The sequence below is a fragment of the Hemitrygon akajei genome, chromosome 30 (genome assembly GCF_048418815.1).
Source record: "Hemitrygon akajei chromosome 30, sHemAka1.3, whole genome shotgun sequence".
Taxonomy (NCBI): Eukaryota; Metazoa; Chordata; class Chondrichthyes; order Myliobatiformes; family Dasyatidae; genus Hemitrygon; species Hemitrygon akajei.
Genome location: NC_133153.1, coordinates 38,684,269 through 38,828,447, shown reverse-complemented (window position 1 = coordinate 38,828,447; position 144,179 = coordinate 38,684,269). Strand labels below are relative to the sequence as shown.

General features: G+C 44.9%; 1 protein-coding gene across 2 annotated transcripts; it reads left to right on the top strand.

Annotated features, from left to right (window-relative positions):
• The first annotated feature begins 44,695 nt into the window (after positions 1 to 44,695).
• On the top strand, positions 44,696 to 116,986 carry smad6b (SMAD family member 6b). Of its 2 annotated transcripts, XM_073032640.1 has the most exons (5): positions 44,696 to 46,088; positions 48,579 to 48,635; positions 50,573 to 50,641; positions 82,483 to 82,638; positions 116,076 to 116,986. In XM_073032640.1, exons 1-5 carry the CDS (start codon positions 45,671 to 45,673, stop codon positions 116,612 to 116,614), a joined length of 1,239 nt encoding a protein of 412 aa, XP_072888741.1. In that variant the 5' UTR covers positions 44,696 to 45,670; the 3' UTR covers positions 116,615 to 116,986. The 2 variants fall into 2 exon arrangements, with proteins under 2 accessions (XP_072888741.1, XP_072888742.1); XM_073032641.1 differs by lacking the exon at positions 82,483 to 82,638 and having other exon boundaries at positions 44,873 to 46,088.
• The last annotated feature ends 27,193 nt before the right edge of the window (positions 116,987 to 144,179 follow it).

Here is a 144,179-nt window from a genome sequence, read left to right as displayed (position 1 = left end):
TCGCTCCCTGCCTTCAGGCTTCTTGGCACACTTCGCTTGAAGCCTCACGGAGCACCATCGAGACAGCAAAGTGCCAGATCGCTCGACGGGCGTGAAAACACATCGCCAAAAGGCAGATCGCAGGCTCCAACAGTAGCAGAACCACATTTGAATGAAAAAGAAGACGTAAAAGAAGTGAAAGAAGTAGTTTTGTGAACCGTCTGCAGGATGTCACCCTTGGTGGAGTTGTTTACTGGCGCCATCTTCTTCCTTTATCTAGGTATTTTATTTTCGCTTGTACTTCTGTGAATTCACTTGGGATATTTTTCTACAGAAGCACTCCTTCATAAATGACTTTCTTTCTGGCTGTGCTTTGACAAGTAATTTATGGCATCTGGTATAATATTAGATGGAGCCTGATGTTATCCTAGTTTTATTGAAGTCTTCTGGGCATTGGAAAGTTGCTTACTTTTTTTGGTTTTTGATTACCTTCTTTTATAGGCAATGTAAATCAAGTTTCAGTGAAGTAAAATATTGGTGCCAATAATGTAAATAGATTTTTGATGCCAGTGAAGTTTTAATGCCAGTTAAACTCTATGTTATGGTGTGATGTACTTCTCCAATGAAGCTCACTTCTGTTTCGTTGCTGTTATGCCTTGTCTGTGTCCTAGACAGAAAGGATTTGACTTACTGTAAACTTCCCAGGAAACCTCCCAAAGAGATCTGAATGCACAACAACTGGCACCAAGAGACTGCTGCATGGGTAAGTCTAGTTCATCTATCAGGCCAGCTGCCTCCTTATTCTCCCTGACCTACATTGGCTCCAGTTAAGCAATCCCTGAGTTTCAGAATTGTTACTCACAGTCTCAATTGCTCCATGACCTCACTCTTCCCCTTTTTGATACCTCCTACAGTCCTACACCCCGCCGTCCCCAAGATCTTTGGAACCCCTTGATCAGCCCAGTTTTCGTCGGTGCACCCAGAGTCCACCAGCAACTGAAGGTTGCCTGGTCCATAAGTTCTGAAATTTTCTCCCTCAACATCTCTGGCTCATAAGCTCTCTCTTACTACCAATGCAACTGGGATGGGACGAGGCAGGGACGACATGGGGTGAAGAGGCAGTTTCTGTGCTATGACTCTATGTGCAAGTTGGTAATTTGTTGATTGTCGCTAGTGTAGGTGGCAGGGAGAATTACAGAGTTGCAGACACAGATACTGAACAGATTACAGGGCAATAAATTGGGATATAGGATTGCTCTGGCATATGGTATTGGCTCAATGTGCTGTACAGCCTCCTCCTTTCTCATAAAGAATACGAGAAGATGTTCCTTACAACCTACCACTTTGAGCGAGTTACTAATCATCTGCCCAGATATCTCCTTCTGTAATTATAGAAACATACAACCACACAAAAGAGAGGCAGGGATGAGGAGGATTTTTTTAGCCAGAGGGCAGTGAATCTGTGGAATTCCTTACCACAGATGACTGTAGAAGCCAAGTCACTGGGTATATTCAAAGTGGACTTTTGTTGAGTAAGGGCATCTAAGGTTACAGGGTGAAGGCGGGAGAACAGGATTTAGAGAGATGACAAATCAGTCATGATAGTATAGTAGAGCAGACTTGATGGGCCAAATGGCCTCATTCTAGTTTTATGTCTTATGTTCCAAGTCTCCCTGCTGCTTGTTAACACTGGTTATAAAGAGGCAGCTGGCCTGATAGATGAACTAGACTTACCCAAGCAACAGTCGCAACTATCTGGAGTCAGTCACTGTGCGTTCAAAACTGTTCGGGAGGTTTCCTAAGAAGTTTACAGTAAGTCAAGTCCTTTCTGACTAGGACACAGACAAGACATTATAGCAATGAAACAGAAAAGCAAGGTCATGGAGAGATGGAGACAGATTCTTCCCCTCTGCAATCAGACTTCTGAACCCATGAACACTGCCTCATTTTTCCCTGAGTAGAGATAACTTCACTCAGCTTCACTCACCCCATCATCGAACTGTTCCCACAACCTATAGATGCATTTTCAAGGAGTCTTCACCTCATGTTCTCAATTTTTTTCTTATTTGTTTATTATTAGTATTATTTCTTTCCTTTTGTATTTGAACGGTTTGTTGGCTTTCTCACACTGGTTGAACACCCAAGTCAGTACAGGTTTCATTGATTCTGTTATGGTTATTATTCTATTATGGATTTATTGAGCATACCTGCAAGAAAATGTATCGCAGGGTTGTACATGGTGACGTAGAGTGTATGTATTTGATAATTAATTTACTTGGAACTTTGAACTTTGATCAATCTAACCCTTTCCTCCCACAAACAGTAGCCCTCCATTTTTCTCTCATCCACATGCCTCTCAAAGAATTTTGTAAATGCCCCTAATGTCCCCTACCACCATCTGCAGCAGCACATCCATGCACCCACCACTCTCTGTGTGAAAAACTTAACTCTGACATCCCTTCTGTACTTTCCTCCAGTCACCTTAAAATTCTGCCCCCTAGTATTAGCCATTTCTACTCTGGGAAAAGCCGTCTGACGGTCCACTTGATCTATACCTCCTAGCATTTTGTACACCTCTATCGAGTCACTTCACATCCTCCTTTGCTCCAAAGAAAAAAGCCCTAGCTCGCTCAACCTATCCTCATAAAACATGCTGGTAAACCTCCTCTGCACCCTCCACATCCTTCCTATAATAAGTTGACCAGAACTGAGCACAATACTCAAGTGTGGTCTAACCAGGGTTTCATAGAGATGCAACATTACCTCACGATTCTTGAACTCAATCCTGTGATTAATGAAGGCCAACAATTCAGATGCCTTCTTAACCCCCCTCTCAACTCATTTTACATCAACTTACTTATACAACGAGTGCTTACTTTATTAGCTACCTCATGTACCTAATAAACTGGCCATTGAGTGTATGTTTGTGGACTTCTGCTGCTGTAGCTCATCTGCTTCAAGGTTTGAAGTGTTGTGCATTCAGAAATGCTTTTCTGCACACCACTGTTGTAACGTGTGGTTATTTGAGTTACTTGAACCACTCTGGCCATTCTCCTCTGACCTCTCTCATTAACAAGGTATTTTCACCCAAACAGCTGCCTCTCAATGAATGTTTTGGTTTCACACCATTCTCAGTAAGCTCTAGAGACTGTTGTGCATGAAAATGCCAGGAGATCAGCAGTTTCTGAGATACTCAGACCACCCCATCTGGCACCGACAATCATTTCGCAGTCAAAGTCACTTAACTCACATTTCTTCCTTATTTTAATGTTTGGTCTGAACAATATCTGAATGCCTAGACCATGTCTGCAGGCTTTTATGCATTGAGTTGCTGCCACATTATTGGCTATTTAGGTAGTTCCATTACAGGCAATTATGCAGGTGTACCTAATAAAGTGGCCACAGTGTGTATATTTCAAGTCAAGTTAAAAGGCATTGACTTATACTTTTTCTGTACAATGACCTTTATTTGCTCCTCTCCCCTAAACTGTCCATTTAACAACTAGTCTGTTTATAACTTATGATTATCACATCACATTTTGGGCGTGTGACTTGATGTGTGATGCATATTTCTCTATATACAAGGTGTAGGAGAGCGATACCATCTCCATAATTCATAGGTGGGGAAAGGAATTTAAACATAGGTCTCATTTCCCTGAAGGAATATGGTGCTTGACATGTCAGTGTGTTCCTTTATGTGAGTATTGATAGAAGAAGATGTGGTTATTGCATCAAAGTCTGACATTTGGCTTTTGGGCAAATGATTTAAGGATTGCAAAATAAGGAAGAAATATCAAATCTCCCTCCAGCAGACTATTTCATGACTCCTACTTCCATGGAAACTGCAAGTGCTTTGATTAATCAATTTGCCTGGAGTTGGAGAAATTAGTGCAGATTGTATTGACACATACCAAAAGCTGGAGAAACTCAACTAGTCAGGCGGCATCTATGGAGGGATAGAAAGAGTCAACATTTCGGGACTGGAAAGGAAAGGGGAAGAAAGCAGAATAAGAAGGTGGGGAGGGGTGAGGTGTACAAGCTGGCAGCTGATCATTGATAATTGAAAGAGAAGGTAGATGGGTGGAGGAGGAGGGATGAAATAAAAATAGAGAGGTGATAAATGGAAGAGATAAAGGGCTGTAAAAGAAGGAATCTGATAGGATAGGGCAGGGGACCATGGGAGAAAGGGAAGGAGAAAGGGCACCAGAGGGAGGTGTGAATAGGTGAGAAGAGAAGGGGTGAGAGGGTAACCAGACTGAGGAGTGGTAAAGGAGAGAAAGATGGAGGGGTAAGAAATTACCGGAAGTTAGAGAAGCCGATGTTCATTGCTATCAAGCTGGAGGATAGCCAGATGTTGCTCCTCCAACCTGAGTTTGACGTCATAGTGACAGCAGAGGAGGCTTTGGATCTTGGAATGGGAATGGAAAGTTCAATTAACATAGAGGTACAAAGGGAAATGCTGCCTTTTTTGGTTAGGAAAGATTGAACTAATCAAAGATTCTAAATAATATTTCATCTTCCTGCATTGGACAGAGACTTGCTGGGCAAGGGCAATGCTCCATTACGTTGGCAGACCAACAGAGCAGCTGATTGTTAAGTAGTACAGTACCAAGTGAAATCTTCTCAGACAATATGGGGTTGGTAAAATACCACTCCTCCAGGGCTGACAAACTTACAGGAGATTTGGAGTCTCTGGAGTCTTATGAAGTGGAAGTAGATCTTCCAGTAGGAGTCAAAGACAAAAATCAAAGAGTAAAATCAAATGGGATGTTAAGAGAAAATTATGGAGAGACAATTTTTGTCCAAATTTATCTGTTAAAGGGAAGCCCAAAAAGAGGTTCTGAGTTTAAAATATCAACTTAGTAAGAGCTTAGTGTCATGGTAACAGCAGTTAGTGAAATGCTTTACTGCACCAGTGATTGGGGTTCAATTCCTGTGTCTGTGAGGAGTTTGTACATTCTCCTCATGACTTTGGGGATTTCCTTCATGTGCTCTTGTTTCCTCTCATGTTCCATAGACATACAGTGTAGGGTCAGTGAGTTGTGGGCATGCTGTGTTGGTGCCAGAGGAAGGTGACTGCCTCTCTCTCCCTCTCGTTCGCCATTCACAAGGAAAGGCTCCTGAGTTCGAGTGGTCTCTGTCTCCCTCGATGCTGTCAGAGGCTGGTACTGAAGTTCTGCGATTTATGGACTACACTCTGGTTCAAATTGGATTTTTGGTTTTATGTTTTTATATTCTGTGTTTTCCCCCATTCTTTCATGTTGCGTTTGCGCAATTTGTTTTTTTTTGCATGAGGTGGTTGATATTCTTGTTGCCGCTTGCACAATTTGTTTATTTTTTGTGCACTGGTGGGGGAAAATTGATGTTTGTCTTTGAATGGCTTCCATGGTTTACTTTGTTCCGTGTCTGTCTGGAGAGGACAAATCTCAGAGTTGTATACTGCATACGTACTTTGATAATAAATATACTTTGACTTTTGAAAGCGCGGCACTGCTCGCGGGCTTCCCTCAGCACTTTGGATATCTTCAGACCGTGTTGGTCATTGACACAAACAATGCATTTCACTGCACCTTTCAATGGTTCGATGTACACATGACAAATAAAGCTAATCCTCTCAATGTAAGACTTGAAAGAGCTCGAGGAATGGCTGCCAAAAGGCTAGTTAAACAAGTGATTGGTGTTCAAAACGTCTGCCAGCACTCATTCAAGAGGCTGGCTGCTATTTTAGTGGATGCCACTTGGCCCAATGCCATCTTCTAATAGCGGCCAGTTGCCTGGGAGTGATGTCAGTTTCAAGCACTATTTCAGGGGAATATTCACCACTTAAAGGAATACTCAACATTCCATGCCCTTTGCTCCTAGTTCTGTGAAGAAGAACATTAAAACACATGGGGAAGTTTTCCAGAACACTTTACACCATACGTTACTCCAGAACTTTTTGAAATACTTTATCTTATAAAGATTGAGGTGCTGCTTCTCACCTCATTGGAATGCTGGATGAAACATATTCCAATGGCCTGGTATGGAAACATCGATGCCCGGAAATGAAAAGGTTGGCATAAGTGGTGGGTATAACCCAGTCCATCACAGGAAAAGCCTCCCCACCATTAAGCACATCTTCAAGGAGCTGTCATAAGGGGACAGGAGGTTGGACCCAAGCGCAGGACACAGGCACTGAAGTACTAGGGGCAGGACAGGAACAACTAAACGATAGACGAGATGTGGTGACCGTGGTGTGCGTGAGGGACGTGACTTTCAAAGTGATTCTGGGGTTCCGGGAGAGTCTTGGAGTTCAGGCAGGCAGGAGGATCCCAGAGTTCAGGCAGGGTCTAGGAGTCCACTGGGCAGTCCGCATAATTCCTGGGCAGGGCCCAGACCTTCCAGGCAGGAACACGGGGGCCTGGGCAGGTCATGGGACACCAGGGTAGGTAGTGGGGCACAACCCATCGACAATGAGAGGTACGTAGGGGCAGACGTCTGGGCGAGCCGCATAACTAGGCAGGGCCCGGACCTCCCAAGCAGGAACACGGGGGCCTGAGCAGGTCACAGGGCACCTGGGTAGGTTGCGGGGCACAACCCATCAGCAGCAAGGGATAGAAAGGGGCAGAGTCCCCCACCAGGCAACAGCAGTCCAGCCAGGCTTGCCCAACAGAGGCAAGGGATAGGAAGGGAACTAGGTCCAGGGTGACTGCCAGACTTACTCAAAGAACTCATCTTTAATGAGGGGGAACTCCAAGTCCAGGCAACCAGAGGAACAGGACACACACACCAACTCCACTCAGTTCCAGAGCCCCCTATATACACCGCCAGCCAATGGGCATCAGGTGTGCCTCCTTGAGTCCAAACAAGCCACGATGATCCACAGGTGTGACTATTTGGGCTCAAGGGTGAAAGGAGGGACGGCTACAAGACCCGGAGTCTGGAGACTGCGGACCGGATCAAGAACCGGAATACGGGCTCCGGACCGGACCATAACAGGAGCACTGCCGCAAGAAAGCAGCATCAATCATCAAGCACCCCCACCATCTAGGCCATGCTCTCTTCTCACTCCTACCATCAGGAAGGAGATACAGCAGCCTTAGGTCCCATACCACTAGGTTCAGGAACAGCTATTACCCTTCACCCATCAGGCTCCTGAACCAATGTGGTTAACTTCACTCACACCAAACCAGAACTGATTCTACAACCTCCAGCCTCACTTTCAAGAACTCTACAACTTAAGTTCTCAGTGTAACTTACTTATTTATTTTATCTGCACAGTTTGTCTTCTTTTGCACCTTGTCAGTTTTTCTTTATAGTTTCTCATTAATTCCATTGTATTTCTTGGTTTTACTGTGAATGCCTGCAAGAAAATGAATCTCAGGATAGGATATGGTAACATATACAGTACATACTCGATGATAAGTTTACTTTAGACAAAAGTTTCTCCAGTAATTTTTGAAATACTTTTACCTTATGAAGAGGTTAAGTGGCGGCACGCTTGATTTCAGCAGCCTCTCTGGGTTAAACAAAAGGTGAAAATGTCTGCCTTAAGTGTTTTTTCTTGAGATTGCAAGACCCTGTCGGATATTGGTCACATGAAATGCTGCAAGACCAGTTCATTGGTTCATTGGCGAGAGTGATGTGGAGGAGTAGCATGGACTGGTTATGTTGTGTCGATCATACCACGGTGTCAACTGTTACAGCCATGCAGGAGAAGATACACCTGTGGTGGTGTAGGAGAGAACAGAGGCATGGCAGGGGTGCTGGGATCTGAGCTGGATTAGGAGCTGGCACCTGCAGGCCCTCTCTCCCAATGGTGCTGCCCTCCAGGGTTTGCTCCATGGAAAACAAGTTGGATTGCCTACAGATGACCCAGCTGATTTGCCTTCATCTTCTGAACCAAGGCCAGGTGAGGAACTGCTGCACACCTGTTCTTGTAGAAACGTGGCTCCAGGACAACATCCCATGTACCATCAATCTTCAGGCCATGCCACTCAGGGACTTGTGCTAATATTATTTTCTGATTGTATGTGCTGGATCATAACTATATATGCTGTGTGTGACTGCATAAACTGTGTCTTGCACCTTTGCCCCAGAGGAACATTATACAGTGTATACAGTAAAAGTGTATGGTTGAGTGACAATTAAACTTGAATTTGCACTTGTTGAGCCTTCATCTCATTAGGGGAGCTTGATGCTCTCCTTTAGTCTGGAGAGAAGGTGTGAGGCCAGGCGTGGCTGGCACTGTAGGACTGTGGGGCAGAGAGAAAGGCTGCATTTTTCCTCCATCCTCCACTGCAACTCTTTCATCATGGAGGCAGTGGTTTGGAGAGGGTGCAGAGGAGGTTCACCAGGTTGATTCCAGAGATGAGGGTGTTAGACTATGAGGAGAGATTGAGTTGCCTGGGACTGTACTCGCTGGAAATCGGAAGAATGAGAGGAGATCTTATAGAAACATATAAAATTATGAAAGGGATAGATAAGATAGAGGCAGGAAAGTCGTTTCCACTGGTAGGTGAGACTAGGTATTCGGGAGAGTAGATTTAGGAAAGAGATGAGGAAGAACTGCTTTTCCCAGAGAATGGTGAATATGTGGAATTCTCTGCCCAATAAAGCAGCAGAGGCTACCTCAGTAAATATATTTAAGACAAGGTTGGGTAAAATTTGCATAGTAGGGGAATTAAGTGTTTTTGGGGAAAAGGCAGGTAAGTGGAGATGAGTCCATGCCCAGATGAGTCATGATCTTATTAAATGGTGGAGCAGACTCGATAAGCCAGATGACCTATTCCTGCTCCTATTTCTTATGTTCTTATGTTCTCTACATACCATCGTTATGCATCTGGAGAAGAAGGATGCTTATGTGAGAATGCTGTTCTTGGGCTACAGTTCAGCATTCACCAGCATTATTCCATCCAGACTCAACAAGAAGCTCAGAGACCTCGGCCTTGTGTGGCTGGATCCTGGACTTCATGTCAGATCGCCAGCAGGTGGTAAGAGTGGACTCCCTCACCTCCACCCCTCTGACCCTCAGCACAGATGCCCCTCAGGGCTGTGTACTAAGCCTCCTCCTTTACTCCCTGTATACCCATGACTGTGTCACCACCCACATCTCCAAACTACTAATTAAATTTGTTGACGACGCTACATTGATTGGGCTAATCTCAAACAATAATAAGGTGGCCCACAGGGAAGAAGTCATCTCTCTGACACAGTGCTGTCTAGAAAACGACCTCTCCCTCAGTGTTGCTAAAACAAAGGAGCTGGTTGTGGATTACAGGAGGAATGGAGATGGGCTAACCCCTATTGACATAAATGGATCTGGGGTTGAGAGAGTAAACAGCTTTAAGTTCCTCAACATACAGTTCACCAAGGATCTCACGTGGTCTGTACACACCAGCTGTGTGGTGAAAAAGGCACAGCAGCGCATCTTTCACCTCAGATGGTTGAAGAAGTTTGGTATGGGCCCCCAAATCCGAAGAACTTTCTACAGGGGCACAATTGAGAGCATCCTGATCGGCTGCGTTACTGCCTGGTATGGGAACTGTACCTCTCTCAATCGCAGGATTCTGCAGAGAGTGGTGCGGACAGCCCAGTGCATCTGCAGTTGTACACTTCCCATGATTCAGGACACTTACAAAGACAGGTGTGAAAAAAAGGTCCAAAGGATCATTGGGGATCCAAGTCATCCCAAACACAATTTATTCCAGCTGCTACCATCCGGGAAACGGTACCACAGCATAAAAGCCAGGACCAACAGGATCTGGGACAGCTTCTTCCACCAGGCCATCAGACTGATTGACTCACGCTGATATGAGTGTATTTCCATGTTACATTGACCGTCCTATTTATTACAAATTATTATAAATTACTATAATTGCACATTGCACACTTAGATGGAGACGTAACGTAAAGATTTTTACTCCTCATGTATGTGAAGAATGTAAGAAATAAAGTCAATTCAATTCAATTCATTTCTTATGAAGCAGATAGTGCTGCATCCTCTCATCTCCATGGTGCCAGGTTCAATCCTGATCACAGGTTCTGTCTGCATGGAGGTTGCACATTCTCCCCATAACATACAACAGTACAGGCCCTTCAGCCCATGATGTTGTGCCAACCCTTTAACCTACTCACAGATCAATGCTACCAATGCTACTGTGGGTGACACGGTGCAGTGCAGTGGTCACGTAGAGCTATTACACGGCCAAGAACCACGGTTCAATTCTGCCTCTGTCTGTAATAGGTTTGCACACTCCCTGTGTGAGTTACCTCCAGTTGCGTCGGTCCCCTCCCACATTCCAAAGATGCACAGGTTAGTAGGTTAATTGGTTATAGAGGTTAATTGGGCCACGCAGGTATGTTGAGCCAGAAGGGCCTGTTACTGTACTGTATCTCTAAAAAAATAAATTTATCCTTTCCTTCCACATCGTCCTTTGTTCTTCTTAGATTCAGGAATAACTTCCTCCCCTCCACCATCAGAATCAAGTTGAATATCACTGGCGTATGTCATGAAATTTTTGTTGACTTTGCAACAGCAGTACGATGCAAAGCATAATAATAGAGGAAAAAAAGCTGTGAATTACAGTAAATATATATATTAAATAGTTAAAATAAATAAATAGTGCAAAAATAGAAATTAAAAAGTAGTGAGGTGGTGTTCATGGGTTCAATGTCCATTCAGAAATCGGATGGCAGAGGGGAAGAAGCTGTTCCTGAATCACTGAGTGTATGACTTCAGGCTTCTGTACCACCTTCCTGATGGTAGCAATGAGGAGAGGGCATGTCCTGGGTGATGGGGGTCCTTAATGATGGATGCCACCTTTTTGAGGCATCGCTCCTTGAAGATGTCCTGGAAGCTACAAAGGCTAGTGCCCAGGGACATTGAACCCAGGAACACTACCGCACTACTATATATATATATTTACTGTAATTCACAGTTTTTATTATTGTGTATTGCAATGTACTGCTGCCACAAAACAACAAATTCCACGACATATGCCAGTGGTGAATGTTGCCCAGGTTTTCTGCATTTTACATGTGGACTTGGACTATAGACTGTTTTCAGTCTTACAGCTTTTTTTGTATTCTGTGTTCTTCGCCCGATCTTTCTCATTTTTTTGTGTGGGAGGGCATTTGGGGGTCGATATGCCTGTTCCATTTTGTTTACTTTTTTGTGTGGGGAGGGGAGATTTGGGGGTTAAAGTGCCTGTTAGGTTTTTTTGTGCGAGGACGGGGGATTTGGGGGTCAATGTGCCTGTTCTGTTCTGTTTGATTTTTTTTTGCAGGGAGGGGGGATTTGGGGGTCAATGTGCCTGTTCTGTTCTGTTTGATTTTTTTTGTGCGAGGACGGGGGATTTAGGGGTCAATGTGCCTGTTCTGTTCTGTTTGATTTTTTTTGCAGGGAGGGGGGATTTGGGGGTCAATGTGCCTGTTCTGTTCTGTTTGATTTTTTTTGTGCGAGGACGGGGGATTTGGGGGTCAATATGCCTGTTCTGTTCTGTTTGATTTTTTTTGTGCGAGGACGGGGGATTTGGGGGTTGATGATCATGCTGTCTTTCTTTTCTTTCTTGGTTTCATGGCTACTCAGAGAAGAAGAATTTCAGAGTTGTATACTTCGATAATAAAAGAACTTTTGATATTAAACCAGATCCTGATTCTGATTCTATCTTCCATGTCCCGGTTAAAGTCGCTTAAATGTCCCTAATGTATCTGTCTCCACCACCACCCCTGATAGCATGTTCCATGTACCCATCACATGCAGCGTAAAAAACCTAATCTCTGACATCTCCCTTATACTTTCCTCCAATCATCTTAACATAATACCTCCCCTGGTAGTAACCATTTCTGCCCTGAAAAAAAGTCTCTGGCTGACCACTCGATCTATGCCTTTTATCATCTTGTACTTCTCCATCAAGTCATCTCTCCTCTCCCTCACTGCCAATGCGCAGTTTCCCTCCTTTGCCCTAACGACATGCGGTGAATTGGGTTCTGTAAATTATTGCTCTCTGCAGGTAGGTGCCAAAAGAATCAAAGAGTGAGTTTCTGAGGATGTGCGAGGGAAGTTACAAGCTTACAGGGGATAAAAGAGGAGGGGATAGCACCGATGCAAATGCATTTCTGAAATGGCACGTACCTTTATACCTAGATTTTCAGTACCACGTCTGGGGTGACATACACAATTCTTCAGCTCTAGACCAACACTAGCACGCTTTCACGGGGCTGTCAGTGTACCCCAATAGAGGTCAAGCACACAACCACCTCTCCATGAAAATTATGTCAAGATGGCACTTGTTTCTGATGCACCATCAATAACTCTCTCTGAGATGTAAAGGCGAGATATCGGCTTTTATTGACTGGAAGAAAGAACAAGCAGTGGTTGACCACCATACTACATCCTGGAGACAGAGAGGCCGGGCTCAGACCTCAATCGCCTTTATACCGGGGTCTGTGGAAGGAGCCACAGGAGCAGTCAGCAGGGGGTGTGTCCAGACAGGTATATGTAGTTCACCACAGTTTCAAACCTGCAAAAACCACACATTTGGTCCTGTGGCTTGTGCTAAGTGTGCAACTTAATATTGATTCTAAACTTCAGAAGTTGCATTGAGTACATTTGTTACTATATCATACATTTAACTCAGGCAACCAAGGAAGAATTTCCACCCCCAGGCATCTGTTTAACACCACCAGCCATGTTCAGATAACAGCAATTGGGACCGAAATTGTCCAGGCTTTCAAAGTGATTGGGCTTACTGGTACTGAACACATTTAACACCATTTTAACCTTAGATAAAATTATCCTTCCAAGATTAGACAAAATTATCCTTGCATTTATATGTATGTTTCCCTCATTTTAAAATATTATTTATAAAATATAATGTGCAGATAGAACAACAGGGAGCTCCTTACTCAGATAACGTACTTGGATAGAGAAATACTGTGACTAAAATCCAGTCAAGTCTGCAATGTTCATCTCTCTTTCCATTCCCTTCTCTCATTCCTCCTCCTCCTCTTCTCTTTTTTCCATACGTCATTCTGGCTTGTATCTTACCCCTCCTCTTCTCCTCACCTGCCTATCACCTCCCTCTGGTGCCTCTCCTCCTTCCCTTTATCCTATGGTCTACACTCTTCTCCTATCAGGTTCATTCTTCTACAGTCCTTTGCCTTCTCTACCTATCACTTCCCAGCATCTTACTTCATCCCCTCATTCTCCCCCACCTGGTCGCACCTATCACCTGCCAGCTTTCACTCCCTCCCCTTCCCTCACCTTCTTCCGCCCCCTTTCTTTCCAGTCCTGATGAAGAGTCCTGGCCTGAAACGTTGACTGCTTGTCCATTTCCATGGATGCTGCCTGACCTGTTGAGTTCCTCCTGCACTTTGTGGTTGTTGCTCTGGATTTGGTCTGTTTGCTGCTGCAGAATCTCGTGTTTGCTCCCTTCACGCTGAGGAGGATGGAAACTCGTGAACACCTCTCTGCTGACCCATGCTCAGAAAGGGAGGGTGGGATGGGACTCACATATGAAGCTCAAAGCTGTTAAAAAGCCACGTGTACAAAATACTTCAGTCTGGAGTCCGGAATCTCACCCCAGAAAGCACAATGAATAAGATTATGTGGAAATTTAAAAATTAATGAATGGAATTGGCTTGAAGACCAGAGGTTACTAGAGTCAGCAGATGCAGTAGCCACAGCAGCTAATGGCTTGTTGAGTACCGTGTCTGAGAATACACCAAATCACACTTTGAACTAGATTCACAGCACAGAATCAGAACCAGGCTTAATATCTTTGGCATATGTCACAAAATGTGTTGTTTTGCAGCAGCAGTACACTGCAATACATGATTAAAAAAACTACAAATGACAATAAGAAATATATACAGTGGATTCCAGTTAACTGGGACACATCAGGACCAGTACATTTTGGCCCAGTTAGCCAAAGTTTCATGGAAATAATTAAACAGATGTAAAATAGAGAGAGTACTGTTTAATTGAGTAACAAATTATGCATCTAAATGAAATACCAAACCAATTAGAACACTATCAATGCAACTACAGTCACTATAAAACTGTGTATTTGTTCCTAAGAGTTGTCGACAGAGGAATTCATCCAGTGTACCTATAAGTTGATTGACCATAAAAGAACACAATCAGTGCAGACACCTAGTGTAGATAATGGTCTCCTTTCATACAATGCTTAGACAATCGCATCCTCCAAATCTTCACTTTCATTGTAACATTCAGGACGATAGTTGATACCTTCAACTTATTCATAATTCCCAACTTGTTGAAGTAGTGAAATCATTTCATTTTCACTCCTATTTCTGGTATCTCCAAACCCGAATACTTGAAACCACAGTGAGCAAACTATTCTGAATTGTCTTCCTGCTTATTTCTTTCCAACCATCAGTGACAAAAATCATTGCTTTTTTAACACAAGCGCATGCAACTGCTACTGTTTAAAAATGGTTGGCTCTAAGTACAATGCAGTGTCTTACAGCTACGTGATATGCACACGAGTGACACTAGTTAGAAGCTGTTCCACAACAGTCCCCTTTCCCAATGAAGCGGCATGGTGTTCCAAGTAAACAAAGGAATCCCAGTATCTTCTCTATTAGCTTTTCTTCTTTAAGAGTTGTTCCAAATCAGCAGCTGCCCCAATTGACCGATAGTTCAAATAAATGGAATCCGCCGCATGTATTTAAAAAAATAAATTAAATAAGTAATGCAAAGAGAGAGTAAAAAAAATACTGAGGTAGTGTTCATGGGTTCATTGTCCATTCAGAAATCTGATGATGGTGGGAAAGAGACAGAGGAAACTGTTCTTAAAACGTTGAGTGGAAGAATGTGGAAGGTTGACAGAAGATTTACCAAGATGTTGCCTAGATTAGTAAGTAGGTCTTATGAGACAAGGTTGAGAGTATGAGGACTCATGGCGTTGGTGTGAAAGATGATGAAAGATGACTTGATAGAGGTGTATAAGATGATAAGAGGCATTCATTGAGTGGCTCATCTTTCACTCCTGACTATTTCTGGTATCTCCAAACCCGAATACTTGAAACCACAGTGAGCAAACTATTCTGAATTGTCTTCCTGCTTATTTCTTTCCAACCATCAGTGACAAAAATCATTGCTTTTTCCCCAGGGCAGAAATGGCTAATTCAAGGGGGCAGAATTTTAAGGTAATAGTAAAAATAGGGGAAAGCACGAGTTAAGTTTTTTACACAGAGGGTGGTGGGGTGGTGGTAGAAGCAGGTACATTAGGGACATTTATGAAACTCTTAAATAGACACATAGGTGATAGAAAATTGGAGAGTTATGTAGGAGGGAAGAATTAGATTGACCTTAGAGTAGGTTAAAAGGTTGGCACAACATTGTGGGGCATAATGACTGTACAGTGCTGTACTGTTCTATGTTCTCTGCCTGATGTAGGAATAAATTTCTCTTCGATTATTTGCATTTTGGTAGTTCCTTAAATTTTTAATTTAGCACTAACCATCATTCAATACTGCTTAAACCCAATGGCAGGATCAGGCAAAGATTAAACAAACACTGAAAACTTGTAGATCTTTATTCATTTTGGTTCAGAAGTCATAAAACAAATGAAGCACAATTGTGATTGAAGGTGGGTGAAGGGTGAAAGAACTCTGCTGTAGATGGTCCAAAGCTGGGCTGCAGAAGGAGGAAGGTTAGGCACCCCATCCCGTAAAAACCCGGTGTTAAAGAAACATCAACAGAGACTCCATAGACCTCACCCCTGAGAGAGGAAGGGTATGCCGAGAAAATTTATTTACTTATTTATTGAGATACATCATGGACTAGGTCCTTCAGGCCCTTCAAAACCACACTGCCCAGAAACCCCTGATTTAACCCTAGCCTAATCACGGGACAATTTACAATGACCAATTAGCCTAGCAACCGGTACACCTTTGGATTGTTACAGGAAACTGGAGCACCCGGTGAAATCCCACGCGGTCACGGGTAGAACAGACAGCGACCGGAATTGAACCCAGGTCGCTGGTACTGGAAACCACTGTGCTAACCACTACACTACTGTGCCATCCCACACACTCCACCTGGGGGACTACTTGAAAGAATGGCCCAGGACACAGGATTCTGGTGAGCTGGTATTGAGGGCCTAAACCCCAGAGGGGGTGATGGTCTTAAGTAAGTAAGGGTGAAAGGTGAAATATTTGAGGGGCAATTTATTCACTCAGAGGGTGATGTGAGTGTGGAACAACCTGCCAACAGAAGTGGGGGATGTGGTTTTGATTGAGTACATAAGTGGGAAGGGTAAGATAGGGCGATGGTCCAGGTCAGGGTTAATGGCCCTAGGCACAGTAACAATTTGGCACAGACTAGATGGGCTGAAGGGCCTGTTTCTGTGCTGTAGTGCTCTATGACTCTATAATTTGCTAAGCTGTGTCAATGAGCTATGGCCTCACTCTAAGTGATTGCTGCTTTATTTTTACGCTCAGCGGCCATTTTATTAGGTACACATGTACACCTGCTCATTAATACAAATATCTAACCAACCAATCATATGGCAGCAACTCAATGCCTAAAGGCATGCAGACATGGTCAAGAAGTTCAGTTGTTCAGACCAAACACCAGAATGGGGAAGAAGTGTGATCTGAGTGAGAGATTGTTGGTGCCAGATGGGGTGGGTTGAGTATCTCAGAAACTGCTGATCTCCTGGGATTTTCATGCACAACAGACTCTAGAGTTTACAGAGAATGGTGCAATAAACAAAAAACATTCAGTAAGCGGCACCTTATTAATGATAGAGGTCAGAAGTGAATGGGCAGACAGGGTTAAGCTGACGGGAAAGTGTCAGTAACTCAGATAACCGTGTGCTACAACAGTGATGTGCAAAAGAGCATCTCTGAACGTACAACATGTTGAAACTTGAAGTGGATGGACTATGGCAGCAGAAGACCACAAGTGGACACTCAGTGGCCACTTTATTAGGTACAGGTCAGTTTATGGAACTAAACAGATGCTGTTTTATATATAAAGATCGGTTCACATATTTCACAAGGTTACCTCATTGAAACTGACTCCTGACTGCAATACCAGAGGTGTGCTCTGTTGTCAGAAGCATGACCATTTCGTTGAGTTATTTCAGATTCAGGTTCGGATAATTAATTTACTATTATTTGTCTAAACTGTTATTTGATTAAAACTGTTGCCCAAATTCTGTTTGAAAAGATTAGAAAGATTTTATGGACGCTTGGAGATGTCCTTGGAGGCTTTTTGTGACTGGATCAACAATTCCTACCATAATTAACGCTATAAAAGGTTAATTGTTCATCTCTGGAATTTCCTATGTTGACCTCTCTACCTCGCTCTCTCTGCCTTTTAGCGCACTCCATAAAACTTACCGCTTGAACAGGTTTTGTCACTAGTCTTATTTTTAACCCAGCCAAACTGCACTTGCCTTCAATAACAGAGACGAGAGAAGAGAGTGCCAGTAAGTGAAGGAGGAAACACATACACTGATCCTTCTGATCTTTTATTCCGAATGCCTCCTTACTAAACAACAGTTTTATTTGTCACAAGGATATTGAAACATACAGGGAAATCCATTGTTTTGCGTCAAATGAAAGCGAAGGTGGCGCTGGGCAGCCTGCAAGTGTCACCTTGCTTCCTGCATCAAAGTAGCCTGCCCACAATTTACTAACCCTAACCCATACGTGGGAGGAAACCAGAGTACAGAGAGGAAACCCATGTGGTCACGGGGAGAACGTACAGATTCCTTACAGACAGTACGTTCGACGTTCCGGCCCGAAACGTCGACTGCACTTTTTTCCATAGACGCTGCCTGGCCTGCTGAGTTCCTCCAGCATTGTGTGTGTGTTGCTCAGATTTCCAGCATCTGCAGATTTTCTCTAGTTTATCATTTCCTTATGGACAGTGAGAGGAATCGAACCCCAAACTTTAGATGACATTGTAATACCATTATGCTAACCAATATACTACTGTGATGCCCTTATGCTACCATGTTGCCCTTGAGTGGGTGTCAAATTTCATTTACTGAAACACTGCTGTGTCCAACCTAAACTGAAGACCTTAATGTGGGACCTTGCTTAACATACAATGGCTTCCACTTCTGCTGATTTATCAAGAGGCACTGCTGTAAGGCACAGGACTGGTTTAAGACCCTCTTACTCTTCCAGTGTCTTGGCCACCTGTCCACTGCTGACTAATAGCAAAAATAAACACTAGCTGAGCTTAATTGCTATCCCCGCCACTTCCTCTGGGTGCTCCAGTTTACTCCCACAGTCCAAAAATTAACCAGTTGGTAGGTTAGTTGGCCATTGTAAATTGTCTGTGATTAGGCTAGGGTTAAATCGGAGGTTGACAGACTGCGCAACTCAAACGGCCGGAAGGGCCTATTCCACGCTGTATCTCAATAAATAAAAATAGCATATTTTTTAAAAAAAGACAAGAGCAGAGGAGGTAACTTAGAGAGACATGCTTGAGAAAAGAATTGAGAAAGAATCTGTCATTTCACAGAGCCTACCGGAGGAACTGAAAGCAGACAAAGGAAGCTCTTCGACACTCCTTATGGAGAAGCAGTTGGTTTTCCATGCCCTACCTAGACAGCCTGGTGCCAGTTAGTATGTTGATTTCCTCAGTGGACAAGGGACAGTGGCTAAGTTACTAATAGCATCCAGAGGTCTGGATCATTGAACTGGAATGCAAGTTCAAATTCTAACATAGAGTCATAGAATCCAAAGAGCACTACTGCTCAGAAACAGGCCTTTTGGCCCATCTAGTCCATGCTAAACTGTTATTCTGCCTAGTCATCAACCTGCACTTGAACCATACTCCTCCCATCCAGGTTCATGTTCAAACTTCTCTTAAACATTTCAATTTAACGGCATTGTACTGTTTGTTTGTTATGTGTCATACTGTATGAGGTGGGTAACCACGGTCTTTCCATGGTCATGATTGTCCTTGGAAATTACAGAAGTGGTTTGCCATTGCCTTCTTCTGGGCAGTGCCTTTACAAGATGGGTGAACCCAGCCATTATCAATACTCTTCAGAGATTGTCTGCCTGGTGTCAGTGGTCACATAACCAGGGCTTGTGATATGCAGATACGACCATCTACCACCTGCTCCCACAGCTTCACGTGATCCTGAATGGGGACCTAAGCAGGTGCTACCACTTGCCCAGTGGTGATCTGCTGGCTACTGGAGGGAAGGAGCACCATACACCTCCTTTGGTAGAGACATATCTCCACCCCTCCACCAAAGCATTGCACTGTGGGTGTATCAAAAGAGGGGAGTTTTGTTTTTAAATGCTTATACAGTATATTTTCCACATAAATTCCATTGGAATTAATTTTAAAGATAAAGATTAGCATGATTTGTCACATGTACATCAAAACACACAGCGAAATGCATCTTTGGTGTCAATGACCAGCACACTCCGAGGATGTGCTGGGGGCCTAGTGTTGAGTTGCTTCTCATGCCAACATAGCATGCCCACAAGTTACTAATGTTAACCCTAATGTGTACATCTTTGGAATGTGGGAGAAAACCAGAGCACCAGGAGGAAACCCATACATTCACAGAGAAAAAACAGACAGTGGTGGGAATTGAACACCAGTCGTTTGCACTGTAAAGCATTAAGCTAACCACTACACTACCATGCTGCCCAACTTTGTGCCATATCTCAAATTTTTCAGGTCATGCCTTGTAAAATCTGAAGGGTAAGTTTCCATTACGAACGGCTACAACCCAGTGGTCACCACTGTAGTGCAGCATTGGTTTGGCTAAAACTGGCCGTTTTACAACATGAGTTTATGCACACACGTCCTTTTCCTGCGAGTAGAGCAGGTAATCTTGAGAATCATGGAGCGACTAGGCTGCTGCAACACATACATCCTCTTTATTCGACTCTTAACTTTTCCCACCCTTAAGTAACAATTCTTATCCTTCAACCATCAGGCTCCTGAACCAGCATGGATAATTTCACTCACCCCAACACTGAAATGATTCCACAACCTACAGGTTCACCTTCAAGGTCTCTACAACTCGTGTTCTCAGTATTATTATTTGCTTCTTGTATTTATACCATTTGTCTATTTTTACACATTGGTTGTTTGTTAGTCTTTGTTTGTGTGTAGTTTTTCATTGATTCTATTGTATTTCTTTATTCTACTGTGAATACCTGCAAGAAAATGACTCAGGGTAGTGACGTATACATACTTTATAATAAATTTACTTTACCTTGAAACTACATGACACACATCACACATATATATCATACATGTTCATATATTCCAAGAATGAAGTTAATGTGTTGGTTGGATAATTACAGGAAAGCATAAAATTCACACCAAGTAGCTACATTTCTATAATGCCTTTCAGAATCTCATGACAGCCCAAAGCGCTGTACAGGCTACGAAAAGTGGTCAATGAATGCAAGCCTTTCTTCCTTTCTTTATACCTGACCTGGGAGTTCTTGATTCCTGAAAAGGGAAGATTCCTGTTCCCCTTGACAAATGCAAAAGAGGTTGAAGAAAGAATCAGTCTTCTGTTTCCAAACTGGCCAATCTCAGCTCAGTACACGTGCAAGGCTGAGGGTGGAATAGGAAGGCACGAAGCAGCCATTCCCCCTTCTTATCCAGTCGATACTCATCAAATAATATCAAAAGAAAATTGTAGGGGCTGGAAACCTTAAATAAAAATTGAAATACCATAAATATTTGTATCTGTACTTGGCACAATGACAATAAAGTTGAATCTAATCTAATCTAGTATTCAGCAGATCAGGCAGCATCTATGGAGAGGGAAATGGAATTAACTTTTCAGAATAATGATCTAGCATTACCAAATTTCAACAATTTCATCCTAGAAAAGACTGGCATGAAACCAATACTTTTGGAAACCGTTTTCCAAAGGAAACTTTGCTATTTTGGACACATCTCCGGAACTGATGACACACTGGAACACACTGTGCTTGAGGGCAGAGTAGAAGGAAGCCGCTCCCGAGGCAGACAGAGGACAACCTGGATCGACAACATCAGGAAGTGGACCAGCCTCACCGCCAGAGATGCAAGAGGTTTGACTGCCGACAGTTCACAGTGGAAGAAAGTGGTCGCCGAGACTCTGGCCGAGTATGGCACATGATGATGATTACCAAATGATATTATGAATGTGTACACATAGAACATAGGACACTACAGCACAGTACAAAAGCCCTTTAACCTACTCCAGGACCTTTTAACCTACTCTAAAATCAATCTGACCCTTCCCTCCTACATAGCCCTCCATTTTTCTATGTTCCACGAGCCTATCTAAGAGTGTCTTAAAGGTCTCTTAAATGCACATGTTCCCTCTGTAAAATTAAAGATAGACTGCTGCAAAATTTTAAAGATTGGATTTATATTTCACACGTACATCAAAACATTGAAACAAACAGTAAAATGCATCGTTTGTGTTAATGACCATCAATAACTCTAGGAGACTGGAAGTGAACGATAGGCTTTTATTAACAGCAAAAATGGAGCACGACCATGTTGGAGACTGAGGGAGGAGCAGTGCCTCCAATCGCCTTTATACAGGGGTCTGTGGGAGGAGTCACAGGAGCAGTCAGCAGAGGGGCATGTCCAGACAGGTATACATGGTTTACCACACCAACACAGCCCGACGGTGTGCTGGGGGAATTTGGCAAGCATCGCCATGCTTCCAGCCACAGCATAGCATGCTTACAACTTTCTAGTTCTAATCCACAGAGTGTGTGAGGAAACCGGAGCACCCAGAAGTCCCATGTGGTAATGGGGAGAACATACAAACTCCTTACAGACAGCAGCGGGAATTGAAACCTGATCGCTCGATTGTTGGCACTTCAAAGCCATATACTAACCACTACACTACGGTGCCACCCAAGATAACCAGACTTAGTACCCTGCAGATACCCTTGACCTCATATGTGCTAGAGATGAGGGTATCACTGTGGCTAGGCACTATGAAACAGAGAAGAGCAAGTTACTAACTTCACCTGTGAGCCAGAAGGCGTTCATTTCAATTGGAAAAGTGGTCTAGGGAGTAGCTGCAGAAAGACTTAAGATGGGATTGTGAGAAAGGAAGGATAACAAGCAGAGTGCCGAAGGACGAAGGCAAAATGGCGTCTAAGACAGAAGTATTCAGTGATGAAGAGGGAGAATAGAAAGACTTGGACGCCAAATCGGAGGCACTGTTCAGAGTTCTAAAGTTTAAAGTTCAGAGTAAATTTATTATCAAAGTACCTATACTGTATGTCACCATGTACAACCCCGGGGTTCATTTTCTTGTGGGCATTCACAGTAAATACAAGAAACGCAATAGAATCAATGAAAGACTGTGCCCAACCTTACTACCAACAGCTACTCTCACCTCTCATTTACTCTTCATATATCTGAAAAAACATTTAGTATCCTTGTTGATATTGCTAGCTGGTTTACCTTCATATTTCATCTCCCCCCTCCCCCCACGGCTTCTTTAGTTGCCTTCTGTTGGTTTTTAAAATATTCCCAATCCTGTAACTTCCCACTAATTTTTGCTCTATTATATGCCCCCTCTTTTGCTCTTATGTTGGTTTTGACTTCTCTTGTCAGCCACGGTTGTGTCATCCTGCCTTTAGAATATCTCTTCTTCTTTGTGATGTATCTATCCTGACCTTCCAAATTGTACCCAGAAACTCCCGCTTGCTCATGTCCCCTTCCAATCAACTTTCCCAGCTCCTCTCTCATGCATCTGTAATTTCCTCTACTCCACTGTAATACTGATACATCTGACTTTAGCTTCTCCCTTTCATATAGCAGGGTGATTTCTATCATATTATGATCACTGCCTCCTAAGGGTTCTTCTACCTTAAGCACCCTAATCAAATCTGGTTCCTTACACAAGTCCCAATCCAGAATAGCTGATCCCCTCGTGGGCTCTAAAAAGCCATCTTGTAGGCTTTCTATGAATTCTCTTTCTTAGGATCCAGCACCAACCTGACTTTCCTACTCAACCTGCATACTGAAATCCCCCATGACTATCGTAACATTGTCCTTTTGACATGCCTTTTCTATCTCCCGTTGTAATTCACAGCCCACATCCTGGCTACTGTTCGGAAGCCTGTATGTAACTCCCAACATGATCTTTTTACCCTTGCATTTTCTTAACTCTACCCACAAGATATGTCACCTTGTCACCTCTTTCTAACGACATGATTTCAATTTTTCCCAACAGAGCCACGCCACCCCCACATTACCTCCCTGTCCCTTTGATACAACATATATCCTTGGATAGGGTAGTTAAGAAAGCTTATGGACTGTTAGCTTTCATAAGTCGAGGGGTAGAGTTTAAGAGTCGCGGGGTAATGATGCAGCTCTATAAAACTCTGGTTAGGTCACACTTGGAGTACTGTGTCCAGTTCTGGTCGTCTCACTATAGGAAGGATGTGGAAGCATTGGAAAGGGTTCAGAGGAGATTTACCAGGATGCTGCCTGGTTTATAGAGTATGGATTATGATCAGAGATTAAGGGAGCTAGAGCTTTACTCTCTGGAGAGAAGAAGGATGAGAGGAGACATGATAGAGGTATACAAGATATTAAGAGGAATAGACAGAGTGGACAGCCAGCGCCTCTTCCCCAGGGCACCACTGCTCAGTACAAGAGGACATGGCTTTAAGGTAAGGGGAGGGAAGTTCAAGGGGGATATTAGAGGAAGGTTTTTCACTCAGAGAGTGGTCAGTGCAAGGAATGCACTGCCTGACTCAGTGGTGGAGGCAGACACACTAGTGAAATTTAAGAGACTACTAGACAGGTATATGGAGGAATTTAAGGTGGGGGGGGAGTTACATGGGAGGCAGGGTTTAAGGGTTGGCACAACATTGTGGGCCGAAGGGCCTGTACTGTGCTGTATTGTTCAATGTTCTATGTTAAGCACTCAACTTTAATCTTCTTTCAGCCACAGCTCAATGATGCCCATAACATCTTACGTGCCAATCACTAACTGCGCTACAGGATCATCTATTCTGTTATTCTGTCTACTGCATGCATTCAAATATAACACCTTCAGTCTGGTATTAGTCACCCTTTTCAATTTTCTGCCTATTACACTGCAGCTCATCGCACTGACTGAAATTTTTCCCTATCAAATGCCTATCCTTCCTGACAATCTCACTACACACCGCCTCTGCTTGTAAACCAACAGCCCCGTTCTCAGCCCTCTCACTCCATTCCCATCCCCCTGCCTTAAAACTAATGGCATGTCTTTAAGGTCATCACTAATAATCCACCTGGAAATTCAGGAGAAACTGTGGGCGGTATGGTAGCGTAGTGGTTAGCGCATCACTCTATAGTTCCAGCTGTAAGATTGGGATTCAATTCCTGCTGCTGTGCGTAATGAGTTTGTATATTCTCCTCATGACCACGTGGACTTCCTCCGGGTGCTCTGATTTCCTCCCACGTTTCATAGATAAACGGTTCGGATTAGTGTGTTGTGGGCTCGCTATTTCATGTGGTGACACTTATGATCTGTCCAGCGCAATCTTCGCTGATTTGATTTGAAGCAAATGACACATTTCACTCTATATTTTGATGTAGCTGTGACATATAAAGCTATCTTTGACACAAGAGATTCTGCAGGTGCTGGAAATCCAGAGCAATACACACAAAACGTTGGAGGAACTCAGCAGGTCAGGCAGCATCTATGGAGAGGATTAAACAGTTGCTGTTTTGGGCCAAGATCCTTCATTGGGACTGGAAAGGAAGGGGGAAGAATTCAGAATAAGAAAGTGGGGAGAGGGGAAGAAGTACAATTTGGCAGGTGATGGGTGAGACCAGGTGAGGGGGAAGGTAGGTGATAATTCCTTCCACTACACTACATCCATACCAAATAATCAGGAATAAACATATGGATTGGGAGTGCTTATTATATTCATTCCCCACCCTTTTGCCCCAACTATTCTGAGAGTGGGGTATGATGTATGTTGCAACTCCTAAGCCATTACCTCCATGTACCTGTTCAAATACTCTGAAATGTTGCAATTAGCCCCTCTTTGACCATTTCCTGGTACTGCACATTCTAGGCCCTCACTACCTTCTGTAAAGAAGTTACCTTCGTATTTCTTAACGTATCACCCCTACTGGGGCATGGGCTGCTGACCACAGGTTACCAGAATCCTCTGTCCTGAGCCAGTCTCTCAAGTTTTCCCAGCTGTAGCCCATCTTCGTTCTGTATCCTTGCTCTCCCAGGGGTGAGGTCTCTGGAGCTTCTGTTGGGACGTTTCTGTAGCACTGTGTTTTTAACAGGATGGGGTTGCCAGCCCCACACCCAACCCTTCTCCTTTCACAGCTGGGTTTGGGTGCATCCATAGCGGGGTTACAGGAAGTTACCTCTCAGGTCTCGTTTCAACCTCTTCCCTTTTATCTTGTATCTTTGTCCTCTAGTTTGGAACGCCCCAACCCTGGACCACCCACCTTATCACCCCCCTCATCACATTAAAAACCTCAAACAGGAACTTATAAACTTCTGTGTTGTCATCTCTCATTCATGTTCCAATCCAGCATGGCTAAGCTCGCACTACAACTCAGGCCCTCTAGTTCAGGCAGCATCTTTCCTATAAAAGGGTGACCAAAACTGTACACTGGTAAAATTCCTCAAACCCCACAGTAAGCTAGCTATTTATACATTCAGATCCCCTTCCTCATCTCCCCCCATTCCCCATAGCCTACTTCTGCTCCCATGTCTTATGGTCTCATTCACCCTTTCCAATGCCTCCCCTCTCTCTCCTAACCCAAACATTGAGCCATCGTCACAGAAAATAGGAACACTTCCAGTCGGCTCGGAATCTGTTGGACTTTCCTGTAAAATTTATAGCTCCTTGTCTACATGTACAATTTGAAGAAGTGCCAGGTATTATCATTTGAAATTCAAAGGGACTTCAGAGCTCAGATCTTATAAGGAGTCCTGGAGTGGAAACTACAAGCCCTAATATACTTCATTTTCACTAGCTGGGTCAGGCAACCCAAGTTTACTGTGGGACCTTTAGGTGTCTCAGTACAACTATTGATCACCACTTGTCCACCCTGTGGCTGGGAGGAGTCATATTGAGTCACATTAATATGGAGTATGAGAGGTTGAAGTCCCTGTATCTGAAGGGCTTCTCCTCAGGTTTTGGTTGCACTTCAGCCCTGCACTCCTAGCATATGAGCACCTAGTACGGAAGAGGCAGGTCACTCGGAGGATCTACTGCTGGGCTTGTTCTTGGGCCTGGCCAAGATGGCTATTTACAGGTCGAAGCCACCGGCAGTCAAAGGCTCTGCCTGGGCCTACTGTCTGCCTCTCTTCTGGAGATACGTTCATGCACGGGTGTCCTTGGAGAGGGAGCGCGGTCACCATGGGCACCGTGGTGGATTTCCAGCAATGGTGGCCCCTCAGGGAATTGACTGTTCATACACATAACAATCATATTTTAATTTGAATTTGTTCTCTGCCTTGTAAATGCTTGATGTTTGTATTTTGTCTATTCTTGTGTGAATAAATTCTTGTATTTTTGATGTGCTAGAGCTTTTGAAAAGCATTAAGTTAGATAAGTCACCGGGACCGGATGAGATATACCCCAGACTACTGTAGGAAGCGAGCGAGGAGATTGCTGAGCCTCATGCGATGATCTTTGCGTCATCTATAGGGACGGGAGAAGTACCAGAGCATTGAAGGGTTGCAAATGTTGTTCCCTTGTTCAAGAAAGGGAGTAGAATACACTTTTATTCTGTAACTATTTGAAAACAATAAAAAAAGTTTAAAAAAAAAAAAAAAAGAAAGGGAGTAGAGATAACCCAGGAAATTATAGACCAGTGAGTCTGACTTCAGTGGTGGGCAAGTTGTTGGAGAAGATCCTGAGAGGCAGGATTTATGAGCATTTGGAGAGGCATAATCTGATTAGGGATAGTCAGCATGGCTTTGTCAAGGGCAGGTCGTGCCTTATGAGCTTGATTGAATTCTTTGAAGTTGTAACAAAACACATTGATGAAGGTAGAGCAGTGGATGGAGTGAATATGGATTTCAGTAAGGCATTCGATAAGGTTCCCCATGCAAGGCTCCTTCAGAAAGTGAAGAGGCATGGGATCCAAGGATACCTTGCTTTGTGGATCCAGAATTGGCTTGCCAACAGAACGCAAAGGATAATTGTAGATGGTTCGTATTTTGCATGGAGGTCGGATCTGGGACCCCTCCTCTTTTTGATTTTTATAAATGACCTGGATGAAGTAAAAGTGTGAGTTAGTAAGTTTGCTGATGACACAAAGGTTGGGGGTGTTGTGGGAAGTCTGAAGGGCTGTCAGAGGTTACAGCGGGACGTCGATAGGATGCAGAACTGGGCTGAGAAGTGGCAGGTGGACTTCAACCCAGATAAGTATGAAGTGGTTCATTTTGGTAGGTCAAATTTGAAGACAGAATATAATATTAATGGTAAGACTCTTGGGAGTGTGGAGGATATGAGAGATCTTGGGGTGCGTGTCCACAGGACACTCAAAGCTGCTGCACAGGTTGACAGTGTTGTTAAGAAGGTGTATGGTGTGATGGCCTTCATCAACTATGGGACTGAGTTCAAGAGCCGTGAGGTAATGTTACAGCTATACAAGACTTAGTTAAACTCCACTTGGAATACTGTGTTCAATTCTGGTCACCTCACTACAGGAGGGATGTGCAGAGATTTACAAGGATGTTGCCTGGATTGGAGGGTGTACCTTATGAGAATATGTTGAGTGAACTTGGCCTTTTTTCCTTGGAGTGACAGAGCATGAGAGGTGACCTGATAGAGGTGTACAAGATGATGAGGAGCATTGACCATGTGGATAGCCAGGGCCAAAATGGCATAGTTTTGAGGTGCTTGGAAATAGGTACCGAGGGGATGTCAGGGGTAAGATTTTCACACAGAGAGTGGTGGGGCGTGGAACGCACTGCCAGCGGCAGTGGTGGAAGCGGATACAATAGGGTCTTTTAAGGGCCTCTTAGATAGGTATGTGGAGCTTAGGAAAATAGAGGACCATGTGCTAGGGAAATTCTAGGCAGTTTCTAGAGTAGGTTACATGGTTGGCACAACTTTGTGGGCTGAAGGGCCTGTTATGTGCTGTAGATTTTTATGTTCTATGTTCTAAACAGGACTATTGTCAGCAAGAAGTATATCTAGAAAGATAAACCACCATCTGTTGTGGAGCCCATATACTGCATATCAAGCTGACATTTGAATATGCAGGTACACTGAGGCAGATTAAAGGGGTCTTACAGATTCAGCCAATCAAGTGAACAAAGCTCACAGTAGTGTGTAAATGTGTTCGGCACATATATATACTGTATAAGAACCTGAGCTACGTGCATAAATATGTGCCAAAGACACTTGCACAATACTGTAGTCATTATTTAGGTTTTTTTAGGTTTGTAGAGATGGTTTTGGCAAAGAGAGGGGAGATAGGGGGTCAGGTAGGCACTTAGAGTTGGGGAAATAGGAAAATTAGAAAAAAGGCCAAAGCCTAAGCTTTCACTCCATGTTCGAAGGTCGGCAACAGGACCAGCAAAGATGAGAGTTGGAGTTATCTGTATGTTCTGGGAATAGTGTTCTGTGCAAGCACGAAGAACAAGGACCACTGACCCCCTAGGTACGTGAAACATAAAACCAAAGTTTGAGACCAAGTGTTCGGGGCCCCACCATCAGCTAGTCTGGATGTTGGTTCCTCAACCAGGGCCTTCATTCATTGCCATCCATGGATGCTGGTTGATACCAGAAATTGAAGCCCAAAGGTCAATCAGAAGTTGAGACGTTGCAGCCTGATGACTGAAGCCTTGGATCTACAAGTCTGAAGACCACTGGAGAAATTGGAGGCCTGTTGCCTGTCAGTCCGCAAGTTCACTGGAAGGTTGGAGGGCTGGAGGTATGGCAGTAGACATTTTTAATTCCAAATTATTAACTGACCTTAAATTTCACATCTAATATGGTTCTAGATTACTAGTCCTGGTTTTCGATTGCTAGTTCATTAAATTAACAGTCACAACACCAGCTCATTAAATGGATGACTATTATTTTTAGCGTTAAAAGTCTTTAAAAAAAAAACACAGAACATCCTGTCCCTTTAAGTCATCCCACCTTGGTTCACAGCAATACTCAATTTTAATTTATTATTTGTATGGACAGGACAGGTGACCAATGGATGTTCAGACAGGGAAGGCCTGGCCCAATCAGTACATTGGGGGGCAGGTTCTATTAACTCTGGACCAATTAGTGAAAAAGTAGGTGGGACAGGAATAGTTCACTCTGGCGGTCAATCTGCACAAGTAAGAGGATGAAACTTGGAACAACATGGTATCTTTAACTGTTTAATTACCAAATTGTATTAAATATTACAACAAGCAGGGTGTAAGATAGTGTCCTGCTGATAAAACCTTCAAGAGGATCACAAACCTGTCATGATCTAGAGGGTTGTGTATGTCAATGACCCGAAGAGCTATGCTGGCTAGAGTCAGGGCTTTATGGTTTTGGGTCTTTGTAGGGTCACCCATGCCAAACAGGTCAAAATGTAGAGGCAAGTCTAAGAACGGTCCACCAGTCCTCAGGTTTGGGGGTTCAGCTCAGGGCTAACAACCCTGACTGGTCAAATAAATCTGTTACAGAAACAGCAATGGAGAATCCTTCTACATCTGTGTGCAACGGCATTCCTGAGTCTCCACCTGAGACTTGCATGACTGACTAGTGAAAACCGAGAGGAAGATACTGACATGATGAAGGATATCCTGAATGCCACAAGAGATGGAGGACCTTCAATCCTGCCCTAGACGCCAGCAGTGTAACGGGCAGTAAGTAAGTTGCTATTAGAAGATATAGGTACAGGGAGTCAAAAAGTCGAGCAAAGAGATCAAAAACAATTCATCGTACCAGAAATGTTCAGGTACAAGTTTAATTGCCATGCATCTGTACACATGTACACTGCTAAACAAAACAGCAACTTCTGCGGCCAAGGGGCAAAACACAGTGCGAACAGTCACACACAGCACATAGCTCATATAGTTCTTTTCATGTCTTAAGCAGTTTTATGATTTTCATTTTATATAGAGAGATATTTAATTTGACTCCAATAAAATTATTGAATTTGCTTCTTTGCACAAATCTTCTTGTCAGCACCAGACTTCGAGGCAAATGGCCCTGGGTTCGAATCCTGCCAAAGGGTCTCGGCCCAAAACGTCGACTGTACTTTTTTCCACAGATGCTGCCTGGCCTGCTGAGTTCCTCCGGCATTTTGTGTGTGTTGCTCAGATTTCCAGCGTCTACAATTTTCTCTTGTTTTTGGCCGGGTTTGAATCTGGCCAGCTCCTTGCACGTTTCCCACCCATGCTGGGTTGAGCTTCGAGCTAGCAACTCGGCCTCGTAAAAAAAAAAGGCAAAAATGCAAAAGAAACGCAAGGTTGCCACTGGATGCACCGCAAGGAGTGGAAAGGAATAACAACCAAATCTCACAACATCTTTCAAGCAGAGAATTGATTGTTGCCCAGTGTACAGTTATCAACCATTGGAAAAATCATTAAATAAATTTGTTTTAGTTTTTATTACAGTGTTACAGTCAGGATATCCTCAATAAAAAATAAATAGTAATGTAGTGTTCGTGGTTTCATAGACTGCTCAAAAATCTGATGATGGAGGAAAAGAAGCTTTTCCTAAAACATTGAGTGTGCGTTTTCTGGATTCTGTACCTTCTTAACAGCGGTAGTAATTAGAAGAGGGCACAGAGCCCAAAGCCGTAACAAAGCTCCAAGTACAGTCTCACCAAGGCCCTATAATGCACCTTTACTTCAGTACACTGATGGTTTCTCAGAATCTGGTTTGTTATCACTGACACAGGTCGTGAAATTTGTCATTTTGAGACAGCAATAAAATGTAGTGCATACAATATACGAGGGATGATCGATAAGTTCATGGCCTAAGTTAGAAGGAGTCAATTTTAGAAAACCTAGTACATTTATTTTACAACATAGTCCCCTCTTACATTTACACACTTAGTCCAGCGGTTGTGGAGCATACGGATCTTGGACCTGCAGAAAGTGTCCACAGATGGGTGATTGATACTTTGTGGTCTAAGGTAGAAGGAGATGAGTTATACAGCTCTCATTACATGCACATGCAGCTCAACTCTTTGAGTGATTATGTAGAAAGCTTGAAGTTAATAACTCATCTCCTTCTACCCTAGGCCACAAACTTATCAATCATCCCTGATGAGCTATTAACTGATGAGTTATTAATTTCAAACTTTCTGCATAATCACTCAAAGAGTTGGACTGCATGCACACATAACGGGAGCTGAATAACTCATCTCCTTCTACCTTAGGCCACGAACTTTTCAATCACCCCTGCTCTGAATACCTTCCGGAGGTCCGAGATCCATATGCTCCATGACCTCTGGACTAAGTGTGTAAATGTAGGAGGGGACTACGTTGAAAAATAAATGTGCTAGGTTTTCTAAAATTGACTCCTTCTACCTTAGGCCACAAACTTATCAATCACCCCTCGTACTATAAGTTACAATAAGAAATGTCTTTATAAAAAACAAATAAGTCGTGCAAAAACAGTGAGGTAGTGTTCATGGGTTCAATGTCCATTCAGAAATCTGATGGCAGAGGGGAAGGAGCTCTTCCTAAAAGTTTGAGTTTGGGTCTTCAGGCTCCTGTACCTCCTCCTTGATGGAAGTGATGAGAAGAGGGCCTGTCCTGGATGGTGAGGATCCTTAATGATGGGCACCACCTTTTTCGGGGTTTTGCCTTCTGAAGATGTCCTCAATGGTGGGGAGGCGAGTGTCCATGATGGAGCTGGTTGAGTTTACAACCCTCCGCAGCTTTTTCCAGTCCTGTGCAGTAGCCTCTCCAAGCCTGATGGCGAAGCAACCAGTTGGAATGCTCTCCAGGTCTTCAGTGCCATTCCAATTCCCCTCAACCTCCCAATGAAATTTAGCCGCTGTTCTGCCTTCTTTGTAATTGCATCAATATATCGGGCCCAGGCTCAATGTTCAGAAATGTTGATATCCAGGAACTTGATGAAGACTGGTTTGTGTTCCCTCAACTTCACCTTCCTGAAGTCCACAATCAATTCCTTTGTCTTCCTGACATTGAGTGCAAGGTTGTTGCTGCGACATCACCCAACCAGCTGATCTATCTCACTCCTGTATACCTCTCATTACCATCTGAGATTCCGCCCACAACAGTGGTGTCATCAGCGTTTGAGCTGCGCCAGTCAGAGAGTAGCGCAATGGGAATAATTTTAAGGTGATTGGAAGAACGGACAGGGAGGATGTCAGAGGTAAGTTTTTCTTTATACAGAGAGTGGTGGGTGCAGGCAGGGTGGTAGTAGATGTAAACAGGCGGGGTGGCAGTAATGTAAACACATTAGTGCCATTATGACACTTTTAGATGGGCACACGGATGATAGAAAAATGGAGGGCTATGTGGGAGGGAAAGGTTAGAATGACCTTGGAGTTGGTTATAAGGTTGGCACAACATCTTACTGCACAGTTCTATATTCGTTCAAAAGCTGCTCCCTCTAGCTGAGGGCATGGGGACGAGTCAGTGCAGACTGAAGTCTTTGGGCAAGAGTTCAGGTGATTCCAGGGAAGAATTTTCAATGCCATGTGTGAAATGACGCACAACTCGCAGGAGTGCAATGGAAATTGAGATGATCGATCATTTTGAAAGGAGTTTGGATTTCCACATGAGGGAAATACATAAATGTGTGGATATGAGGACAGATTGCAGGACTGGGACTGAAAAACCACTCCAATGTCAGTCCATGGCCTCCTCTTCTGCCACAATAACACCTTATATTTTGTCTGGGTAGTCTCCAAACTGATGGCATGAACAGTAATTTATCGAGCTTCTGGTAACTATTCCCCCCTCCTGTCCCTCACTATTCCCCATTCCTGTTTACCTCTCTCACCTTCTTTTCTTACCTGCCCATCACCTCCCTTTGGTCTCGTCCCCCTTCCCTTTCTTCCAGAGTCTTCTGCCCTCTCCTATCAGATTCCCTCTTCTCCAGCCCTTCATCTCTTCCACCAATCAACATCCCAGCTCTTTACTCCACCCATCCCAGTTTCACCTATCACATGCCATCTTGTACTTCTTCCTCCCCTCCCCCCACCCCCCCCCCCCACCTTCTTATTCTGGCTTCTTCCCCCTTCGTTTCCAGTCCTGATGAAGGCTCTCGGCTCGAAGTGTCGACTGTTCATTCCCATCCATAAATGCTGTCTGACCTGCTGAGCTCCTCCAGCACATTGTGTGTACTGCTCCAGTGACAGCCATCATGGATTCTATGGCACATACAACCCCCTGATAATGGCTGATTAATTATCCCTCTCAACCCTATTCTCCCACCTTCTCCTCGAGATCCTTTGACACCCTTACTAATCAAGAACATATCAAGCTCCATTTAAACGTATCCAATGACTTGGCTTCCACAACCCAATGAATTCCACAGATTCACCACCTTCTGGCTAAAGAAACTCCTCCTCAAAGTTGAAAGTAAATTTATTATAAAAGTATGTAAACCATACAAAACCTGGAGACTTATTTTCTTGCAGGCTCCCACAATGAAATACTTACAATAGAATCCATGAAAAACCACACATAATGAAGTCAGAGTCCCCGAATCTGAGTCTACAATCTGTGTTGTCAGTTTGGCATTGAGGGAATTGAATTTATTTAAATCTTACATCCGCCCCACAACGTGAGGGTGTAAAAATCTTTGCGTACTCCGTCGCGATGTACATACGTGTGAATTTATAGATCTAATGACTTGTAGAGAGAAGCTGTCCCGTAGCCTGTTGCTCCTGGCTTTAACACTGCGGTGCTGCTTGCCAGACGGAAGCAGCTGAAACAGTTTATGTTTGGGGTGACTGGTGTCCCCGATGATCTTGCAGGCCTTCTTCTGCACCTACTGCTGTAAATGTCCTCAATGGAGGGAGGTTCGCATCCACTGATGCGCTGGGCTGTTCGTACCACTCAGAAATGGTGCCCGGTGATGAAGCGAAGACATCCATACTGGTTCTCATCGCTGTTCCAAAGAGATGTCTTTCTGGAAATATTTCTGAAGATGTGTAGCTCGGCTGGTTGATGGTGGTCCTCCGATTTTGGCTATTTACTTCATCACTTTTGTGGGCGTCTTGGGTTTTTTGTTCTGGTCTCACTGGTCTCCATAAGGCATTGAAGCCTTATTGCATGTCTTAGTCAATACAATTGTTTGTCTTATCTGCTGTTGCATTTCTTCTGATAATCTGTTTGATCTAAGCACGTGTTCCAAACTGGCCGGATAGTCTTTGCCTGCCACTCCTTTGTCCTATTTTGAGGCTGTGCTTCAGGACAGCTTAAGAAGGAGATGTATTTGCCTAGAAGAAAGTGTGAGTTGCATATTGAAGATATGTAGGTACTGTACTGAAGAAGATTTCTCCCTGGTGTCCTGCTCGATCAACATGGCCAAAACAAATAACTTTACTGTTAAGAGATTGCACTCAAACGGTAAATGGTGTTCATAAGTTGCCTGTCACATTTTTTTACAGAAAAAGTTATTGGAGTGTAATGTAGTATATGAAAAAGACTTTATTATTTTTGATTGATAGAAGAAGGTACCTCCTGTACCTAACAAAGTGGACACTCTGTGTATGTCCGCGGCCTTCAGCTGCTGTAGCCCACTTCAGTGTTCGACATGTTGCGCATTCAGAAATGCTCCTCTGCACACCACAGTAATAAGGTGTGGTTACTTGAATTACTGTTTCCTTCCTGTCAGCTTGAACCAGTCTGGCCATTCTCCTCTGACCTCTCTCATTAACAAGGTGTTTCCACCTACAGAACTGCCACTCACTGGATGTTTTATTTTGCTTTTCACGCTATTCTCTGTAAGCTCTACAGACTGTTGTGCATGAAAATCCCAGGAGATCAGCAGTTTCTGAGATACTCAAACCGCCCCATCTGGCACCAACAATCATTCCACACACTTAGATCACATCTCTTCCCCATTCTGATGTTTCTCCTTAACAACAACGGAACCTCTTGACCACGTCAGCACGCATTTATGCATTGAGTTGCTGCCACACGATTGGCTGATTAGATACCTACATTAACAAGCAGGTGTACAGGTGTACCTAATAAAGTGGGCACTGAGTGTACAGTATAATAATTAATGGAAATGGAAATGAAAAGGCACGCCAGCAGCTATATTTCATTAGGATTTTGAGGACATCTGGTATGCCACCAAAGATTCAAACAAATTTCTACAGGTGTAGCATGAAGAGAATTCTGGTTAGTTTCATCACCACCTGCTATGGAGGCTCCAATGCACAGGATTGAAAAAAGCTGCAAGAGATTTATAAACTTGGCCAGCTCCTTCATGGGCACCAGCTTTCTCAACATTCTCTTACATCTCCAAAAGGCAATGCCTGAAGAAAATGGCCCTCTCCAGCCAGGGCATGCCAGCTTCTCGTCAAAAAGGAGGTATAGGGGCCTGTACAGGCTCTTGTAGGTACAGCACATTCGCAATGTTTTAGGAACAGTTTCTTCTCCTCCTCCATCAGATATCTGAACAGCCCATGAACACATGAACACTTCACCTTAACTGTGTTTTACAGGAGCACCAACTGAGAGCATCCTGACAAGCTGCATCTCCATCTGCTATGGGAGCAGCAGAGCATCAGACTGGTAGACCCTACAAAGGACTGTGACAATGGCTGGGAGGATCATAGAGGTCTCCATACCATCCATCAGGGACATTTATCAGGAATGCTGTGTATGAGGGCCTTTAGTATTATGAAGAACTCATCCATTCATCCAGCATCCTCTTTGACTTTCTAGTATCAGGCAGGAGACTCCGATGCATAAAGACAAGAACGGTCAGGATTGGAGGTTTATTCCCCCAGGCCGTTAGGCTTCTGAACTCCCTATCGCATTTGAAGTTTCATCGATGAATCTGTTCTGTACCCTGTACTTTACTTTGTTTATTTATGTGTAATTCATTTGTAGATGGAATTCTACTTTCCCAGGTTATTGTGTTATTGTTATGTGGACTATTGTACTTTACACCCTGGTTCGGAGAAACGTCTCATTTGACAGTACACGTGTATATAGTTAAATGACAATAAACTTGACTTGACCACTTCACCTTTGTTGCTTTCTCCTTGCATTACTGATTTTATAATATACAGTCTAAATATATAAAAATACATTTCTATTTTATAAGTAGTACACATATATATAATATATGGATTTAAATAGATTATATATCATATGTATATTTATTATTGTAACTTACAGTATTTTTATATATTATATCGTCCCACTGCCACAACAAATTTCATGCCATAGGTTAGTGATAATAAACCTGATTCTGATTCTGGTTCGGAGAAATTATCAGTGTACAGAAATAAAGATGAAGTTATATAAGGCCTTGGCGAGTCTGTACTTGGACCTTTGGACTCTGTACTTAAAAAAGGAGAAATGACATAGGGAGCGCATCAAAGATTTACTAGTTAAAGGAATGGAAAGTTTCCGTGTGGGAAGCAATTGAGTCGTCTAGACCCATATTCTTTCGAGTATAAAAGAATGAGAAATAAATACTTACAATATTCTCATAGAGCTTGGCAGACTGGATGCAGGGAAGAGAATAAGAAATTCTATAGGTGTTTGCAGAGCAATTATGTCATTTACCAGGAGGTCATTTTGTGGATAAAGTTGATAAAGATTAGTTTTATTTGAACATAGAAGCATTGAAACGTACAGGTGAAATGCATCACCTGGTCAAATCAAAGCAGTGAGGTTTGTGCTGGACAGCGCTCCAGTATTGCCATGCCTCTGGTGCGGATAGAGCATGCCCAGAGTTTACTAAGCCTGGCCCGTACCTCTTTGGAATGGGGGGAGACTGGAGCACCTGGAAACCCATCCACGGAGAGAACGTACAAGCTCCTTACAGACAACCTCAATCGGTGATTGGTGATCGCTGGCGCCGTGAAATGATTGCACTAACCGCCACTGCGCCACCTTTTCTGAAAGGATTCATTTAGAAGGAAATTAGATAGATTCCCTTCATAAAGTAATATTTTGGGAAATAGTGCATCAAGAAGTGGGACATACAGTGAAATGGTGGTGGGGTTCATGTGAATGATTGGGATCGGTGTGGTGCCAAAACTCTACACAACCATCAATCTGTGATGACATAGAATTTAATATTTATGTAGAATTGATGACACAGAAGGAGTAGATTCAACCCATTGTAGAACATAGAAGACACAGGAACAGATCCTCTGCATTCATCATCAAGCCCACCATATCCAATAGACAAAAACAATATTCATTTCAGTTCGATCTGAACCCCAACTCTCAATCAGAGCCCTTGGGGATTATAAAGAAGCCAGAAAAGAACTCAAGATTGGAATTAGGAAAGGCAGGAGGGGCCATGAAATGTCCTTGCAAGTACAATTAAAGAGAATCCCGAGGCATTCTACACGTAGATCAAGAACAAGAGGATAACTAGTGAGAGGGTAGGACCTCTCGGGGGAACATTTGCTTTGATGTGGCAGACGTGGGTGAGGTCCTTAATGAGTACATTACATTAGTATTTACCAGGGTGAAAGACGTGGAGGATAGGGAGATCAGTGCCAAGTGTATTGGTATGCGAGGGCATTTTGAAGTAAAGGGGGAATTGTGTCTCTTAAAGAGCATTAAGGTATATAAGTCCGCAGGGATTGTTGGGATATACCCTAGATTATTAAGAGAGGCAAGAGCAGACATTACAGGGGCCTTGACCAATATCTTCGTATCTTCCCTAGCCTAAAGTGAAGTCCCAGAGCAAGTTGCTAATGTTGTTCCATTATTCAAGAAGGGAACCAGGATAATCCGGTGAGTCTTATGTCAGTGGTAGGGAAGTTACTGGAAAAAAATTCTTAAGAATAGGATCTATGAGCACCTGGAAAGCCAGCATGGCTTTGTGTGGGGCAAGTCATGTCTTAACTAACTTGGTTGAGTTTTTTGAGAAGGTGATGAGGGTGATTGATGAAAGTAGAGCTGTGGGTGTTGTCTACATGGACTTTAGTAAGGTGTTTGACAAGGTCACTCATGGGAGACTCGTCCAGAAGATAAGTTAGGGTCTTTTAAGAGACTTTTGGATAGGTACATGGAGCTTAGAAAAATAGAGGGCTATAGGTAAGCCTAGTAATTTCTAAGGTAGGGACATGTTCGGCACAACTTTGTGCCGCAGGTTTTCTATGTTTCTGTGTAAGATTAGGATGCATGAGATCCATAGTGAATTGGATTCAGAAATGACTTGCGCGTAGAAGACAGACAGTAGTGGTCAAAAGGACTTATTCAAGCTAGAGGTCTGTGATTAGTGCTGTCCTGCAGGGATCTGTACTGGGACCCCTGCTATTCGTGATGTGTATAAATGAGTTGAGTGAAAATTTAGATGGGTGGGTTATTAAGTTTGCATTTGAAATGAAGATTGGTGGTGTTGTGCGTCGTGTAGAAGACTGGTAAAGAATACAGCATAATCAGTTGTCGATGTGCGCAAAGAAACGGCAGGTGAAGTTTAACCCAGCCAGATATGAAGTGTTGCACCTTGGTAGGTCAAATGTGAAGAGATGGAAGAGTGTTGATGAGCAGAAGGATCTTGAGGTCCAAACTCATAGCTCCCTGAAAGTGGCGACATAAGTGGATAGCCTGGTTAGAGTCATATGGCATGCTTGCTTTTATTATTCAAGGCATTGAGTTCAGAAGTCAGAAAGTTATGTTGTAGCTTTACATAAAGTTATAAAAGGTCATATCTGTGGTATTGCATACATTTCTGGCCACCCCACTATAGGAACTGAGGCTTTGGAGAGGGTGCAGAAGACGTTCACCAGAATGTTGCCTGGATTACCAGGCATCTGCTATAACAAGAGGTCGGACAAATTTGAGCCGTTTTCTCTGGAATGATAAAGGCTTAGGGGAGATCAAACGGAGGTTTTAAGATTATGAGAAGCGTAGATAGAGTAGGCAAGTAATTTCAGAGTTGAAATGACTAATACCAGAAGAAATGTATTCAAAGTGAGGGGGGTAATTTCAAAGGAGATGTCAGAGGAAAGTTTTAGCGTAGAAAGTGCTGGGTGCCTGGAATGCACTGCCTAGGATGGTGGTGGAGATGGGAACACTAGAAACTTCTAAGTGACATTTAGATAGGCACATGAATGTGGGGAATGGAAGGACTGGGACATTGTGTATACCAAAGAGATTAGGTTAGCTTGCCATTTCATTACTAATTTATTTGGTTCATTTCAACATTGTGGGCTGAAGGATCTGTTCCTGTACTGTACTGTTCTATGTTCTATCATCTTGCAGTTTGTAACTTCATGTCAAATGTGAGGATGGTCCTACCTCTAGCAATTCCTTAAGGTTGTTATAGCCGGGGGTGGTAGTGGGGATAAGCTCCCATTATCTATTAAATGTTCCCAATGGCGTGCGTCTCAAGTAGCTTCTGACAACCAAGTCCAGCTCCTGGTCTTCACGTGTAGCTTAGCTACTAATCCCAATGGAATCGCTTCTACTGACAGGAGAAGAGGCAAAGGCACCTTAAAACCAGTCGCTTCAGGCAAGATGGGTCTCGTCAGCCATGGTCGGCAGCTCATCTAGAACAAGGAAAACCATGATCTCAAACCTCTGTTGTCTTGCAGCTACACCCACTCATGAGGAAGGCTTTAGGAATAAACCCCAGGGGAAAATCTGGAGCTGGAGTCCATAAGGCAGACCTACATTGAGTTCAATGCTGACTGGCAACCCCTATGTTTGGAGGCAAAGGATCTTTTCGGCCTTTTCTTCTACTAATTACCTTAAACCCATACTCCTAACCTATCTTTTCAGCGAATTAGGTTCCTCCTGTTCATCCTGTCTGAGCCACTAGTAATTTTAGACGCCACATGTAAACCGCCCTTTCTGCTCCCAGAAAAAAACAACTCAGTCTAGCTAGTCTCTCCTCATAACTATAATTCTCCTGATCTGGCAACATTTTTGTAAAGTTTTCTATGTCCTGTCTAGTTCTATCACATCCGTCCGGTAGTGTGTTGACCAGAGCTATAGCCTAACTAGTATTTTCTGCAAATTCCACCTGACCTCCAAGTTACTATATTGTACAACCTGGTTAACAACAGTAACTGTGTTTTACCTCTTAGCTATTTTATCAACCAACCCTGCTACCTTCAGGAACATGTGTAAGTATAGGGGTACCTTTTGAGCCCAATGAATTGACCAGTGAGTGTATGTTCATGGTCTTCTGCTGCTGTAGCCCATCCACTTCAAAGTTTGACGTATTGTGCATTCAGAGGTGCTCTTCTGCACTCAACTTGATGTAACGTGTGGTTATTTGAGTTGCTGCCAACATCCTGTCAGCTTGAACCAGTCTGGCCATTCTCCTCTGACCTCTCTCATTTACAAGGTGTTTTCATCCACAGAACTGCCACTCACTAGATTTTTTTTTCACACTAGTCTCTGTAAACTTTAGAAGAGGTAAAACTCTAACCTTTTACCTCTTCTTACCTGCCTATTACTTCACTCTGGGTCCTCTCCTCCTTCCCTTTCTCCTATGGTTCACTCTTCTTTCCTAACAGATTCCTTCTTCTCCAGCCCTTGACTTTTCCCAGCCTCCTGGTTTCACCTATCAACTTCTAGCTTGTCCTCCTTCCCCTCCCTCCAAACTTTTTATTGTGGCATTTCCCCCTCTTCCTTCTCAGTCCTGAAGAAGGGTCTAGGCCCAAAACAGTCCACAGATGCTGCCTGACCTGCTGAGTTCCTTCAGCATTTTGTGTGTGTAACTTTAGAGACTGTTGTGCATGAAAATCCCAGGAGATCAGCAGTTTCTGAGATACTCAACCCACCCCATCTGACACCAACAAACATTATATGGTCAAAGTTAACTTGATCACATTTCTTTCACATTCTAATGTTTGGTCTGAACAACCACTGAACCTTTTGCCCTTGTCTGCATTCCTTTTCGCATTGAGTTGCTGCCGTGGGATTGGCTGGTTAGATACTTGTATTAATGATTAGGTGTAGAGATGTACCTAGTCAAGTGGCCACTGGGTGTAAATGTGCATGTAATTAAATGTACAGTAGATGTTCAGGAACATGTGTAAACGTAGAGGCAGATACATTGGGGGGATTTAAGAAATCCCGAGGTAGGCACAAGGATCATAGAAAAATGGAAGGCTTTGTCAGAGGGAAGAGTTAGTTTGATCTTAGAGGAGGTTAAAAGGTCAGCAGAACATTGTAGGCTGAAGAGCTTGTACTGTGTTGTAATGTTCTGTTCAATGTTCAGTGTGGAAATGTACTCCAAGGCCTCTGTTTTTTACATTGAGTGTCCATGGGACAATTGTGACGTTACTGGTAAGACCCGGTTCCTGAAGGTTGTTATATCCGGGAGTGGTAGTGGGGATAAGTTCCCACTGCCAACTAAATGGCATGAATCTCAAATTACCTCTGACAACCAAGTCCAGCTCCTGGCCTTACCATGTGGCTTAGCTACTAATCCCAATGGAATTGTTTCTATTGACAGGAGGAGGGGCAAAGGCGGATTACTGGCGCCTTAAAATCAGTCGCTGTGGGCAGATCAGGCTGAACAGCCGTGGTTGGCAGCTCATCTAGGAGAAGGAAAACTCTGATCTCAAACCTCTGCTGCCTTGCGGCTACACCCACTCACGGGGAAGGCTTCGTGAGTAAGCCCCAAAGAAAATTCCGGACCTCAAGTCCCTATGTCAGTCTGCCTTTCCTTTGGATTCATCAGCCATGGAGAGGGGGAGCCTGCTACATGGGCAACAGCTTGCTCTCCATATCGTACTGCCTTGACTTACGTATCATGTAGGAGCTAAGACACAACATCCATGCTCGATCCTGACCAATGGAAGCTGGCCCTTTGGTAAGACCACTTCCCAATAGGGGTGGCAAAATGTATCCACTCTCATTTCTCCTTTTTGTAACTGAAGTATTTTGCCATTCCACAACTTGGTTTTATTTAATTGTTGCAATTTTAATCCTGTGCCAATTTCCTCCTACAAGACTCTGCCCATAACCTCTCCAGCCAGGCTTCTCGTCTCCTGTCCTGATGTCTCTCTCTCTCTCTCTCTCTCTCTGTCTTTGGCTCATTGTCAATTTTGTTCCCCTGGTAATGCTCCTGGGAAACGCCTGGAGTTATTTTGCTAAATAAATCTTGAGTGGCTGCTTTTGTTGGTGATGATTATCCCTCCACCACATTTCTGCAAAATGGTAATTAACTTCTTCACTGGAAAGGCTCTCAAATTGGTGATTTTGAGGTCGGAAATACAGCATATAGCATATTTCTCTTATAATATTAGGTCAAACTCAGACCTCTTCAGAATGAACAAAACTAACCACTTATTAAAAAGGGAGTCTGCATCGGAGAATAATATTTATCAATTTTGTTTAAGGCATCCTTAATGGTTGCCTTTATATTGGCAGTAGAACTGAGATAAAATGAGGAATGTTTGCTTCTCTGGGGATGTTGTAATATGCTCCACCGTTTCTGATCTAAAAAGGGAGGGAAGTGTTGGGTAGGGCTTCCAAATTTGCTTTGGTGTGTTCCTCAAGATTCTATAATTCCACCTCACTTCAGTGCACTCCAGCTGGACACACCATAGAGTCATAACTTAAAGCTGAAGTACAAAGATTAAGCAACAGTGACTTGAGGTCATAATTAATTGGCACACTTATCATATCATAGACAACACACACAGAATGTTGGAGGAACTCAGCAGGCCAGGCAGCACCAATGGAAAGGAATAATAAACAGTTGACATTCACGGCTGAGACCCTTTACCAGGGCTGGGAAAAAAAAAGACACTTCTCATCTTTTCTTTTCCCTAGTCCTGGTGAAGGGTCTCAGCTTGCAGCATCAACTGTTTATTCCTTTCCACAGATGCTGCCTGGCCTGCTGAGTTCCTCCCGCAGTTTGTGTGCGTTGCCCTGGATTTCCGGCGTCTGTAGATTTGTGTTATCATATCAGGGTCATCGAGCACTACAGCACAGAACATCGATTTCCCCTTCTGGTAACTTTTTTTTCCCCTACCACTTTTTTCTTGTTCTATTCTCCACTTTGACCTCTTACCTCTTCTCCTCACCTGCCTATCACCTCCCCATGGCACCCCTCCTTCTCCCTTTCCCCCCAGCTTTTTATTCTGGTGCCTTCCTCCTTCCTTTCCAGTCCTGAAGAAGGGCCCTGCTTCAAAACATTATTCATATTCAGAGATGCTACCTGACCTGTTGAGTTCCTCCAGCATTGTGTGTGTGTGTAAAACACAGAAACAGGCCCTTCAGTCCATCTAGTCTCTGCCAAATTGTTATTGTGCCTAGTCCCATTGACCTGTAGCTGGTCCATAGCCCTCTATACTCCTTCCACTCGTGTACCTATCCAAACTTCCCTGAAATGTTGCAATCAAACCCTCATCCACACTTCCACTGGTAGATGGTTCCACACCAGTTCCCTCCGGGCATGATGAGCCATTGATTTAAGAGATTTACCAACACATCAGTCAATAGCTGGATTTCCAACGCTACTCGTGAAATTTAAGCACAAGAATACAATGCAGTACCTAGGGCCAGCCCTATTGAATGGACCGAATGGCCTAATCTACAAGATTCAAGGTTGTTCAGTACACTAATGTAAGGGTCAAGGAAATTATTGTTACTCCATATCTGATGCTGCATAAAAAAAAACACACCATAAAGTCTAAGTGCCCACTCATCATAAACACAAGGTTGCTGGAAATCTTGAGCAACACACACAAAATGCTGGAAGATCTCAGCAGATCAGGCAGCATCTATCATCATCATGTGCCATGACGTGGGCGATCATGGTCTTATCTATGACCATGATTGTTCTTGGCAATTATCTTTACATAAGTGGTTGGCCATTGCCTTCTTCTGGGCAGTGTCCTTTCGAGACGGGTGACCCCAGTCATTATCAATACTCTTCAGAGATTGTCTACCTGGCGTCAGTGGTCGCATAACCAGGACTCCTGATATGCACCGGCTGCTCGTACGGCCATCCACCACCTCCCCTGGTTTCATGTGACCCTGATCGGGGTATAAGCAGGGTGTTATACCTTGTCCAAGGGTGACCTGCAGGCGAGCGGAGGGAAGGGGTGCCTTACACCTCCTTTGGTTGAGTCGTATCTCCACCCCGCAGAATAAGCAGTTGTTGTTGCTGGCGAAGACCCTTCACTTGGCGCGTTCTGGAGCTTCCCTCAGGTGGACATTAAACGATCGTTTCACATTATTTCAAAGGGAAGGTATCGACAGTCCGAAACGTACCGTACAATCAGGATCGCCAACCAGATTTGTTCCTAGATCATGGTCTTGAAACTTTATTGTCTCTCTCACTACGCTTACTGACTGACCCGCTGACTATGTCTCTTACTGTAAATACAGATTATTAATGCATTATCACATTCCCAAATCCTATATTACAAATTTTGCGGTTGATAGCTCGGGATGTCCAACGCATAAATCCAACGGGCTGGGTGGACCCAGGCGGAATGAAGCGGCGTGGCCGGGGATGGAATCTCGACGCTTAAGGCGGTCAGTATGAGGTTGAAAACCCGATCCTCCGGTCCAACAGGAGGGAGCGGACAGCTCGGAATCCTGTTTAGCTGGCACTCTTTGTCGATCCTTTGCATCATTTATTACTGCAAACATAAAAATTGCGGTCAACGCCACGGGAAGAGGGCTTGCAATAAGTCCTCTGGTGCACGAAGAGTTAAGAAACTAGAAACCTTGTTTGCGCAACAATCAGTAAAGATCTGAGCCGCGCCAAAATGTCTAGACTACCACATGATTGCAGACAGCCAATGGCTGGGATGGAACCTAGGAGGCCCAGTGTGTTGTAAAGAGAGAGAGAGTGAGAGAGAAAATCCGCACAGTGCAGTGTAACTGTCCGTACAGGGTGCATGAACGGACCCAGAAATTTCTACTCTGCTACTCTACTTGTGTCCAATTTTTAAAAAAACTTGGGATTATTGCATACATCTGTAACTAGCACGTTGCACCGGTGGTCTGCGGCGTGCATTACTTGGAAAGAATCGAAATTACTCCAAGATCTCGCTTGCAAATTATTTGGATCTATTACAGAGGAGGCAAAAAAGAGCATTTGAAGACTGCAGCTTGAACGAAGAGAAAGCGAGAGGTGTTTTGTTTCTGAGGGAGGGGAACGGGGCAGTGCATTGAACAAGGAATTGCAAATCTCACGGTGGAAAATCGTTAAATATAAATTTCTGCCCTTCGTGCATTGCGTTTGTGGATGTGATTGTTGCAATTTTTTTTTGCATTGGTTGCTGTTGCATTTTTTTTGCATTGGTTACTGTTGGAGTGTTTTTTTTACTCCAGTACCCTTTGCACAGTGCCCTTTTACAGCCGAATGTTGCAGATTGGTAAACTGTGTAGGTGTAATCTGGTCCCGGAGCTGCCTGGCTGTGCTGGCGCACGGCTCTCTCCCCGGCTTGATGCCGTCTGATCTCCCTTTTTAAAAAATCCCCTTCCCTCTCTCCCCCTCCCACCCCCCTCCTCCAAAAGAAGGACGAGAGCGATAGAGGGGGGAAGAGGAAAAAAAAAGGACAAGGTTGCATTCTGAAGCTGCGGGGTTATAAATTGCACTCCCCGGCTATCGCGATCATAATCGTCGCATGTTCAGATCTAAACGCTCGGGCCTTGTACGGCGACTTTGGCGAAGCCGGGTAACGGGGAGCAATGGGCAGGAGACGGAGGATTGGAGCGACCCGGCCGGATCGCTAAATGAGCTCAAGTCGGTGACGCACTCGCTGCTGAAGAGGCTGAAGGAGAAGCCCCTGGAGCTGCTGTCTCAGGCGGTGGAAAGCAGAGGGGGGCTGCACACCGCTTGCGTCCTGATGGCTAGGAACGAAGTTAGGGTCGGCAAGCAGACCCTGGCCCCCCAGCTGCTGCTCTGCAGACTTTTCAGGTGGCCCGACCTCAAGCAGCTCTTCGAACTCAAGAGGCTTTATCCCTGCGAGGCTTTTAACAGGAGTGCGGACCACGCTACTGTATGCTGCAACCCCTATCACTTCAGCCGGCTCTATGGCCCAGGTGAACTTCTTTTTTCTCTCTTCACACCCACCTCCCCTTCCAGTTTAAAATCCCCCTCGAGATCCATCGCCTTAATGTATTTGCATTCGTGTTAAGCTCCCCCGTTTTCAACTGGCAGAGGCGGGCCGTGTGTTGCTGGGTGCCTCGCACGCCACCGGGTTTTCAGAATTTTCTTTTCCGACCATGAACACACTTACAGTTTAAACAACCGCAAAACCCCCTCCGGGGTTACGAATGAAAGGCTCTCATCTGAACCCCAAGAACCGGGTTTGGGGAGGCCACGTGATCGCCTCGGTACCTGGGTGCTCAATATTTATTTTGCGCACATGGGTTTAATCTCAGCCAGCCCGCCACGAATGTCACATTTTTTTGGAAACGATTCCGAGCCTAAAGTTCAGCGTAAATTAAGGGTCAATACATTAAACACCCCCTCCCCGGAATAATTTATAAAATATGCCAACAGCCAATCTCAAGGTTTATTCAGGATTCAAGACTGTTTGTCATCTCCAGTACTCCAGAACGGAATAATTGAACTCCCTTTTCCAAAGTTCACTAGTATCATTTTGTGGAACCTAAATTCGCAACATTTCTTTTAAAAGCAGGAATTGTGCAGCGTATTGGCAATGTGCGTTTAGAAATAGATTTAACGTGAATCATTTAAATAGCAAAAATAAATGCAAATTTATCAAGTCGATAGGCCTGGCTACATTTCATTCATGAGAGCCGTAGCTTTCATTCATTAGGGGATGTATTTTTTCAAGCCATTTGTAAATTGGTTGTCTGTCTCACTCATTCATAAGGTTTCGACAAATATATCCCAGACAGATAATGACAGGGCCGGCGAACAGGTGAAATCTGATGTCCTTGGGTCTAGATTAGTGGGGTTCTGGGAGGAGGGGGGGGAGAAGGAGAAAGATATTTCTACGCTCGGCAATCTGATCACTCCTAAGTGATTGAAATGAAACGGGGTGTGCGGCCCCAGGCGCTTTAATGCACTTTTTTGTGATTTTTTTTCCTTCCTCCTCACAAGCAACATTAAGACTGGAACCATGAAACTGTCAACAGCATGTCCCAATAAATAAATGTTTTTTAAAAAAATGTCCCAGCAGACAGGATCTGGTGGGCTACCTGATTTAATCTGTGTCAGCGCCTCGTGAGGACTAGGCGTTGGGTTTGTGGAGGTTTTCGCAACACTGGGTTGGAGTTCGGTTTGTGTTTCAAACTTTTGCATATATGGCAAGTGATTTTATTTTGGATACCCCGGTATACAATAACCTGAATGAAATTTGATCTGATTTAAATATATTTGCATAGTTTAGTATTTAATTTCTGACATTTTCATTGTTTGGGTCACCGTCATACTGAAGGAACTTTAGAGCTCATCCCTTTAAATTTTAATTTGTCATATTACTGTTTCCATAATTGTAATGAACTGACGGGTGCTCTGTGCAATTCTGGAGGACATAAGGGTTTGGAATAACTGGGTTTTATGGATAGTAGTATACCAGCTAATCTGAGTTTTGCCTCTTCCCTATTGTACCTTTATGGAACGCCAGACTTCATAGCTGACAGGGTGGGGGGGGGGGGGGACACACACACAAATTTAAAAAAAACTAAGTGTGTGTCTCACCTTGTTAAACACCTTGGAATACTAGTTGGCCTACTGATGTTACTGGGAAAATTCATGGTGAGAATTTATTCTAAAAATCACGAGTATGCTACATTTTGGCCCAATATAAAAGAACCTGTGTCTCCTTTTATATATATAAAAAAAACTGCCTTGTCTCAAGTTCCGTTGAGTTTTTACAAATGGCTGAGTTACTGGTGCGTGACGCGACAACTTTATAATGTCACCGATGCAAGGTATCTGTCAGCCTGGATAGTCTTGTGGGTCTTCCCCTCGCCCCACATTTTCTTTATGGGAAAAAATCGATCATTTGGATAGCAGGTTTCGCTTTGCTTTCTCCCGAGATCCGGTTGGAGAGAGATTGTTGATCTCTCGCAGTTTGGGAGGACTGGCGAGTCTCCTTCACCTGGCCGCGCCCTTTCACGTGGTGCTCATAGAAACTCCCTTTCCTGGATCACCCGATTCTGCCAAAACGGTTTATTTGAAACTCCCAATTGTACAGAGGGCTCCAAAATTCCAGCGAACGTGACTGAAAGATTTTCTCTCTCTCTCTTTGTGGGAGGAGATTAGATCTGGAATCATCCCTTTGAAATGAGATCGATTTCAACTCGTTTTTTTCTCTCCTCCCCCCCCCCCCCCCCCAAGAAGTTCGAAAGCTATTTAGGTGAAGGAGTGGCGGTAATATGCAGTTTGCATATGCCTGGCGCCAGCCTGGCTCCGCGTTCATCTGACGACTGAATCTGGGCAATTACTGCATGCTCACTCTCTCCACATTTAAACCTTCACCTAGACGCAGGCAGGATTATTACCCCTCTCTCTTTACTTTTTTTTCTTTCTGTTAATTCCCATGTCCTCATTTTCAGATTCTCCACCTCCTCCTTACTCCAGATTCTCTCCGAACGACGAGGAAAAGCCATTGGGTACGTTTATGTTTATAAAATTACAACTTTGTGGAAAGTCGATGTAAGTTTTCAAGGAAGTGGTTGTTACACTGAAGCCAGTATCACTGCAGGAATATGCGACTCTCTAATGAGTAATGCGATGTTTCTCTAGCAAAATATTTTAAATATTTTGTATGAAGTTAAGGATTTGTCAATGGGCACCTGCCGTATCAGAATTTGGGAAGGTTGTTGGGATTTACAAAGATTTTGTTTATATTTTTATAACAAGGGTTGTGTTATAGCAGTGATTTTTCTTGGAAGTATTTTAACTGGAATTAAGCAAAGCAGCTATGCACTGCTCAGTTGAACTGGCCCTTTATCAGAATTTGGGAAGGTTGGTGGGATTTACAAAGATTTTGTTTATATTTGTTTTTATAACAAGGGTTTTGTTATAGCAGTGATTTTTCTTGGAAGTATTTTAACTGGAATTAAGCAAAGCAGCTATGCACTGCTCAGTTGAACTGGCCCTTTACACTGACTGAGGGGAAGCCTGTGCCTATCAGGAGAGCTCGTGAGTGAGTTTGGTGGTTGCCAAACATCAAAACTACAGCGAGGCTGGTCGTGGTTACCACTGTGTACTGCTGGGCGTGCAAGCACTCAGCCTAGCTTCATTTTGGCCTAGATTAAACTTTTCTTCAGTTCCACAGTGAAAGCATTCCCCAGTTTGAATGATGTTTAGAATAAATAGTTTGTGCGAAGAAAAGAACTTTTAACGGTCATTTAATAAAACATACTGCTCATTATACAGGGACATTTCCCCTGATGTATTCGGATGCCCATCAATTGGATGAGTGAGGGACTTTCAGGGCTTCCCAGCCTGGGGCCCCACAGACCCCTCGGGTACCGGTAGGAGTCCATGACATTAAAAAAAATAGGGAACCCCTAGTTGGAACAGTACAGCACGATACAGGTCCTTTGGCCCACAATCTTGTGCCATCCCTTTAATCTACTCTAAGATCAATCTAACTCTTCTCTCTCACTCGCCCTCCACTTTACAACATACAAACAGCACAGGCCCTTCAGGCCACAATATTGTGCCATCCTATTAACTTACTCCAAGATGAATTTAACCCCTCGCTCTCATATAGCACCCCATTTTTTCTATCATCCACGTGCCTATCTAAGAGTTTCTTAAATGTCCCTGATGTATCTTTCTGGCAGTGCACTCTGTGCGTACAGCACTCTCTGTAAAAATAAAATCCCCTCCTTAAACTCTCCAATCACCTTAAAATACTGCCCCCCTCGTATTAGCCATTTTTGCCCTGGGAAGAAGCATTTGGCTGGCTTCTTGACAGCCTGTGCACACTTCTGTACAGTCACCTCCCATCCTCCTTCAGTCCTATCTCATTCAACCTGGTCTCAAAAGACTTTGTTTCTTTCATTAGAAGCTTTGTAGATTTCTCCGCCTACCAATAACATCTAAAACCTTGTGAATATTATGTGATGTATGTCCAGTGGCCGGGTGGAGATACAACCCTACCAAAGAAGGTGTAAGGCACTCCTCCTCTCCGCTAGCCTGCAGGTCACCCTTGGACAAGGTGTAGCACCTGCTTAGCAACCCCTCCCCTCCCCTTTCAGGGTCACGTAAAGCCATGGGAGCAGGTGGTGGATGGTCGTACGAGCAGCTGGTGCACATCAGTCCTGGTTATGCGGCCACTGACGCCAGGCAGACAATCTCTGAAGAGTATTGATAATGGCTGGGGGGGGGGTCACCCGTCCTGTGCAGACACTGGCCAGAAGAAGGCAGTGATGATGTATGTGCGGGCCCACTGAAGCTGTAATATGGTTGAGTACGCCAGTTTCTCTGCAACGTTGTGGGCTTGTAGAACGGTAGTATTGCAAAGATTTACCCTTTACAATCTAACAGGCACTTTAACTGGTGCACCCATAAAATCCTGTGATTCTTATTTCCTCAGAATGTACAGTGTCCTACACTGAAACGGAAGCCACCAATTCCCCAAACATCACACCTGGAGATTTCTCAGGTAAGCTGTCTTCTATTTTGTCAATGTACTGTGCAAATTGTTGAGAAACCTGCATTAGATTAGTACTGTCAGTGATAAGTATAGTGCACAGTTTTATTTTTAAATGGTTTGGTAATTCCTTCTGAGAATATTCATGAGGTTTTACTTGATATGCGATGGACTGATTGCTTTTGAACATCCAGTGCCAGTCTGGTTTGATGCTGCATGGAGTCACTTGAATCCTCATCATGTTGTGTTACTTTGTGGTGAATTCACTGTTTTGTGCTTGAAGGACTGGTCGCATTGGAGTGCCTTGTCCACATGAAACTTCTGTGGTTGTGCGTTAACCCAGTGCACCGGAGCGTACTGCCATCGTTCTGGGCTGGTTCGCGTGCCGGAGGCTGGCTTGTACCAGTACTCCGGGTGGCAGAGATGTGGCACTTGTAGGCCGTGCCTTCCAGGAGAAGTGTTCCAATGGAAAGGGCAGGCTGTGAGTTGACTGCTTGGGGTATCTTGGATTTGGTCACTTGTCACAGAGTGAACGGCTAGTCACTTGCTGAAGGAATTCTTTTCTGCCAAAAATCGGAGTGCTGTGTTGTGTTTTACATTAATTAATGTGAGAGGGAGAAGTTTAAGCATTAACTAGTTTTTTTGATAACTTCCCTGCTAACTCTGAGAGGATGTAACAGAGTGGAGGGGAAACCTCTTTCTGGGACCCACAGTAACAACAACTTCACTCACCCCAACACTGAACTGTTCCCACAACCTATGGACTCACTTACCATCTCATGTTCTCAATATTAATTGCTTTTTTTTTCTCTTGGTATTTGAACAGTTTGTTTTTTGCACATAGATTGTTTGCTTGTCTTGTGTGTGGATTTTTCTTGATTTTATTGGGTTCTTTTTGTATTTGTTGAGAATGCCTGCAAGAAAATGAATCTCAGGTTGTATATGGTGACATATATGTATGTATTTTGATAATAAATTTACTTAGAACTTTTGAGAGAAGTGTGAGATAGGTCTTGGGTTAGATTAAAAGATCGGCACAACAGTGTGGACCAAAGGGCCTGTAGTATAGTGTTCTATATTGAGATTCATCGTAGGAGTCCCATTCCTTGATTGACTAAATCAGATTCTACATGCTGTAAGATGGAGTTAAGATCTCAGATCGTTGACCCTTTCAAGTATTTTGCTTTGGTGCCTCGGTTAAACTGGCAGTCAAGTATTTTGCTGTTCTGCGTTCACATAATCAGAAATAACCTATTTTCCAGTGGTGAGGAAGTATTTCTTCAAAGAATGTGTATAGTTATTTATTTGGTGGAAAAGTGGCATGCTGTGGAACGTTGAGGATAGGGCCTCTGCTTTCGTGAAATCTGGGTGTTCTCGTAATGAAACCCAAAGTTAGCGTGCTGTTACAACAGTTAACTAGGAAGGGGAATGGAATGTTGGTCTTCATTTCAAAGGGCATGGAACAAGAGAAGCTAACGTCTTCGCTTGGTGTGGTGAGAGCATGGAACGAGCTGCCAGCGGAACTGGGGGATGTGGGCTCGATTTCATCATTTAAGACAAGTTTGGATAAGTACGTGGATGGGATGGGTATGGAGGGCTGTGGTCCAGGTGCGGGTCAGTGGGACTAGGCAGAATAACAGTTTAGCCGAAGGGTCTGTTCCTGTACCGTAGTGCTCTTTGACTCTTGTTCGATCTGTGCAGGACTTTGGTAGTTCAGGTCACTTTACTAGAGGAGGGATATACTTGCCAGTCCAGCAAACGTTCAGTTGAGATTGTTACATAAAGAAGGATTAGCCCTTTGCGCTGCAGATTAATTGAGAGGTGATCGAGCGAAGCACATTAATGTTCTGTGGAAGCACAGTAGGGTTGCAGTAAGGATATTCCAGATCTAGGGGGCGCAATGTCACGCTAAGAGGCCATTGGTGGGATGGAAAGGAGGAGGGAGTGCTCCTTTTAAGACCACAACAAGCTGGATTTCTCCTTCTCAGTGGCCAAATGTTTTAATTGAAATACCTAATCCCATTCCCAGATATCAGTTCATGGCCTCTACTTCCATGAAGAGACCACTTTCAGGTTGAAGAAAGCACCATCTGGGTACTGTCTAACCTGATGGTATGACCACTGAGTTCTTTAACTTACAGCAATTTCATCCCCTTCCCTCTGCTTCCATTCCCCTCTCTGGCTCCCCTCTTCGCTCGCCTCTTCCTGTGCTCCTCTTTCTCTTTCACCCATAGGGGCAGTCTCCTTTCTTATCACATTCCTCCTTCTCCAGCCTTTTACGTTTTCCACCAATCACCTCCCAGCTTATTACTTCATCACCCTTCCCCACCCACCCTGGTCTCACCTTCTAGCTTGTCCTCCTTCCAATCTTTCCTCCATCCTTTCCAGTCCTGAAGAAGGGCCTCGGCCTGAAATGTGGACTCTTTATTCCTTTCCTGCTGCCTGACCTGCTGAATTCCTCCAGTATTTTGTGTGAGTAATTCTCTACCCAGAGAGCTGAAGAGGCTGAGTTATTGAGTATGCAGAGAGAGAAAGACCTTTGGTCCGTGGGTCAACTATTACAGAGACCAGCTGGCACTAAGATTAGATCAGCTGTGATCTGACTGAGTGGAAGAGATCCTGATTGGTCTACTCTGGTTCCTATCCGCTGTATTTTATTTGCTCAGTGGTTGGAGTCGTGCTACCCCTGGGCTTAAACGCTGGAATAAAATCTTTGCCAAGGTGTCTCCTTCAGGATTACAGTGGAGTGTAGTGACTGCTGCTGGAAGATGTGTGCGGACTTGTGGCTGGACGTCAGACAAGAGGCTTGCCTGGCCGAGACGCCCTCCCAGTGAATTGCTGCCAAACCCCAACGGAAAACAGCCACTTGGCTGAGCTTGCAGTCGGACCTCTGGTGCCATTGGGACCATTGAGTGGCCTGACCTGGCACACTCGGTGAACAGGGAGGGTGGGGGCCGCGTGTGTGGCTCTGTGTCCTGTGCGATCAACGCATTCTCCCGCACTTGGTGTCGCCACGCATCAACAATTAGAACTTAGGTGGCACCCCTGACACCGCAGACGTGTTTGGCGCAGGGCCAAAGGGAGATATTGGGATGGCAGCCAGTGGTTGTGCCCTTTTAGTAAATGAACGGAGAGTGAGGTGGGGAGGGCGGTTCCAAGGAGGAATATCCGGAGGGTACAGCCTTGATGGCACAGTCGTCTTTGGTGAAGGCGGATATCACAAATACACAAGTAAGGTTTTGATAGAATTGCTCGATAAAGAAGACACATCCACTGCACTATAACAATTCTGTGTCATGGAACACTACAACTCTGAAACAGGCATTTCGGCCCATCTAGTCCATGCCAAGCTATTAATCTGCTAGGTCCCATTGACCTGCACCCGCACTGCAGCCCTCCATGCCCCTCCCATACATTCTTCTCTTAACACTGCAATCGAACTGGCATCCACTACTTCAGCTCATTTCATTCACACTCACACCCCCCCAGAGTGAAGAAGTTCCCCCCTAGGTTCCCTTTGAATATTTCACCTTCCACCCTTTAACTAATGACCTCTAGTTCTAGTCATATCCAACTTCATTTACCCTATCTATGCCCCTCACGATCTTGTATACCTCTATCAAATCTACCCAGGGATTAAATTCCTAACTTATTCAGCCTCTCGCTATAATTCAGGTCCTCAGATCCCAGCAACGTCCTTGTGCTCTTTCAATCTTATTGATTCCTTTCCTGTGGATTCTCTTTCCAGAAGCCTCTGATTAGTTTTATTAAATATTTTCATTCCATGTTTAAAAGTATCTGTTAAGCTCCTCCAGCTGTGCTGTTTGCTGCTCTTTTAAAACAAACCTTGCAGATTTCTCAGTTCTAAGCACATTGTTATTGGTCTTTGCTTTGGTCACCTGGATCCCAGCTCTGGAATCCTCTCCTCTGTGCTGTAGTGCTCTATAACTTTATAAGATGAAACATTTAAGGCAAGGGTCTCTGGCCTGGGGTCCACGGACCCCTTGGTTAATGATAGGGGTCCATTGCATTAAAAAAAAAGGTTGGGAACCCCTGGTTTAAGGGGATCCAGAGGGTAAAGAGTCTTCACTTGGTGGTACGAGTGTGAAATGAGCTGACAGCAGAAGTGGTGGATGTGGGTTTGATTTCAATATTTAAGAGAAGTTTGGGTAAGTACTTGGATGGTAGGGTTATGGAGGGCTATGGTCCAGGTGCAGGTTGATGGGACTCGGCAGAACATTAGTTTGGCACGAACTAGATGGACCAATGGGCTTATTTTTGTACTATAGTGGTCTGTGACTCCTTAAACTTCTTCACTTACTGCCCGCCCGCCTTAAAATCAAAAACTTAGACCTAACCGTTGGTCAAATGTCTTTACTCTCCTCAATATCAGATTTTGCCCAATAACCAGTATTATCATCATATCTGAAAATGAGACAGTGAAGATTGTACACCAGGTCCTACAGTAGACAGTGATCCCACAGCTAGTTGTGCACCCCACTGTGGCGAGAAACACACAGTGTACTTGTACCCTAGAGGACGGGTTCCCAACCTGGGGTCCAAAGACCCCCCTCAGCTGAAGGTACGGGTCTGTCCTGGAGGAATGATCATCAGATAGTCATTGAGTGTGCAGCATATAAACAGGCCCTTCAGCCCATCTTGTCGATGCTGAGCAAGGTGCCTTTGTGAGCTAGTTTGATTTGCCACTCGCCCCGCCTAGCTTCTCAAACTGACACGAGAGCTAGGCGGTAAATGCACACCGGCCTCGGCTGTAACGTTTGTTAAGGGGACTGATCCGTTCCCAACCCAGTGAGCATCTTTTTTAGTTTCATTAACCACATACAGATGTAACCGCTTGCTTTGAAATAAATTACCGAGGGTGCCTGCCAGTGAGTTTTGGTATTGGGACAGGAGTCAGCCAATTCAGCAAATGCTAATAAAATATCTGTTTTCCCAATTCATTCCTTGATCTTTTAGCCAAGTTTAGTTATAAACCTTTGCAGAGGGAGAGGTGCAAAGAAGGACGGAATCCTTTTGGAGTTGGCCATAATTCGAATCACTTTCTATTTGCAATTATATTGCAGCTGAAAAACACTTAACCTTTTCTTATAGTTTGCTGCTTTGAACCCGAGTCTTTTTTTTACTTAGAGTATCCAGGCCATGTAGAATTTATTACATTTCACAGACTGAGAAATAGCATGTGACTTGTTATCTGTTATGATCTTAAGAGAAAATTTGGGAGGTTTTCCGTAATGGAAATGTTTAACAAAAACAATGTACCGATTAAAATGGAGTGCAGGCTCCATGAAATCGGATACTTGTCTCCCAACCGTGCAAGTTTGGATGCTGAACTACTAACAGTAAGATTGATGCTTTTCCAACAGACAGACTTAGTTTGAGTTTTCAAAATGACCCTTTCTCTGCATTGAGGCAAGGGCTCAGTTTAACTCTTTGTGGGAAGCTAGTGATAGTTTATATACACACACAGATTGCTGGAGGGACTCAGCAGGCCAGGCAGCATCTACGGAAAAGAAGTTCAGTTAATATTTCGGGCTGTTTGTGACAGCTTGTACATGTTATAGAGTCATAAAGCACGATAGCACAGAAACAGGCCCATTGGCCTAACTAATCCATGCTAAACTCTTATTCCGCCTAGTCCCATCAGCCCCCACCGGACCATAGCCCTTCATACCCCTTCCATCTATGTACTTATCCGAACTTTTCTTAAGTGTTGCAATCAAACCCACCAGTAGCTTATTCCACACTTGTGCCGCTCTCTGAGTGAAGAAGTTCCCCCTCAGTTTCACCTTAAATATTTCACCTGCTACCCTTAACCCAGGACCTCAAGTTCTATTAACACCCAGCCTCAGTGGAGAAAGCCTGCTTGCATTTACCATATCTATACCCCTCATAATTTTGAATACCTGTATCAAATCTCTTCCCTTTCTCCTACACTGCCAGGAATAAAGTCCTAACCATTTCAACCTCTCCCTATAACTCAGGTCCTTGAATTCTAGTGATATACTTGTAAATTTTCTCAGCACTCTTTTAATCTTATTGACATCTTTCCTGTACGTAGGTGACTAGATGCACACAATACTCCAAATAAAGGGTCACCAACATCAACATAACATCCCACTGTTCTCTCTCTCATTCATAAACACAGGAGATTCTGTTTGCTCCTGTCTGTTTTTCTTTGCAGCCCTGTTTGTCCATCCCTTGCCACTGACCGCCACCACCCAGAGAGTCTCCAGATGAATCGTGGTATTTCATGAAGCTGCCATCCTGTACTCCAATGTAAATTTTCATAGGCGTTTACACTCTGCATTTGAAATTCTGTTTGCTCAGCTGAGGTTTACAGGGCTGGGGAAAGTTATGAGTTAAGGTCAGATTTGGATTTGTGAAATGCGATCATTTGTGTTAACGACCAACCCACCCAAGGTTGTGCTGAGGGAAGCCCACAAGTGTCGCCACACATTTTGGCGCCAACATTGCATGCCCACCATTAACAGCACAGCAAGCCCTTTTCCTGCCCCTCAAGTCTTTAGAAGCATTGAGTATTTTGTTGGGTGGTTTCTGCGCCGTGTCCAGTTGCTGAAGGCAGCTTGCTGCAACATTGGACACCCAAAGCCTTGTGATTCCAAGTACTCTTCCATAATGCAGTGAAATCTATCTGTTTTCATTAGAGTTTTTCACTGGGAGGTGTACCCTGGGATTTAGCACCTGCACACGCAGGTTGGGATTTTCCATGAGGGAATACTGCCTAGGCAGCTCCTCCAACCGGTGATTACCTTCTTTGCTTTCAGATTCACTCTGGTACAGAGCAGCGCGTTGTGCAACTGGCCATCACAGGATGATTTCTCTTCCCCAACCTCCTCCTCACCCTTCCCCTCCCTCCTCCTCACCCTTCCCGTTCTCCATTCTAGTTCCTCTCTCACCCCTTCTCACCTGCTTATCACCTCCCTCTGGGTCCCCTCCTCTTCCCCTTTCTGCCGTGGTCTACCCTCTTCTCCTGTCAGATTCCACCTCTTCAGCCTATTTGCCCTTTCCACCTATCACCTCCCAGCTTCCTATTTCAAAGCCACGGTTCAGATTTGTTTATAGGAAATGCAGTGAAATGTGTCACGTGCTTTGGCATCCATCACACCTGAGAGTGTGCTGGGGGCTGTCGGCAAGTGTCACCATATGTGCCGGTTCCAAACTGGCATGCCCACAATTCTCAGCAGAACAACCCTGAACACAACAAGCAAAAACAAGCCCCATTTCTCCCTCTTCCCCGTTCATTCCCCCCCCCACCCACATACCTTTCCCCTCACTTAGCACCTTAATCCAGCTTTCTTCGCCCACCCCCCCCCCCCAATTCTTATTCTGCTTTCTTCCCCCTTCCTTTCTAATCCTGATGAATGGTCTCAGCCCAAAACTGTTCATTTCTCTCCATGACCTGCTGAGTTCCTCCAGCATTTCGTATGCATTACTCTGGATTTTCAGCATCTGCAGAATCTGTAATTTTTGTGGAGTGGGATGGGGGGAAGAGGAGGGCAGCAGACTGGGTGGCTTTCCAGCACTGACAGGGTTAATTGACTCTTGTCATTGGAATCTGATTCGGGATCTATCGGGCCAGAGTGTTAGTCAGGATATCATTGTGCGTTTAGAAATCTGATGGTGGATCCTGTACCTTCTCACTAATGGCACGAGTACTTGTAAATTTAAAAGAAAATAATTAATATGTTCAATTATAGAAACAAAAACTCTGATCAGTGTAGGAATGAAAATTTTTAAAAACACAGAATCTGAAGACCTGAATTAGTGTCGGGATGTCCCAACAGGGCAAGCACAAACAAAAGAGCTTGTTTACCTCATTTTGGGTACTTCAGATTGTGCTGTGTTTCACAGAAATGGCAAACAATCCTTGATTCCACCTTCCTAGGGCCTCTTCCGCCACCCCTTTCAGTTACAGCCTCCTAAATCTTGCCCTTTTTCCTTGCTTCTGTTCCTAACTGCATCAGCCCCAGGCATCCATCCATCCATCTCTTTATTCTCACACACCCTCTCCCCCTCTCTCCAGCATTTTCTCTCTCTTTCTGTCTCTCTCCTCCCCTTTCCCTCTCTCACCTCCCCTCCCTATTCCCTCCATCTCTCTCTTCTTGCCCCCTCTTCTGTCTCTCTTTTGTCACACCCTGTCTCTGTCTTCTGTCAACACCCCCTCTCTGTCTCTCTTTATCCTCTGGCCCTCATTCTCGATAGATACTATCAGAGCTGTGAGTTGCGTGTAGACTGGGATCTGGGGCGCGTGGGTTACTACGCGATGTTATCAGCACAGGCCTTTTGACTCTTCGCCCATGGCATGCTTTAAAGACGAAGCTTCAGTTTGTGCTGTGATTTACGTGACCACTTCAGCTAATTCATCATAGTAACCTCTGTGAGGCACACCAGCAAGCTGGAGCCAGTTAGGTTAATAGTTGTTGAATTCATTCATGAAAACCATTTTTACAAAGATTAGATCTCCAAGTGTTTTTTTTATCATCCTTTGAGTTCCTGAACTGGTTTGCAAGCTTTTTCTTTTAGTTAGTGAATTCTTTAACAGCCTCCAATCAAATACTTCCCCTAAAGAGACCAGCCCTTCCTGAATCCCATTGGTAAACTTTCATGTATACATGAAGAATTTGTTCCCATGTGGATGCAATCTGGTGACAGTGCTAAATCACCACATATTCACATTCTCTTAAAATGCACTTCTCTAATATCTTGTTTATGAATAATCCTTACACCATGGCCTCCCAACCCCTCAGTTCCCCTGCTTGGAGGCACCAACACTTTCTGGATTGAGAACATCAGCGGTCTCGCTCTATTTCTTCATCAGAGACTTTGCGTTGGTATGTTAATAGATATTGGGCTAATTCAGGGGCTCCCAATGCTTTTTGTGTCATGGAATTCTGCCATTAGCCAAGGAGTCCATGGACCCCAGGTTGGGAACGCCTAGTTTAATCCTTCCCTTCCTCAGATCCCCCTGTGATTTTATTTCATCCTGTCTTAAATGTCCCTATGTATCTGCCTCTAACATCACCCCTCGCAGTGCATTCCATACACCTACCACTCTTATGTTCAATAAAAACTACCTCTGATATTCTCTTCTCCCCCCCCCCCCCCCACCGTTTTACTCTTCTTCAATGACCTTAATATTATGTTCCTAGTATAAGCCAGTTCCATCCTTGGAAAGATTGTCTGGCTATCCAATTGATCCATTCCTGTTGTACACTTCTATCAGATCACCTCTCATCCTCTTTCGCTCCAAAGAGAAAAGCCCCAGCTTGCTCAACCTTTCCTCATAAGACAGTTTCTCTAATCCAGTCCTGGTAAATCTCCCAACGCATCCTCTCGAAAACTTCCCCATCCTTCCTGTGAGGCCTGCACAGCCAAGCTCAATATTCCGAGTGTGGTCTAACTAGAGTTTTATAACACTGCAATGTTGTCTCATAGTTCTTGAACGGCAGCCGCACGGTAGCGTAGCGCCGTTAACAGCACGGGGCGCCGGATTTCAATTCCAGTGTCCTCTGTAAGGAGACACTGTACATCCTCCCCATGAACTGCATATGTTTTCTCCAGGCCTTCTGCTTTCCTCTTAAGGATGCACATGGTAGGTTAATTGTCCCGTGATTAGGGTGGGGGTAAATTGGGGTTGTTGAGGGTTGCTGGGCAGTGTGGCTCCAGAAAGGCTGATTCCACACTTCATCTCTAAGTAAAATAAATAAATTCAATCTTCCGATTGATGAAGACCAAAAACACCATACACCTTAACAGCACTATCAACGGATCTACAGATGTGAACCCCAAGGTCCCTCTGCCCCTCCAGGTTGCCAAGAATCCCGCCGTTAACCCTGCAATCTGCCTTCTGGTTTGATTTTCAAAAGTGAATCACTTCACGGCTTTCCAGCATGAACTCTTAATCTGCCACCCCTCAGCCCAGCTCTGCGTGAAGCAAGCCCTTTCAGTGCTGTAGGTCTTTGGCTGGCCCATGTGTAGCCGTGCGGGTTGTCTTGAGTTCATAGGCTATGTTGCTGAGGCGCCTGGTCACGGTGCCCAGAGGAATCTTGCCCAGATCATTTAATGAGCTCAGCAAAGTAAAGATAGGATGTACAAATGTTGAAGAAGAGCAGACTCACCTGGACTGCTCTTGGGAAGCACTATCTGTCTTCTCAGTGGCCCAAATGAACTCCCAGTGAACAAGGCACTTTTTAATGACACACAAAGTGCTGGAGGAACTTGGCAGGCCAGGCAGCATCAGTGGAAAAGAGTAAACAGTCGATGTTTTGGGCTGAGACCCTTCATCAGGACTGGAGAGAAAAAAAGGTGAGAAGTCAGAGTGAGAAGGTGGGTGGAGGGGAGGATGAAGTACAAGGTGGTAGGGGATAGGTGAAACCAGGAGAGGGGAATGGGGTGAAATAAAGTGCTGGGAAGTTGATTGGTGAAAGGGATACAGGGCTGGAGAAGGGAGAATCTGATGGGAGAGGACAGGAAACTATGGAAGAAAGAAGGGGGAGGAGCACCAGAGGGAGGTCATGGGCAGGTAAGGAGATAAAGTGAGAGAGGGGAATGGTGGGGAGAGGTACGGACATTACCGGAAGCTTGAGAAATCGATGTTCGTGCCATCAAGTTGGAGGCTACCCAGACGGAATATAAAGGGTTGCTCCTCCAACCGGAGTGTGTTCTCCCTGGCACTAGCGGAAGCCATGGACTCTCATACGGGAATGGGAAGTAGAATTGAAATGGGTGGCCACTGGGAGATCCTGCTTTATCTGGCGGATCACATATTTTAATGAAAGGATGTATTCTACGTATAGTGTGAAACCCATTCCTTTGCTTGCCGGTGTCTCTCTCTGTCCTCCTTCCTTTAATATTCAATTTAATCCAACTCTCTACCCCAGCTGCCGATAAAATAAATTATTTTTTGATTTAGTGTCAGATTGTGTTCGAAGCTCCTCAGAGGTGAACTGGGATGTTTGAGCACAGGCATTGATAATTCAATTCTCATCGCTGTCTGTAAGGAGTTTGTACGTTCTCCTGTGACTGCCTAGATTTCCTCCGGGTGCATGTTCCAAAGACGTGGGTCAGGATTAGTGAATTGTGGGCGTGCTACATCGGCACCGGGACGAGGCGACAAACTTGCAGGCTGCCCAGCACAATCCTCGCTGATTTGATTTAGCGCAGAATGATGCATTTCATTGGTGTGTTGGATAACGGTTTAATGGGGTGGCATGGTAGGGTTCCAGTGCCAACTTTGTAAGGAGTTTGTACCCTGTGAGGGTTTCTCTGGGTGCTCCGGTTTCCTCCCACATTATGTATATGAGCTAGGGTGACGAAGGCTTTTATACCCAAGACTTGCACGGTACTATACATGAATTAATACAATTTTTTTCCAACTTAGCTATTATTTACATAATATATAATCACAATGCCCCAGTTGAATAGCAAACATGGGTGTGATGAATTAAAGGAAAGAATTACTGTACTGTCTAAAAGTCTTATCATCACTCTCATAGGTCACAAATTTTTTTTGAGGCAGCAGTACAGTGCAAGACATAAAATTACTACAGTTACACCTAACAGCATGAACACCACTTGACAGCATTGGAGGTGACAGATCATGCAAGGCTTTCTCCTTTGTCCATGTGCCCTTCTCTAATAGGAAGAGTGAACCCAAATTGTTTCAAAAGTTGATCCAATAAAGTAGGAATAAACAGAGCCAATTTAATGGAGACTATGTTTAAGGCAATTACCAAAAAGAATCCTTTACTTGAAAGAATATTGGTTTATTTATTACTTGTTTTATTTAGAGTTACGGCGTGGGACAGATCTTCCCGCCATACCCAGCAACCCCCGATTTAACCCTAGCCTAATCGCTGGACAGTTTACAATGACCAATTAACCTACTGACCGGTACGTCTTTGGGCTGTGAGAGGACACCCACGCGCTCGGGAAAGACGTACAAACTTCTTCCCGATACCATTGGCACTGAACTCCAAACTTCAGCAGTCTGAGCTAAAATGGCATTGCGCCAACCGCTCTGTTACCATGGCACCCGAGCGTCCAAGTGGCCACTCCTAATGATCATCCAGAAACCCTTGTTGGGAGTCCCACACAGGCAGCACTCCATCCAGCATCAGGTACTTTATTCAGGTGGATAAATATCGCCCTATTATCTCGGCGCCACAGTCAGGTAGCAGTCAGCGTGATGCTATTATGGCTCAGGGCGTCGGAGTTCAATACTGTCATCTGTGAGGAGTAGGCCGTTTAAATGGTTCCATGTAGACTAGATGGGCTGAAGGGCCTGTTTCTGTGCTGTACTTTTCTATGCCTCGCCACCCTCGGAATGCACGGGTTTTCTCCGCTTTCCTCTCAACAGTCCAAAGAGGTACCAGTGGCTAGCTCAAATGGTCATTGTGAATTGTTCCGTGATCAGGGCGACTGCTGGGGTAGTGCGGCAGGAAGGGCCTGCTCCACACTGTATCTTGAAGTAATAAAATGTGCCCAGGTACAGTGAAGAGCTTGTGTATTCCATTAATGCAGATCAGATCATTGCTCAGTACACTGATCTAGAATCAGGTAAACCAGTAACAATGCAGAATAAAGTGTAAAAGATAACAGAACAGGTAAACGATAAAGTGCCAGATCATAATGAGGTAGATTGCGAGGCAAAGAGACCAATTGATTGTATAAGTGGTCTGAAGAAGTCTGATTACAGTGCGGTAGAAACTATCCTTGGGGTAGAAGTTGAACGAGCTTTCAGGCTTTTGTATCTTCTGCCAGAGGGGAGAAAAGTGAATGTCTGGGGAGGATAAATAAGAAATGTTTGAAATAATTTGCCAGAATATTTGGAGGAATGTTGCTTTTGGAATTTTCCAAACTGTTAAAGGATCAAGAATCAACTTTATTCACCATATATTTTGCATATATGAGGAATTTGCTGTGGTATGTTGGCATGACATATGACAAAAAGTAACATTCAACAATTATAAAGAATTGTATAAAATAAAAGTTAGCAGCGTTGATAAGGAATAAAATGTGCATAAATACCACCATGTATGTATAATGTAAACTTTGTTATAAACAGTGATTTTAAAATGTTTATAGTGCAGTGACTGATGTTTTAAGTAGAGGAGGTGGTGGGGGGGGGGGGGGTTGCGGCTAGTTAGAATGGATGGTCAGATTAATTGCCTGGGGGAAAGACTTTGATAACATGGTTTTTGTTTTAATAGCCCTATAGCACTGTCCAGAGGGACTTTTTGTAAAGTACAGTTTGCTGGGTGGGTATCCCTGTCCACTTCTTTGTCCTGGACACACAAAACACTGGAGGTGATGCGAGACTGCAGTCTGCCATCCTGGCTGCCCTAAATATGGGACATTTTATGCTGGTGGGTTAGCAGAGCTTGAGTGGGCTGAATGGACTGGTCTCCCCGCCAATAACATTCTGTGTGCTTCAAGTTCCCTCGGCAGCCTGGAATGTTTTTCCACGCATTATGTTAATGAGCGAGCGCGAGGGAGAAGCCAGTGTCAGCTGCTCAGAATTAATATTGTGGTCTCCTCCCTGTCTGCAGGCAAATCGCCCAACACAATTATACATTGCAGTGGAGCATATTTTTTTAAGTAGTAAATCTTAAAACTACGCACCCCAGGCAGAATTAAACACAGCTGTTTGCAGCACTTCAGTAGAGTTGGTTTCCCAGAAACATCCTGTGTAAACTATCACTGCATAAAGAGCTGTCTTTTATATTTTGAGAAAATTGCACTTTTTTTTTGTAATGCTTGTCACAGTGAAGGATATTCGCCAATGGGACTGTCCCATTGCAGGTTGTGTATGTAGGATCAGGGCAGGCATGGATCCCCTCCTCCATGTACTGCCCTGAATTGGCTCCCTCAGGGCAATGTTCCTATCCATCCAGTGGTTCCTACGGAGGCCATGAGGATTAGACTGTGGGATATTCCTTAAAATATTTCAGCGTCCCGTCACGATAGACTTATAGGGCGTAGAATGTACCTTTTGGCCTCCAAAATTCTCCTATCCATGTAAGACCATAACTATGCTCCTACCATTCAGCCCTCAAATCTGCTCCTCCATTCGATCATGCCTGATTTCTTTTCCCCCTCAGCCCCGTTCTCCTGCCTTCTCCCCTTAAATTTTGTCGCCCTGATCAATTGAGAATCTTATCTACCTCCACTTTAAACATACTCAATGACTTGGCCTCCACAGCCATTTGTGACAGTGCATCCCACAGATACACTGCCCTCTGACTAAAGAAATTTCTTTTCATTTCTGTTCTAAAGGGATGTCCCCCTCTTCTGAGGCTGTGCCCTCTGGTCCTAAACTGTACCACTATAGGAAACGTCCTCTCCATGTTCACTCTGGGCCTTTCAATATCTGATAGGTTTCAATGAGATCCCCCTCATTCTTCTAAACTCCAGAGAATACTGACCCAGAGCCATCAAACACTTCTCACGTTAACCCTTTTGTTTCCAGGATCATTTTCATAGAACTCGTCCGGACCATCTCCCAAAGCCAGTGCATCCGGTCTTGGATACATTCTACTCCAGGTGCGGTCTGACCAGTGTCTCATAAAGCCTGGGCTTCTGCGACTCACCTGACTGACGACTCGCTTTGCTGCTGTGTCCGGCAGCTGGCTGTGAATGCTCGTCACCCTCTGCACGGTGTGGCTCCCCGCAGGTGTCACTTTTAAATCTTCTTGCCGCTGGTCTTGGGCCTGTGGCCTCTTGTTTTTAGCACCTCCCTCTGTGGGAAAACGACAATGTGCTTTTACCCTGTCTGTGCCCCTCACGTTCTTGCACACCTCTGTCATGTCACCCCCCCTCAGTCTCCTACCCCCCAGTCTGTCTGTGCGGCCTCTCCTCGCAACTCCCTTTGCCAAGTCCATGCCACCTCCTGGTAAATTTTTCAGGGTAGCACGACATTATTACAGCTCGGAGCGTTGTCCTCCCCGCGGTCAGGTTCTTCTACCTGCTCCAGTTCCCTCCCCCAGTCTAAAGGTGTACCTGGTTGGTTAGCTGGTGATTGTAAATTGCCCCTTCATTAGGTTAGGGTTAATCGGCTTTGTCAGGGGTTGCTGGGGAAGGATGATTCAACTATTCCGCGCTGTATCACTAAATAAATCCCGCCATGGCTGGATCTCTGATCAATAACTGTTGCGGAGAGTCCACGTGAGGCTTGCAGTTCAGTTTTCACGTTGTTCTTTGGTATTTACGGTACTTAATTTGGTTATTGTTGGTAGACACGTGTACTTTGATAATCTCTTTGAACTTCACACTTAGATTGGGATTAACAAGATGATCCATGCACCTTTCAGGCAAACTTGACTGACTAGAAAGGCGGTTTGATTTAACCCCATTAGCTGCTGCATTATAGTAGCTCTAACACTCAAATTCTGGGACCAAATGGCCAACAGGCTCCATCTGAGCATTGCTTATGAAAATGAGCGCCAGGCTGGGTTAAGTGTTTTCTCTCCTCTACCACAGCTTCTATCTGCTCTCTCAAATGTTAGCCATTTCAATGCAGTTGTGCCTATAAGCAGGGGTTAGAGTACCTGATATTTTGTAGGTCAGGTTGAGCTAAATTTTGGCTGTCCATAAAGAAGCCCTGATTGGTGAACCTGCAGCACATTGCTCACATTTAAGCCTTTTTGTTCTACATGCAAGACCATAAGATATAGGAGCAGAATTGGGCCATCTGGCCCATCAAGTCTGCTATGCCATTTCATCATGGCTGATCCATGTTCCCTCTCGGTCCCAATCTCCTGCCTTCTCCCTGCATCCTTTCATGCCCTGACTAATCAAGAATCTATCAACCTCTGCCTTAAATATACCCAGTGACCTGGCCTCCACAGCCGCCTGTGGCAACAAATTCCATAGATTCATCAATCTCTGGCTAAAGAAATTCTTCCTCATCTCTATTTTAAAAGGACGCTCCTCTATTCTGAGGCTGTGTCCTGTGGTCCTAGACTCTCCCACCATAGGGAACATCCTCCACATCCACTTAATCAAGGTATGTAGGTGTCCTGCTTACGATGCTGGTTAGTGTGGGCAATTAGAAGGCATAGCCTTGGGGACATCCCTTTAGAAGAGAGGTGAGGAGGAATTTCTTGAGTCAGAGGGTGGTGAATCTGGAATTCGTTGCCACAGGCAGCTGTGGAGGCCAAGTCATTGGGTGTATTTAAGGTGGAGGTTGATAGGTTTTTGATTAGTAATGGTATCAAAGGTTACGTGGTGCAAGCAGAAGAATGGGGTTGAGGGAGATAATGAATCAGCCATGATGGAATAGCAGAGCAGACTCAATGGGCCAAATGGCCTAATTCTTTGTCTTTTGGTTTTAGAATGTGGTTCTCTATGAAGTCGCACTTATGGTGACTTTCTTGGTCAACTAGTCAGGTAGGGATTTAATTGTAGGTCTCCTTTCTGAGGAAGCATAATCCAATGAGTCATCGCTATGGGTGATTCTTAGTTGGAGCAAAGCAAATACTAGTCGTATTTTGTTATTTAGCTCAAAGGTAGGATGAGAAGAATTGGGTGATTGGTCATGTCGTTGTCTGAACGTGTTCCTCACTGGTTCTCAATCCTACAGTAACTTGTAGTGAGCCCATAACCATTACTGTGCAATGACATGGGATCTTCTTAGAACCAGAAGATCGGGAAATACCCTTTGTCTTCCTGGGTCTCAGGGGACAATATGGCGTATGACTTCTCCACTCCTGTATCAAAACCACCACCTCACTCCAGGCAAAAGGAATGTGTATAGTTCGCCCACCTTGTATCCTCCATGAGTCATGCCCAACTATCACTTTGCTTTAATTGGTCCCTCAACCATCACGCTCTTGAACTAAAGGGGATAACTTCACTCAACTTTATTTGCCTCGTCATTGAAATGTTCGCACGACCTATTAGCTCATTTTCAAGGACTCTTTATCTCATGTTCTTGGTATTTATTGCTTGTTTATTATTATTATTTTGTTTGTTTCTGTTGTATTGCACAGATTGTTTTGAAGATTGGTTGTTTGATTTTTCATTGAGTCTTGTGTTTCTTTGTTTAATCTCTGGTGACATTTATGTACTTTGATTTTAAACTTTTGAAGTTTGGTCATTCTTGGTAAGATGCATGTAGGTGAAGGAGATCTTGTATTGGGTAACACGCACAAAATACTGTAGGAACTCAGCAAGTCAGCCAGCATCTATGGAGGAGAATGAACAAACCTCAGCTACATGAAAGACCCTTACCATCCAGGACATGACCTCCTCTCATTACTACCATCAGGGTGGAGGTAGAAGAGCCTGAAGACACACACTCAATGTTTTATGAACAGTTTCTTCCCCTCCACCATCAGTTTTCTAAACGGTCCATGAACACTATTTCACTATTTGGCTCTTGTTGCACAATATTTTTTAACAAGTTACAATAATATATATTAAATGTATTGCGCTGCACAAATTGCAAAACAACAGATTTAATGACATGTGTCAGAGATAATAAACTTGATTTCTTATGATGCATCAAGGTTGTTTATCAAGTGTAAATTGATTCTGAGATTTTGTCCCATAACCTCCACGGGCACAGCGTGAAGTGAATATGTTAATACATCTTAAGCACCACTCTTCCCCCCCCCCCCCCCCCACAAAAAAAAACAAAACTATGAAGAAAAATGCTGGGATATTCAGGTCAGGTAATGTTTGTGGAAGGAGAAGTGATGGGTCATTGAACTGTTCACTCTCCACAACTGCTGCCTAACACAAGGGTATCCCCACATTCTTCTGGTGGTTTGATCCACGTGGCAACTTGTCCGGGAGCACACTGAGGTTCAGCACACTCAAATTAAGGCACAGAACCTCAAATCTAGGAATTCAAATCACCCAGGACAAGGTTATGATAACCGATGTCGCTCGGGTTGGAGGAGCAACATCTCCTATTCCATCTCGATAGCCATCTCTTTTCCATTCTCCATTTTGTTTGTCTTCTCACTCCTTCTCTTCTGCCTGTCACCTCCCTCCGGTTCCCGTCCTCCTTCCCTTTCTCCCATGGTCCACCCTCCTCTCTTAGTGGATTCCTCCTTTATCCCTTTATCGTCTACGTTTCACCTCCCAGCTTCTCGGCATCTCGCATCAGCCTCCTCCCCCACCCCTCTCACCTGGTTTCACTTATCACCTGCCAACTTGTACTCTTTCCTCCTCTCCCCCCCCCAACCTTATCCTGGCATCCACCCTTTTCCAGTCCTGATGAAGGGTCTCAGCCTGAAACGTCATCTGTTTATTCCTGACCTGCTAAGCTCCTCCAGCACTTTGTATGTCTTGCTCTATAATACCAGTTTCTGCGGAATCTCTTATGTACATTCTTAGGATGGGTTAAATGGCCTTTTGTGCATTAATTGCTTCAGTGACACTATAGTGGTTCAGCTTTCGCTGGGGGGGGTGGGGGGCGCGTTTGGAAAACGCGTACAGATCAACCGAAATACAGGCTGCCAGTAATGGGGTCACAGAACATTCACGAGTTGTAACTCCCCCTCCACTCAAGAGCATTAAAGAGTGTAATCAGGAGTTCAAAGTAGGTGTACATATCTCTATATACTACCCTGAGATTCGTGTTCTTACAGGCATTCACAGTAGAACAAAGAAATACAACCAAATCAGTGAAAAACTACACGCAAAGAACTAATGTGCAAAAGGTGACAAACTATGCAAGTCCCCCAAAAAAAAGTAATACTGGGAACAACAGTTGTAGAGTCCTTGAAAGTGAATCTGTAGGTTGTGGAATCAGTTCAGTGTTGAGGTGAGTGAAGTTATCCACGCTGGTTCAGGAGTCTGATGGTTGAGGGGTAATAACTGTTCCTGAACCTGGTGGTGTGGACCTGATGGTTGAGGGATAATAACAGTTCCTGAACCTGGTGGTGTGGGACCTGATGGTTGAGGGGTAATAACAGTTCCTGAACCTGGTGGTGTGGGACCGGATGGTTGAGGGGTAATAACAGTTCCTGAACCTGGTGGTGTGGGACCGGATGGTTGAGGGGTAATAACAGTTCCTGAACCTGGTGGTGTGGGACCGGATGGTTGAGGGGTAATAACAGTTCCTGAACCTGGTGGTGTGGGACCTAAGGCTCCTGTACCTCGTTCGTGATGGCAGCAGTGAGAAGAGAACGTGGCCTCAGCCCAAATGTATTCGTTTCTGTTGATAAGAAAATGGGGCTGTTGATTGGTTGCTGCTAGGTGTAGCGACGTGCTGTCCTCTCATTAACTTACTGGCGGTGGCTCTGTTTACTTTTATGCATTTTGCGTGGAAAATGACCCACCCCCACCCCTCACGCTTCTTTGCATTCATTGAACCCCTCAGAGGTTTGGGAGCCTGCCGTGAAGCTCGTCGAATGCCCAGGCCATTTTCAGTGAAGTAGGCCCGATGCAAAAGAAGCTGGCTCCTTTCAATATGAGTCTTGTCTTCCCCCCCCCCCCCAAAAAAAAAACCTCTCCCTTACCTACAAGTAGTTTGGTGGAGCCGTGTCAGTGAGAGGAAGCCTGGGGGTTGGTTTATCGACCTTTGATGTCTTCTACAGTGCCAGTGGTGGGGCAGTCCGCCCAGGGTTCTGTCCAGCTTCCAGCTCTAGCTGTGTTTTAAAGCGCTGCGTACTGAGAGATTCTCAGTGTCTCCCAGGCAAGCTCGATTGATTATGGTAATGAATGTGGAAAAAATAAAGGCTTGAGTACTTCCACTCCGGTGCCTTGCACTCTCTGAATTGGTTGTGAATTGTTTACTTGAGGGAAGCATGGGTCTCAAACTTGTTTCCTTTCTCATTACGGTATTGTTCCAGGCGTGTGATAGCTCCCAGTTACTGTAGTTCATGTTTCAGCCTTGGACGTGCTGCTTTTGGACTTTGTGTGTGTGTGTGGTCATTCTTTCTGACGTCGTTGCAGCCCCACTGACGGCCTGCACGCAGTTGGCTTGTCGACCAGTAACCTTGTTCAACTGCATTGCGGCCAGAATTAGGCCACTCGGCCCTTCAAGTCTGAAACTGTTCCCAGTTCAGCTGGCAGCCATTAGGATTGGCAGGGTGCTGAGATTGAAAATGTGATCTGCGTGATTTAACCCTCCATTTCTGCCAGAACCCACTGATAAATTGGTATTAGATCCTAAAACATAGGAGCAGAATTGGGCTATTCAGCCCATCAATTCTGCTGTACTATTCCATCATGGCTGATTTATTTTCCCTCTTAACCCCATTCTCCTGTCTTCTCCCTGTAACCTTTGACACCTTTACTAATCAAGAAACTATTAACCTCCACTTTAAATATACCCAGTAACTTGGCTCCACAGCCATTTGTGGCAATGAATTCCAGATTCACCACCTTCTGGCTAAAGAAATTCCTTCTTATCTCTGTTCTAAAGGAATGTCCTTTTATTCTGAGTCTGTGCCCTCTGGTCCTAGTCCCCCACACTATAGGAAACACCCTCTCCACATTCACTCTGTCTAGGCTATTCAACATTCGATAGGTTTCAATGAGTCCATACCCACCCCCCCCCCCCCACCTTCCCATTTTTCTAAACTTCAGTGAGTGCAGGCCCAGAGTCATCGAGTTGTTTGCTTTGGTGTTAAGACAAGTTTGTACAAATTCTCTTCTTCAGCACACTGGTTGTTTGTCAGTCTTCATGTATAGTGCTTCATAGATTCTGTTGTATTTCTTTATTTTCCTGTAAGAAAATGAATCTTGGGGCAGTATATGTTGACATACATACTTTGATAATAAATTGACTTTGTGACTGCTTACCCTTCACTGCTGATTGTACTCCTTCCCAGGCTGAAGGAGGGAACTGTAGCTGGTTACCTCTCCTAGCTGTCAGATAGTTTGTCCTGAAGTTTCCATCTGTTAAATTTTGTGTCACATGTGCACTTACTGCCCTTTCCACCCGCTGGTGTTCAGGGCAGCGGTGAAGGTCTTCCACCTCTCTCTGTCCTTGGCCATCTCTGACAGAGCATCATTGTGCCAGTCGCTTCCTCTCGGTTTTCACTGCTGTCAGTCACGCAAGACTGAGGCGGAGACTCGAGAATGCCATCACACTCAGATGTAGAAGGATTTTTCGTTGTCGTTTCCAAAACAGATTTGTTTGACCAGTCGGGGTTGTTAGCACTGACCTGAACCCCTGAACCTGGAGGACGAGTGGACCACTCTGAGTCTGGCCTCTGCCCTTTGACCTGTTTGGCTTGGGTGACCCTACCAAGAGCCAAAGCATAAAGCCCTGACTCCAGTCAAATTAGCTCTCCACAATATTGAGGCACGCAAGCCCCCAAACCTTGACACGGTTGTGGTCCTCTTGGAGGACATGTACACTCAGTGGCCAATTTATTAGGTACCTCCTGTGCCTACGTAATAAAATTCAACCTTCTAGGTCTGCAGTCTCCAGGCTTTGGCCATTGAGCTCTGACTTCCAAGATTGTTTGCTGTCATGTCCTGTACACAAGTGTAAGGCGAACAAGATAATTGTTACCGTGGATCCAATGCACCACCCAAATACCCACAAAAGATAAAGAACACAGTAATAATTAAAAGACCACACAATAAATGCAAGTACATAAGATAGCATGTGTACACTGATTGCATATCTGTAAAGTGACGTTAGGCTGTACTGACAGGAAATACTACAGTTGTGGTGGAGTTAGTGGGTGGAGGTGTTGATCAGCCTTACTGCGTGGGGAAAGCAACTGTTATTGAGTCTGGTGGTCCTGGCCTAGCCTCCTCCCTGATGGGATTGGGACACGCAGCTCTGAGCAGGGTTTGTGGGATTCTTCATGATGTTCCTGTGCCTTTAATGTATCTGTCCTTGACTGTGGAACAGAGCCAGAATAGAAAATGCACACAACAGGACTGGCTGAGGATGGAATCCCTTGATCCAATTACTATCGTAAAGGTTACTTGTAATTAAAGGAACTGGGAAACAGAAACCTTTTTTTTGTGCAAGAGTTGAAGCTTGGAAATGCTGAACCTAATTACACAAAGATTTATTTGAAAACTTTGTGGTTCTGACTTTGCTTTGGACGTTAATGTGGCGCTGATACTGAGCATCGAGCACTACAGCAGAGTGCAGGCCCTTCGGCCCACTATCTTGTCCTGACTTCCTTCATTGTAAAGAGAAAAGCCCGAGTGCCTCAACCTTTCCTCAGAAGACATGCTGTCTAATCAAGTTTGTGGTTAGTCTGCTCTGCACCCTCTCTAAAGCTTCCACATCCTTCCTATAATGAGGCCACTGGAATTGAACACAATACTCCAAGTGTAGTCTAACCAAGGTTTTATAGAGCTGAAACATTAGCTTGAACTTAGTCCCCTAATGAAGGCCAACAGAGACCATATGCTGCCTTAACTACCCTCTCAACTTGTGAACTTGGAGGGATCTATGGACCTAGACACCGAGATCCCTCTTGTTCCTCCACACTGCTAGCTATCCTGCCATTCACCCTGTACTTTGTCTTGAAATTCGTATTTGGTTTAGATTTCCCTGTTTTCCCTTGTTCCTCCCTCACCCCAATCTTTCAACTGAATCGGGTTGCCTCTGATATTATCATTGTACCTCACTGACCGTTCTCAAGATTTGGGAGCCCTTTACCTCGGGTGGTTAGTGGAATGCTATTACGGCAGCAGTGATCTGGGGGTCAATTCCCACTGCTGTCTGTAAGGAGTCTCCCCATGACCAGGCAGCTTTCCTCCGGGTGCTCCGGTTCCCCCTCACATTCCAAAGACGAACGTGCCAGCAAGTTAATTGATTCAAAGGTTCATTTATCATCACAGTATGTCTGCAATCTGAGGTTTGTCTTCTCCAGATAGCCACGAAACAAGGAAAACCATGCCCGAACGTTCAAGCAAAAACATCAACCAACCCCGCACAAAAAAAACCAAATCTCGCCAATGGCAACATAATCATCAACGGACCCCAAACGAAAAGAAAGCATGCAAATAGCAACACGATCATCAACACCCCCACGTGGGAAAAAATTGCACAATGGCAATAAGAACATCAAACCCCCAAACCCCCAATTCTCTCGTGCACAAGAAACCTAACACAATGGTGTAATTGGGCGGCACGGGCTCAGTGAGGGGCCTATTACCATGCTGTATCAAAATAAAAATTTTAAACTTGGAGAGGGAGATTTGAAACTCCTTCTCCAGACACCTCCGTTTGGATTGTTTTATTTTAATGAGTTTTGGCAGTTTTATTGAAAATATTGTGATAGGTTTGCTGATTAACATCTGTTGGAATATGTTCTGAAAAATGACAGAGACCAAAATATTCATGAACATTGCCATTCCTTTGAGATCCTATTCCTTGATCTTTGCTTTCCTCGCTAGTTTTTCCCTTTCCATTTGTTTCTCTCCTCTGCCATCTCCTCAGCACCCCCAGAGTAAAATGGGCCAAACCACGTACCCATGTTGGCATGCAGTTTAATCATCAGCACAGGTCTGTGGGTTGCATTTAAAGCATAAAATGCAGATAGCGTTTAGAAGTTTAGGCAGCATCTTTAAAGATTCACTTTATTTGTTGCATGTACATCGAAACTTTGGATGGCAAGGTAGAGGTGTGTCTCTACCAAAGGAGGTGTAATGTGCTCCTTCCCTCCGCTAGCCTGCAGGTCACCCTTGGACAAGGTGTAGCACCTGCTTAGCCCCTGATCAGGGTCATGTGAAGCCATGGGAGCAGGTGGTGGATGGTCATACGAGCAGCCGGTGCATATCACAAGTCCTGGTTATGTGACCACTGACGCCAGGCAGACAATCTCTGAAGAGTATTGATAATGGCTGGGGTCACCCGTCTTGTAAAGACACTGCCCAGAAGTTGACAATGGCAAACCACTTCTGTAGAAAAATTTGCCAAGAACAGTCATGGTCATGGAAAGACCGTGATCACCCACGTCATATGACATGGCACATGACAAACGAACATTGGAACCTACACTGAAATGTGTCTTTTGTGTCAACGATCAACACAGCATACGGGCAACTTGCTAACTCTAATCTGATTGTCTTTTGGAATGTGGGGTGGGGGTGGGCGGGATGAGATCAGAGCACCCGGAGGAAAACCAAGTGGTTGCAGGGAGAATGTACAAACTCCTCACAGACAGTGGCTGGAATTGAACCCTGATCTTGCAGCAGGTGCTGTAACGCATTGCTCTAATTGCAACGTGACCATGCCGCCCACTACGTTACCATTCTGCGGAGATGAAGATGGGGTTAAAGTCTCAGGTCAATAAACATATGCTAAGGAGTAGAAGCTTGGACAAACACTCATAGAAACACATCTTAAACCATCCATAGGAGTTCATAAACAACGAGAAAGTCTGCAGATGCTGTAACTCCAAAGCAACACACACGAAGTGCAGGAGGAACTCAGCAGGTCAGGCAGCATCCATAGAAATTAATAAACAGTCAAAGTTTTGGGCCAAGACCCTTCTTCAGGTCTGGAAAGGAAAGGGGGAAAAACCAGAATAAGAAGGTTGGGGCTGGAAGGGAAGTGTAGAAGCTGGTAGGCGAGTCCAGGTGAGAGGGAAGGTGGCTGAGTGGTGGAGTAGTGATGAAGTAAGAAGCTGGGTGTTGATAGGTAGAGGTAATGGACTGGAGAAGAAGGAATCTGATAGGAGAGGACAATGGACCATGGGAGAAAGGGAAGGAGGACAGGAACCAGAGGAAGGTGATCAGCTGGTGAGGAAAAGAGAAGGAATGAGAGGAGAACTGGAATGGTGAATGGAAAAAGAGAGGGGAGTGCCAAATTACTGGAAATTGGGGAAAGCGATGTTCATGCCTTCAGGTTGGAGGCTACCCAGATGGATTATGAGGAATTGATCCTCCAGCCTGAGTTTTGCCTCATCGTGGCAGTAGAGGAGGCCATGACTCTATGCGTGTGCGTTGTTCAAGGTTTCCAGCATCTGCAGATTTCTCTTGTGTTTATGATTGACTGTTTGTCTAAATGCCTGCTCCTTATCAAACTGGGTTCACAGGAGATCATCTCTAAGGGAACCGTGACTGTTGGTACTGGTGGAAGATTAGCACAGTTAACCCCAGTGAGGTGTTTCTGTTTTGTTTGCTGAGAGATATTAAGGTCAGTGTATTTGGCACCTGGTCAGTTGAATAATGCAAAGCAAACAAAGTGTGTTTATACAGTGCTCTCAGGTATGCTGCGAGGTGATGGGTCACAGTTTTACTGGTCGGAATGGCAGATGCTTTATCTGAGAGAGGGATCCTACAAAGGGAATATCTTTTGACCAGTCCTGACGAAGGGTCTCGGCCCGAAACATCGACTGTACTCTGTCCCATAGATGCTACCTGACCTGCTGAGTTCCTCCAGCATTTTGTGTGCGTTGCTTTGGATTTCCAGCATCTGCAGATTTTCTCTTGTTTGTAACAGGAATGTCTACTTGATTTCCTTTTCAGCGGGATTTAGACAAGGGCTGAATATTAGCAAAGATGACAGAAGAATTTCCTTTCGATAGATCTTTGGGATCTTAAGTCATCTATTTTAATATTTTTTTAAAAGTCACTCGCTCAATCAAATTCGTTCTACTTCTCAGAGCATTCCAGTTAGTCCCATTCCCCACTCCCGTCCATTATTTCTCTCTTATACTTGCCCTGTAATAGGAGGGACAGGGCAGCGTGGTAGCGTAGTGGTTAGCGCCAGCGACCACTGATGGTGCTTCGATTCGCGCCACGGTCTGTAAGAAGTTTGTGCGTTCTCCCCCATCACTGCGTGGGTTTCCGGGGGGTGCTTGGGCTTCCTCCCACACTCCAGAGACGTACTGGTTAGGGTTAACGGGTTTTATTTTACTTAGAGATACAGTGTGGAACAGGCATTCAAGTACAACCTGCCACACCGCCAAGCAACCTGCCTATTTAGCCCGAGCCAAACACAGGACAGTTTACAATGACCAATTAACCTACTGACTGGTCCATCTTCGGAAGGAAACCGGAGCAGCCAGAGGAAACCCACGCGCACGGGGAGGACGTACAAACTCCTTACAGGGGGGCGCCAGAATTGAACTCTGAACTCCCAACACACGGAGCTGTAATAGTGCTTCATTAACTGCCACACTACAGTGGTGCCCCCACCCCACCTGCCAAGCTGTGAGCATGCTATGTTGGAGCCAAAAGTGTGGCGACACTCGCGGACTGCTCACAAAGGACACATTTCACTGTATGCTTTGATATGACAAGTAAAGCTAACCTTTGATTTTTCTCTCTTTCATCTGCACTTGGGGTAAATTACAGTAGCTGGCTAACCTACTTTGGGTGTGTGGCAGGATCCCAGAGCATCTGGGGGAAACCTACATGACATTGGGGGTGCATGCAAACTCCTCTTAAACAGCACCCAAAGTCATGGGCCAGGAAGCTGTGAGGGAGCGTCACTAACTTCTGTGCCACAGGGCGTGGCCCGAACCAGTGAGGCAGTTGCATGGGATCTGCACTGCAAGCAACGTGGCAAACTTGCGGTACTGCCCTAGTATGTCAGCCAAACATTAGATGAAGAATCTCAGCCTGGAACGTTGACTGTTTATTCCCCTCCATAGATGCTGCCCGATCTGATGACTTCCTTCAACATTTTGTGTCGTAGAGTAATGTATCGGGTGACAGATGACAGATATTGTTCATAACTGTTCTACGTAACTCACCAACACCATCATTGAGTTGTGTTCACTTTAAGAGACAATGTCTAATGTAAGGACGTCAGTGTGAGGCTGCTGCCCTTGGTTTGGTCATAATGGGAGTAAAGGGCTGCAGCTTTTGTTAAGTACATAAAATGGCTCTCGTGTGTTTCATTCACAAAGTCCCACAGAGCCTTCGATCTGAGGTCTGAGAATTTGGTTCTTACTTAACGCATTTTGCAGCAGAGCAAAATATCCCATTCCCATCGGGGAGGAGGCTATGTAGCATCTGTGTCAAGACCACTAGACTCAAAAATGGTCACGTTCCCCAAACTGTAAATCCAATTAGCACCTCCACCCACCAACTCCACCACGACTTCATTACTTCCCATCGGTCACCTTACGTACAGCCTGTCGTCACTGTATAGACACACGGTCAATCTGTGTATGCAAGTTATCTTACGTATTTTGTGTTTATTGTGTGTGTTTTTCTTCAGTATATTGTGTTCTTTATCTTTTGTGGGGTTTTTTTGTGCAGCATTGGATCCGGAGTAACAATTATTTTGTTCTCCTTACACTTGTGTACAGGAAATGACATTAAACATTAAACAATCTTAAACAAAAAACTACTTGGAACCAACTGCTTTGCTGCGTTCAAGAAAAAAAATTCAATAAGGTTCAGTTGGAGAAGATCCAGGGCCACTTTAGCAGTTAAGGAGTGAGGAGAAACATTGTTCTTGTGCGTTGAGGAGTTGGGATTTGCAATGCTGAGAGGACAGTGGAGGCGGGTTCAATAATAAACTCTCGAAGGGTATGGGATAACAAGTTTAAAAAGGAAGTACTTGTTGGGCTGTATGGGACCAGCAAGAAAGAGGGATTATTTGCATAGTTCTTCCAAAGGCCAAAATGGCCACCTTTGCTCTATAATGAAGCGTCATGGTTACCTTGGTGACAGGTCATAGTTACTTAGGTGGGTTTCTCCCAAGTAGGTAGGTTGAATGGGTTTGAACTTTGATTCATTATCTTACGTTCCAGGGAATAAAGTCAAAGTAAATTTATTATCAAATGCACACATATGTCGGTATATACTACCCAGAGATTCATTTTTCACCGGTATTCACAGTAGAACAAAAAAAAACAATAGAACTGGCGGGAAAACTACACATGAACAAAGACTGACAAAAACCAATATGCAAAAGATGACAGATTGTGCAAATACAAAAAAAACACTATAAATAAATAAATGCTGAGAACATGAGCCCTTGAAAGTAAGTCCATAGGTTGTGGAATTAGTTCACTGTTGAGGTTAGTGAAGTTGATTTGATTGAGATTTCCAGAACTGAGTGGTGCAGATAGGTAAATGCAAGCAGATTCCTCCCCCCCCCCACTGAGGTTGGGTGAGACTAGGTCATAGGCTATGGGTGAAAGGTGAAATATTTAAGAGTAACCTGAGGGAGAGCTTTTCTGCTCGGAGGGTAGGGTGAGTGTGGAACGCACTGCCAACGTAAGTGGTGGATGTTGGTATGATTTCAATATTTAAGAGAAATTTGGATGTAGAATCTGGGAGAAATTCAGAGACCAGCACTGGGAGAAATTCAGAGACCAGTAGAGGAAGTCGAAGGGCTTAATTAGGAAAAGGAAAAAAGATTGAGAGAAAGCTGGCAGGGAACATAAAAACTGACTGTAAAAGCTTTTTATAGATACGTGAAAAGAAAAAGATTGGTCAAGACAAATGTAGGTCCTTTACAGTCAGAAACAGGTGAATTGATCATAGGGAACAAAGACATGGCAGACCAATTGAATAACTACTTTGGTTCTGTCTTCACTAAGGAGGACATAAATAATCTTCCGGAAATAGTAAGGGACCGAGGGTCTAGTGAGATGGAGGAACTGAGGGAAATACGTGTTAGTAGGGAAGTGGTGTTAGGTAAATTGAAGGGATTAAAGGCAGATAAATCCCCAGGGCCAGATGGTCTGCATCCCAGAGTGCTTAAGGAAGTAGCCCAAGAAATAAAGGATGCATTAGTGATAATTTTTCAAAACTCCTTAGATTCTGGATTAGTTCCTGAGGATTGGAGGGTGGCTAATGTAACCCCACTTTTTAAAAAAGGAGGGAGAGAAAAACCGGGAAATTATAGACCGGTTAGTCTGACATCGGTGGTGGGGAAAATGCTAGAGTCAGTTATCAAAGATGTGATAACAGCACATTTGGAAAGAGGTGAAATCATCGGACAAAGTCAGCATGGATTTGTGAAAGGAAAATTATGTCTGACGAATCTTATAGAATTTTTTGAAGATGTAACTAGTAGAGTGGTTAGGGGAGAGCCAGTGGATGTGGTATATTTAGATTTTCAAAAGGCTTTTGACAAGGTCCCACACAGGAGATTAGTGTGCAAACTTAAAGCACATGGTATTGGGGGTATGGTATTGATGTGGATAGAGAATTGGTTGGCAGACAGGAAGCAAAGAGTGGGAGTAAACGGGACCTTTTCAGAATGGCAGGCAGTGACTAGTGGGGTACCGCAAGGCTCAGTGCTGGGACTCCAGTTGTTTACAATATATATTAATGATTTAGACGAGGGAATTAAATGCAGCATCCCCAAGTTTGCGGATGACACGAAGCTGGGCGGCGGTGTTAGCTGTGAGGAGGATGCTAAGAGGATGCAGGGTGACTTGGATAGGTTAGGTGAGTGGGCAAATTCAGGGCAGATGCAATTTAATGTGGATAAATGTGAGGTTATCCACTTTGGTTGCAAGAACAGGAAAACAGATTATTATCTGAATGGTGGCCGATTAGGAAAAGGAGAGGTGCAACGAGACCTGGGTGTCATTGTACACCAGTCATTGAAGGTGGGCATGCAGGTACAGCAGGCGGTGAAAAAGGCAAATGGTATGTTGGCATTCATAGCAAAAGGATTTGAGTACAGGAGCAGGGAGGTTCAACTGCAGTTGTACAAGGCCTTGGTGAGACCGCACCTAGAATATTGTGTGTAGTTTTGGTCCCCTAATCTGAGGAAAGACATTCTTGCCATGGAGGGAGTACAGAGAAGGTTCACCAGATTGATTCCTGGGATGGCAGGACTTTCGTATGAAGAAAGACTGGATCGACTAGGCTTATACTCACTGGAATTTAGAAGATTGAGGGGGGATCTTATTGAAAAGTATAAAATTCTAAAGGGATTGGACAGGCTAGATACAGGAAGATTGTTTCCGATGTTGGGGAAGTCCAGAACGAGGGGTCACAGTTTAAGGATAAAGGGGAAGCCTTTTAGGACTGAGATGAGGTAAAACTTCTTCACACAGAGAGTGGTGAATCTGTGGAATTCTCTGCCACAGGAAACAGTTGAGGCCGGTTCATTGGCTATATTTAAGAGGAAGTTAGATATGGCCCTTGTGGCTAAAGGGATCAGGGGGTATGGAGAGAAAGCAGGTACAGGGTTCTGAGTTGGATGATCAGCCATGATCATACTGAATGGCAGTGCAGGCTCGAAGGGCCGAATGGCCTACTCCTGCACCTATTTTCTATGTTTCTATGTATATGGATGGGAGGGGTTCGGAGGGCTATGGTCAATGTGCTGGTCGATGGGACGAGGCAGAATAATAATTCAGCATGGACTAGATGGGCTGAAGGTCCTGTTTCTGTGCTGTAGTGCTCTGTGACTATGGAATGATTTAGTTGAATAGCTTGCATGTATTAAAAAGGATGGGGTACAGGAGGTCGCAAGGTGAGGGCATAAACACTACCATTGACCGGGTGGGTAGAACATGCTTCCTGCATGGTGTATAACTCAGAGGGAAAAGCTCCCAAGTGGATTTGTGTTCCGTCAGGGAGGACCTGTACGGGAGGGGTTAACTGAGTGGAAAATGGGCCGCTGTCCAGATTTCTGAAATTCTGGAGCCGAGGCAGGCGAGGAACTTCATACTGATTAACTGGCCCGTTTTTAGTTGTGGGCTGGCTCTGCTGAGCTCCCACAGCTAAAGCCATGAAGTGGTTTCAGTTGAACAGTGCAATGTCTGGCTCCGTTTCAGCTACAACTGGAGGTGCGTAGAATTCCATGCTCTGTGGGCAGCTGAAGGGTGCTGCCCGTACACAATCCTCCGAGGCTGCAGCAAGTCTGCTTCTTGGTGCAAATGTGGGTCTAAGCCCCACACACGTGTACTGGTCCGGAAACCAAATTGGTGAAGTCTTCTTTACTTTATATATTTAGAGATACATCATGGTAACGGGCTCTTCTGGCCCAACGAGCCCGTGGCGTCAGATATTAACCTACTAACCTGTGCGTCTTTGGAGTGTGGGAGGAAACTGGAGCACCTGGAAGAAACCCACGCAGTTCTGGGGAGAGCGTACAAACTCCGTACAGACAGCGGCGGGAATTGAACCTGTGTCACTGGCGCTGTAATAGCGTTGTGCTCGCTACTATGCGATCGTGCTGCCCCTAGAACGAACATCGCCAGCACTGGGAGTTGGTCTTTTCAGTAAAACAATGCAGGGAAAAATTTCAAATCCATGTTCTGGAAATGTTTCTCCATTGTGGAGGTAGACCTTGCCCTTTACTGGTGACGCTTTACAGCTACTTGGATAAAGCTCTAAATGTTTTGCGATCGCCCACGGACCCAGTTGTCAACTGCCAACCTTGCATTGGGGTGGAGGACTATTGTTCACAGAAAGCACTCCGAGTTCCTTCGTAGTTGATTGAGTTCCCTGTGTTAGTGTAAATGTCTGGGGCACATAGATAAAGCCAGGGTGCCTAAGTCTTTTGCACAGTACCGCAGTAATCTTACATTTTGCACTGTACTGTTGCTGCAAAAAAAAACCAGATTTCATGCCCTATGTGAGTGATGATAAACCTGATTCTGATTTGGGTCTCTATTGTGGACTGAGAGTGGGAAGGGGGCAGGGAGAGGGGAATCATGGTTGGGAAAAGGGGAAGGGAGAGGGGAGGAAGCGGGAAGCACCAGTGAGACATTCCGTAATGGTTAATAAACCAATTTGTTCGGAACCAAGTGACTTTCCTTGCCTGGTATCTCAGGGCTGTGTATGTCTGCACCCATACCAGCCTCTACCCTGACACTCCTTTGCCATCTATCCCACACCCCTCTCGTAGTGCTCCACCCTCATCGTTCTCAACGCCCTTTGATTTACAAACTCGCTCTCCACTCCACGTTGACAGATACAGTACTGTGCAATTTTATCTTTAGAGATGCACCACAGCAACAGGCTCTTCTGGCCCGACAAACTTCTGCAGCCCAATTACACCCTGATGACCTGTACGCCTTCGAGATGTTGGAGGAAACTCACGTGGTCGTGGAGGGAACGTACAAACTCCTTACGAAGAGCGACAGAACTGAACCTGGGTATCTAGCGCTGTGATAGCGTTACATTACCGCTACGCTATCGTGCTGCCCCATGCTGTGTTGTGTAGGGGCATGAGTAGTCCTGTGAGAGGTGAGCTGTGGCCAGGGAGCCATGTTCATCGTTCTGTGAGAAGCCTGGCGGGACACCGTCCTTTTCCTCCATGTTAATTTCATCTGTCAGCAGTGCCCTTCTCTTCATGTTTGAGAACGTAGAACAGTATAGCCCAGTATGGTCTCTTTGGCCAAGAATGTTATGTCAACATTTTAACCTATTCTAAGATCAACCTAACCCATAGCCCCATAACTTTCCATTTTTCTATCAACCATGTGCCTATCTGAGAGTCTCTTGTATGTCCCTTAATGTATCTGCCTCTGCCACCACCCCTGGCAGGGCGTTCCACGCACCCACAACACTGTGTGTTAAAAGGGCAGAGAGTTTAGCAAAAATGCTTTACAGCACCAGTGATCAGGGTTCAATTCCCGCCACTGTCTGTAAGAAGTTTGTACGTTCTCCCCGTGACCGCTTGGGTTTCCTCTGGGTGCTCCGATTTCCTCCCACATTCCAAAGATGTGCAGGTTAGTAGGTTAATTGGGTAGCTCAGACTCGTTGGGCTGGAAGAGCCTGTTACCGTACTGTATCTCTAAATTTTAAAAAAACAACCTTTGACATCTTACCTTCTGCCCCTCGCCTTAAAAGGACGTCCTCTGATGTTAGTCATTACCATGCTGGGGATAAAGCTGGAAGCTGAATTTGCTTCATAACTTGTACAGCTCTACCAAGTCACCTCCCATCCTCCTTTGCTCCTCGCTCACCCAACCTATCTTCGTAAGATGTGTTCTGTAATCTGGGCTGCATTCTGGTGAATACTTTTTAGAGGCGCTGTATATTTAAGGCAGAGGTTGATAGATTCTTCATTGGCTGGGGCATGAAGGGATACAGGGAGAAGGTAGGAGATTGGGGCTGAGGGGAAAATTGGATCACCCCCTAATGGGGTAGTGGGCCAGACTCGATGGGACAAATGGCCTAATTCTGCTCCCATATCGTATGGTCATTCTAATAAATCTCCTCTGCTCCCTCTCTATAAAGTTGCCACATCCTTCCTATAATGTGACTAGAACTGAACCCAATACACCATCTTCCAGAGCCTGCCATGGAATATAGACTGGCAAATTAGTGAGCCAATAAAATGGATTGTTCTATTGATATGCGGGCTGGAGGAAAAAAATGGTGTAGAAATTTGCGGTGCTCTCAGTGCCAGATGGGCTCTGGCCACTGCGAGCAATCCAGTGACGCCGAGCTCCAGGGATAGAGAGGCATTGATAAGAACTTGGGTTGGCAGAGTTTGCTCACTGTTTTAAATCCCTCCTGTCACAGCTTGTGCGGTGGGGTTATCCCTGGCTCGGCAGCCTACAGCTGCCAGCTCTCTTGGACTTCCTCCACGTGTTCAATGATCGTGTTGGCCAAGATCGAGACTGTCGGCAGGCTGTTTGGTAATCCCCTTTCCTTGGTGTTAAGGGACTGCTCCGTTTCCATTGGGCCAAGGGAAGAGTGTGCGTTAAGAACGGGTTTCTTCCCCGGTACCATTCCTTCAGGAAGAGTTGATTACATGGACGTCAAAGATTAAAAGTGAGTTTATTTGTCACACATACATCGAAACATACAGTGAAATGCATCGACGACCAACACAGCCCAAATATGTGCTGGGGGCAGTCCGTAAGTGCTGCCATGCTTTGGCGCCCACAAAGCGTGGCTGCAGTTTACTAACCTGACCTGTACGTCTTTGGAATGGGGGTGGATACTGTAGCACTCACGTGGTCACAGGGAGAACATATAAACTCCCCACAGACAGCGGCAGGAATTGAACCCGGGTTGCTGGCGCTGCAATAGTGTTACGCTATCATGCTTCCTTTCTCTTCCACTTCGTGCTTCTATTCATTAACTCCAGATTCGTGCATGATTTTAACCACTTTTTCAGCCTGTCCGTTCTACAAACTATGCACACACCTTGTGCTTCGATTAGACTTGGTGTCTTCAAGTTTTAAGTCCCCTATTTTTATTTTTCTCATTCTCCTTCTGTTCCAGGGAATAAAATCCGAACTTATTCACTCTTTCCCTGTAACTCAGATCCTCAGCTCCCAGCAATCTCCTGGTAAATTTTCTCCACACTCTTTCAGGCTTTGGGTAGCTCACCAGAACTACTAACGATTCTCCAAATTTTGTCTCACTTGTTTCATATAACTTAACATCCCAACTTCTGTACTCAATCCCCCGATTTATGATGGAAAAGTGGATCATAGGAGTTGGTGATGGGATTAGTTGGAGCTACCTGGTTCAGTGGCCTAACTCTGCTCTGTAGGAAAGAATTTGTAGATGTCAGAGTTGGGGCCATCTGATCAATGATAGCTGATACCTGTTTCTTAGGGTACTTTAGTCAGAGGATGGTAAACCTATGGAATTTGTTGCCACGAGCGGCTGTGGAGGCTGTGGGTGTATTTAAGGCAGAGATAGATAGGTTCATGATTAGCCGGGGCATCAAGGGGTACGGGGTGAAAGCAGAGGAGTGGGGATGACTTGAAGAATTGGATCAGCCCATGATTGAATGGCGAAGCAGACTCGATGGGCCAAATGGCCTGTTTCTGGTCCTATATCTTATGGTCTTATGGAGTCTGGGAACGTTTGTTTCCCAGGAATAATACTAACCGTACGGGTCTGCGTTCCGGCCAATGCATAGGGTAAAGCAGTAAGTCTCTAAGAATTGTTACTACCCATTCCTCTCGTAAGTGGGCTTGACAGAGCCGGTGTTAATAGGGTTCCCCTTTCTTTGTGCTCACTTTGGTTCGACAGCCCAATCCAGACAGCAGAAAAATGGCTTAATGAACTCTTTGGGAGTTGTATTTATTGTGTTGTGGTGAGCCTGGAGTTCAGCGTGCTTTGTATAAACTGCTCTGGGTCTCTGCTAGTGGCTGTTTCCTTTCAGTCAGAGGCCCACTCTGTCAGGGTCGTGACACTTGACCTTCTGGAGAAAGCCATGTCATCCTGTTTAAAATATGGAGAGCGTTCCCCCCCCACCTCTCTCCCCCCCCCCCCCCCCCCATCTCTGGCTCTGTCTCTCAAGACCACACCCAACGGAATGGACAAAAACCAGCATGCCAACAAGAAACAAACTGCAAACACAGAAAGAAAGAAAAAAATATATATATAATAATAAATAAATAGGCACTAAGTATTGAGAATATAAGATGTCAAGAGTAGTCTGTAGGTTATGGGAACAGTTCAGTGTTGGGGCAAGTGAAGTATCCCCTCTGGGTTCAAGAGCCTGATGGTTGAAGGATAATAACTGGTGTGGGTACTGAGGCTGCTGTACCTCCATCTTCCTGAAGGCAGCAGTGAGAAGAGAGCATGGCCTGGGTGATGGGGGTTCCTGATGATGGATGCTGCTTTCCAGCAAGAGCGCTCAGTGTCGATGTGCTCAATGGTGGGGAGGGTTTTGCTCGTGATGGACTGGGCTGTATCACTACTTATTGTAGGATTTTCTGTACAAGGGCATTGGTGTCTGCACACCAGGCTGTGATACAACTAGTCAATATATTCTAGACCCCATAACTCCCTTTCTCTCTGTCTCTCTCCACCCATGTCTATCTCCTTTTCTCTTTCTGTCACTGTCCCCTCTCCCTCACCTACACTCTCTCCCTCACCCACACCCTCTCCCTCTTACACACCCTCACTCCACCCTCTCTTTCATTGTCTCCCACCTCTCCCCTTCATTCTGTTCTTTGGCACAGAGTTTTCTTTAATCCCAACAAGCAGTCACCTTGGTTTCATTCCAGAAGCTTGTTCGTGGGCTAACTGTTCCCCTGCAAGTTGATGTTCTTGTGACAGGAAGTCAGAACAGCCCGTTGTAAACTGCGATTTCCAAAAGAACTGGGTGGAGGAAGCCCATGGGGTTTTGTTGCCATGGTGGCCATCTTGGATCAACCCCCAGAGTTCCCAACATCTCCTAATTGAAGATGACAACATAATTTAGAGAAATGCAGACCTTTATCTCCTTGGGTTTCTTGTGGATTTCGGCCATGAGAACATTTTGGCCCACTATATAATTTAGGCTCTGTGGTTATCTTGGAAGGGTGTAAAGGTTATAATTTTCATCGTATGGTTTCATTCTAGAAGATTGTGGGGTAGCTGTTTCTTCATAAGTTGATGTTCCTGTGAAGGAAAGTCAGAACAATCCGTTGTTCTGATGAAGGATCCAGACCCGAAATGTCAACTGTTTATTCCTCTCCATAGACGCTGCCTGACCTGCTGAGTTCCTCCAGCATTTTTAGTGGGTGTACCTCAAGATTTCCAGCATCTTATAATTTTCTTTGTTAAAAGCTGGGTTAAGTTTTCAGCTACGAAGTAGATCATTAGAATATCAAATTAGGACCCAGTTTACTAGTTTACCAACTATTTTAGTGTCATTTGCCCAGTTTCCGCCTCTCTTGCTTGAAGATAATAGTCCCTGTCCTGGGTTCCTTCAGATATCCCCTCGGAAAGGGCCGTGCTCCCTTGTCTAACTGATGACATTAAAAAGGCCCATCAGGTCATTGGTTTTGGAGGTGACTCAGGATTCTTATTTATCATGTGCACATTGAAGCGTTCAGTGAACTGCGTCATTTGCGTCAACAACCAACACGACCAGAGGATCTGCTGGGGGCAAGTGCTACTGTCGCAGCTCCTGTTGAGCAGGACGTACAGAGATCTGAGGTCCCACACTAGCAGGTTCAGAAACAACTGCTTCCCTTCAGCCAGTTGGCACAGCCTTAATCACTATAGCAACGGTATGACCATTTTGATCACTTTGCACTGAAATAGACCATATACAACCCTGAGAGCCATTTTTTTATACAGAAAAATAAATGCAGTAGAATTTACAACAAGCTATGCATAAAGCCTGACAAACAGCTGTTTCTCACACACAAAATGCTGGAGGAACTCAGCAGATCAGGTATCATCTGTGGAGAGGAATAAAGAGGTTACTGCTTTCAGGAGACTGGCAAACAATCAGTGTGCAGACTGTGAATTAAAGAATAAATAAGTAATACTGCGACATGAGTTGCGGAGCAGGAGATAAAAGTTGTGGAAAGGCTGGGTAGAACAAAGTAGAGTCCAGATGACTTAATGGGTGCAATTACAAGCACGTTATGCTGTTTTGCCTATGTAATGTACGCTGAATTCTGGTTAATTGGGACATAACAGGACCAGTACACTTTGGCCCAATTAAGCAGCAGTCGCAGTAAGCCAAAGTTTCATGGAAATTGTTTTTAAAAAAGTATTTTTTTTTAAAAAGTCAAACTGAGTAACAAGTGATGTATTCAAATAAAATGCAGAACAAATTTGAACGCTTTATCAATACCACTATTGTACTTTAAAACTGTGTATTAGTTCCTAATACTTATTGATGGAGGAATTCTAACGCATTATGTTCTTTTGACTGTAAATGAACAAAGTCAGCACTGACACAGAGTGCAGGAAACGGGCTGCCTTCAAACAATGCTGTCAACAATTGCATGTTCCAAATCTTCATTTTCATTCTAACATTTAGATGATTGTCAATACCTTCAAATTTTCCGTAGTTCCTAACTTGTTGAAGTGTTGAAAGCGTTTCATTTTCACTCCTGGCTGAATGCTTGAAACCGCAGTGAGCGAAACAGTTCCAGTTGTCTTGCTGCTTATTTCTCAACAGCTATCAGTGACAAAAATCACTGTTGTTTGAACGTAAACACACACAACCAGCGCTATTTAAAAACTGTTTACCTGAAGCACGGTGTAGTGTCTGAACAGCCATGCAAACTCTCACTGCTGACGCTGGTTAGAAACTGGCAACAGCTTCCTGTCCCAGTTAAGTGGAATAGTGTCCCAAATAAACAAAGGGAATCCCAGCTATTTTCTGGATTAGTGTTTGTTCTTTAAGAGTTGTTCCAATTACCAATGGCCCAGTTAACTGGAATCCACTGTTTTGTAAACGTCAAAGCTTTTGAGCATGCTAACCAGGCCAGGCTATTTGATGGGATAAAAATAATCAGATTGAAAACGATGACTGGTAGAAATGGCCAGTTCTGAGCCAGCAAGAAAGTTACGTGAGGACAGAAAATTCTCTATTCGGTCCCGAGTTTGTTGCTGTCCACGGCCCCTTCCTGGAGAGGTGGTTGTTTATGGGCTATGGAGCTTTAAGACCAGATTGAGCCTAGTTCCGATGCCCTTTGTGACTGACACACTCACCTGAAGAATGGGTGCTTTGTGCTGGGGGAGCCAAGGTGCCACAGGGGGCTGCTGGTATTAGTGAAACCTGAGCAGCCCTTCCAGGGAGGGGTGGAAGAAATTTGAAGGGGGTAGGGAATGGAATATCTCATAAAAAATACAAGTTGATTTGTATTTTCGTTGGGTCTACCAACAGCTGTAACCTTAAGGGAATGGCTAACAGTGAGTGCAGTGTTCCATCAGGAAATAATCACAGATCGTCAAAAGACCTTTTCACAAGGTGTTCGTCCATGGTTCACCTCTGGTACGCCTGCAGTGGCTGTAATGTCATCATATCGTTCAGCTTCAGTGTCCTGAGAATATATTAACTAGAGGCAGGGAAATGACGCATCCTTTCAAGCCGGCTGTGCCCTTCATTGCCGTAAGTGATCCTGTGCCCAGATCCCATGATTCCCTTGGCATCCAGTCTTCAGCCCATCTCTGCCTTGAATGTGTGACTATTCTGGCTTCTTCCCCCTTCCTTTCCGGACCCGAAGGAGGTCCTCAGCCCGAAACAGCGTCACTGTATCCTTTCCATAGATGCTGAGTTCCTCCAGCATTTTGTTTGTGTGTGTGTTACCTTGAATATATGACCTGGCTTCCTGCAGTTCCAACATCAATATGTTTTGACTGAATAGGTTATTCTCAGTGTCAAGTCAAAGTCAAGTTTGCTCCCATATGCATGAGAGAGCATGGGTTGTCAGCAAAGACTTAACAAATTGCTCTAACACAGGGGTTTCCAACGAGGGTCCACAGACCCCTCGGCTAATAGTGGGGGGGGGTCCATGGTATATAAACGGTTGTGGATCCCTGCTCTAGTAGAGCATCCTGACTGGAATCGATTCTGGGGAAATACTCGGGGTACTGGGGTTAATGGGGATTCTCTAATACCTGAGCATAGACTTGATGGGCCAAATGGCATCCTATCACACAAGAACAAACGAGGAAATGCAAGTCCTCACACTTCCTGTACCACCTTCTGACAGATGGTTCAAATCCTAGTTCGTAATATTGAGCATGTAACACTGAGTATGAAATGGTGCTGAGTTATGGATGAGATATTAAACTTGGTAGATAAACTATCTAATGGGACTCTTTGATGTCCTGGTCAGTATTTGGCCCAGAATCATAAAGTAGACAATGTGGCCATTATCTCATTGGTGTGTGTGGACACTGCTCTCTCTGCAAATTGGTTTCTTGCTTTCATCTGCATTGTGACTCCGGGTGTACTTCAAAATATGTGCCACTTTCTTCAGGCGCTTTGGGTGTCCTGGAGTGGTGAAAGCTGTCATTTGAAATTAAAATAAAATAAACTTATGCAAACACAAAAGTTTGCAGATGCTGGAAATCCAAAGCAACGGACACAAAATGCTGGAGCAACTCCCCAGGTCAGGCAGCATCCATGGAGAAGAATAAACAGTCAGTGTTTCACACCGAGACCCTTTCATCAGTGCTGAGGAGGAAGGGGTGGGGAAAGATGCCTGAATAAAAAGGTGTGTGTGGGGTGTGGGGGGGCAAAGAGTCCAGCTGGTAGGTGATAGGTGAAGCCAGGTGTGTGAGAAAGGTAAAGGGCTGGAATCTGACAGGACAGTGGACAATAGGAGGAAGGGGACCCAGTGGGAACCAGTAGGCAGGTGAGAAGAAGTGAAAGGTCAGAGTGGGGAAATGGAGAGAGTAAACTTCTGCATTGCTTCACATGATGTTTACTTTCTGAGATACAACTTCTGATAAGAATATGAATTGGTTTATTGTTGCCAATGGCTAACACAAGGGGGTGTAATTTTAAGGTGATTGGAGGAAAGAGTAGAGGGGATGTCAGGGGTAAGTTTTTACAGGGTGGTGGGTGTGTGGAGCACACTGCCAGGGGTGATGATAGAGGCAGATACATTAGGGACGTTTAAGAAACTCTTAGATAGCAACATGAGTGTCAGGAAAATGGAGGGTTACATGGGAGGGAAGGGCGAGGTGGATCTCTGGTTCAAAGGTCGGCACAACATTGTGGGCCGAGGGGCCGGTGCCATTCTCTGCAGAGGTTACAGTGAAAAGCTCGTTTTGCATCCAGATCAGTTCATTACACGGTGTGTTGAGGTAAAACAAGGTAAACCGATAACAGAATGAAGTGTTAACAGTTACAGGGAAAGGGCAGTGCAGGCAGACAATAAGGTGCAACAAAACAGATTGTCAACAGTTTTCATAAAAAGCTATCACTTTGAGGTTCCCCGAGAAGTGAGCTTTTGGTTGTGAGGTGCTCTTCCGTCACCTCAATGATTTCTGCATTAGGGCCGTCACTCCGTACTCGAGATAACAGCTCAGATGTTTTCCTGTATGTGCAGTGTTGCCAGGTCTGCTCAAATGTAGTCATGAATGAAGATTGGGGTTGCTTTCCCTTGGAACGGTAGAGGCTAAAAGCGATTTAAGTGAGGGTTAGAAATATCTTCTACACCAATGGACAGAGAAGTAGATTTAGGCCATTCGGCCCATTGAATCTGCTCCACATTTTCCCCTAATCCAGGGGTTCCTAACCTTGCCATGGACCCGTACAATTAACCAAGGGGCTCCCAGTTTGAGAACTCCTGTGACCTAAGCCAAGGGGTCAAAACCCAAGAGCAGGAACTCAAAAAGCAATTGGTAGACGGATTAAGTTGGGTGGGGAAAGTAACAGAAGAACTTTTTTTCCCGTTCAGATGATGGTGGGGGTCTCAATCTAACTCTGTGAGGGGGTGGGAGGGACAAGAGCTTCAAGTACATGTCCAAAATTCAAGTAGACATCAGTGTTCTTACAGAACCATGGGCTGATTGCAGGAAGGTGAGATTAGGCAGGGAAGATTATTCAAGTGAGTACTTCACACCATTTTGCAAGTCTCTTCCCCAGGCAGTTAACCTGATTAACCATTCTAGTTAGCCCCCCCCCCCACCCCCCTCTATGTATTACCTCAATCACAGCACTGTAAACACGTAAAACAACTTTTTACAATGTCGTTTACGTTGTTAATACAGGTAATTTATGAACACTTTTTTCCCCATATCTGTACTGCTAACTTTCTATATAATTCTTTATAATTGTTGAATGTTGTTCTTTTTGATGCATATCATGCCCTGCGGTAATTCCTAATACATGTAAGTGTGTAGGGTGAATAAAGTTGATCCCTGTTGTCATCTGGCACATGCATGACAAAGTTTGAAAAGTTCGAAGTAAACTTTATTATCGGAGTACAGATATGTCACCACATACAACCCTTGAGATTCATTTTCTTGCAGGCATGAATATAGAGTAATAACTATAACAGTAAGATCAAGTTGAGTATAGATGGACCCTAATGGCGTTCTGTGTTGAACATTATCTTTCTGTGATTCTAAAATCCAGGTTCGGTAGGATATATCAGCATGTTTTTTCACTGTCCAAGGTGCAGGTATCCACCAGCATCTTAGTGAAATGAGTAAGGTAGCATTAAGAAAAATAGTAAACCGCCATAATTTCTCCCCTGGGAAGTAATAAATGAGTAAGATAATCTGTAAACGAAGGGAAACTCGCATTGCATAGACCTGTGGAGAGATTTAATTAGAGGCCTTGACTGCACAGCTCACCCCGGGTCGAAAAGTAGCCAAAACCTTCACTTCTCGGGCTGAGGAATTCCAGGAATTTTCATTTTTTTTCAATGGGAATTTGATAGGCCTGAGTTGCAGGGAAAAGTTACCGCTGGTCTAAAAGGCGAGTGTGTGTGTGAGCACGTGTGTCGTCAGCCCAGAGTGCCTTTCTGCGCTCTTTCTAACTAATACTGTGAACACCTATCGTGGAGGGTGCAGCTAACCTTTTGGCAAGCCCCAAAACCTGCCCTATAGAGATGGCTGTGATATTAAAGAGGCTCTGTTATTCTCCCATTGCTGGAACTAGATAGGTATGCAAATCAGTGGGTCGACCCACAGTGTAACAGAGATTGCGATTGTAAAGCATCTTTAATCACCTATAAAACACTCTGGAGATATGCCCATTACCTGGTGCGGTTGCTCATCCGTTTATTGCAAGGACACAAAGTAGGAAAGAGTTGTCTTGCATGTTATAAGCAGAAGTGCAGATGCTGGAAATCCAGAGTAAAACACACAAAATGCTGGATGAAGGGTCTCGGCCTGAAATGTCGACTGTTTATTCCTCTCTATAGATGCTGCCTATCTGCTGAGTTCTTCCAGCATTTTGTGTACCTTGCACGTTATAAATGATTCCGGATCAATATGTTCTACCGACCTCTTGGACTGAAGGATGGGATGTGGGATGGAGCTGGTTTACCTTTCTTGAACTTCCTGTATGTCTGTCATTTAGGAATCCGGGGCCCACCTTGTTTAATGTTTTGTTCTGATTACGAGGGGGCGGCATGACAGCATGGTTAGCATAACACTATTACCAGCGTCCTGGGTTCATTTCCACTGCTGTCTGTAAAGAGTTTGCATGTTCTCCCTTTGACTGTGTGGTGCTCTGATTTTCTCCCAGATTACGAAGGGGTATGGGTTAGTAGGTTAAGTGGTCATACGGTGTAAATGGGCTGTGCAGGCTTGCTGGGTCAGATGGGCCAGTTGCCACACTATCCCTACATAAACACAGGCAGAGTCACAGTCTGTGAGGCTCTAAATATACTTTCCTTCCAATTTGTACTTCATACATTTTTTAATTGTTCACTACTTTAGAAACGATCCTCTCTATCCTCCAGATTGATAAAGTCCCCAAAAGGACAGATGATCAGGTATCAGTAGTAATGTCTCCGTGTTTTACATCTCCAGAGCTCAAAAATGATTCCCTGCAGTATTCCTACTTGAGCTCCTACGTATTCCTGATTTTTATTTCAATGTTCCATCCTCATCTTCCCAATTTCTGGAATTCCTTAAACTTCTCTGTCTGTCTAGCCAAATTAGGCCTCAAAATACCATGTACAACATCAACACAACATCCCAGTGTTCTCTCTCTTCCTCTCTGCCCCATGTCTCTCAAAGTTCAAAGTAAATTTAAAATCAAGGTGCATATATGTCACCATATACTAGCCTGCCATACATTGTCTTGTGGGCACACTCAATAAATGTATAACAGAATCAATGAAAGACCACACCAATTTGGGCGTTCATCTAGTGTGTAAAAGATGACAAACTGTGCAAACACAAGAAATAAATAATACATAAATAAGCAAGAAATGTCAATTACATGAGATGAAGAGCCATGGAAAGCGAGTCCAAAGGTTTTGGGAACAGTTCAGTGATGCTGCAGGTGAAATTGAGTGAAGTTATCCACTTTGGTTCAAGAACCTGATAGTTGAGGGGTAATAACCTGGATGTATGGGTCCTGAAGCTCCTGTACCTTCGTACTGATGGCAGCAGCGAGAAGAGTGCATGTCCTGGGGGTCCTCGATAACAAGGCTTGTGTAGAAGTGTTCAGTGGTTGGGACAACATTTTGTGTTGCCTATTTCTCTATCCGCATTTCTGTATGGGAGGGGGGTTCTCATTGAAACTTATTGAATAGTGGAGGAGTCTAGGATTAAAGGCACAACTCACTTTAGAACAGAGATGAGGAATTTCTTTATTCAGATTTGGTGAATCTGTGAAATTCATTGCCGCAGACAGCTGTAGAGGCTAAGTCATTGGGTATATTTAAAGTGGAGGGTGATAGGTTCTTGATTAGTAAGTACATCAAAGGTTACAGTGAGAAGGCTGGAGAATGGGGTTGAGAGGGGGTAATAAATCAGCCATGATCGAATGGCAGACTCAATGGGCTGAATGGCCTTATTCTGTTCCTGTGTCTTCTCACTTATTTTGCCCCTTCAAAACCTTGCAGTTCGATGACACCCCTTCGTCATTAGTCCTTCTAGCTGTATGTCCAAATGCAGCTGAGTAGCAAGTTCTGCCAGAAGTTTACGGCACAAATTTTGTGTGTGTGTGTGTATTTTGTAGGATATTTGTGGAAATTATTAGTGGAAGGCTATGAGAATGTGGACTTGGTGGTCTGACTGTCCTCGTCAGTGAGCCTAATGACTGGAAGGGAGCTGCAGGAAGCGGTTTGTTGTCTTGGAATGCAGTGTGTCTTTGAGATTAACTTGTCATGAGGTCCAGGCCAGGCCCATCACGACGACTGTGAGGACTGTGTGGAAAAGGAGGGGCAGCAAGTGTCAAAGGAAGGAAGAGTTGGAGTCTTTTGAGGGTTGAGTGGCAGGGGGAGTGATTTATCGAATTGAAATACTCTGCATATTCTTGGCTTCCATTAAGATCACTCACAGTGAAGTGCTCTGAACCCAAAGGACAGTTCTGGCACACAGTGTTGGAAAAAGTATACAGGAATTAAAACTTACAAGATTTTTTTTTGGGAAAGGAAAGACTGCTCCAGCCAAAAAACATGGGGTTTTTTTGAACAAAAAAAAATTGTACTTAAAGTGGTTATTTGGGAATAATTGAAAAAGTCTGGATTGGGAGGAGCAGTTTCTTCTTGTAGGCTTAGCCCACTGGGAGCCAGATTCCTCTCTGGTCTATATCCTATGTGGAGATGCATTAGGAAGAATTTTGCTTTTACATCTCTCGTTGCTTAGAATGTCTTGTGGATTGGTTCTCTCGTGAAAGAAACTAGTCCAGGGAGCTTCACTATGGAAAGGGAGTGGAGCATGGATTCATATCTAATTAAGGGGAAGTGACATACCAGTAATCATTATTTGATTCATTTCTTCATTGGGTCAGACCAGCCTTGGTTAACAGTGCAAGAACTAGATTTAAAATCGGGAGAATGAGGCTGAGAGGGAAATTAAGTCAGCCATGAGCAGGCTCAATGGGCCGAATGGTAATTCGCCTCTTGTGTCTTAGTACCGACGTACAATCTGCCGTGAAATTTGTTTTGCAGCAACAGTGCAATGCAATACAAAAGTTAGAATAAGAATGTATAAAATATTAAAATTCACGCAAAAAGAAGGCAAAATAGTGAGGGAGTATTCATTGTCCATTCAGAAATTCTAATGGTGGAGGTGAAGAAGCTGGTATTAAAATGTCGAGCGTGTGTCTTCAGCCCCTTGTACCTCCGCCCTGATGAAGATAGTTTGACTTGTCACACGTACATTGAAATATACAGTGAGATGCATTGTTTGCGTCATCGACCGATACCATATGAGAATGCGCTGGGGGCAGCCCACGACCGTCACCAAGCACACTGGTGCCAGCCAAGCTCGCCCTGAATTTACTAACCGTAACCCTCGCTCTGCAATCTGGGAGGGAACTGGAGGAAACCCACGTGGTTACAGGGAGAACGTACAAGCTCCTTTCAGACAGCGGTGGGAGGGAAACCTGGCTCTGTGCTGCTGTTAGTAGTGTTTCGCTTACGAATTTTGATCGTTATCTGGCTCTGTGAGATTTCGCTGTGTAGCGTCTCAGTTGTTGAGGCACCAACCGTACTTTTAAGGGTAATTTGTTGACTGAAGGAGTTTGCAGCACCCTGGGGGTGTGAAGGGTGCTACAAATGGAGGGATTGTTCAGAGGGTTGCCGTCGGCCCAGCAGAGCAGGATTAACCCTCACTGAGAGCTGGAGCAGAGGAAGCTCTTTCCCAGTCCACACAGATTGCACTGGAATGTGTGCGGGGCTGGCACTTGCATGGGGAAAACGCCGGACTTTATCCGTGATGTGTGATCGCTGACTTTGCTGGCCTGCACAGATCCTGGAGAGCTTCCCCGGTCATGCTGCTTGCCAGTATTTACTTCTCGGGCACTGATGTAGCACACTCAGGATGCTGGAGGAACTCCACGTCAGTGGAGGAGAGCAAACATTTCAGGCCGAGGCCCCTCTTCAAGTCTGGGAAGGGGGTAAATGCTGGGGGGGGGAAAAGGGGAGGGGAGGAAAAGGAGCAGAGTTTCCCACCCTTTTTTATGCCATGGACAGTTACTGTTAACCGAGGGGTCCGTGGACCCCTGTTCTGGTAGGTGATAGGTGAAGCCAGATGGATGGGAAAGGTAAAGGGCTAGAGAGGAAGGAGTCAAGTCAAGTTTATTGTCTTTTCGTTCATAAACTGCTGGTACAGTACACATTAAAAATGAAATAACGTTCCTCCAGGACCCTGGTGCTACATGAAACAACACAAAACTACACTAGACCATGTGAGACAGCACGAGGCTACTCTAGACTATGTAAAACAACATAAAAACTACACTAGATGTGCACAAAACAGTGCAGGGCAGTACAATAATTAATAAACAAGACAATAGGCACAGTAGAGGACAAATTACAATATAATAATAAATGATGTAGATGTCAGTTTGGACTCCAAGTATTGAGGAGTCTGATGGCTTGGGGGAAGAAACTGTTGCACAGTCTGGTCGTGAGAGCCTGAATGCTTCGGTACCTTTTGCCAGATGGAGGGAGAAGAGTTTGTGTGAGGGGTGCATGGGGTCCTTCACAATACTGTTAGCTTTGCAGGTGCAGTGTGTGGTGTAAATGTCTGTAATAGCAGGAAGAGAGACCCCGATGATCTTCTCAGCTGACCTCACTATCCGCTGCAGGGTCTTGTGATCAGAGATGGTGCGATTCCCGAACCGGGCGGTGATGCAGCTGCTCAGGATGCTCTCAATAGAATGTGGTGAGGATGGGGAATCTGATTGGAGAGGAGAGTGGCCATAGGAGAAAGGGAAGGAGGAGGGGACCTGGGGGAAGTAATTAGCAGGTGGGGAGAAGAGGTAAGAGGCCAGATTGGGGAGCAGAAGAAGAGGGAAGGGGAAAAATTACCGTTAAGTTGGAGAAATTTAACACTGATGGCTGGGTGGGAATCGTACAGAAACACAAAGAACTCCAGGTTATAGAATCTGGAACACCACACAAAGCGCCACAGGGACTCTGCAGTGTGATCAAAATCAGATTTATTATCACTGACTTATATGACGTGAAATTTGTTCTTTTGCAGCGGAAGTACAGTGCAAAGACATAAAAACCCATAAATTACAACAATAAATACTGCAACAAAAAAACAGGAATCGTGAGGTTCATGAACTGTTCAGGAATCTGTTAGTGGAGGCGAAGAAGCGGTCAAAGGTTCATTTGTTATCGAAGCATGTATCCATACACAACTCTGAAATTTGTCTTCTCCAGATAGCCATGAAACAAAGAAAGAACATGGAAGTTGCTCAGAGAGAAATATCAACCCCCCACACATAAATAACTAACAAAGCATCAACCCCAAACCCCCTCCCCTCGCACTACAAAATGGAAAAGGAGCAGGTGATTTTTTTTTAAAAACAGAGTATAAATACCCCTAGTCTGAAGAAGTTAGATTTCAATTCCCACCACCACCTGTAAGGGGTTTGTACGTTCTCCCCGTGACCACATGAGTTTCTTCTGGTTTCCTCCCCGTTTCCAAGGACGTACCGGCAGGGTTAGTGAGTTGTGGGCATGCTGTGTTTGGCATTGGAAGTGTGACGACACTCGAGGACTGCACCCAGCGCAATCCTGGCAGATTAAATTTGACGCAAACAATCCATTTCACTGTGTGCTGTGACGTGCGTGTGACAGGTAAGCTGACTGTTGTAAATAAATAGTGGGATCTGATTAATGAAGGCATTTATTAAGCAGAGGGCGCCACGGAAGCTATTACAGCTGGTGGCATTCCAGAGTCCAATTCTGGTGCTGTTCTGTAAGGAAGCTTTACGGCCTGCCCGTGGAATGCGTGGGGCTTCCCCAGTGCTCCGGATTCTTCCCTCAGTCCAAAGATGTACCTGGTGGGTTAATAGGTAATTGTAAATTGCCCCGTGATTAGGTTAGGGGTTAATCAGGGTTGTGGGGAGGTGGGGGGGGGGCAGCTTGGCCAGAAGGGCCTACTCCATGCTGTGTGGCTAAATAAACTAAATCAATGAACGTGTTTGGGTCTGGTGGAGGCCGTGCTAGGTGAGGGACGAGAAGCAGGCCTGCTTCCTGGGGGTGACACGTTCAGAAATTAAACATGAGAGATTCTGCAGGTGCTGAAAACCCAGAGCAACACACAAAATGTCGGAGGAGCTCAGCAGGCCAGGCAGCCTCCGTGGAAATGAATGAATAGTCAATATTTCGGACTGAGCACTTGAAGATTTCCCGGGTGTGTGATCATTTCCCCATGAACACTCAGTATTTTTTTTCCTTCTCTTTTTTTCACCACTCACTTAATTTGCTTTTTTTTTATTTGTTGTAAATTTGTAGTTTTAATTATGTTTCAATACTGCTGCTGTAAAGCAACAAATTTCACGATATATGCCGGTGATGTTAAAGATGATTCTGGTTCAGGGTGTGAGTGAGAACCACTGGCCTCTCTAACCCTGCTGCTCGCTGCCCACCTCCTGAGACGTAACGTGACTCCCTGCTCGGCCTGTGGTGGAGATAAGGGGAGGACGGTTTGCCTTAGGAGAGAGGCAGCAGACGCCCGGGCCCTAACGTGGGGGTGGGACAGGGCTATTTCAGGAATCCTTTCCCTGTGAAGACAAGAGCATTCTTTCAGAGCCTTTCGCCAATGGGGACGACATCCCAGGAAGTGTTATTTTTCAGCGGTACGTTGCTGCTATTGTGGAACATCAGAAGCGGAAGACAGAGGAGGCTGTTCAGTCCATTGTGCCTGCTATCCCCACTGAAAAGATTGAGGCTGAAATTTTTTCCCTAGAACCAGTTAATGTGCACTAATATCTCTTAATATCTAATAATCAGTATCGAATAACAGTACCTTTTCCCCTGGGTTGAAATGTCTAATACCAGGGGCCGTGCTTTTAAGAGGTGTTTAGCTAATCACACAAGTGTGAGGGAAATGGAAAGGTATTCCCCTTGTGTAGGCAGAGGGGAATAGTTTAGCTGGCCATTTGATTACTAATTTATTTGGTTGGCACAACTCTGTGGGCCAGAGGGTCAGATTTGGCGCTGTACTATTCTAGACCAAGCACTGTGTCAGCCCAGCAAGATCCCACAGGCGGCAATGTGACGACGATCGGGTAGCCTGCTGGTTGAGGGGCAGACGTTGGTACGCAGTTTGTGTGTACGTTGTGCTCAGGAGCCTGTGCGAGTAATGCCCAGTGCAGTGATGTTGCACCATTTGATGGTGGATGTGTTGGTACTTGGAGCAGACTCGATGGGCTGAGTGGCCTAAGTTTGCTCCTCTGCCTGGTGGCTTACTGTTCTGACATGTACCAAGATAAAATGAAAAGCTTGCCCTGCGTACTGTTAACACAAGGCATTACTGCACAGTGCAGACTCGGCCCACGATGTTGTGCTGACCTTCCCCATCTTCTCCAAGATCATTCTAACCCTTCTCTTCTACATAGCCTTCCACGTGCTTAAGAACTCAGTAACTGTCCTTAATTACCAACTGGGTGGCGGGGTGGAAATGCATCTCTACTAAAGAAGGTTCATGGTACACCCTTCCTCCGCTAGCCTGCAGGACACCCTTGGGCAAGGTGTAGGATCGGCTTAGACCACACCCCTCCCTGTATCAGGGTCACATGAAGCCAGCTGGTGGACGATCGTATGAGCAGCCGGTGCTTATCGCAAGTCCTGGTTATGTGACCACTGACGCCAGGCAGACTATCTGTGAAGAGTATTGATAATGGCTGGGGTCACCCGTCTTGGAAAGACACTGCCCAGGAGAAGGCAATGGCAAAACCACTTCTGTAGAAACATCTGCGAAGAACAGTCATGGTCACGGAATGACTGTGATCTACCATCACCCCTGGCAGGGCATTTCATGTACCCACCACTGTTAGTGTGAATTGAAAAAACACCATGCATCCCCCATACAGATGGGAATGCATAGACAGGGGAACATTTAATGCTTTGTTCATACAGATCAAATCATTACACCGTGCCTTAGCTAGAACAAGGTAAAACAATAACAATGTAGAATAAAGTGTAACAGCTACAGAGAAGGTGCAGAGCAGGTAATCAAGTGCAAGGTCGTAACGAGGTAGTTTGTGAGGCAAAGAGGCCATTTTATTGTACCGGAGACCCAAGTCTAAAAGTACACTTATTGTCAGAGTATGTATACAGAGTACGGGATTCGTCCTCCCACAGGCAGCCATGAAACAAAGAAACGCCGTGGAACCCGTTCAAGAAAACATCAAACACCCAACGCACAGGGAGGAAAAAGAAAGAACAAATTGCGCAAGCAGCAAGCGGAGAGCACGTAGAACATCACCAACATCAAACCAGGAGTCCAGTGGCATTCATTTCAGTTCAGCGTCGCTCCACTAGCCCACTGCGGGCCGCGGGGCAAAGCATTCTTTGCTGAAGCGCTCCGGACCACATCGATCGAACTGCTCAAAAACAGCAATAAAAGGAGGAACGAGAATCCAGGAACGCAGGCAACATGAACCTCAAAGTCCCCTAAAATGAACCCGCAGCCTCCTTTATCAGTCCTTGCAAGGTGGATCCCAAGACTTGTGTGCTTCACTCAAGAGGCAGTGAGAAGCCGTCCTTGAGCCTGGTGGTTCATACTTTGTATGTTCTGCCTTAAGGGAGAAAGGAGAATCTAAACTTTATTATAATGTTTTTAATAAAGTCTTGGGCCAGTGACACAGGTTCAATTCCCACCGCTGTCTGTAAGGAGTTTGTACGTTCTCCCTGTGACTCCGCATGGGTTTCCTCTGGGTGCTCCGGTTTCCTCACACATACCAAACACGTGTGGGTCAGGGTTAGTTAGCTGAGGACATGTTATGTTGGCACTGGAAACATAGCCACATTTTCGGCCTGCCCCCAGGACAGTGTGGCTGAGGGAAATGGTGAATTTCACTGTATGTTTCAGTATTTCAATGTACCTATGAAAAGTAAAGTTAATCTTTAAAAGCAAGGCACAAAAAATGCAGGAGAAACCGAGCAGGTCAGGCAGCATCTGTAGAGGGAAATGGACAGTGGACATTTCTGGCTGAACCTCTTCATCAGGACTAGCCAGAAAGGCCTGCCCCCGACCTCTTCCTCTCCAGTTGTGATGAAGGGACTCGGCCCAAAATGTCAACTGTTTATTCCCCTCTATAGATGGTGCCAGACCTGTTCCTCCAGCAATTTGTACATGTTTTGCTCAAGATTTCCAGCATCTGCAGAATCTCTGGAGTGTATAAATGCAAGATCTTTGTTTCATAGACTTTGCCAGTCAGTCGTTTCCTGTGGTTTCATCAAGTTCAAGGCACCTTTTTCCCTCCCTTCCTGACTTTGATGATATCCACCCAAATATTTGTGGGTTTTTGTTCCTCTTTTCTTACTTAATCCTTCGTATTTTTAGAATTATTTTGAAATTCACATCTGAAATGCAAGAGGTTCTGCAGATGCTGGAAATCCAGAGCAACACACACAAAATGCTGCAGGAACTCAGTAGGTCAGGCAGCGTCAATGGAGAGGAATAAGCATTCGAGCGGAGGGCAGCATGGTAGGGTAGGGGCTAGCTCCGGTTTCCTCCCATGGTCCAAGGGCATACCGGTTGGTAGATTAATTAATCATTGTAGATTAATCGATCATTGTAAATTGTCTCATGATTAGGCTTGGATTAAATTGGGTGTTGGAAGGGCCTATTCCACAATGTACCTCAATCAAAAAAAAAATTTTTTTTTTAAAGTTGACTCTTTATTCCTTTGACTGTACACAGAAAGGTGCAGAAAAGAGCCAGGAATATCATGAAGGATCCCACCCACCCTGCTAGGCACTGTTTGTCCCACTCCCATCGGGGAGGAGGCTACGTAGCATCCACGGCAGGACCACCAGACTCAAAAACAGTTACTTTCCCCAAGCAGTAAGGCTGATCAACACCTCCACCCACTAACTCCACCACTATCTGAATCAGGTTTATTATCACCGGCATGTGACGTGAAATTTGTTAACTTACCAGCAGCAGTTCAATGCAATACATAATATAGAAGAGAGAAATAATAAATTTAATAACTACTTTATTTCCTGTCAGTCACCTTATGTACAGTCTAGCATCACTTTATGGGTGTACAATCAATTTGTGTATTTAAGCTATCTCAATGTATTTATATTTATTGTGTTTATTATTATGTTCTTTATCTTTTGTGTTTTTTATGCTGCATTGGGACCAGAGTAACAATGATTTTGTTCTCCTTTACAATCGTGTATAGGAAATGACATTAAACAATCCTGAATCTTTTTCATAGATACTGGCTGCCCTGCTGAAATACACATCTATTTTTCTTAAGCAGATTTAAATTTGCTTGGACTGTTGGTCTGCCTGCCTGCAAGCACAATTCTTGCAAAAGGGAAGTACTGGCTGCCTGAAACAGCCCCATATATAAACAAGGGCTCTGTTTCAGTGTGTTTGTCTGGCTGATAAGTTGGCTTTCGATGGGAGAGATAGCAGTGTCGCCAGGCTGAATGTTGCTGTTAGAAGTTCTTGTTGTCTCTGTAATAATAGTTGTTTTAAAGTGCTGGAACGGTACCGCTTCCTCCAAACAGGGAAGACAGCGGGAGCGATTATATTAAACCTCTGTAATTCCGAGTCATAATATTGATCAGGTTTTAACGCCGCGCCATTGGACCCTGGGTTTAAATGCTGCTTTTACTTCCCAATTTATCTGCCAGAATTGTTGTGCGTTCAAAGCTTTCAGGGCCCCTCCCCCCGCTGTCTCCATAATGGCATCACCTAATGGCTTGAAGCAAAAGCTCCAGATGAGAGGGTGTAGGCCCCTTGTGTTCGTGGCTGGCTGCGAGAGCTCACATCTTCAGGGGCAGGGCGATCTGTTGGCTCACTCCTGTCTTTTTGAGGTTTTGTTTAAAAGTATGTCTGAAAAACTTTAAAGGTAAAAGGAAGCGAATGGTTTGCATTTCAGTAAAGCGTTGCTGGAACACTCGCAGGATGTGTTTGGGGGGAAGGGAGAACATAATCTCCTATTTACTGCCTAATAGTTTCCTTAAGGCACCATCTCTTTATTACCAGCCCCTTCTCTCTCCCCTTTCACCTCGCTCTCCTTCCTGCTAATCTGTTTTGTTCCTGTTTCTTCTCTCTCATTCATTTACACATTCTCTGCATTTTATCACCCTCCTCTCCCTACCACTGCCTTCCATCGCCTTTTGAAGACCCTTCCCCCTGAACTTTGTTTTTCTCATCTCTTCCTTTTCTTTCTCTTCTCGTTTTTGTCTCTCTCCTTCCTTTCCCCTCTACTCTCTCCCCCTCTTCCCCTTCCCCTAGCCCCCTCTCCTCTTCTCCCTCACCCTCTCCTCTTCCCCCTACCTTGCTCACGCCCCCTGCTCTAGCTCATTCTCTCCCCCCCCCAGCCCCCGTCTCCCAGTATCTCCCTCTCCCTCCCCACCCCTTCGTGTCTATCGGCAATATTTTCACATACAGTTCTTTCCTCTGATTTAACACTTTCACTTCACTAATCTGCCCGCGTGTAATCACTGAGTCAGTTAGGTCTCTGGGTTTAAGTCCAAGTCCGTGCCTGGAGTCACCGTGTCTGCACGCACATTTTAACCGTGTCAGTGCTGGAGCAGCCCGGGGATAAAGGGACAGGAGTTGCATTCAGCCCTGAACCCACTCGTCGACTCGTCTGCCCTCACTCCATTTCAGAGCCTTGATTCCATGCCCGGCAAGTTTGAAGTTTTCATTTGACTCCCAACATGTGGGGGACAGAATCCCAGATTTTTACTCACCTGTGTCTGCCTACGCAGAGAATTATCTAAGTGGAAAGGAGCCACACAGTACAGACAGACGAGAGGTATCTGGGTGACTCTGCACACGATCACTAGCAATATGAGGGTACAGTGAATAATTAGGAAGACCAGTGGAATGTTGGCCTTTATTGTGAAGGGAATAAAAGTAGCAATGTCTTACCACAGTTGTGAGACCACACCCAGAACCCTGTGCGAAGTTTTTAGAAAAATTTCCTATATTTAAGCAAAACTGTTCAGAGAAGCTTCGCAAGGCCAATTCTGAAAGAATAAATTTAAAATAGAACACTGAGGGAGGATCTCATTGAAACCTATGGAATGGCCTAGACAGAGTAGGGGTTGGGGAGAATGTTCCCTATAATGGGGGGTGGAATCGAGGACCTGAAGCCTCAGTAGGACATCACTTTAGAACAGAGACGAAGGAAGAATTTCTTCAGCCAGAGGGTGGTGAATCTGTGGAATTCATTGAAACAGGCGGCTGTAGAACCCAAGTATTTAAAGCGGAGTTGGATAGGTTCTTGATCTGAACAGTTGGTGAACACAAAAGTTTCTGCAGATGCTGGAAATTCAGAGCAACACACACACACACACAATGCTGGAGGAACAGGTCAGGTAGTGTCTGCAAGAGGAAAACGGGCAGTTGATAATTTGAGTTGAGATGTTTCATCTGGCCTAGTGAAGAGACGCAGCCTGAAACACTGTCTGCCTATTTCCCTCCATCAACGTTACCTAACTTGCTGAGTTCCTCCAGCATTTTCTGTGTGTGGTGCTCGGATTTCTAGCATCTGCAGATTTTCTCTTATTTAGAATGTCTTCTACCTGCACACGATCCCCATCCCTCTGTTTCTGCTCATTTATCTATTCACTTAGAGACACAGCGCGGAACGGACCCTTCCGACCCAACGAGCCACCCGACCCCACCAACCCACCTATTTAACCCTGGCCTAATCACGGGACAGTTTACAATGACCAGTTAACCAACTAACCAGTACGTCTTTGGACTGTGGGAGGAAACCCGCAGGGAGAACGTACAAACTCCTTACGGGGTGGGCGGCGCTGGAATTAAACTCCAAAATGCCCCAAGCTGTAATAGCGTTGCACTAACCACTGTGTGTGTTTATCACGTCTGCTTCCTCCGCTCCCCCGGCTGCCCATTCCCGGGCACCTTCCACACCCTGTAAAAACAAAACCTGCCCCTTTAAACTTCCTCCCCTCTCACCTCAAGTGCATGTCATTTAGCAACGAAAAGCTCATCTGAGGCTCTCGGAATTGAGGCAGTGTGGTTAGGACAGCATTCAGAGACGTGCGGGTTAGGGTTAATACGTTGTGGACGTGTTATGTTGGCGCTGGAGGCATGGCGAAACCCCCCCCCCCCGCCCCTCCATCACATCCTCAGACTGTTTGTCTTTGATGTAAATGATGCATTTCACTGTATTTTCCGAAATACGTGTGACAAATAGAGCTAATCTTTAAATCTTCAAGCCCTGCGTTACACCCTACAAACGTGACCTGTTTAGTCAGTTTCTGCACTCAGTGGGCTGGTGGCTGTGACCAGAGTCAGTCTGACTGAGTTCCAGCTCCGAACTGATGTTAAAATTCCAGAGTCCTGTTATCAGTCAGTGGAAGTATTAAAGCGAGGAGCATTGAACACTCGTCAATCAGCAGATACATAACTGTTGGGGAATCCAGTCAGATAAGCGGAGGGCGAGAGGAACAAAGCCAGGCAGACCCAGGGGCACCAGCCAGCGAGACAGCTGCCGTCATCTTCAATGTTTCCCCTTCTGGTTATCTGATAACTCGAGCCTATTAAGCGCTTGGTTCCCGGTTTGTTATTTGCATAGATTAGATTAGTTTTATTCGTCACGCGTACATGGAAACGTACAGTGAAATGCACTGTTTGCGTCGACGACCGACACTGTCCGAGGATGTCCTGGGGGCAAGTGTAGCCATGCTTCTGGTGCAGTCCACAGCCCTGAGCCTATACCCTTTGGGATGTGGGAGGAGACCAGGGCCCCCAGAGGAAACCCATGCGGACACATAGAACATACAAACTCCTTACGGCGCTGGGAATTGAATATTGATTGCTAGCATTGTAGCGTGTTACGCTAACCTCTACACGACTGTGCCGCCTGTTAAATACCTTAATTATTGTGGGTTTTAGTACATAAAAGTATGTTGAATTGTTGCAATGGACGTTTCTGTACCTGAAGAGACCCTGGGGTAGATCTTGAAATGGAATGGGGGAGGAGGGGGGGGGGGTTGCTGGGAGATCACTCTTATGTTCACACTATTATGCAAAGACACTTAATTTCCCATGTCTCCCTGCAGTTCCAAGGAGAGAAATCACACTTGGTAGGTTCCTTTCAATGCTTTCTAGCTGAAGTTCCTTGTCATTTGAAACATGCACAATTCTGTGCACTCTAGCATATGTATAATGTGTGTGTGTGTATATGTGTATATACAGCTAAGAGATATATACAGCTTGGGTACCTAAGACTTTTGCACAGTACTGTCTATATAAGCAAATGATAAACAACTTCCTTCCCGACCACGATGCACTCTCAAATCATGCATCTCACACAGCACAAAAATACAAAATATTAACACAAATACTGTATGTTAATAAAATATAATCCAAAGTGTGGGTAGCACTGAACACGGGTAAACAGCTCTCGGTCCTAGTGACGAGACCCTGGTGGTGACGGGGTATACAGTTATCTCACAGCCTGAGGGAAGAAGCTGCTTCCCAGTCTGGTGGTCCTAGTCCTTGTGCTCCTGTGCCTCCTCCCTGGCGGTAGTGGGGCAAAGAGATTGTTGGACAGGTGGGTGGGATCCTCAACAATGCTTCAGGCCTTTCGTATCCCAGTAACAGTCACAAATAGCGGGGAAAGGAGACCCCAGTGATGCACTCAGTGGTTTTTACTATCCTGTGCAGGATCTTAACATAGAACATAGAATAGTACAGCACAGTACAGGCCCTTTGGCCCACAATGTTATGCTGATCCGTAAACCCTGCCTCCTATATAACCCCCCCCCCCCCCACCTTAAATATCATGTGGTTGGATGCCTGGCAGCTTCTACACCACACACTGATTCAGCCAGACAGGACACTCGATGGTACTCCTGCTGAAAATGGGTCATTCATTCTCTCATAGATGGATTGAAAGAGGAACTGAGATGAGGTATTCAGAATAAACGTCAAAGTCTAAAATAAATCGCAGCAGAATGTATTAATAAAGTAAGTATATATTACCATATACTATCTTGAAATTCATTTTCTTGCAGGCAATTACAGGAAGGAATGCAATAGTATTTATGAAAAATTTAACATAAATAGTTCATGTATTTGTGTAACACACACAAAATGCTGGTGGAATGCAGCATCTATAGGAAGTCCTGATGAAGGGTCTCGGCCCGAAACGTCGACAGTACTTCTTCCTATAGATGCTGCGTTCCACCAGCATTTTGTGTGTGTTGCTTGAATTTCCAGCATCTGCAGATTTCCTCGTGTTTACGTTCATGTATTTGTGTACATGAAAGCAGTGAAAACAAACCCACCCGTCAGGGGAAAAGCCCTCCCCACCACTGACCACATTAACATGGGCCACTGCCACAAGAAAGCAACATCCGTCATTAACGATTTCCACCACGCTGTCTTGTCACAACCGCCATCGGGCAAAGTTCATAGTACCGCACTTATTGTCCAGAGATTCGTCTCCTTTCAGACAGCCACAAAGCAAAGAAAACCCCAAAAAATAGACCGTCAAACAATGTGCAGAACGAAAAAAATAAAACGTGCAATCAGTAATAGTTAATGACATTCAGAAGTTCACAAAAGTGATTTCACAGTCACAAAGCCGAGAGTAGCACATGTACTGCTTCAACTCCTTCCTTAATAAAACTTGGAAAACAGTTTAAAGGGCCACAAGAAGAAAGGCCGTCTTTTAAGCAGGCCATAAAATATCTCCAGGGCTCGTTTCTCCGGTGGCCTCTGCCAAGCTCTCCTCTCTCCACCCTTGACCCACTCGGGAAGGAGAGGAGAGCTATTGATGCAGGAACTGGTGGCAGTGTGGGGTATTCAGAGAAGGGTGATGGTGTTCTGGGTCAGTGGGCGCCAGATACCGTAGGTGGACAGTGTGGAGAGAGCCACACCCACCATTCCCCCCTCACCTGCCAGCTTGCCCCTTTCATTCCAGTCCTGACGAAGGGTCTCGGCCCAAAACGTTGACTGTTTTTTCCTCTCCTTGGGTGCAGCTTGACCTGCTGAGTTCCTCCAGCATTTTGTGTGTGTGAGAGAGAGTTAGCTGGCTTTCAACACATCATCGCCACTGTTTGCTTTGATGTGCACCTTGACTACAGGAGGTGAGCACGGTGTAACAGCCTGGGACAGAAGGTATGAGAGATGGGCCTAGGGTGAAGGATGGAGGGAAAGAGGAGCACTGTTTCATGGCGGGGAGGCAGTTCCCCTCAAGGACAGGAGGCTGGCTTCGGAGCTGCCGTGGCAGCCAGTGTGTGGAAGGGAAGTAAGTGGCATCACTGTGGTGTGAGTTAATCGGAACTGACGGCATGAGGAGAGGGAGGTCGAGAGTGCACCATTCTGCTGATAAGTTGTCAGGGAGCTGAACGCAGCCTTGGAGACATGCTGGCTCAGAGAAGCCCCCTCCCCCACACCTGTTTTACAACTCCGTGCTGAGGCCCAGATACAGCCTGAGGGGGGGGTGTGTGTGAGAGAGAGATGCAGATTCATACCTGGAACTGCTCTCTTCATTTTGTTAGCAAACATGGTTAAATTCAGATATAGATAGATAGACGGACAGCCCGTCAAGCCGTACCATCCAGAGCAATCTCCGGATTTTAACCCTAGGGACAATCTTCCGTGTCCGATTAACCTACCACCCGGTACGGCCTTGGACTGTGGGAGGAAACCAGAGGACCCCCACGCCGAGAACATCCAAACTCCTCACAGACAGCGGCGGGGTCAAACGCACATTGAAACCTCCAGCGAAGCGCGTCGTTGGCATTAAGAACCAACTAAGGGTGTGCTGGGGGCAGCCCGCAAGTGGCGCCACACATACCTGCACCAACATAATGTGCCTACAGCAAGCAACGAAACAACAACTGCGAAACAAACCCTTTTCCCCCTTTCCCTCTACCTACCCCCCCACACACACACACATGGAGAGTTCTCCAACTCCAGGACAGGCTTCCAGTTTCCAGCGTGTGAGTACGTCTAGGTTAAGTGAGCCAGTTTAACTGTCTGATGCAGGTGTAGTGTGGGGGGGGGAGTGTCGGTATGATTTCCATTATTTACGTGCTTGCACCGTGTTTATTAGTCCTGGTGAACTCAGCCTCTCCAGTACCTGCCTTTAGCCGACTGCTCAGAGTTTCATCCTTAGTTGCTACGCGACCGTGCCGCGCTTCAGTATGTCCAAGAAAGCCCGCCCAAGGTCAAGTCAGCGTGACCCCAACATCCAGAACACCTTCAAAAGGTGGCATCCATCATGAAAGACCCCCGTCACCCAGGACACCCCCTCTTCTCATTGCTACCATCAGGGAGGAGGTGCAGGAGCCTGAAGACACGCACTCAACAATTCGGGAGCAGCTTCTTCCCCTCTGCCATCAGGGAGGAGGTACAGGAGCCTGAAGACACACACTCAACAATTCGGGAGCAGCTTCTTCCCCTCTGCCATCAGGGAGGAGGTACAGGAGCCTGAAGACACACACTCAACAATTCGGGAGCAGCTTCTTCCCCTCCGTCATCAGATTTCTGAATGGACGGTGAGCACTATCTCACTGCTTTTCGTTCCTCTCTTTTTGCACTATTTAATTTATTGCAATTTATAGTTAGTATGTATTGCATTGTACTGTTGCAGCAAAACAACAAATGTCAGTGATGATAAACCGGTTCTGATTCTGGATAACCCAAACGGCCTCTGCCCGTGCTATTGAATTCTGTTATTCTAGCTTCCTTCTCTTTCAATATGATGTCAAATATTGAAGAGGACTGAAGAGAAGAGTTTGTATTTGGTGGTTTGCAGTCACTCACATTTAGATATCAATTCAGATTGTGAGCTGGGGATGAACTAGGAATTGAGCTCTAATTGCGGAGCATATTGATGTCAAAGTTGCCCCAGTGTCATCACAGGGCCTGCTAGTCAATCGATGTAAATGCAGTGTAGGAGAAACCACATTTAATAAAATAGACATTAATATAGAACATATTTCTTGTAAAGCATCGTTAACCTGTCAACCCTACAGTCGGTGAGTTCCAGACTCTGCGGAAGGTGCCCTGCAATCTGTAATCTCTTTAGTGGGGTCATTGCAAGTACTACTAATCTCATCACGCCACCATGTACCTGTGTGTGCAGACTCTGGTGCTGTGTTGGAGGGAGAGAGAAACTGGTGAGGGATTCACCCAGTTTGTGTGTCTGTCCGCCGCGTACTGTTTCTTCCATCAGGTGCGGTTGCACTGTTGAGCAAGTTTGGAATGAAATACAATGGATTCTAATTAATTGGGGCATTTTGGCCTAATTAAGCGGCTGCCCCAGTTAGCTGAAGTTAAAAGTGTGTATTTTTGAAAAAAGATAAACTGAGTAACAGATTATTCATTTACCGTAGATTCCGGATTATAAGCCGCTACTTTTTTCCCACATTTTGAACAGCTTTGAACTCTGCGGCCTATAATCCAGAGCGGCTAATACATGGTTTTTTTTTCATGCCGCCTCGTAAACATTTTGCCTCGTAACAGTAGACCAATAAAATTGATGAGTAGTTCACAGAGGTCCAATGAAATTGTACGATAAATCAAGCGCACTTTCACAATTAAATTATTGTAAATCAGTCATTTGTACTCACCCTCATCAACATGGAAAATACTCGAAGAAAAGCAAGACCCGAGCGCGTCAGAGCCGATTAGACCCGATCGCATTGCGCAAGCGCGTCAGAGCCGATTAGACCCGATCGCATTGCGCAAGCGCGTCAGACCCGATTAGACCCGATCGCAATGCGCAAGCGCGTCAGACCCGATTAGACCCGATCGCATTGCGTAAGCGCGTCAGAGCCGATTAGACCCGAGCGAAAACGCTGCTTTTAAGTTAAAGTCGATCAATAACTTTTCCTGGTAAGCTGCAGTATATATATTTTTACCAGTCGCTAGGAGATATTGGAATGTTGTTCGTGCTGTTCAGTAAAAAAATATATGCAACGTAATTTGTGTTACCGATACGTATGTATATTTAAAAGTAGCGGTGCGGCCTAAAATCCGGTGCGGCCTTTACAATTAAAAAATTGATTTTATTTCTAAAATTAGAGCCTGCGGCTTTTAATCAGGTGCGCTCTGTAGTCCGGAATCTACGGTAAATGAAATACAGGACAAATCAGTACACGTTGTCATCGTTATGTGCCGTGTTGTTTGACGAAGGTGATCATGGTTAACAAATGAGTTTATGAGTTCTTCTTAACCATGGCACTGGGCACCTACTGATCAAATGTGCTGCAGAAGGTCAGGTGATGTAGCACGAGAAGATTCTTTGATCAGACGATGGTGAAGCCATGGGTCTGTCAGACTCCAGGAATTAAGGAAATCAAGGGGCACAGAGAGAGTGCTGGAAACTGGCGTTGAAATAGATCAGTGGGGGATCCAGAGTCATACAGAACACTGCTGGTATCTCCTCTTCTTGCTGCCTATCACCTCCCCCGGGTCCCCTCATGTTGGTTGCCGCCCTCTTGAGGGATCAAGATGTCTTCAGTGGCGGGGAGGCGAGTGCCTGCGATTGAGCTGGCTGAGTTTGCAACTTTCTGCAGCTTCCTCCGACCCTGTGATTTGGCCCCTCCCTACCAGAGGGTGATGTATCCTGTCAGTGCTCTCCATGGTACATCTGTAGAACTGTGTGAGTGGCATAACAATTCTCAAATTTCTAATGAAATTTAGCCACTGTAATTCTTTGTAATTGGGTCAATAAGTTGGGCCTTATTGTCTACAGAGACATTGACAACCAGGTTCTTGAATCTACTCACCCTTTCCACTGCTGATCCCTTGATGAGGACTGGTGTGTGTTCCTCGATTTCCCCTTCCTGAAGTGCACAATCAATTCCTTGGTCTTCCTGACATGTACAAAGCTGTTGTTGGCAACACCACTCAACCATACACCTCCCATGTCTCACTCCCATACGCCCTTCTCATTACCATCTGAGATTCTGCCAATGACATTTGTGCCTTTGGTGGATTTATCGATGAAGTTTGAACTGTGCCTAGCCACACAGCAAAATGCAAATCTCCCAGTACATCAGAGTTCCAACCTTTTTCATGCAGTGGACCCACGGGCCCCGGCTTGGGAACGCCTGCAATAAACAATATTCAGTCAATCTTTTCACATCTGTAAATGAAAGATCTCGTCCCGAAACATCAACTGTTTATTTCTGTCAAAGATGCTGCTGAACTGGCTGAGTTCCTCCAGCATTTTGTGGAGAATGCATCTCCATCTACAGCAACGCACCTGGTGCCGCCCAAGTGCGACAAGGTTGCAGCATTTAGTCAGTACTGAGATGCAACTTAAGCTAGGCAATTCATTGGAAGAAGTTAGTTTAGTTGCCCAAGTTGATAACGTTTTCATTTATTTAGCAATGAAATATTGGTTGAATTGAAAGACTTCACGATTTTGCTCCACAGCACCACACACTGACTACAACTTGTAACTGCAACATGTTACAGCCAAGTGTTTACATACGGAAATCTCATTCTAAGTATTTGTAGGTGACGGTTCTAGCATTGGTTCTTTACAACTATAAGAAGGTGGCCAAGACTAGGCTGGGTCTTTATTCCTTGCAACATCAGAGATTAAGGAGTGACCTTATAGAAATGTTTAAAATTCTGAGTGGCGTGGATGGTAGCTGTCTTTCCCCAGATAAGACAAGAGGCATAGATTTAGGATGAGAGGGGAACGATTTAAAAGGGACCTGAGGGGCAACCTTTTTCACAGAGAGGGTGGATGGAGCTGCCGGGGGGAAGTGGTTGAGATCTGTACAGCAGTAAGAAGCACGCGGATAGGTGTGTGGAGGCGCTGGGCTTAGAGGGAACGGCCAAACGCAGGAAATTGAGACTAGAGCACCTTAGACCGTATGGACTGGTTGAGTCAGAGAGCCACCTCTGACTATGTTGCTTTAGAACTTGATTGTTCAGAACCTGACAATAGGTAAAGAGGTGATTAGTAATGTTACTACCAACATAGTGGTTGGCACATTGCTTTACAGCACCAGCGATCATTAACCGGGGTTCGATTGCTGCTGCTCTCTGTAAGGAGCGTATACATTCTCTCCATGACTGCATGATTTTCCTCTGGGTGATTCGGTTTCTACCCACATTTGAAGGTCGTGGAGTAGGGTTAGTGAGTTGTGGGTATTCTGTGTTGAGGCCGGCAGCAGGCGTGACTAGCACAATCGCAGTTGATTTGATCTAACGCAAACAGCGCATTTCACTGTATGTTTCGATGTTCATGTGACAAAGCTCATCTTTAATTTAATCTGTAGTATGAGTGTTAAATTTTGTGCTAGATATACCTACAGCGCTGTGCAAAAGTGTTAGGCACATGTATGTAGCTAGGATGCCCAAGTCATTTGCACAGTACTGTAGTAATTTTATGTATTGCATCGTACTGCTGCAGAAAATATCATGACGTGAGTGATAATAAACGTGATTCTGATATGGGTCTCTGTTGTGGACCGAGAGTGGAAGGGTCAAGGAGAGGGGCATCATGGTTGGGTAAGGGGAAGGGAAAGGGGAGGGAGCGGGAAGGACCAGAGAGACATTCTGTAATGATAATAAACCAGTTGTTTAGAATCCAATGACCTTGCCTGGGTGTCTCAGGGCTGGGTATGTCTGCACCCGCACCAACCCACCACCCTGGCACTCCTCTGCCACCTGTCCCACACCCCTCCCACTGTGCTCCGCGTAGACAAATACAGTACTGTGCAAAAGTCTCGAGCACCCTGAATGTGTCTAAGACTTGCACAGTAATGTGTATGAATGGAACTGACAGCTAATTTGGAAAAAGTAATACTATTTACATAAATATATAGTTGCAATGCCCCATTGGAATAGCAAACATGGGTGTGATGAATTAAAAAGAAAGACTTACTATATATTTCTGTAGTTTTCTTTACAGCTTCCAGATGCCCACATTTGATTTTCGGTCTGTGAAATGTCAGTGTTTAATTGTCCCGTGATTAAGTTAGGCTTATTGGGGATTGCTGGCTGGCGTGGCTCGAAGGGCCAGAAGGATCTGTTCTACTCCGTGTCTCTAAATAAAATCACAGGACACCCTGCAAACAGCTGCAAGTGATCTGATTGAGAATGACTAGGGGAATGATAATTGTCTGTCAGGACACTGGAGATTCCTCCACTACACCGATCGCCCAGGGGCAAGAGCTGGCAGTCCTCTCATGCAAAAGGGCAACTCCTTCAGTACTCGGCTACCCCTTGGTACTGCATGGGTTTTTATAAAGAGTGGTGAGTGGGTGGGACGTACTGCCAGGGGTGGTGGTAGTGGCAGATACACTAGGGTCTGTAAGAGCCAAGTACCTGTTCTCTGTCTGCTTTATATTCTGTGTTGTGTGGTTGTTGTGGTAACTGGTCACATGATTGGGGCATGGTAAAGTCGAAGGGAATAAGTTGCGTATTTGTGCTTATTTTGTGGCAGTTAGTGGCCTGGGACGGGCGGAGGTCGTATCTTTTGCTTAAGTATGCCGATTAATGCTTAGCTTACATGACTGTATGTTTCATCGCTTCAAGATTGCACATTTGCTAATTGCTAATTAAGGGTCGGATGAAGGATTCGACTTTGGGAACAATTACTGGAGCTTGGGGGGGGACGTGTCATGCAAGTTTTTTTGTTTTGGTTTGGTTCTGCTGCTACAGAGACATTTGAGAGGCCCGTAGTTGGGCAGATAGATGAAGGAAAAATGGAGAGCAGCGGAGGAAGTCAGTCCTGTGGTGTAATGGTCTGTGCACCTGGACTTTGGAACAAGAGGTCCTGGGTTGGAATTGGCTGACTCCTTGTACACTTCCCATCCGCGCTGGGTTCAGCGTCGAGCTAGCAACTCGGCCTCGTAAAGCGGACAGACGCCAAAGAAATGGCAAGGTTGCCCCCCCCCCCACAAAGCACCAGGAGGAACTTTGACCTTTTTTGATGTGGGCGGAAAGGATTAGATTGATCTTGTACTGTCCTATGTTCTAACTCTCAGGGAAATATCAGATATTCTTCAGCAAAATATTAAAGCAAAACAGGGTTATCCCTTCTTCCCTGACCCGTTGATACCATCAGCAGTAACAGTCCTTGTCTTGCAGATACTGAAGAGCTTGCTGCCTTAATTGGTAACTGACTACCTTTCAAATTCTTTATTGTTTGCAAAAAAAAGAGCCCCTTTCGGACACGCTGAAAGGGATGTTAAATGCACTATAGAAATGTAAGTTTCTTTTGTTTGCTTGGAGTTGACATTGAGTGTGACCATCGATGTCCTGACATCTTTATTTCTCCTCTTTGCAGATGCCAGCCTTTCACCCGACACAGTGAAGCAGAGCCACTGGTGCATCGTGGCCTACTGGGAGCACCGGACCAGGGTTGGCCGCCTCTACACAGTTTATGAACAGTCTGTCAGTATATTCTACGACCTACCTCACGGGAACGGCTTCTGCCTCGGTCACTTGGCTCTGGATAACAGAAGTGAGACCGTCAAAAGGACTCGAAGTAAAATTGGCTACGGGATCTTGTTAAGCAAAGAGCCAGACGGGGTGTGGGCTTACAATCGGAGTGAGCACCCTATCTTCGTCAATTCCCCAACGCTGGACATTCCCAATTCTCGGACACTAATCGTTCGGAAAGTGATGCCCGGATACTCAATAAAGGTTTTTGACTATGAAAAATCTTGCCTTTTGCAGCAAACCTCAGATACCGACTATGCGGACGGGCCGTATGACCCAAACAGTGTTCGAATCAGCTTTGCAAAAGGCTGGGGTCCTTGCTATTCAAGACAGTTTATAACATCTTGTCCTTGCTGGCTGGAAATAATGCTTAACAACAGATAACAGTCAAACTCCAGGAATGAGATCCTATATTAAAAAAGACCAGATTATTCCAAATATCATTTACCTAGATTTAATATAAAGTTTTATATATTATAAGAATTATATATTATACTTGTAAATAATGGAGTCATTTTTACATTGTAATTATTTATGTATGGTGCAATGTCTATGAATACAGAACACAACAGGAAAATGCACTTTGGTTTCTATATACTCATTCAACACCAGATTCAGTTATGCACCAAAAATAGGTGGAAAGCCTAGCTTTGGTGTGTAGTTCTGCCATACTATTAGTACCAAAACAACAAAGCTAACGTACCAGTAAACAACAAGATGAGTCACTTGTTGATAATAAAATATTTGCATTATGAATGGGTTGTATCTCGTCTTTGTACCCGGTCACATTCTGTCACTGACGAAAGCAAGTTAGCAGGTCCCTCCGTAGAGCACTACAGAACGGAAGTGGGCCCTTCGTCCCATCTAGTCCATGCCGAGCTGTAACGCTGCCTCTTCCCGCTCACGGTGGCGGTTGGAACGACACTATTACGGTGTGAGGCGTTCCAGAGTTTGGAGCTCAATTCTGCCACCATTCTGTAAGGCATCCCTATCCGTCCTCCCCGTGGAACGAGGGTTTCCTCCGGGTGTTCTGGTTTCCTCCCGCAGTCCAAAGACGTACCAGGTAGTTTAATTGTAAACTGTCCTGTGATTAGGTTAGGGTTTGTCGGGGGTGGCTGTACTCTGTGCAGTATCACTAAAAAGAAATCTCCATACTCCTCCCATCCATGTACTTATCCAAGATGAGAAGAACTGAAAGATGTAAGAAACACTCCGCTGGTCAGTCAGCATCTGTGGAGAGAGAAGCAAATTCCACCCTTTCCATCCTCACCCCTGAAGCTGTATCATCTAGTTTACAACCCTAAGGTCCTATCTGGTCACATAGTCATAGAGCACCACAGCACAGAAAGAGGCCTTTCAGCACATCTAATCCATGCTGAACATTTATTCTGCCCCATCCCATCAACCCACACCTGGATTGTAGCCCTTCATAGCCCTCCCATCCATGTACTTACCCAAACTTCTATTAAATCAGTGGTACCCAACGTGGGGTCCACAGACCACGGCATAAAAAAGACTGGGAACCCCAGGATTAAGTGTTGCAATCAAACCTGCACCCATCACTTCCGCTGGCAACTCTTCCGCACTCACACCAGCCTCTGAGTAACAAAGTTCCTCCTCGGGTTCTCCTTACTGTCCACATTTCAGCTTCTATCCAAAATCTATGACTTCCAGTTCTGGTCTCACCCAACCTCAGTGAAAAAAGCCTGCTTGCATTTACCCTATCCATACCCCTCAATCCCTCAGATCTCCCCTCATTTTCCAGAAAATTGGTCATACGGATGTAACTAGGCAGAGGAGTCTTGGGCCAGAAGGGCCTGTAACCGGGCTGCGTCTTCAAACATAATAAAATCTCAACTGCACGCACTCCAGCTTGACGATATCCTTCTTATAATAGGGTACAAATTTTTAAAAAAGATAAAAGATGAGCTTTATTTGTCATACATACAGTGAAATGCATTATTTGCGTCAGATCAGTGAGGATCGCGCTGGCCAGACCACAAATGTCATCAAGTCTTGAGCGCCAACATGGCATGCCCATGGCTCACTAACTCTAACCTGCATGTCTTTGGAATGTGGGAGGAAACCAGAGCACCAGGAGGAAACCCACGCAATCACAGGGAGAACGTACAGATTCCTATAATGCAGGTGCGGTCTCCACAATGACTTGTATCTGCAACGTAATGTCTCTACTCCTGAACTTGGTACCCTGACTGATGTTTAGTGTTATTAACGCTTTGCAGAAGGATAATTAATACAGCTAATGCTGCTTTGATAGTCATCACTAGACTGTTGGAATACTGGAGTGGGAAAGATGGGCAGAAACCTAATGGTATCTCCTTTGTAAGTCATCCTCTTCATGATAACCCCTCAAACTCTACACTACCAAACAGATAGTATTGGTGCGATCACTCAAATGGAGTATGATCTCTTAAAGGTTGGCTGTTGGTGGGTCTGTGGGTGGAGTTCAGTCGGGAATCCACATATTCTGGTGCAGTGTGGACAGGAGTAATTGTGTTTGGGTCTTTTGGTTTTTCGGACTCTCACAGCTGCTACTTGTTCTCTGAGGCATGGCGGAGGTCGTTCTTGTGGCACAGCTCCCCCTTGAACAGATTTGCTCCAGGTGGATCATACTGAGTGCCATGTCTTCCCAGTTTTTAGATGGAATGTTGAATTTTTCAGGCTGAATTTGATGTTATCTTTGAAGCATTCCTTTTGTCCACCAGGGGTCCACTGACCTTTCCACTGGGAATAAAGGATCTGTTTGGGGAGACATGAGTTAGGCATCTGAATGGCACGACTTATCCATCGGAGTTGGTGTTACTTTTATCATGGTGGAGATGTTGTTCATGTTGGCCTCCTCCAGTTTGCTGATGTTAGTGCATCTGTCCTTCCAGCTGATCCTCAAACGTACAGGCAAAGTGAGGTGACCTCTATTGGGGGGGGGGGGGAGTCGACATTTCGAGCTAAGATCTTTCATCAGGACTGACTGGTGAAGGGTTTTGGTCTGAAACGCTGACTATTCCTTCCTCCCCATAGATACTGCCTGACTTGCTGAGTTCCGACATTTTGTGTGTTGTCTTCCTAAGCCCATCACTCCCTCCTCCCATCTGCCAATCACCCTCCTTACCAGTTCTTGCTCCACCCCTCCCCTCACCCTCTTGCTTTTCTGTCCAGATGAAGGGTCTGGACTCAAAAACATCGATTGTCCATTTCCCTTCACAGATGCTGCCTGAGCCAATAAGGTCCTCCAGCTCCAGATTTAAGTATTTGCAGTCTCTTATTGCCTCCTCAGCGACGCTTGTGGAGGCCAAGTCACAGGGTGCTGCAGTAGCTTAGTGCTTAGCTTTGGGCATTGGAGTTTGGAGTTCAATTCTGGCGCCACCTGTAAGGTGTTTGGTCATTCTCCCTGTGACCGCGTGGGTTTCCTCCCACCGTCCAAAGACGTAGCGGTTAATTGGTCATTGTAAATTGACCTGTGATTAGGCTTGTTTTGAATAGATGGGTCGCTGGGTTTCACTGAAGAGCCAATCCCATGCTGTATCTCTAAATTAATGAAAATAAATATATTTAAAGTGGAGGTTGATAGGTTCTTGATTAGTAAGGGCATCAAAAGGTTACGGAGAGAAAGCAGGGGAAAAGGGTAAGAGGGATAATAAATCTGCCAAGATCGAATGAATGGCAGAGAAGACTCGATGGGCAGAATGATCTAATTCTGCTCCTGTGTCTTAAGAAACTTACTATCGAGTCTTTTTTTAATCTTGAGAAACAGCCTTCAGCTCTTGCATCACAGTATCCATCTGCTGGTTTCAGTGACTCCAGAGTTTAGTTCCACTCAATGTCAGGAAGTCCAGGGCATGTTTTGATCAATCTTTCTGTTAAGAATTTCCTGTCATCAGTGCTTAACTTGCTGGCTGCTCCACTAAACCAGTGTTCTGTGTCTCCATACCACAGTTTAGCTTATTCTGATCCAGCTTTATCATCTGCCCACTGTGCCTCAGTCTGGCCGGAGGATTGCCTTGCCTTGCCTATTGGAGCACAGACACAATGAAGGTGAAATTGAGGGAGCTAGTGGACAAGGTCCATTCACAGAACTCTTTTCAAAAAGGATTATGAATAGAAGTCAAACTGCATTTTATTTTACTGAGAAACAGCTCTTCAAGCCCTGCCACCCAGCAACCTCCGATTTTACCCTGGCCTAATCATGGACAATTTACAATGACCAATTATCCTACCAATTGGTACAGCTTTGGGCTATGGGAGGAAACTGGAGCTCCCAGAGGAAACCCGTGTGGTTACCGGGAGAACATAAAAGCTTCTTACAGACAGCGATGGGAAGTTGAACCTTGGTCACCTGTACTGTAAAGTGTTGTGCTAACTACGCTACTGTGTGGCCCTGAAACAAAATTTAAAATTTATTACAACAGGAGATAAGGTAGTTTATACTCCACATATTGCTTCCAGAAGTAAGCTGGGTTTATAGAACAGTGTATCGGGAATAGGATGGGACCATTCAACAACCTATCCACGAATCTAACCTAAACTCAGATATTTTACACTGGAGATTCAAGAAGCTGGAAATCTTGACACACAAAATGCTGGAGGAACTCAGCAAGTCAGGCAGCATCAATGGAGAGAAATAAACAGCCAATGTTTCAGTCCTGATGAAGGGTCTATACCCAAAGCATCATTATTCCCCTGCTGAGTTCTTCCAGAGTTGTATGTGTGTTTCTCCATAAATCTTTTGTACCTTTCCCTTACAACATAAAAAATGTTGCAGGAACTCAGCAAGTGAGGTGACATCTATGGGGAGGGGGGGGGGGGTCAACATTTCAAGCTAAGATCTTTCATCAGGACTGACTGGTGAAGGGTTTTGGTCTGAAACGCTGACTATTCATTCCTCCCCATAGATACTGCCTGACTTGCTGAGTTCCAACGTTTTGTGTGTTGTCTTCTTAAGCACATCACCCCTGCTGGAGCATAGGACAGCAACAGCAGCTCGCCAGAGTTCTCTGTCCTGGGCCTGTCCTACACCAAGTTGTCCAAGGTGTAGCCCATCTTCTTGGTAGATCCTTCCTCTCTCAGGGATGAGGTCTCTGGAGCTTCTGTTGTCCTGGGAGCGCCCATGGCGTAGTTGTGTGTGTTCCTGTATAAATCTTTTCCATCTTTCCCTTAGCTTTGGTTAACACAATTCATATCAATTTCAATCTTAGAATTAACAGGTGTCATTGGATAAAGGGATTATCAAATTTCTATCATTCCCTAACTGCAGATGACTTTCTCAACTTCAGTAGGAAAAGCCTAGCAATATTTTCAGCTACTGCCTTCTCTGAAACCCCAAACAATGAAAATGGGCCCTTTTCCTCCATCCTGTCAGAAAGCTTTTGTCAAATCAATTCTTAATCATCTAAAATTGGGGAGTGCTCCCCCTGTTGGAATAACATGTCATAGAACACTACAGCACAGAAATGGGCCCTTCTGGCTCATCTAGTCCATGCTGAACTATTCATCTGCCTCAGTCCATTGACCTGCAGCCAGACCATAGCCTTCCATACCCTTCCCATTCATGTACCTATCCAAATTTCTCTGAAAAGCTGAAATTGAACCTGCATCCACCACTTAAGACCGTAGGATATGGGAGCAGAATTAGGCCATTTGGTCCATCGAGTCTGCTTCGCCATTTCATCATGCTGGTCCATTTCCCTCTCAGCCCCAATCACCTGCCTTCTCCCAGTACCCCTTGATGTCTACTCTAGTCAAGCTTCTATCAACCTCCCTGCCTTAAATATACCCAATGACTTGGCCTCCATGGATTCACCACCCTCTGGCTAAAGAAATTCCTCCTCATCTCTGTTCTAAAAGGACGTCCTTCTATATTCCCTCTGGTCCTAGACTCCCACACTATAGGAAACATCTACTCCAGAGTCTACTCTACCTAGGCCAGGGGACCACAGATAGTAGGGGTCCATACAGGTTGGGAACCCTTGATCCAGGCCTTCTAATGAGACCTCCACCCCGTTCTTCTAAACTCTGGTAAATACAGGCCCAGGGCCATCAAAGAGTCCTTTGAAAAGTAACAGACCACTTCAGCAAGTAGTTTAAAATCCAAGACTGACGTTTCCTGCTTCAGGATTTTAAGCAATGCGAAGGGGATTAGGGTGCAGCACGTAACTGGATTGAGGTTCTATTCCTGTAAGGAATCACCAGCCAGTCAAACGCCGGGGGGACTGGAGGGCAGAATAAGAGCGCACTCCATTCAGAATCTCTGAGCATAAAGTCAATCAAAGGTCAGCCTGTAAAAGAGCATTGGTATTTTGTTTAAACTCAGGAAAACTAGATTGCTTCCTGTTTACAAAGTAATTAGGTCACAAGAGCAAACAGCAACTAAATAAATCTAGTCTCAAGTAAAAGGAGCCTGGTCTGGGGGGATGGTGGTGGGGGAAGAAACACTCCGGTGCTGTGGATTCTGTTCTGCCCCTCTTCTCACTGCTTCTGTCGGGAAAAAGGTACAAGAAACTTGGGTCCCACACCACCAGGCTCAGGAACAATTGTTACCCTACCACCCTCAGGCCCCTGAACCGGCGTGGATAACTTCACTCACCTCAACACTGAACTGATCACCCAACGCAACCTAAGATTTTGCTGGATCCAACCCAGCCATCGATCACATCTGCGCAGAGCACAGCCACAAGAAAGCAGTATCCATCATCAAGGACCGCCACCACCCAGGTCATGCTCTCTTCTCACTGCTACCATTGGGAAGGAGGTACAAGAGCCTTACATCCTACACCAGCAGGTTCAGAACAGTTTGACCCTCCAACCATCAGGCTCCTGAACCAGAGTGAATAAGTTTACACGCCTCAACACTGATCACTGAACACAACAAATGAACTGACTTTCAAGGACTCTACAACTCAGGTTCTCAGTATTATTTATGAACTTATATATTTATTATTTGTTTTTTTTGTATTTGTACCATTTTTGTTTTGCACATTGGTTGCTTGTCAGTCTTTGTAGTTTTTCATTGATTCTATTGTATTTCTTTGTTCTATTGTGAATGCTCTCAAGAAAATTAATGCTCCCTTCTGCAGTCACCCTACCACTCCTCCCACATCACCAACCCTCTGTCTCTTCCCTTTGCCAACTCCCCCTCCCTTAAACCCCTCAACACCCCAAGTCCCTCTCGCCTCTCAAATCCCCTCCCCTCACCTTCCTCTCCATCATTCTCTCCCCACCCAGCTTCGGTTGAATTATTTACATGAGTGTTCTGCTACCTGTCTCATGGAGTACTCTGACAAAGCACTGAGCTTTGCGCTGTCCGTGAACTGCAGACAGGAAAGGAGTTAATAAAGACCAGGCTATTGGAGGAAACATAAGGACAGCAGACAACTGACCAATCAGAATCAGAGACACAAAGGGACTTGGACGTCTAAGTAGAGCACTCCCTTTTGGTTAATTGGCTGGTGACCAGTGGTGTTCCACAGGGGTCAGTCTTGGGACTGCTTCTTTTCATGGTATATGCCAATGGTTGGACGGTGGAATTGATGGCCTTGTGGTCACGTTTGTGGAGAAACAGGTAATGTTGAGGAAGCAGGGAGACTGCAGAAGGACAAACAATGGACAAAGGGGTGGCAGATGGAATTTAGTTTAGGCAAGTGTTTGGTCATACATCTTAGAAGAAGCAATAAAGCCATTGACCTGTTTGCTAAAAGGGGAGAAAATTCAGCAATCAGAGGTGCAAAGTGACTTGAGAGTCCTCATGCAGGATTCGCTGAAGGTTAACTTGCAGATTGAGTCAGTGGTAAGGAAGGCAAACGCAATGTTAGCATTTGTTTTGAAAGTACTAGAGTATAAAAGCAAAAGGCAAGGATGTAATGCTCAGAATTGATAAAACATTGGTCACACTGAATCTGGAGAATCATGAACAGTTTTGGGCCCCTTTTCTAAGAAGGGATGTGCTGGCATTGGAGAGGGCCCAGAGGAGGTTTGACAAAAGTGATCCTGGGAATGAAACGGTTAACACGTAAGATGGCTCTGGACCTGTACTTGCTGGAGTTTAGAAGAATGATGGGGGGCCTCATTGAAACTATTGAATATTGAAAGGCCTAGATAGAGTGGACGAGGAGAGGCTGTTTCCTATAGTAAGAGAGCCCAGGACTAGAGATCACAACCTCGGATGCTATGGGCCTGTTCTATTCTGGAGCTTAGAAAAATGAATGAGATCTCATGAAAACCTACCTCTTCTGATGCTGGAAATCCAGAACACATCCAAAATGCCTGAGAACTCAGCACCTATGGAGGGGAATGAACATCAGGCTGAGATCCTTCATCACTACTAGAAAGGAAAGGGGTGGGAACCAGAATGAGATGGGAGGGGAAGGGGGAGGAGTACAAGCTGGCAGGTGGGAGTTGATAGTCCCGATTAATAGGCTTAACCTGAAATGCATCTCTTTATGCCTCTCCATATATGATGTCTGACCTGCTGAGTTCCTTCAACATTTTGTACGTGTTAAGAGTCAGAGAAAAGTACAGCAAAGAAATGGGCTCTTTGACCCATGCCAAAACCATTTAAGCTGCCTACTCCCATTGACCTTCATTGGGACTATGGCCCAGCATACTCCTCCCATCCATATACCTATCCAAACTTCCCTTAAATGTCAAATTCAATCTGCTCCACCACTTGTGCCGGCTGCGCGTTCCGCACTCTCGCGATCCTCCGGGTGAAGAAGTTTTCCTCATGTTAGGTGATAGGCAAGGCCAAGTTGTGGGTTGGAATGAAATAATAAGCTGGGAGGGTGAGGTGAAGTGCTGACGAAGAAGGAATCTGATGGGAGAGGAGAGTGGACCACGGAAGAAAGGGAAGTCAATTAAACGGGAAGGCAGAACCCAGCAGAGAGCTTCAGGAAGCATTTCTCTCAAACTTTTCCATGTAGACTGTGCCTGCCGCTTTAAGAAAGGTCTTACGCCTGCATCAGCATCTGATAATTATTTAAGCTATCACTTCGAGTTCTGTGCTTAATGTGATTAATTAAAACAGATTCAAGCTCAGCATAATATTTCAAACATAAACTGCTATTTTGGTCCCTTACCCTCACACAAAATAACTACAAAGCGTGTTCTTTCTCAGATACACAGAATTAATCCTGGTTTACAAACTCAGGGTGTAATTTGACTTCTACGTATATGAGCAACTGCGTCTGTACTTCACTGGTGGTCTGTAGATGTCTAACTTCTTGTTTATCATTCACTTGGAAGTGATCTTAGTAACAATGCAAGGCTTTGAATTACTCGTAGAAGGAAAGGCACATACAGAAAAGGGCAGAAGGTGGTGTGCAGTCAACTACGTGGGCACCAATCTCAACTCAAAAGTTCATTCAGATCAGAAACAGGTTTATTATCACTGATAGGCCTCTCCTTTCTTCGAAGTGCACAGAGATTCAGCACGTCACCAAAAACGTTCAAAGTTCGAAGTAAATTTATTATCAAACTACGTACATGTCATCATATATTATCCTGAGGTTCATTTCCTTGCAGGCATTCACAGAAGAGAAAAGAAATACAATAGAATCAATGGAAAAACTCCGCACAGACACGGACAAGCAACCTAAAGAAGGCAAACTGTGCAAATACTAACTAAATGAATAGTTGACTAAAACTGAAAACATGAGTTGTAAAGTCCTTGAAGGTGAGTCCATAGTTTGTGGAGTTAGTTCAGTGTTGAAATGAATGGTTATCCGCATCAGTTCAGGAGCCTGATGTTTGAGGGGTAATAACTGTTCCTGAACCTGGTGGTGTGGGACCTGATGGATGAGGGGGTAATAACTGTTCCTGAACCTGGTGGTGTGGGACCTGATGGTTGAGGGGTAATAACTGTTCCTGAACCTGGTGGTGTGGGTCCTAATGGTTGAGGGGTAATAACTGTTCCTGAACCTGGTGGTGTGGGACCTGATTTTTGAGGGGTAATAACTGTTCCTGAACCTGGTGGTGTGGGACCTGATGGTTGAAGGGTAATAACTGTTCCGGAACCTGGTGGTGTGGGACCTGATGTTTGAGGGGTAATAACTGTTCCTGAACCTGGTGGTGTGGGACCTGAAGGTTGTGGGGTAATAACTGTTCCTGAACCTGGTGGTGTGGGACCTGATGGTTGAGGGGTAATAACTGTTCCTGAACCTGGTGGTGTGGGACCTGATGGTTGAAGGGTAATAACTGTTTCTGAACCTGGTGGTGTCGGACCTGATGGTTGAAGGGTAATAACTGTTCCAGAACCTGGTGGTGTGGGACCTGATGGTTGTAGGGTAATAACTGTTCCTGAATCTGGTGGTGTGGGACCTGATGGTTGAGGGGTAATAGCTGTTCCTGAACCTATGGTGTGAGACGTGATATTTGAGGGGTAATAACTGTTCCTGAACCTGTGGTGTGAGACCTGATGGTTGAGGGGTAATAACTGTTCCTGAACCTGGTGGTGTGGGTCCTAATGGTTGAGGGGTAATAACTGTTCCTGAACCTGGTAGTGTGGGACCTGATGGTTGATGTTTGAGGGGTAATAACTGTTCCTGAACCTGTGGTGTGAGACCTGATATTTGAGGGGTAATAACTGTTCCTGAACCTGTGGTGTGAGACCTGATGGTTGAGGGGTAATAACTGTTCCTGAACCTGGTGGTGTGGGACCTGATGGTTGATGTTTGAGGGGTAATAACTGTTCCTGAACCTGGTGTTGTGGGACCTGATGGTTGAGGGGTAATAACTGTTCCTGAACCTGGTGGTGTGGGACCTGATGGTTGTAGGGTAATAACTGTTCCTGAACCTGGTGGTGTGGGAAGGTGTTGGATAAGGGGTTTTATGGTACTGACAGTGGGTATTCAGAATCAGGTTTAATATCACTAGCTCTAATTTGCAATAGTATATACAAAAATTAAATTAAGTAGTGCAAAAAGAGAGGGAAACAAAAGAATGGGGTTGTGTTCATGGGTTCATTGGCCATTCAGAAATCTGATGTCAGAAGAGAAGAAACTATTCCTGAATCATTGAGTGTGTGTCTTTAGCCTCCTGGAACTCGTCCTGGTTGGTAGCAGTGAGAAGCGTGCATGATCTATGTGATCGGGGTTACTCAATGATGGACTCTCCCCTTTTAAGGCAATGCCTTTTGAAGGTGTCATGAGTGCTGGGGAGACGGAACTGCAACTTTTTCTGATCCTGTGCGTTAGTCCCTCCATCCAGACAGTGATGCAGCCGGTTAGAATGCTCTCCACGGTACACCTGCAGAAATTTGTAAAAATATTCCAAATGTCAAAAGCAAAATATTACTTGAGATAGGATGCAAAATAATTAACTACGAGGGGTGATTGATAAGTTCGTGGCCTAGGGTAGAAGGAGTCAATTTTAGAAAACCTAGAACATTCATTTTTCCTGCATTTACACACTTCGTCCAGCGGTCGTGGAGCATACGGATCCTTCTTTGTAGAAGTCGGCATCTTGGACCTCCAGAAGTGGTCCACAGCATGGGGTGATTGATAAGTTTGTGGCCTGAGGTAGAAGCAGAAGTTATTAACTTCAAACTTTCTGCATTTTCACTCAAAGAGTTGAACTGCACGTGCATGTAATGAGAGCTGTATAACTCAGCTCCTTCTACCTTAGGCCATGAACTTACCAATCACCCCTGCTGCGGACCACCTGGTGGTCCAAGATGCTCTCATTACATGCACGTGCAGTTCAACTCTGAGTGATAATACAGAAACTTTGAAGTTAATAACTCATTCTTTCTACCTTAGGCCACAAACTTATCAATCACCCCTGCTGTGGACCACTTCTACAAAGAAGGGATCCGTACAAAGAAGTGTGCCAGTGATCATTAATGGAGAACGTGTGGAGCAGGTTAAGACCTACAAGTATCTGGGAGTACAGTTAGACGAGAAGCTTGACTGGACTGCCAACACAGATGCCTTGTGCAGGAAGGCACAGAGTCGAATGTACTTCCTAAGAAGGTTGGCGTCATTCAATGTCAGCAGTGAGATGCTGAAGATGTTCTATAGGTCAGTTGTGGAGAGCGCCCTCTTCTTTGTGGTGGCGTGTTGGGGAGGAAGCATTAAGAAGAGGGACGCCTCACGTCTTAATAAGCTGGTAAGGAAGGCGGGCTCTGTCGTGGGCAAAGTACTGGAGAGTTTAACATCGGTAGCTGAGCGAAGGGCGCTGAGTAGGCTACGGTCAATTATGGATAACTCTGAACATCCTCTACATAGCACCATCCAGAGACAGAGAAGCAGTTTCAGTGACAGGTTACTATCAATGCAATGCTCCTCAGACAGGATGAAGAGGTCAATACTCACCAATGCCATTAGGCTTTACAATTCTACCTCCAGGACTTAAGAACTTTTTAAAAGCTATTATTAATGCTTTTTGAGATAGTGATTTAGATGCATATCATATTTTTTTTTTACTGAGTTAAGTATTGTATGTAATTAGTCTTGCTACAGCAAGTGTATGGGACATTGGAAAAAAAGTTGAATTTCCCCATGGGGATGAATAAAGTATCTATCTATCTATCTATCTATCTATCTATCTATCTATCTATCTACATGTGGGAGGGGACCATGTTGAAAAATAAATGTGCTAGTCTTTCTAAAACTGACTCCTTCTACCTTAGGGCACAAACTTATCAATCACCCCTCGTAGGTCAAGCTGGGAAAGAGACTAGGGTGAACAGACCAAATGCTGTTGTACCTGGTTCAGTCCCCAAACCCCTGGAACAGCATTAACGTCTGTGCCACAGCTACAGGCCTTACTGCCGGGACCATCCTACGAGGTGAAGCTGCCTGCAAGGACGGCTAGTCTTTGGCTGGCAGATGCCAAGGACTGGCCAGTGAACCTCCCTGGTGACATTCTGACAAAAAACAAAATCAGGTTCAATATCACCTGTGCACGTTGTGAAATGTGCTAACTTTGCAGCAGCTGTGCAACACAATACATGATAATATAGAGGAAAAAATGAATTACAGTAAATATATATATAGTAGCTATCGTTTTATGTACTGCAGTTAAATATAAGTGTGTGTATAGATATATATATATATAAATATAGGTTAAATTAAATAAGTACTGCAAAAAGAACCATAGAAATAAAAACATGAGGTAGTGTTCGTGGGTTCAATGTCCATTTAGGAATTGGATGGCAGAGGGGAAGAAGCTGATCCTGAATCATTGGGTGTGTCCCTTTGGGCTTCTGTACCTCTTCCCTGATGGTAACAATGAGAAGAGTGTTGGGGGTCCTTAATGATGGATGCTACCTTTTTGGGGCAGCCCTCCTTGAAGATGTCCTGGATGCTCAGGAGGGTAGTGGCCATGATGAAGCTGACTAAGGGCCATCTGCTCAGTGAGGAATTAAACTAAGGCCTCGTCTGGCCTCAAGTGAGTGTAGAAAATCCAAAAACTTCATTTGAAAAGGAAGTGGATGGTTTCCATAGTGACCTGGCCAATATTTTCCCATCAGATGTCATCACTAAAAAAAAACCATCTGTGGTTTTATCATCAGCCAAAATCTGGTTTATTATCAGTGTCTTAATGATGTGAAATTTGTTGTTTTCTGGCAGCAGTATAATGCATTCTCTTTTCTCTCCCGACTCCTCCCATCAGGCAGAAAATACAAAAGACTGAAAGGCTCAAGGGTAGTTTCTATCCCTGTTATAATATCCTAATAAAATAAGATGGACTCCTGACCTCACAATCTACTTCATTATGATCTTATATCAAATTTATTCAAAATATCAAATTTCTTCCCTTTCCTGTTCCAGGATGCTCCTATTTAAATTGAAGGGCCTTCGGCAGGTTCAGGTTGGTTGTCATTCAACCGGATACTGACAAACAAAACGACGTTCCTCCGGGTCAAGAAGCACAGCACACTACATATAACTCCCATGCAACACAAAGTAAAATTACCAGAAATAAATTAGCAAATAAGGTCGCATTTATGACAGAAGTTTAAAAAGTAAACGGTATAACGCTACTATGCGATGAGACCTGGGTGGTGGCAGAGAGTTCAGTGGTCTCATGGCATGGGGAAAGAAACTGTTCCCTATCTTAATAGTCCTTGTCCTAATGCAATGGTAACTCCTGCCTGACGGTACAAGATCAAAGAGATTATTGGACAAATGGGAGGGATCATTGACAATGCTAAAGGCCCTGTTGACGTGACACTCTAGATAAATGTCTGATGGGTGGAAGAGAGACCCCAAGGATCCCCTCAACAGTTGTCACAATCCTTGTTGGGTCTTGCAGTCTGATGCCTTGCAATTCCTGTACCAGATGGCAATGTTGCTGGTCAGGACACTCTCGATGGTGCTGCTGTAAACACTGGTTAGATTGGGGGAGTGGGGGAGCTGGTTGGAGAGCCTCACTTGTCTCAATCTCCTCAGGAAGTGGAGACACTACTATGCTTTCTTGATTACAGAGGTGGGACCAGGTGAGAGCCCCAGTAAAGGGTTTCCACACAATTTGCCAAACTCACCACAGGATAAACGAACCAATGTCAGTTTGTTGTCCTCTCTTGGTCAACGCCTCCAGGACTCGAGGCTGTAATTATACTCAGACAGTTCCATTGACCTCTGAAGCCGCCTGTTCTGAGCTTTGCTGTGGGAATCGTTCGCAGGCAGTTAGAGAAACAATTGCAGGATGTTGTCAAAGCCTCATTGGAGAAGTGTAATGTTCCTGATCGCTTTTGGAAATCTGTGACCCATGACCCTTCTGAGAGGTACTGAGAACCTCGGGTCCATGGGTCAGGAGCACGCAGGAACCCAGTATCTATGGTGCAAGTGTTACAATCTGTCTCAAGCTAAGAGATTCAGACTCAATTTATTTATCCAATGTACACCGAAACTGAGCCAACAACCACACTCACGAGGATGTGCTGTGGACAGCCCTCAAGTGTTGTCACACACTCCAGCGCTAGCATAGCACGCCCGCCATGTTCAGAACCACGACAACAGCAAACAAGCCACCTTCCCACCCTTCCACCTCCACTCATACACATAGGTAGGCCTCCAGCCCTGGGGCAGGCTGCCTCTGAACCCTCAGTCCTTGGCCTCCAAGCCTCGACCCTGGCCTGGTGTAAACTGTCTGAAATTTCTGTTGAATTAGATTTTCTTGGGAACGCTGTTTATCTGATGCAGTGAGCCTGCAATGCTGCTGCAGGTAAGTTTTTCATTGCACCTGTGCAGACAAGTGCAGATGACAATGAACTTGGCTTGACACTGTATGGCAGCAGATTGTACAACCTCACGGCAATACAATCCTGATCCTTACATGGAGGATGCTGGAGCAACTCAGCTGATCAGGCAGCATCTATGGAGACTAATGAACAGTTGATGTTCTGGGCCGAGACCCTTCTTCAGGACCGAGTTCTTCCAGCTTTCTGTTATCCATTGTTGCTTTAGATCTCCAGTACCTGCAGATTCCCTCATGTTCCTGATATTTACCTAGCTGTGTTATATACTTGTGTTTCAGGAGCAGTAGTAACTGCAGAGCAGGATCCTTGAATCGTTTCTTCTTTTTAAACACTCTGCTGGGGACTCGCATGACTTGCTTTCACACAGTCATAGATCACTACAGCACAGAAACAGACCCTTCAGCCCATCTAGTCTGTGCTGCCTAGTCCCATCGACTCACACCTGGAACAGACCCTCTATATCCCAGCCATCCGTGTGCTTATCCGATCAAACCCATGTCCATCACTTTTACCGATAGTTCATTCCACACTCGCCACCACTCTGAGTGAAGTTTCCCTTCGCGTTCTCTTTAAATATTTCACCTTTTACCCTTAACCTAGAAGAAGAATTAGAAAAATTTGCCAAGAACAGTCATGGTCAATAACCATGATCATCCATGTCATACGACATGGCATGCGATAATGCCCCTTAAACTATGACCTCTAGATTTAGTCTCACCCAATCGCAGGGTAAAATTAAGCACACTTTTTCCACTATCTTTACCCCACATAATTCTGTGTACCTCTATCAAACCCCCTCTCATTCTCCTATGCTCCAGGGAATGAGGTCCTATTCAATCTTTCCCTATAACCCAGATCCTCAAGGCCCGGCAACACCCTTGTCAATTTTCTTTCCAGATCTGTTGGTTCAAGCTGTTTGGTTAGTGTGGAATCCCATAGCCCTTGTGTTATGCTTTGTAACTTCAAAGCATTAACCTAATTCAAAAGGAAGACACAAGAGTCTAAAATGTGAGCCTAACTTGTGTTTTCTTTAAGCGAGGCACGCAGGTAGCACGTGGTAGTGTAATGATGTATGCAATTCACTTATTTGTAAATATAACCTGCAATGAATTATTTAAACAAACAAGAATGCTTAATCCAACTATATATACAAGATTACTCAAATATTACGGAAATATTCAATACAGGATATTCTGCCTAGGTGGACCAGAAGGTGCGTCGTTTTGGAGACGTTGGCGCCTGAGTATGCGACACTTGTGGGCCACTACCGGTATACCCCAGTGTGTTGGTTCTTAACACAGACGATGCAGTTCGTTGCAAGCTTAGAGGTACACGTGATAAACAGATCTGAATCGCAATCCGAAACTGTGGTGGTTAGTAACACGCTGCAGAAACCTGTGCGACGCACCACCAGTGCAGAGGTCAGTCACAGAACACCGCAAGCAGCTGTAATGTGAGTCAGCCAATGCCTGACGCGTTGGAATTTGTGCTACAGGTCCCTGGCCCCGGAAACCTTTGCACAATTAGGTGGACCCTCATGCAGCAATCTGCCTTTCTCTTTGTTTATCCTGGTAATGCTGTGTAAATGGCAGGATAAAAGGCCTGGACTTCATGCTGTTTTATCGAAAACAAAAAGCCAGGCATTTTGTTTCCGTTACCAGGTATTTTAGGCCCCACACCACCTCAGGTATGTGTAAATCTAAACAGAACTGACAGCCTCCTGTTAAAAATCACTCCGGTGTCTGGCTAATATTCAACTGCAGGTCATGTCAGTTCTGATGATGTCACCGGAGAGTTGACCCTGGTTTAAAATTTAATGACATCACCATCTTCCCAAGGACAGGCTTCCAAGCCACTTCTCCCCTCCCACCTTCTATTTATTTATTTAGAGATACATCACGGTAACAGGCCCTTCCGGCCCAATGTGCTGGTGCCTTGCAATTACATCCATGTGACCAACTAACCTACTAATCCGTACGTCTTTGGAATGTGGGAGGAAACTGGAGCACCCGGAGGAAATCCCTGTGGTCACGGGGAGAATGTGCAAACGCCTGACTGATAGTGGTGGGAATCGAACCCAGGTCGCTGGCGCTGGAATAGTGCCTTGCTGACCTCCACACTACCGTGTGTTTGAAACGTGGGTTATGCCCAAAAGTAAAGTGGATGGAGTCGCTTAGCATTTTAGTGCAAGGCTGATTATCAGTTGCGTCAAAAATCAAACTTATAAAAATTAGTGAAAAGAAAAATGCCAATATTTACAAAATGATATCCACAACAGAACATAGTAGCTACATACTTATTCTTGTCCAGTGTGAACTCCTGTTGCTCCCTCATACTGAGGGCGATGAGCTCCATTTAGGAGGCACTAAGACATCATCATCATTAAGTGCCGTGTCTTATGATGTCATCATTATGTACCGTGTCGTATAACGTGGGCCATCATGGTCTTATCCGTGACCATGGTTGCCCTTGGCAAATGTTTCTACAGAAGTGGTTTGCCATTGCCTTCTTCTGGGCAGTGTCTTTACAAGATGGGTGACCCCAGCCATTATCAATACTCTTCAGAGATTGTCTGCCTGGCGTCAGTGGTCACATCAACCAGGACTTGTGCTAAGCACCAGCTGCTCATACGGCCATCCATCACCTGCTCCCGTGGTTTCACGTGATCCTGATACAGGGGCTAAGCAGGTGCTACACCTTGCCCGAGGTGCCTTACACCTCCTCTGGTAGAGACTTATCTCCACCCCTCCACTAGGACATACCATTTTTAATTACCAACAAAGTTAACTTAAGACTATACATGAATCAGCATATGATGCACCCCACAATGTAGAAACAATCATATTATAAAATAAACAGAAATATCTACCTTAAATACAGTATACAAACAACATATTCACGTTTACACATCCCCGTTACTAAAAGAAGGGAATGTTCTGCCATGTTTGGTGGAAAAGACAGCATAAAGCCAACCCAAGTACATCAGCTTGGTGTAGGGCCCGGTGTACGCCACGGGACTGCTGGGAAATGACAGCATGCAGCAGCAGAATGCTCAACACCATCGCACACTTACAGTCAAGTTCAAATAAAGAATGAAATTAGATCAGACCTGGATGTCGGACTCTGAACGCACGCAGCGATTCAGAGGGAACCCCGTGGGTCAGCTGTGAGAATACACGGGGGGGAAGGCAGTGAAGTGCGTTCACTCACCGCAACGACAGCGGAGCGACAAGGCCACGTTTGTGCCTGAGTGAGTGAGCGCGCGTAAGGAGTGTGTTTACCAAGTGCTCCCCAAGTTAGAGAGTGAAAGGTACAAGAGCCTCAGGACTCGCACCACCACGTTCAGGAACGGTTACTACCCCTCAACCATCATGCTCTTGAACAAAAAGTGATAACTATACTCACTTGCCTGTCCATTGAGATGTTCCCACAACCAGTGATCTCATTTTAAGGACTCTTTATCTTGTCATCTTGTGTTCTTGTTATTTATTGCTATTTATGTATATTTTCATTTGCACAGTTTGTTGTCTTTTGTACCCTGGTTGATCTTTCATTGATCCTGTTATAGTTCCTATTCTATAGATTTGTCGAGTAGGCCCACAGGAAAATTAATCTCAGGGTTGTATATGGTGACATAGAGTACATGTACTTTGATAATAAAATTTACTTTGAATTTTGAACCTCTTAGAATGACAGGCAGTGTTTGCAGTCACTGAGGGACAATTATGTTGACTCTCCTGGTTGGAAGAGCCAGGTTTTAAACAAGCGTTGTCTGCCTCAAGAGATTTTTCAGCTTCATTTCCATTTCGAGCCACCGTCAGATGGAATGCATGCTTGATGAGCAAGCACATACCTGTCTTATGAAGCGAGTTAAGCGTATGGCTCCGACCAACGTACTCCTTGAGGAAAGCTGCTTGCTTCTGAAGGGGTGTTGAATCATGGCAGGAAACATTCCTACACATTGATTTTTTTTTTGTCGGTTTTAAAACAGCTCTAAAATTCACAGGAAACCACAGACCTCAATAACATTATGCTTCCCAACGTCTGTAATTCAACCCAGAATGCTTTACTCTTAACCCATAAACCTCTAATGAATCCTTGTAAGTGAAACAAGAAATTGCAAAGAATGACTTGCATTCATAGAGCATCACTAATCATCCCATTGGGTGACGGGGTGGAGATGCGTCTCTACCAAAGAGGTGTAAAGCGCTCCTTCCCTCCGCTAGCCTGTAGGTCACCCTTGGGCAAGGTGTAGCACCTGCTTTGCCCCCGGATCAGGGTCACATGAAGCCATGGGAGCAGGTGGTGGATATCACAAGTCGTGGTTACATGACTACTGACGTCAGGCAGTCAATCTCTGAAGAGTATTGATAATGACTGAGATTACCCATCTTGTAAAGACACTGCCCAGAAGGCAGCAATGGCAAACCACATCTGTAGAAAAATTTGCCAGGAACAATTCATGGTCATGGATAAGCCCATGATCGCCCACATCATATGATGGTACAAAATGATGATGGATCATGCTAACAATTGGCTGAGCACAACTCAGATTCCAGATGGTTTATTGTCATTCTTAAGTATACGAGTGTAAAGCAGAACCAAATGATCGTTCTTTCTAATCCGATGCGGCATGAGAAAAACACGGTAGGTATATTGAACGCAATAAGCTTTGTAGCTGTGGAGTCACTTCTGTGAGATTCAATACTGAATGTTATTTGCTTACTTTTATTGTTTGCAAAGCCTGTTTTTTTCTGCCCGTTGGGTGTTGATGCACCATCAATAACTCTCGGAGATGGAAGGCAAAAGATAGGCTTTTATTAGCTGCAAACGTGACCACGATATCTTGGAGACTGAGGGAGGAGCAGTGCCTCCAATCGCCTTTATACAGGGGTCTGTGGGAGGAGCCACAGGAGCAGTCAGCAGAGGGGCGTGTCCAGACAGGTATACACATAGTTTACCACAGGTGTTTGACTTTTTTTAATGGGTTCTGCTGGGTTTCTTTGCTTTGTGGCTGTCTGTAAGGAGAACAATCTTAGGGTTTGTATATTGTAAACATACTCAGATAATAAATGTACTTTGAACTTTGAAAAAATGCAAAAAACACAATAAATGTAACAGCAATCCTAAAAAACACAATGTACTAGTAACTGTTAGACACAGACTGATTGTGATGTTAGATGTGGATGTAGTGGTGGGGGGTGTTAAAGGGTGGGCTAGCGGGTGGAGGTGTTGATTGGCCTTACTGCTTGAGGGTAGTAGCTGTTTTTGAGTCTGGTGGTCCTGGTATAGATGCTACGTAGCCTGCTCCCTGATGGGAGTGGGACTAACACTCTATAAGCTGGGTGGGTGAGATCCTTCATGATGTAACTGGCATTCTTTATGACAATGCAATAAAATTTTATGAAAAAGTATACAAAAAGAAAACTCTTATGAAAGTAGAGACACTGTCATGCCTCCTTTGTGATGACACATGTGCTGGTCTCAGGACAGACCCTCTGATATGTTAACACCAAGGAATTTAAAGCTATTGACCTTCTCCAAATGGGGACTAGCTCATAGATCTCCAGCTTCTACCCCCTCAAGATTCAAGATTGTTTACAAGTGTAAGGGAGAATAAAATGATTGTTACTCCAGATCTGATGCAGCATTATAAACACACAATAAACATAAAAATGCAACAAAACACAATAACCATAAAAGCAAGAGCAACATTCACAAAATGCTGGAGGAACGCAGCAGGCCAGGCAGCATCTAGGAAAAGAGTAAACAGTCGACATTTCGGGCCGAAACCCTTCGGCAGGACTGATTCCCATTTCTAGCATCTGCAGATTTTCTCTTGTTTGGAAACGTAAAAGAAATCCTATAAAACACAATGTACAAGTAACGGTTAAGACACATAGACTGATTGTACGGTATGTACATAATGTGGATTTTGTGGTGGCTTATACGTTTACAGATGTTAGCACTGTTGTTGGAGAAAGCTCACTTTTTCTTCATTTGGTAGCTTAGCAGATGATCGCAGCAGATGGAGGCAGGAACTCCACCAAGGTCTCGAAAGAGGTGAAGAGAAGCTGAGGCGGATGGCTGAGGAGAGGCGCATACATAGAAAGCAGAAACGTCAAGAGGTTCTATCTACAGGACACTCATCACACTTGTGCTATATGCGGCAAAGACTGTCACTCCCTGCTGGGCCTCTTCAGTCACAATCGATGCTGCAGACTACCGTGATTAGATTTTTCAAGGGCGCAACTCCATGATCTCCTGAGACTGACGGATGCCTATACCTATATACCCATATCTATACGGTAACTTATAATAAGTTTATGTCTTTGCTCTGCGCTGCTGCCGCAAAACAACAAATTTCACATCGTATAAGACTGTGATAACAAACCTGATTCTGATTCTGAATGTAGCAGCCGCCGTTTCGCGTTACAGTGCCAGCGATCAATTCCCTCAGCTGTCTGTCCCTTCTCCCTGAGACTGTGTGGCTTTCCTCTGCGTGCTTTTGGTTTCCTCCCACATTCCAAAGGCTTGCAGTTAGGGGCCAGTGAGTTGTGGGCAGGCTGTTAGCACCTCTTGTGGACTGCCCAGCACAATCCTCACTGATTTGATCTGACACAAACAGAGCATTTCACTGTATGTTTCGATGTACGTGTGACTAATAAAGCCAATCTTTATTTGTATTTATTTGTTAATCTTAATGTTTCCAAACACTGGTAGAATTTGACCTTGCCATCTGCATTCATACCCTGAGCCTGAGCCAGTGTGAGAAGAGGTGGGTGGAAGGTTCACAGAATCGAGTACCTCATTTACCATGCTCTCCCTGCAATACTGGGGGCACTTTGTAAATACTTCATTGGCTGCAAAATGTTTTGGGGTGTCTCGAGAGTGTTCAAAGTTCAAATTAAATTTATTATCGAAGTACGTATGTGTCACCATATACTACCCAGAGATTTGTTTTCTTGCAGCCATACACAGTAGGACAAATAAGTACTATCCATCCATTTTGTGCCGTGTCATATGACATGAGTGATCATGGTCTTGACCATGGTTGTTCTTGGCAAAATACAGAAGTGGTTTGCCATTGCCTTCTTCTGGGCAGTGTCTTTACAAGATGGGTGACACTAGCTGTTATCAATACTCTTCAGAGATTGTCTACCTGGCATCAGTGGTCACATAACCAGAACTTGTGATATGCACCGGCTGCTCGTATGACCATCCACCACCTGCTCCCATGACTTCACGTGACCCTGATTGGGAGGGGGTGCTAAGCAGGTGCTACACATTGCCCAAGGGTGACCTGCAGGCTACCAGAGGGAAGGAACACCTCCTTTGGTAGAGATGTATCTCCACCCCTCCACCCAAAAGGAGTACAATACAGTCAGTGAAAAACTAGACACAAAGACTGACAAGCAACCAATGTGCAAAAAAAGGCAAACTGTGAAAATACAATAATAAATAAATAAAGTTTCCCAACACACAAAATGCTGGAGGAACTCAGCAGGCCAGGCAGTGTCTATGGAAAAGTGTAAACAGTCGATATTTCGGATTGAGACCTTTCATCAGGTGTGTATTGCTTTGATTTCCAGCATCTGCAGGTTTTCTCTTGAATTGAATTGATCTTATTACTTAAGTCCTTCATATACATGAGGAGTAAAAATCTTTACGTTACATCTCCATCTAAATGTGCAATGTGCAATTTATTATGTACAACAGGATAGTCAATATAACATAGAACTATAATTGTATCAGCTTGAATTAATCTGTCTGATGCCTTGGTGGAAAAAGCTGTCCCCGGAGCCTGTTGGTCCTGGCTTTTATGCTGAGGTACCATTTCCCAGATGGTAGCAGCTGGACCAGTTTGTGGTTGGGGTGACTCGGGTCCCCAATGATCCTTTGAGCCCTTTGTACACACCTGTCATGTAAATGTCCTTGAATAGTAGGAAGTTCACATCTGCAGATGTGCTGGGCTGTCCAAACCTCTCTCGGCAATTGATGGAAGTACAGTTCCCATACCAGGCAGTGATGCAGCCTGTCAGGATGCTCTCAATTGTGTCCCTATAGAAAGTTCTTGGGATTTGGGGGGGCATACCAAACTTCTTCAACCATCTGTTGTGCCTTTTTCACCACACAGCCAGTATGTACAGACCACGTGAGATCCTCGGTGATGTGTATGTCAAGGAACTTAAAGCTGTTCGCCCTCTCAACCCCAGATCCATTGATGTCAATAGGGGTTAGCCTGTCTCCATTCCTCCTGTAATCCACAACCAGCTCCTTTGTTTTTGCAACATTGAGGGAGAGGTTGTTTTCTTGACGCCACTGTGTCAGAGAGATGACTTCTGCTCTGTAGGCTGCCTCATTATTATTTGAGATTAGGCCAGTCAGTGTAGTATCATCAACAAATTTAATTAGCAGATTGGAGCTGTGGGTGGAGACACAGTCATGGGTATACAGAGAGTAAAGGAGGGAGCTTAGAACACAGCCCTGAGGGGCACACGTGTAGCGGGGCAGAGGTGAGGGAATCCACTCTTACCAAAGGCCAAGGTCTCTGAGCTTCTTGTTGAGCCTGGAGGGAATTTTGAAAGTCTTCCTTTATTATTTATTGAGATACAGCACACACTAGGCCCTTCCAACTCTTTGAGCCATACCTCCAAGCAACTCATCTACTTAACCCTAGCCTCTCGTGGGACAATTGACCGATCACCCTATCAACCGGTATGCCTTTGGAATGTGGGAGGAAACCAGAGCATCCGGAGGAAGCCCACGTGGTCACGGGGGAAACTTGCAACATCCTTACAGATGGCACAGAAATTGAACTCCTAGCTTCGGAACGGCCCGGACTGTAGTAGCATCACACTAATCGCTAAACTACCGTGGTGCCCGATGTTCTCATGGGCTGCTTCTCATGATCATGTCCTCAACTTCTCAATATTATTTATTACGTATTTATTTATTATTGGAACAAGAAAGGGATTTATAGAAACTGAAGAAAATAATCTTTCTAAAGATGACATTGAATCCAGAGTTTTGGAAGTTGCTATGGCGATGAATTGCTCCTTTCATGCCTGTGCTATTGAAACAATCATTTTTTTTTAACTCAGCAAGTTTGACCGCTGTATCCTGTTAAACAATTGTTTACAAGAGCAGGAAGGATAAATAGTGTGACAAGACAAATATAGTCCCTGCCAAGATTATTGGCCCATGCGCACTGGGGCCCTCGATGTCCCCGACGCTCGGAGTTCTCAGCTCGTCAGTGCGGACCACACAACATAGCTTATTGGCTGCTTTCTGCAGAAACATCTCCCTGTCCAACTTGGCTCCCGTCGTTGGCTCTGAGATTTGCCAAGTCTCCAGTGAGAACAACAAGCAAAAAAAAAGATCTCGGCACCTCTTAATATGCAGGCGCTCCGCAGCGTCGTTTCCTTTCTTCGGCGTATCTGGACGATTTTATCAGAAAAGGAACGTGGCTTGTGGAAGTTGGGCGGGGAATTGTGGGGAGGTTGTGCAGATGGTACTACGGGATAGCGGAGGTTGGCGGGGAGTGTTGGGAGGAGTGTGGTGAGGGAGAGTGAGTTTGTGGGAAGATAGAGGGTTGAGGATTGGTGGGGATTAGTGGGATGTGGTGGGTCAGGCAGAGCGAGGTGGGAGTAAGTGGAAATTGATGGGCGTACTGAGGGAGTGATGGGGAGGATGGGAGAGGTAGAGCATTGAGGAATGGTGGGTGTGTGTGGGGATTAGTTGTTGGACAGTGGGGAGGGTGAATTTGAGGGAATAGTGGTATGATGGGGTGTGGGGGTAATCTGTGAGAGGGTTGGGGTAGAACCATGGGTGGGGTTTAGTGAAGGGACGGTGAATTTGGGAGGATGATGGATGGAGGATAATCAGGGATGTTGTGAGAGTGTGGGGGTGTTGGGGAATGGTGGAGGGGGGGTTGTGGCATTTACTAGAAGGATGGAAAATAGCAATGGGAGCTTTTTCATTCCACGATTCAGCAGACAGGTTTGCATTTGACGATCCCATCCCAACGACTGCACCTCCATCTGTTACCACTCTCTCTCAGTACTGCTCTGCAGTGCCGGCCTGTATTTCTATGCTCACCCTTACCTGGAAAGGGTGACTGAGAGGTGGGCATGATGCCTACTGAGCCATGGCTGATACCAGGGACAGGATCGGCGGTGGGAAGGAAATGCAGTTTGGTCAAGTTTCAAGAAAGGTCTTTTTTTCTTCACAGTGGGCAGGATGATACGTGTGTGGGCACCATGACTGGGAGGTCATGTGATTAAATCTCCAGGAATTGTCGATCTCCAGACATCGACAGAGGATGAAGTCCTGATGGTGACTTCTTTGTGTCATCAGTGATCTCCTTACTGCCGTGGCAATGGGTCGCAAACAAGCACTGATGTAGACTCAGATTTATTTATCACACATACATATAAGCATACAGTGAAATGTGCTGTTTGTGTTAACGGCCAACACAATGTAAGGGTGTGCTGGGGGCAGCCCACAAATGTCACCGCATGTTCCGCCCTCATTCTCGCTGGTCTTCGTCCACAGCACTTGCTGACCTGACATCTGTCCAGGGATGTCCTTCGTTGCATGTTCATGCTTCCTGCCATTGAGTATGGAGCAGAGACCTAGACCCCCTTCCTGACCTCCAACACCCCACACCCTAAACCCTAACCTGACCCTTAACACCCCAAAGCCATCCATATAAATCTATAGAATAACTATGTCTGAGTCATGACTTCAATGGGGGCTGCAGCTCAGCGCCATCTTGACTGGGATTGATGGTCAATTGGGCAGGACAAGATTCCAGCTGCATTAAAGATTGGGTCAGATAGGGACCCAAGAGACGGCAGATGCTCGAATTTGAAACAACACACAAAAATCTAGTCAGCTGGCCGGTGGTGTAGTGGCATCTGCACCGGACTTTGAGGCGAGTGGTCCCAGGTTCGAATCCGGCCAGCCCCTTGCACGCTTTCCATCTGTGCTGGGTCGAGCATTAAGCTAGCAACTCGGCCTCGTAAAAAACAGGCAAACGTTACGGAAGCAGCAAGGTTGCCGCCTGATGTGCTACGAGACACAGAAAGGAACAACACACACAAAATCCTGGAGGAACTCAGCAATCAGGTGGGAAATGGATAGTCAATATTTTGCATCAAGGCTCTTCATCAAGTCTTGACACAAAATGTCCACTACCTGTTTACCTCTAGAGATGCTTCCTGACCCACTGAGCTCCTCCAGCAATTTTTGTACGTCCAGTCAGCTGGAACAGGAAGGCGTGGAGGTGCTGAACTCAAACCTCAGCACTGGAGATACAAACATCTAGTTGAGGTGAAGTTAGAGCAACCGATGAATTATGTGAAAGAGCGTGGTTGATGAGGCATGAAATCCACAAACTCTGGGCAAGTATCCACAAGGAATTTTCATGCATTCAGCTGCTGGTAGAGAATTTAGTTTGCTGCACCTTACACGCAATACAGTGCGATCAATAGTTAACAAAACCCACTCAAACAAATATTGATGTTGTGGGGAGATTGATGCAATCTATTTATACTTGGCAGTAACCTTCAGCATGCTTTTGTTGAATAAAGTAAAACTTGTTTATTTCTCTTTGCTCTTTAAGACCAAAAGAAAAACCCACAGAAACCTGAACAAGTATTACTTATTTCTTTCCCTGATTGATTCAAGTTTGGTCAAAGCCATTTCCACAAGTATAAAGGAGGATGAAATAATTGTTACTCCGGATCCTATGCAGCACAAAAACAATGCAATAAGATAAAGAACACAATAATAAAAAACACACATGAGATAGTTTTATACGTGGATTAGCTGTATGTCTATAAAGTGACGCAGGGCGCAGGAGTGTCCGTACGTAAGGAGGCTGACAGGAAATGATAAAGTAGTGGTTGTTGGGGGCGTGCAGAAGTGAGTTTGTGGGTGCGGGTGTTGATCAGCTTTACTGCTTGGGGAAAGTAACTGTTCTTGAGTCTGGTTCTCCTGGCGTGGATGCTACATAGCCTCCTCCCGGATGGGCGTGGGACAAACAGTCCAAGAGCAGTTTGGGTGCGAGCCTTCATGAAATCGCTGGCCTTTTTCCAGCACCTTTCTGTACATATGTCCTTGATGGTGGGTAGACTGGTACTGGTGATGTGCTGGACTGGCCAGTTGTAGAGTTTTCCTGTCCACTGCAGAGTGGTTTCCATACCAACCAGTGATGCAGTTTGTTCAGACGTTCTTTAGAGTGCATTTCTAGAATGACATGAGTACAGATGTGCATGGTCCAGTTCTCTTCAGCCTCCTCAGAAAGTAAAGGCGTTGGCGAGCTTTCTTGATTGTGTAGGACTGAGTTGGTGTCCATATCAACGACTCTGTATGTGTCACACCTTTGAGATGGCAAAATATCCGGGTGAAGTATTATCAAGCAAGTGCTGATTGCATCCATTTCAGGAGGTTTAGGGGAAGATCATTCAAACCCGGTCCTGTGAGTTGGGGGGGATGATTACAACGGGTTCGTTCTGAAATTTGGAAACTGCCTGCCCGTGACCGCAAGAAACTATAGAGACTTGTGGCTCAGCTCATCACGGAAACCAGCCTCCTCTCCATCGACCTGCTGTCTACACTCTTGTTGCTTTGGTAAGGTAGCCAGGATAACCAAAACCCCATCCCACCCCAGGCATTCTCTCTTCTCCCTTCACCCATCAGATGTCAAAGTTTGAAAGCACTTGCCAC

Bases quoted from the DNA above. Each gene is read 5' to 3' on its own strand.
- smad6b (XM_073032640.1), top strand. From the start codon at position 45,671: ATGTTCAGATCTAAACGCTCGGGCCTTGTACGGCGACTTTGGCGAAGC. The intron at 46,089-48,578 runs GTGAACTTCTTT...CCTCATTTTCAG, and splicing joins CAGCCGGCTCTATGGCCCAG to ATTCTCCACCTCCTCCTTAC. The intron at 48,636-50,572 runs GTACGTTTATGT...TTATTTCCTCAG, and splicing joins CGACGAGGAAAAGCCATTGG to AATGTACAGTGTCCTACACT.